This window comes from Vicugna pacos, chromosome X (genome assembly GCF_048564905.1).
Source record: "Vicugna pacos chromosome X, VicPac4, whole genome shotgun sequence".
NCBI classification, from domain to species: Eukaryota; Metazoa; Chordata; class Mammalia; order Artiodactyla; family Camelidae; genus Vicugna; species Vicugna pacos.
Window position 1 is genome coordinate 40,019,600 of NC_133023.1, and position 144,179 is coordinate 40,163,778.

Sequence of the window (144,179 nt, forward strand, 5' to 3'; positions counted from 1 at the left end):
GTGTGCAGTGCGTTGCGGGTGCTGGGCTGTGTGAATGGAGTCTCACCGACTGGGCTGTTTTTACTCAGCTGCAATCACCTGTTAGGTCACAGATCCGTCCTGCCGGGAGTCTAAGTGTGCGTGCGTATGAGCGGGAGTCAGCGGGCTTCTGGCGGTGCGATCTGCAGCCTTGGAGGAGAACGGTTTTCGAGGTCGTCGTCCTTCTCACAGGTGTCACTGCCGCCATGGCTGTCGAGGTGGCAGTGGGAACAGGGGGACAGTGGGAGGCGGACGGCAGGGAGTCGGGTGAAGATGGGGTGAGCCTTGAGGGCATTATGTGCGGAATCTGTGTCCTGGAGACACTGAAACTGCTGACAGTGCAGAGAATCCGAAGTCGCCACTGGGGCCCCTGGGTAGGGACAGGGGACAAGGTGACGGTAAAGAAAAAGCCTAGAAACGGACGGATGTGTGGTTTTGACTGTGTCCTGAGATTTGTAGTGCACTGAGCATCGTGCCAGGTAAGACAGTGCTACACAGAGTTTTTATTGCCACCAGTCAACCCTGCCGTTTCAGTGCAGAAAAAGAACAAGTGTGGCTTTGTGTTTCAATAAAATGTCATTGAGGGGGGACCGAGAAAGGCCTTAATAAATGAAAGTGTGCCAAAAATGGTAGTTACTCAAGTATTAATTCTCTAGTGGTAATTTCTTTCTCCTTTAAATTAAGTATAGTTGATGTAGGGTATTAGGTGAGTTACAGGTGTACAATATAGTCATCCACAATTTTAAAGGTTTTAGTCTGTTTATAGTTATTATGGAATATTGGCTGTTTGCCATGTTGTACAATATAACCCTGTAGTTTATTTTATACCTCAAGTTTGTAGTTCGTACTCCTCCCCCAGTATATTACCCCTCCTCCCTTCCTTCTCCTAAGTAGCCGGTAGTTTGTTCGCTGTATGTGTGAATCCGCTCCTTTTCTGTTATATTTACTGGTTGTATTTTTCAGATTCCACGTAAAAGTGATATCGTACATTATCTGTCTTTGTATGTTTAACTGATTTCACTTAGGTCCATATGCTGCAAGCCCATCCATAGTATTGCAAATGGCATAGTTTTCTTCTCTTTTATGGCTGGGTAGTATTCCATTGTATACATATACCACTTCTCTGTCTCTTTGTTGATGGACAGTTAGGTTGCTTCCATATCTTCCCAGTTGCAAATAGTGCTGCTTTGAACATTGGGGTGCATGTATCTTTTCGAGTTACTGGGTTTTTTTCCTTTTGGATATATATCGACGAGTGGAATTGCTAGGTCATATGGTTGTTCTTTTTTCTTAGGTTCTTGAGTATTCTGAGTAATTTTTAATCATATGCTGGGCATTTTGAATAATAGGTTATGATTCTGTGTCTTGCGTAAATCCTATAGAGTATATTGACATATCTATTTTAGCAGGCATTCTACTGGCAGCCACCACAGGCCTGGTCTTCGTGGTGGGCTTGGAACAAGGGAGGACGGTGGGCAGGGGAGGGGAGGGGTGACTCTTGGGGGCATTATTTGCATATCTGAGCCCTGAAGGCACCAGAACTGCCACAGAGCACAGATCCAGGAATCTCGGTGGGGTCCCCTAGTGGGCGGGGAAACCGGCTCACGCGGCTGAGGCAAGACACAGTGCGCATGCCCGGGGCTGCCCGCCTTTCCATCGGCCCTTGGCGTGCAGCGTGTGCAACGCGTTCTGGGTGCCGAGCTGTGCACATCGCGTCTCACCGTCTGGGTTGTTTCTACTCGGCTGCGATCTCCTGGTAGGTCCGCAGATCCGTCCTGCCGGGAGTTTAAGTGTGCGTGAGTGTGATGGGGAGCTAGCAGGCTTTGCATGGATCGGGGCTGCGGGGGGTCGTTGTGCGATCTGTGGCCTCTGAGGAGGAGGGTCCTCGAGGTGATTGTCCTCACAGATGTGGCGACAGCCATTGCTGTCGTGGTGGCAGGGCTGGGACAAGGAAAGATGGTGGGCGGTTGAGGGGTGGGGGTCAGATGAAGATGGGGTGACTCTTGGGGGTGTTATTTGAGTTATCTGAGCCGTGGAGGCACCAGGAACTGTCCACAGAGCAGCGATCGGGGAACCCTGCTGGGGTCTCATGGGAGGCGGGGAAACCGGCCCGTACGGCAGAGGAGAGATACAGTGCGCATGCTCATTACTGCTCGCCTCCCATCGTCCCTCGTTGTGTAGTGTGTGCAGCTCGTTCTGGGTGCCGAAGTGTTCGCATCACGTCTCACTGTCTGGCCTGTTTCTACTCGGCTGCCATCAGCTGGTAGGTCTACTGATCTGTCCTGGCTGGAGTTTAAGTGCGTACTCGTGTAAGGGGAGCTAGCGGGCTTTTTTTCGGATCGGGGCGATGGCAGGTGGTGGTGCAATCAGCGGACTATGAAGAGGTGGGTCCTCGACGTCGTTGTCCTCACAGGTGTAGCGACAGCCATTGCTGTCATGGTGGCGGGCCTGGTACATGGGAGAATGTTCGGTGGTTGAAGGGCGAGGTTCAGGTGAATGGGTGACTCTTGGGGGTGTTATTTGAGTTATCTGAGCCCTGGAGGCACCACGAACTGTCCACGGAGCAGAGATCTGGGAATCTCGTTTGGGTCCCGTGGAGGGCGGGGAAGCCAGCCCACGCGGCACAGGAGACACACTGCAAATGCTCAGGGCTATGCGCCTTTCCATTGGTCCTCGGGGTGTAGCATGTACAACGCGTTCTGGGTGCCGGGCTGTCCGAATGGAGGCTGTTTCTACTCGGCTGCGATCTCCTGGTAGGTCACAGGTCCGTCCTGCCGGGAGTTTAAGTGTGCGTGAGTGTGATGGGGAGCTAGCAGGCTTTGCATGGATCGGGGCTGCGGGGGGTCGTTGTGCGATCTGTGGCCTCTGAGGAGGAGGGTCCTCGAGGTGATTGTCCTCACAGATGTGGCGACAGCCATTGCTGTCGTGGTGGCAGGGCTGGGACAAGGAAAGATGGTGGGCGGTTGAGGGGTGGGGGTCAGATGAAGATGGGGTGACTCTTGGGGGTGTTATTTGAGTTATCTGAGCCGTGGAGGCACCAGGAACTGTCCACAGAGCAGAGATCCGGGAATCCTGGTGGGGTCCCGTGGAGGGCGGGGAAACCGGCCCACGCGGCACAAGAGGGAGATGGTGCGCATGCTCGTTACTGCTCGCCTCCCCGTCCCTCGTCGTGCAGCGTGTGCAGTGCGTTGCGGGTGCTGGGCTGTGTGAATGGAGTCTCACCGACTGGGCTGTTTTTACTCAGCTGCAATCACCTGTTAGGTCACAGATCCGTCCTGCCGGGAGTCTAAGTGTGCGTGCGTATGAGCGGGAGTCAGCGGGCTTCTGGCGGTGCGATCTGCAGCCTTGGAGGAGAACGGTTTTCGAGGTCGTCGTCCTTCTCACAGGTGTCACTGCCGCCATGGCTGTCGAGGTGGCAGTGGGAACAGGGGGACAGTGGGAGGCGGACGGCAGGGAGTCGGGTGAAGATGGGGTGAGCCTTGAGGGCATTATGTGCGGAATCTGTGTCCTGGAGACACTGAAACTGCTGACAGTGCAGAGAATCCGAAGTCGCCACTGGGGCCCCTGGGTAGGGACAGGGGACAAGGTGACGGTAAAGAAAAAGCCTAGAAACGGACGGATGTGTGGTTTTGACTGTGTCCTGAGATTTGTAGTGCACTGAGCATCGTGCCAGGTAAGACAGTGCTACACAGAGTTTTTATTGCCACCAGTCAACCCTGCCGTTTCAGTGCAGAAAAAGAACAAGTGTGGCTTTGTGTTTCAATAAAATGTCATTGAGGGGGGACCGAGAAAGGCCTTAATAAATGAAAGTGTGCCAAAAATGGTAGTTACTCAAGTATTAATTCTCTAGTGGTAATTTCTTTCTCCTTTAAATTAAGTATAGTTGATGTAGGGTATTAGGTGAGTTACAGGTGTACAATATAGTCATCCACAATTTTAAAGGTTTTAGTCTGTTTATAGTTATTATGGAATATTGGCTGTTTGCCATGTTGTACAATATAACCCTGTAGTTTATTTTATACCTCAAGTTTGTAGTTCGTACTCCTCCCCCAGTATATTACCCCTCCTCCCTTCCTTCTCCTAAGTAGCCGGTAGTTTGTTCGCTGTATGTGTGAATCCGCTCCTTTTCTGTTATATTTACTGGTTGTATTTTTCAGATTCCACGTAAAAGTGATATCGTACATTATCTGTCTTTGTATGTTTAACTGATTTCACTTAGGTCCATATGCTGCAAGCCCATCCATAGTATTGCAAATGGCATAGTTTTCTTCTCTTTTATGGCTGGGTAGTATTCCATTGTATACATATACCACTTCTCTGTCTCTTTGTTGATGGACAGTTAGGTTGCTTCCATATCTTCCCAGTTGCAAATAGTGCTGCTTTGAACATTGGGGTGCATGTATCTTTTCGAGTTACTGGGTTTTTTTCCTTTTGGATATATATCGACGAGTGGAATTGCTAGGTCATATGGTTGTTCTTTTTTCTTAGGTTCTTGAGTATTCTGAGTAATTTTTAATCATATGCTGGGCATTTTGAATAATAGGTTATGATTCTGTGTCTTGCGTAAATCCTATAGAGTATATTGACATATCTATTTTAGCAGGCATTCTACTGGCAGCCACCACAGGCCTGGTCTTCGTGGTGGGCTTGGAACAAGGGAGGACGGTGGGCAGGGGAGGGGAGGGGTGACTCTTGGGGGCATTATTTGCATATCTGAGCCCTGAAGGCACCAGAACTGCCACAGAGCACAGATCCAGGAATCTCGGTGGGGTCCCCTAGTGGGCGGGGAAACCGGCTCACGCGGCTGAGGCAAGACACAGTGCGCATGCCCGGGGCTGCCCGCCTTTCCATCGGCCCTTGGCGTGCAGCGTGTGCAACGCGTTCTGGGTGCCGAGCTGTGCACATCGCGTCTCACCGTCTGGGTTGTTTCTACTCGGCTGCGATCTCCTGGTAGGTCCGCAGATCCGTCCTGCCGGGAGTTTAAGTGTGCGTGAGTGTGATGGGGAGCTAGCAGGCTTTGCATGGATCGGGGCTGCGGGGGGTCGTTGTGCGATCTGTGGCCTCTGAGGAGGAGGGTCCTCGAGGTGATTGTCCTCACAGATGTGGCGACAGCCATTGCTGTCGTGGTGGCAGGGCTGGGACAAGGAAAGATGGTGGGCGGTTGAGGGGTGGGGGTCAGATGAAGATGGGGTGACTCTTGGGGGTGTTATTTGAGTTATCTGAGCCGTGGAGGCACCAGGAACTGTCCACAGAGCAGCGATCGGGGAACCCTGCTGGGGTCTCATGGGAGGCGGGGAAACCGGCCCGTACGGCAGAGGAGAGATACAGTGCGCATGCTCATTACTGCTCGCCTCCCATCGTCCCTCGTTGTGTAGTGTGTGCAGCTCGTTCTGGGTGCCGAAGTGTTCGCATCACGTCTCACTGTCTGGCCTGTTTCTACTCGGCTGCGATCAGCTGGTAGGTCTGCTGATCTGTCCTGGCTGGAGTTTAAGTGCGTACTCGTGTAAGGGGAGCTAGCGGGCTTTTTTTCGGATCGGGGCGATGGCAGGTGGTGGTGCAATCAGCGGACTATGAAGAGGTGGGTCCTCGACGTCGTTGTCCTCACAGGTGTAGCGACAGCCATTGCTGTCATGGTGGCGGGCCTGGTACATGGGAGAATGTTCGGTGGTTGAAGGGCGAGGTTCAGGTGAATGGGTGACTCTTGGGGGTGTTATTTGAGTTATCTGAGCCCTGGAGGCACCACGAACTGTCCACGGAGCAGAGATCTGGGAATCTCGTTTGGGTCCCGTGGAGGGCGGGGAAGCCAGCCCACGCGGCACAGGAGACACACTGCAAATGCTCAGGGCTATGCGCCTTTCCATTGGTCCTCGGGGTGTAGCATGTACAACGCGTTCTGGGTGCCGGGCTGTCCGAATGGAGGCTGTTTCTACTCGGCTGCGATCTCCTGGTAGGTCACAGGTCCGTCCTGCCGGGAGTTTAAGTGTGCGTGAGTGTGATGGGGAGCTAGCAGGCTTTGCATGGATCGGGGCTGCGGGGGGTCGTTGTGCGATCTGTGGCCTCTGAGGAGGAGGGTCCTCGAGGTGATTGTCCTCACAGATGTGGCGACAGCCATTGCTGTCGTGGTGGCAGGGCTGGGACAAGGAAAGATGGTGGGCGGTTGAGGGGTGGGGGTCAGATGAAGATGGGGTGACTCTTGGGGGTGTTATTTGAGTTATCTGAGCCGTGGAGGCACCAGGAACTGTCCACAGAGCAGAGATCCGGGAATCCTGGTGGGGTCCCGTGGAGGGCGGGGAAACCGGCCCACGCGGCACAAGAGGGAGATGGTGCGCATGCTCGTTACTGCTCGCCTCCCCGTCCCTCGTCGTGCAGCGTGTGCAGTGCGTTGCGGGTGCTGGGCTGTGTGAATGGAGTCTCACCGACTGGGCTGTTTTTACTCAGCTGCAATCACCTGTTAGGTCACAGATCCGTCCTGCCGGGAGTCTAAGTGTGCGTGCGTATGAGCGGGAGTCAGCGGGCTTCTGGCGGTGCGATCTGCAGCCTTGGAGGAGAACGGTTTTCGAGGTCGTCGTCCTTCTCACAGGTGTCACTGCCGCCATGGCTGTCGAGGTGGCAGTGGGAACAGGGGGACAGTGGGAGGCGGACGGCAGGGAGTCGGGTGAAGATGGGGTGAGCCTTGAGGGCATTATGTGCGGAATCTGTGTCCTGGAGACACTGAAACTGCTGACAGTGCAGAGAATCCGAAGTCGCCACTGGGGCCCCTGGGTAGGGACAGGGGACAAGGTGACGGTAAAGAAAAAGCCTAGAAACGGACGGATGTGTGGTTTTGACTGTGTCCTGAGATTTGTAGTGCACTGAGCATCGTGCCAGGTAAGACAGTGCTACACAGAGTTTTTATTGCCACCAGTCAACCCTGCCGTTTCAGTGCAGAAAAAGAACAAGTGTGGCTTTGTGTTTCAATAAAATGTCATTGAGGGGGGACCGAGAAAGGCCTTAATAAATGAAAGTGTGCCAAAAATGGTAGTTACTCAAGTATTAATTCTCTAGTGGTAATTTCTTTCTCCTTTAAATTAAGTATAGTTGATGTAGGGTATTAGGTGAGTTACAGGTGTACAATATAGTCATCCACAATTTTAAAGGTTTTAGTCTGTTTATAGTTATTATGGAATATTGGCTGTTTGCCATGTTGTACAATATAACCCTGTAGTTTATTTTATACCTCAAGTTTGTAGTTCGTACTCCTCCCCCAGTATATTACCCCTCCTCCCTTCCTTCTCCTAAGTAGCCGGTAGTTTGTTCGCTGTATGTGTGAATCCGCTCCTTTTCTGTTATATTTACTGGTTGTATTTTTCAGATTCCACGTAAAAGTGATATCGTACATTATCTGTCTTTGTATGTTTAACTGATTTCACTTAGGTCCATATGCTGCAAGCCCATCCATAGTATTGCAAATGGCATAGTTTTCTTCTCTTTTATGGCTGGGTAGTATTCCATTGTATACATATACCACTTCTCTGTCTCTTTGTTGATGGACAGTTAGGTTGCTTCCATATCTTCCCAGTTGCAAATAGTGCTGCTTTGAACATTGGGGTGCATGTATCTTTTCGAGTTACTGGGTTTTTTTCCTTTTGGATATATATCGACGAGTGGAATTGCTAGGTCATATGGTTGTTCTTTTTTCTTAGGTTCTTGAGTATTCTGAGTAATTTTTAATCATATGCTGGGCATTTTGAATAATAGGTTATGATTCTGTGTCTTGCGTAAATCCTATAGAGTATATTGACATATCTATTTTAGCAGGCATTCTACTGGCAGCCACCACAGGCCTGGTCTTCGTGGTGGGCTTGGAACAAGGGAGGACGGTGGGCAGGGGAGGGGAGGGGTGACTCTTGGGGGCATTATTTGCATATCTGAGCCCTGAAGGCACCAGAACTGCCACAGAGCACAGATCCAGGAATCTCGGTGGGGTCCCCTAGTGGGCGGGGAAACCGGCTCACGCGGCTGAGGCAAGACACAGTGCGCATGCCCGGGGCTGCCCGCCTTTCCATCGGCCCTTGGCGTGCAGCGTGTGCAACGCGTTCTGGGTGCCGAGCTGTGCACATCGCGTCTCACCGTCTGGGTTGTTTCTACTCGGCTGCGATCTCCTGGTAGGTCCGCAGATCCGTCCTGCCGGGAGTTTAAGTGTGCGTGAGTGTGATGGGGAGCTAGCAGGCTTTGCATGGATCGGGGCTGCGGGGGGTCGTTGTGCGATCTGTGGCCTCTGAGGAGGAGGGTCCTCGAGGTGATTGTCCTCACAGATGTGGCGACAGCCATTGCTGTCGTGGTGGCAGGGCTGGGACAAGGAAAGATGGTGGGCGGTTGAGGGGTGGGGGTCAGATGAAGATGGGGTGACTCTTGGGGGTGTTATTTGAGTTATCTGAGCCGTGGAGGCACCAGGAACTGTCCACAGAGCAGCGATCGGGGAACCCTGCTGGGGTCTCATGGGAGGCGGGGAAACCGGCCCGTACGGCAGAGGAGAGATACAGTGCGCATGCTCATTACTGCTCGCCTCCCATCGTCCCTCGTTGTGTAGTGTGTGCAGCTCGTTCTGGGTGCCGAAGTGTTCGCATCACGTCTCACTGTCTGGCCTGTTTCTACTCGGCTGCGATCAGCTGGTAGGTCTACTGATCTGTCCTGGCTGGAGTTTAAGTGCGTACTCGTGTAAGGGGAGCTAGCGGGCTTTTTTTCGGATCGGGGCGATGGCAGGTGGTGGTGCAATCAGCGGACTATGAAGAGGTGGGTCCTCGACGTCGTTGTCCTCACAGGTGTAGCGACAGCCATTGCTGTCATGGTGGCGGGCCTGGTACATGGGAGAATGTTCGGTGGTTGAAGGGCGAGGTTCAGGTGAATGGGTGACTCTTGGGGGTGTTATTTGAGTTATCTGAGCCCTGGAGGCACCACGAACTGTCCACGGAGCAGAGATCTGGGAATCTCGTTTGGGTCCCGTGGAGGGCGGGGAAGCCAGCCCACGCGGCACAGGAGACACACTGCAAATGCTCAGGGCTATGCGCCTTTCCATTGGTCCTCGGGGTGTAGCATGTACAACGCGTTCTGGGTGCCGGGCTGTCCGAATGGAGGCTGTTTCTACTCGGCTGCGATCTCCTGGTAGGTCACAGGTCCGTCCTGCCGGGAGTTTAAGTGTGCGTGAGTGTGATGGGGAGCTAGCAGGCTTTGCATGGATCGGGGCTGCGGGGGGTCATTGTGCGATCTGTGGCCTCTGAGGAGGAGGGTCCTCGAGGTGATTGTCCTCACAGATGTGGCGACAGCCATTGCTGTCGTGGTGGCAGGGCTGGGACAAGGAAAGATGGTGGGCGGTTGAGGGGTGGGGGTCAGATGAAGATGGGGTGACTCTTGGGGGTGTTATTTGAGTTATCTGAGCCGTGGAGGCACCAGGAACTGTCCACAGAGCAGAGATCCGGGAATCCTGGTGGGGTCCCGTGGAGGGCGGGGAAACCGGCCCACGCGGCACAAGAGGGAGATGGTGCGCATGCTCGTTACTGCTCGCCTCCCCGTCCCTCGTCGTGCAGCGTGTGCAGTGCGTTGCGGGTGCTGGGCTGTGTGAATGGAGTCTCACCGACTGGGCTGTTTTTACTCAGCTGCAATCACCTGTTAGGTCACAGATCCGTCCTGCCGGGAGTCTAAGTGTGCGTGCGTATGAGCGGGAGTCAGCGGGCTTCTGGCGGTGCGATCTGCAGCCTTGGAGGAGAACGGTTTTCGAGGTCGTCGTCCTTCTCACAGGTGTCACTGCCGCCATGGCTGTCGAGGTGGCAGTGGGAACAGGGGGACAGTGGGAGGCGGACGGCAGGGAGTCGGGTGAAGATGGGGTGAGCCTTGAGGGCATTATGTGCGGAATCTGTGTCCTGGAGACACTGAAACTGCTGACAGTGCAGAGAATCCGAAGTCGCCACTGGGGCCCCTGGGTAGGGACAGGGGACAAGGTGACGGTAAAGAAAAAGCCTAGAAACGGACGGATGTGTGGTTTTGACTGTGTCCTGAGATTTGTAGTGCACTGAGCATCGTGCCAGGTAAGACAGTGCTACACAGAGTTTTTATTGCCACCAGTCAACCCTGCCGTTTCAGTGCAGAAAAAGAACAAGTGTGGCTTTGTGTTTCAATAAAATGTCATTGAGGGGGGACCGAGAAAGGCCTTAATAAATGAAAGTGTGCCAAAAATGGTAGTTACTCAAGTATTAATTCTCTAGTGGTAATTTCTTTCTCCTTTAAATTAAGTATAGTTGATGTAGGGTATTAGGTGAGTTACAGGTGTACAATATAGTCATCCACAATTTTAAAGGTTTTAGTCTGTTTATAGTTATTATGGAATATTGGCTGTTTGCCATGTTGTACAATATAACCCTGTAGTTTATTTTATACCTCAAGTTTGTAGTTCGTACTCCTCCCCCAGTATATTACCCCTCCTCCCTTCCTTCTCCTAAGTAGCCGGTAGTTTGTTCGCTGTATGTGTGAATCCGCTCCTTTTCTGTTATATTTACTGGTTGTATTTTTCAGATTCCACGTAAAAGTGATATCGTACATTATCTGTCTTTGTATGTTTAACTGATTTCACTTAGGTCCATATGCTGCAAGCCCATCCATAGTATTGCAAATGGCATAGTTTTCTTCTCTTTTATGGCTGGGTAGTATTCCATTGTATACATATACCACTTCTCTGTCTCTTTGTTGATGGACAGTTAGGTTGCTTCCATATCTTCCCAGTTGCAAATAGTGCTGCTTTGAACATTGGGGTGCATGTATCTTTTCGAGTTACTGGGTTTTTTTCCTTTTGGATATATATCGACGAGTGGAATTGCTAGGTCATATGGTTGTTCTTTTTTCTTAGGTTCTTGAGTATTCTGAGTAATTTTTAATCATATGCTGGGCATTTTGAATAATAGGTTATGATTCTGTGTCTTGCGTAAATCCTATAGAGTATATTGACATATCTATTTTAGCAGGCATTCTACTGGCAGCCACCACAGGCCTGGTCTTCGTGGTGGGCTTGGAACAAGGGAGGACGGTGGGCAGGGGAGGGGAGGGGTGACTCTTGGGGGCATTATTTGCATATCTGAGCCCTGAAGGCACCAGAACTGCCACAGAGCACAGATCCAGGAATCTCGGTGGGGTCCCCTAGTGGGCGGGGAAACCGGCTCACGCGGCTGAGGCAAGACACAGTGCGCATGCCCGGGGCTGCCCGCCTTTCCATCGGCCCTTGGCGTGCAGCGTGTGCAACGCGTTCTGGGTGCCGAGCTGTGCACATCGCGTCTCACCGTCTGGGTTGTTTCTACTCGGCTGCGATCTCCTGGTAGGTCCGCAGATCCGTCCTGCCGGGAGTTTAAGTGTGCGTGAGTGTGATGGGGAGCTAGCAGGCTTTGCATGGATCGGGGCTGCGGGGGGTCGTTGTGCGATCTGTGGCCTCTGAGGAGGAGGGTCCTCGAGGTGATTGTCCTCACAGATGTGGCGACAGCCATTGCTGTCGTGGTGGCAGGGCTGGGACAAGGAAAGATGGTGGGCGGTTGAGGGGTGGGGGTCAGATGAAGATGGGGTGACTCTTGGGGGTGTTATTTGAGTTATCTGAGCCGTGGAGGCACCAGGAACTGTCCACAGAGCAGCGATCGGGGAACCCTGCTGGGGTCTCATGGGAGGCGGGGAAACCGGCCCGTACGGCAGAGGAGAGATACAGTGCGCATGCTCATTACTGCTCGCCTCCCATCGTCCCTCGTTGTGTAGTGTGTGCAGCTCGTTCTGGGTGCCGAAGTGTTCGCATCACGTCTCACTGTCTGGCCTGTTTCTACTCGGCTGCGATCAGCTGGTAGGTCTACTGATCTGTCCTGGCTGGAGTTTAAGTGCGTACTCGTGTAAGGGGAGCTAGCGGGCTTTTTTTCGGATCGGGGCGATGGCAGGTGGTGGTGCAATCAGCGGACTATGAAGAGGTGGGTCCTCGACGTCGTTGTCCTCACAGGTGTAGCGACAGCCATTGCTGTCATGGTGGCGGGCCTGGTACATGGGAGAATGTTCGGTGGTTGAAGGGCGAGGTTCAGGTGAATGGGTGACTCTTGGGGGTGTTATTTGAGTTATCTGAGCCCTGGAGGCACCACGAACTGTCCACGGAGCAGAGATCTGGGAATCTCGTTTGGGTCCCGTGGAGGGCGGGGAAGCCAGCCCACGCGGCACAGGAGACACACTGCAAATGCTCAGGGCTATGCGCCTTTCCATTGGTCCTCGGGGTGTAGCATGTACAACGCGTTCTGGGTGCCGGGCTGTCCGAATGGAGGCTGTTTCTACTCGGCTGCGATCTCCTGGTAGGTCACAGGTCCGTCCTGCCGGGAGTTTAAGTGTGCGTGAGTGTGATGGGGAGCTAGCAGGCTTTGCATGGATCGGGGCTGCGGGGGGTCATTGTGCGATCTGTGGCCTCTGAGGAGGAGGGTCCTCGAGGTGATTGTCCTCACAGATGTGGCGACAGCCATTGCTGTCGTGGTGGCAGGGCTGGGACAAGGAAAGATGGTGGGCGGTTGAGGGGTGGGGGTCAGATGAAGATGGGGTGACTCTTGGGGGTGTTATTTGAGTTATCTGAGCCGTGGAGGCACCAGGAACTGTCCACAGAGCAGAGATCCGGGAATCCTGGTGGGGTCCCGTGGAGGGCGGGGAAACCGGCCCACGCGGCACAAGAGGGAGATGGTGCGCATGCTCGTTACTGCTCGCCTCCCCGTCCCTCGTCGTGCAGCGTGTGCAGTGCGTTGCGGGTGCTGGGCTGTGTGAATGGAGTCTCACCGACTGGGCTGTTTTTACTCAGCTGCAATCACCTGTTAGGTCACAGATCCGTCCTGCCGGGAGTCTAAGTGTGCGTGCGTATGAGCGGGAGTCAGCGGGCTTCTGGCGGTGCGATCTGCAGCCTTGGAGGAGAACGGTTTTCGAGGTCGTCGTCCTTCTCACAGGTGTCACTGCCGCCATGGCTGTCGAGGTGGCAGTGGGAACAGGGGGACAGTGGGAGGCGGACGGCAGGGAGTCGGGTGAAGATGGGGTGAGCCTTGAGGGCATTATGTGCGGAATCTGTGTCCTGGAGACACTGAAACTGCTGACAGTGCAGAGAATCCGAAGTCGCCACTGGGGCCCCTGGGTAGGGACAGGGGACAAGGTGACGGTAAAGAAAAAGCCTAGAAACGGACGGATGTGTGGTTTTGACTGTGTCCTGAGATTTGTAGTGCACTGAGCATCGTGCCAGGTAAGACAGTGCTACACAGAGTTTTTATTGCCACCAGTCAACCCTGCCGTTTCAGTGCAGAAAAAGAACAAGTGTGGCTTTGTGTTTCAATAAAATGTCATTGAGGGGGGACCGAGAAAGGCCTTAATAAATGAAAGTGTGCCAAAAATGGTAGTTACTCAAGTATTAATTCTCTAGTGGTAATTTCTTTCTCCTTTAAATTAAGTATAGTTGATGTAGGGTATTAGGTGAGTTACAGGTGTACAATATAGTCATCCACAATTTTAAAGGTTTTAGTCTGTTTATAGTTATTATGGAATGTTGGCTGTTTGCCATGTTGTACAATATAACCCTGTAGTTTATTTTATACCTCAAGTTTGTAGTTCGTACTCCTCCCCCAGTATATTACCCCTCCTCCCTTCCTTCTCCTAAGTAGCCGGTAGTTTGTTCGCTGTATGTGTGAATCCGCTCCTTTTCTGTTATATTTACTGGTTGTATTTTTCAGATTCCACGTAAAAGTGATATCGTACATTATCTGTCTTTGTATGTTTAACTGATTTCACTTAGGTCCATATGCTGCAAGCCCATCCATAGTATTGCAAATGGCATAGTTTTCTTCTCTTTTATGGCTGGGTAGTATTCCATTGTATACATATACCACTTCTCTGTCTCTTTGTTGATGGACAGTTAGGTTGCTTCCATATCTTCCCAGTTGCAAATAGTGCTGCTTTGAACATTGGGGTGCATGTATCTTTTCGAGTTACTGGGTTTTTTTCCTTTTGGATATATATCGACGAGTGGAATTGCTAGGTCATATGGTTGTTCTTTTTTCTTAGGTTCTTGAGTATTCTGAGTAATTTTTAATCATATGCTGGGCATTTTGAATAATAGGTTATGATTCTGTGTCTTGCGTAAATCCTATAGAGTATATTGACATATCTATTTTAGCAGGCATTCTACTGGCAGCCACCACAGGCCTGGTCTTCGTGGTGGGCTTGGAACAAGGGAGGACGGTGGGCAGGGGAGGGGAGGGGTGACTCTTGGGGGCATTATTTGCATATCTGAGCCCTGAAGGCACCAGAACTGCCACAGAGCACAGATCCAGGAATCTCGGTGGGGTCCCCTAGTGGGCGGGGAAACCGGCTCACGCGGCTGAGGCAAGACACAGTGCGCATGCCCGGGGCTGCCCGCCTTTCCATCGGCCCTTGGCGTGCAGCGTGTGCAACGCGTTCTGGGTGCCGAGCTGTGCACATCGCGTCTCACCGTCTGGGTTGTTTCTACTCGGCTGCGATCTCCTGGTAGGTCCGCAGATCCGTCCTGCCGGGAGTTTAAGTGTGCGTGAGTGTGATGGGGAGCTAGCAGGCTTTGCATGGATCGGGGCTGCGGGGGGTCGTTGTGCGATCTGTGGCCTCTGAGGAGGAGGGTCCTCGAGGTGATTGTCCTCACAGATGTGGCGACAGCCATTGCTGTCGTGGTGGCAGGGCTGGGACAAGGAAAGATGGTGGGCGGTTGAGGGGTGGGGGTCAGATGAAGATGGGGTGACTCTTGGGGGTGTTATTTGAGTTATCTGAGCCATGGAGGCACCAGGAACTGTCCACAGAGCAGCGATCGGGGAACCCTGCTGGGGTCTCATGGGAGGCGGGGAAACCGGCCCGTACGGCAGAGGAGAGATACAGTGCGCATGCTCATTACTGCTCGCCTCCCATCGTCCCTCGTTGTGTAGTGTGTGCAGCTCGTTCTGGGTGCCGAAGTGTTCGCATCACGTCTCACTGTCTGGCCTGTTTCTACTCGGCTGCGATCAGCTGGTAGGTCTACTGATCTGTCCTGGCTGGAGTTTAAGTGCGTACTCGTGTAAGGGGAGCTAGCGGGCTTTTTTCGGATCGGGCGATGGCAGGTGGTGGTGCAATCAGCGGACTATGAAGAGGTGGGTCCTCGACGTCGTTGTCCTCACAGGTGTAGCGACAGCCATTGCTGTCATGGTGGCGGGCCTGGTACATGGGAGAATGTTCGGTGGTTGAAGGGCGAGGTTCAGGTGAATGGGTGACTCTTGGGGGTGTTATTTGAGTTATCTGAGCCCTGGAGGCACCACGAACTGTCCACGGAGCAGAGATCTGGGAATCTCGTTTGGGTCCCGTGGAGGGCGGGGAAGCCAGCCCACGCGGCACAGGAGACACACTGCAAATGCTCAGGGCTATGCGCCTTTCCATTGGTCCTCGGGGTGTAGCATGTACAACGCGTTCTGGGTGCCGGGCTGTCCGAATGGAGGCTGTTTCTACTCGGCTGCGATCTCCTGGTAGGTCACAGGTCCGTCCTGCCGGGAGTTTAAGTGTGCGTGAGTGTGATGGGGAGCTAGCAGGCTTTGCATGGATCGGGGCTGCGGGGGGTCGTTGTGCGATCTGTGGCCTCTGAGGAGGAGGGTCCTCGAGGTGATTGTCCTCACAGATGTGGCGACAGCCATTGCTGTCGTGGTGGCAGGGCTGGGACAAGGAAAGATGGTGGGCGGTTGAGGGGTGGGGGTCAGATGAAGATGGGGTGACTCTTGGGGGTGTTATTTGAGTTATCTGAGCCGTGGAGGCACCAGGAACTGTCCACAGAGCAGAGATCCGGGAATCCTGGTGGGGTCCCGTGGAGGGCGGGGAAACCGGCCCACGCGGCACAAGAGGGAGATGGTGCGCATGCTCGTTACTGCTCGCCTCCCCGTCCCTCGTCGTGCAGCGTGTGCAGTGCGTTGCGGGTGCTGGGCTGTGTGAATGGAGTCTCACCGACTGGGCTGTTTTTACTCAGCTGCAATCACCTGTTAGGTCACAGATCCGTCCTGCCGGGAGTCTAAGTGTGCGTGCGTATGAGCGGGAGTCAGCGGGCTTCTGGCGGTGCGATCTGCAGCCTTGGAGGAGAACGGTTTTCGAGGTCGTCGTCCTTCTCACAGGTGTCACTGCCGCCATGGCTGTCGAGGTGGCAGTGGGAACAGGGGGACAGTGGGAGGCGGACGGCAGGGAGTCGGGTGAAGATGGGGTGAGCCTTGAGGGCATTATGTGCGGAATCTGTGTCCTGGAGACACTGAAACTGCTGACAGTGCAGAGAATCCGAAGTCGCCACTGGGGCCCCTGGGTAGGGACAGGGGACAAGGTGACGGTAAAGAAAAAGCCTAGAAACGGACGGATGTGTGGTTTTGACTGTGTCCTGAGATTTGTAGTGCACTGAGCATCGTGCCAGGTAAGACAGTGCTACACAGAGTTTTTATTGCCACCAGTCAACCCTGCCGTTTCAGTGCAGAAAAAGAACAAGTGTGGCTTTGTGTTTCAATAAAATGTCATTGAGGGGGGACCGAGAAAGGCCTTAATAAATGAAAGTGTGCCAAAAATGGTAGTTACTCAAGTATTAATTCTCTAGTGGTAATTTCTTTCTCCTTTAAATTAAGTATAGTTGATGTAGGGTATTAGGTGAGTTACAGGTGTACAATATAGTCATCCACAATTTTAAAGGTTTTAGTCTGTTTATAGTTATTATGGAATATTGGCTGTTTGCCATGTTGTACAATATAACCCTGTAGTTTATTTTATACCTCAAGTTTGTAGTTCGTACTCCTCCCCCAGTATATTACCCCTCCTCCCTTCCTTCTCCTAAGTAGCCGGTAGTTTGTTCGCTGTATGTGTGAATCCGCTCCTTTTCTGTTATATTTACTGGTTGTATTTTTCAGATTCCACGTAAAAGTGATATCGTACATTATCTGTCTTTGTATGTTTAACTGATTTCACTTAGGTCCATATGCTGCAAGCCCATCCATAGTATTGCAAATGGCATAGTTTTCTTCTCTTTTATGGCTGGGTAGTATTCCATTGTATACATATACCACTTCTCTGTCTCTTTGTTGATGGACAGTTAGGTTGCTTCCATATCTTCCCAGTTGCAAATAGTGCTGCTTTGAACATTGGGGTGCATGTATCTTTTCGAGTTACTGGGTTTTTTTCCTTTTGGATATATATCGACGAGTGGAATTGCTAGGTCATATGGTTGTTCTTTTTTCTTAGGTTCTTGAGTATTCTGAGTAATTTTTAATCATATGCTGGGCATTTTGAATAATAGGTTATGATTCTGTGTCTTGCGTAAATCCTATAGAGTATATTGACATATCTATTTTAGCAGGCATTCTACTGGCAGCCACCACAGGCCTGGTCTTCGTGGTGGGCTTGGAACAAGGGAGGACGGTGGGCAGGGGAGGGGAGGGGTGACTCTTGGGGGCATTATTTGCATATCTGAGCCCTGAAGGCACCAGAACTGCCACAGAGCACAGATCCAGGAATCTCGGTGGGGTCCCCTAGTGGGCGGGGAAACCGGCTCACGCGGCTGAGGCAAGACACAGTGCGCATGCCCGGGGCTGCCCGCCTTTCCATCGGCCCTTGGCGTGCAGCGTGTGCAACGCGTTCTGGGTGCCGAGCTGTGCACATCGCGTCTCACCGTCTGGGTTGTTTCTACTCGGCTGCGATCTCCTGGTAGGTCCGCAGATCCGTCCTGCCGGGAGTTTAAGTGTGCGTGAGTGTGATGGGGAGCTAGCAGGCTTTGCATGGATCGGGGCTGCGGGGGGTCGTTGTGCGATCTGTGGCCTCTGAGGAGGAGGGTCCTCGAGGTGATTGTCCTCACAGATGTGGCGACAGCCATTGCTGTCGTGGTGGCAGGGCTGGGACAAGGAAAGATGGTGGGCGGTTGAGGGGTGGGGGTCAGATGAAGATGGGGTGACTCTTGGGGGTGTTATTTGAGTTATCTGAGCCGTGGAGGCACCAGGAACTGTCCACAGAGCAGCGATCGGGGAACCCTGCTGGGGTCTCATGGGAGGCGGGGAAACCGGCCCGTACGGCAGAGGAGAGATACAGTGCGCATGCTCATTACTGCTCGCCTCCCATCGTCCCTCGTTGTGTAGTGTGTGCAGCTCGTTCTGGGTGCCGAAGTGTTCGCATCACGTCTCACTGTCTGGCCTGTTTCTACTCGGCTGCCATCAGCTGGTAGGTCTACTGATCTGTCCTGGCTGGAGTTTAAGTGCGTACTCGTGTAAGGGGAGCTAGCGGGCTTTTTTTCGGATCGGGGCGATGGCAGGTGGTGGTGCAATCAGCGGACTATGAAGAGGTGGGTCCTCGACGTCGTTGTCCTCACAGGTGTAGCGACAGCCATTGCTGTCATGGTGGCGGGCCTGGTACATGGGAGAATGTTCGGTGGTTGAAGGGCGAGGTTCAGGTGAATGGGTGACTCTTGGGGGTGTTATTTGAGTTATCTGAGCCCTGGAGGCACCACGAACTGTCCACGGAGCAGAGATCTGGGAATCTCGTTTGGGTCCCGTGGAGGGCGGGGAAGCCAGCCCACGCGGCACAGGAGACACACTGCAAATGCTCAGGGCTATGCGCCTTTCCATTGGTCCTCGGGGTGTAGCATGTACAACGCGTTCTGGGTGCCGGGCTGTCCGAATGGAGGCTGTTTCTACTCGGCTGCGATCTCCTGGTAGGTCACAGGTCCGTCCTGCCGGGAGTTTAAGTGTGCGTGAGTGTGATGGGGAGCTAGCAGGCTTTGCATGGATCGGGGCTGCGGGGGGTCGTTGTGCGATCTGTGGCCTCTGAGGAGGAGGGTCCTCGAGGTGATTGTCCTCACAGATGTGGCGACAGCCATTGCTGTCGTGGTGGCAGGGCTGGGACAAGGAAAGATGGTGGGCGGTTGAGGGGTGGGGGTCAGATGAAGATGGGGTGACTCTTGGGGGTGTTATTTGAGTTATCTGAGCCGTGGAGGCACCAGGAACTGTCCACAGAGCAGAGATCCGGGAATCCTGGTGGGGTCCCGTGGAGGGCGGGGAAACCGGCCCACGCGGCACAAGAGGGAGATGGTGCGCATGCTCGTTACTGCTCGCCTCCCCGTCCCTCGTCGTGCAGCGTGTGCAGTGCGTTGCGGGTGCTGGGCTGTGTGAATGGAGTCTCACCGACTGGGCTGTTTTTACTCAGCTGCAATCACCTGTTAGGTCACAGATCCGTCCTGCCGGGAGTCTAAGTGTGCGTGCGTATGAGCGGGAGTCAGCGGGCTTCTGGCGGTGCGATCTGCAGCCTTGGAGGAGAACGGTTTTCGAGGTCGTCGTCCTTCTCACAGGTGTCACTGCCGCCATGGCTGTCGAGGTGGCAGTGGGAACAGGGGGACAGTGGGAGGCGGACGGCAGGGAGTCGGGTGAAGATGGGGTGAGCCTTGAGGGCATTATGTGCGGAATCTGTGTCCTGGAGACACTGAAACTGCTGACAGTGCAGAGAATCCGAAGTCGCCACTGGGGCCCCTGGGTAGGGACAGGGGACAAGGTGACGGTAAAGAAAAAGCCTAGAAACGGACGGATGTGTGGTTTTGACTGTGTCCTGAGATTTGTAGTGCACTGAGCATCGTGCCAGGTAAGACAGTGCTACACAGAGTTTTTATTGCCACCAGTCAACCCTGCCGTTTCAGTGCAGAAAAAGAACAAGTGTGGCTTTGTGTTTCAATAAAATGTCATTGAGGGGGGACCGAGAAAGGCCTTAATAAATGAAAGTGTGCCAAAAATGGTAGTTACTCAAGTATTAATTCTCTAGTGGTAATTTCTTTCTCCTTTAAATTAAGTATAGTTGATGTAGGGTATTAGGTGAGTTACAGGTGTACAATATAGTCATCCACAATTTTAAAGGTTTTAGTCTGTTTATAGTTATTATGGAATATTGGCTGTTTGCCATGTTGTACAATATAACCCTGTAGTTTATTTTATACCTCAAGTTTGTAGTTCGTACTCCTCCCCCAGTATATTACCCCTCCTCCCTTCCTTCTCCTAAGTAGCCGGTAGTTTGTTCGCTGTATGTGTGAATCCGCTCCTTTTCTGTTATATTTACTGGTTGTATTTTTCAGATTCCACGTAAAAGTGATATCGTACATTATCTGTCTTTGTATGTTTAACTGATTTCACTTAGGTCCATATGCTGCAAGCCCATCCATAGTATTGCAAATGGCATAGTTTTCTTCTCTTTTATGGCTGGGTAGTATTCCATTGTATACATATACCACTTCTCTGTCTCTTTGTTGATGGACAGTTAGGTTGCTTCCATATCTTCCCAGTTGCAAATAGTGCTGCTTTGAACATTGGGGTGCATGTATCTTTTCGAGTTACTGGGTTTTTTTCCTTTTGGATATATATCGACGAGTGGAATTGCTAGGTCATATGGTTGTTCTTTTTTCTTAGGTTCTTGAGTATTCTGAGTAATTTTTAATCATATGCTGGGCATTTTGAATAATAGGTTATGATTCTGTGTCTTGCGTAAATCCTATAGAGTATATTGACATATCTATTTTAGCAGGCATTCTACTGGCAGCCACCACAGGCCTGGTCTTCGTGGTGGGCTTGGAACAAGGGAGGACGGTGGGCAGGGGAGGGGAGGGGTGACTCTTGGGGGCATTATTTGCGTATCTGAGCCCTGAAGGCACCAGAACTGCCACAGAGCACAGATCCAGGAATCTCGGTGGGGTCCCCTAGTGGGCGGGGAAACCGGCTCACGCGGCTGAGGCAAGACACAGTGCGCATGCCCGGGGCTGCCCGCCTTTCCATCGGCCCTTGGCGTGCAGCGTGTGCAACGCGTTCTGGGTGCCGAGCTGTGCACATCGCGTCTCACCGTCTGGGTTGTTTCTACTCGGCTGCGATCTCCTGGTAGGTCCGCAGATCCGTCCTGCCGGGAGTTTAAGTGTGCGTGAGTGTGATGGGGAGCTAGCAGGCTTTGCATGGATCGGGGCTGCGGGGGGTCGTTGTGCGATCTGTGGCCTCTGAGGAGGAGGGTCCTCGAGGTGATTGTCCTCACAGATGTGGCGACAGCCATTGCTGTCGTGGTGGCAGGGCTGGGACAAGGAAAGATGGTGGGCGGTTGAGGGGTGGGGGTCAGATGAAGATGGGGTGACTCTTGGGGGTGTTATTTGAGTTATCTGAGCCGTGGAGGCACCAGGAACTGTCCACAGAGCAGCGATCGGGGAACCCTGCTGGGGTCTCATGGGAGGCGGGGAAACCGGCCCGTACGGCAGAGGAGAGATACAGTGCGCATGCTCATTACTGCTCGCCTCCCATCGTCCCTCGTTGTGTAGTGTGTGCAGCTCGTTCTGGGTGCCGAAGTGTTCGCATCACGTCTCACTGTCTGGCCTGTTTCTACTCGGCTGCGATCAGCTGGTAGGTCTACTGATCTGTCCTGGCTGGAGTTTAAGTGCGTACTCGTGTAAGGGGAGCTAGCGGGCTTTTTTCGGATCGGGCGATGGCAGGTGGTGGTGCAATCAGCGGACTATGAAGAGGTGGGTCCTCGACGTCGTTGTCCTCACAGGTGTAGCGACAGCCATTGCTGTCATGGTGGCGGGCCTGGTACATGGGAGAATGTTCGGTGGTTGAAGGGCGAGGTTCAGGTGAATGGGTGACTCTTGGGGGTGTTATTTGAGTTATCTGAGCCCTGGAGGCACCACGAACTGTCCACGGAGCAGAGATCTGGGAATCTCGTTTGGGTCCCGTGGAGGGCGGGGAAGCCAGCCCACGCGGCACAGGAGACACACTGCAAATGCTCAGGGCTATGTGCCTTTCCATTGGTCCTCGGGGTGTAGCATGTACAACGCGTTCTGGGTGCCGGGCTGTCCGAATGGAGGCTGTTTCTACTCGGCTGCGATCTCCTGGTAGGTCACAGGTCCGTCCTGCCGGGAGTTTAAGTGTGCGTGAGTGTGATGGGGAGCTAGCAGGCTTTGCATGGATCGGGGCTGCGGGGGGTCGTTGTGCGATCTGTGGCCTCTGAGGAGGAGGGTCCTCGAGGTGATTGTCCTCACAGATGTGGCGACAGCCATTGCTGTCGTGGTGGCAGGGCTGGGACAAGGAAAGATGGTGGGCGGTTGAGGGGTGGGGGTCAGATGAAGATGGGGTGACTCTTGGGGGTGTTATTTGAGTTATCTGAGCCGTGGAGGCACCAGGAACTGTCCACAGAGCAGAGATCCGGGAATCCTGGTGGGGTCCCGTGGAGGGCGGGGAAACCGGCCCACGCGGCACAAGAGGGAGATGGTGCGCATGCTCGTTACTGCTCGCCTCCCCGTCCCTCGTCGTGCAGCGTGTGCAGTGCGTTGCGGGTGCTGGGCTGTGTGAATGGAGTCTCACCGACTGGGCTGTTTTTACTCAGCTGCAATCACCTGTTAGGTCACAGATCCGTCCTGCCGGGAGTCTAAGTGTGCGTGCGTATGAGCGGGAGTCAGCGGGCTTCTGGCGGTGCGATCTGCAGCCTTGGAGGAGAACGGTTTTCGAGGTCGTCGTCCTTCTCACAGGTGTCACTGCCGCCATGGCTGTCGAGGTGGCAGTGGGAACAGGGGGACAGTGGGAGGCGGACGGCAGGGAGTCGGGTGAAGATGGGGTGAGCCTTGAGGGCATTATGTGCGGAATCTGTGTCCTGGAGACACTGAAACTGCTGACAGTGCAGAGAATCCGAAGTCGCCACTGGGGCCCCTGGGTAGGGACAGGGGACAAGGTGACGGTAAAGAAAAAGCCTAGAAACGGACGGATGTGTGGTTTTGACTGTGTCCTGAGATTTGTAGTGCACTGAGCATCGTGCCAGGTAAGACAGTGCTACACAGAGTTTTTATTGCCACCAGTCAACCCTGCCGTTTCAGTGCAGAAAAAGAACAAGTGTGGCTTTGTGTTTCAATAAAATGTCATTGAGGGGGGACCGAGAAAGGCCTTAATAAATGAAAGTGTGCCAAAAATGGTAGTTACTCAAGTATTAATTCTCTAGTGGTAATTTCTTTCTCCTTTAAATTAAGTATAGTTGATGTAGGGTATTAGGTGAGTTACAGGTGTACAATATAGTCATCCACAATTTTAAAGGTTTTAGTCTGTTTATAGTTATTATGGAATATTGGCTGTTTGCCATGTTGTACAATATAACCCTGTAGTTTATTTTATACCTCAAGTTTGTAGTTCGTACTCCTCCCCCAGTATATTACCCCTCCTCCCTTCCTTCTCCTAAGTAGCCGGTAGTTTGTTCGCTGTATGTGTGAATCCGCTCCTTTTCTGTTATATTTACTGGTTGTATTTTTCAGATTCCACGTAAAAGTGATATCGTACATTATCTGTCTTTGTATGTTTAACTGATTTCACTTAGGTCCATATGCTGCAAGCCCATCCATAGTATTGCAAATGGCATAGTTTTCTTCTCTTTTATGGCTGGGTAGTATTCCATTGTATACATATACCACTTCTCTGTCTCTTTGTTGATGGACAGTTAGGTTGCTTCCATATCTTCCCAGTTGCAAATAGTGCTGCTTTGAACATTGGGGTGCATGTATCTTTTCGAGTTACTGGGTTTTTTTCCTTTTGGATATATATCGACGAGTGGAATTGCTAGGTCATATGGTTGTTCTTTTTTCTTAGGTTCTTGAGTATTCTGAGTAATTTTTAATCATATGCTGGGCATTTTGAATAATAGGTTATGATTCTGTGTCTTGCGTAAATCCTATAGAGTATATTGACATATCTATTTTAGCAGGCATTCTACTGGCAGCCACCACAGGCCTGGTCTTCGTGGTGGGCTTGGAACAAGGGAGGACGGTGGGCAGGGGAGGGGAGGGGTGACTCTTGGGGGCATTATTTGCATATCTGAGCCCTGAAGGCACCAGAACTGCCACAGAGCACAGATCCAGGAATCTCGGTGGGGTCCCCTAGTGGGCGGGGAAACCGGCTCACGCGGCTGAGGCAAGACACAGTGCGCATGCCCGGGGCTGCCCGCCTTTCCATCGGCCCTTGGCGTGCAGCGTGTGCAACGCGTTCTGGGTGCCGAGCTGTGCACATCGCGTCTCACCGTCTGGGTTGTTTCTACTCGGCTGCGATCTCCTGGTAGGTCCGCAGATCCGTCCTGCCGGGAGTTTAAGTGTGCGTGAGTGTGATGGGGAGCTAGCAGGCTTTGCATGGATCGGGGCTGCGGGGGGTCGTTGTGCGATCTGTGGCCTCTGAGGAGGAGGGTCCTCGAGGTGATTGTCCTCACAGATGTGGCGACAGCCATTGCTGTCATGGTGGCAGGGCTGGGACAAGGAAAGATGGTGGGCGGTTGAGGGGTGGGGGTCAGATGAAGATGGGGTGACTCTTGGGGGTGTTATTTGAGTTATCTGAGCCGTGGAGGCACCAGGAACTGTCCACAGAGCAGCGATCGGGGAACCCTGCTGGGGTCTCATGGGAGGCGGGGAAACCGGCCCGTACGGCAGAGGAGAGATACAGTGCGCATGCTCATTACTGCTCGCCTCCCATCGTCCCTCGTTGTGTAGTGTGTGCAGCTCGTTCTGGGTGCCGAAGTGTTCGCATCACGTCTCACTGTCTGGCCTGTTTCTACTCGGCTGCGATCAGCTGGTAGGTCTACTGATCTGTCCTGGCTGGAGTTTAAGTGCGTACTCGTGTAAGGGGAGCTAGCGGGCTTTTTTCGGATCGGGCGATGGCAGGTGGTGGTGCAATCAGCGGACTATGAAGAGGTGGGTCCTCGACGTCGTTGTCCTCACAGGTGTAGCGACAGCCATTGCTGTCATGGTGGCGGGCCTGGTACATGGGAGAATGTTCGGTGGTTGAAGGGCGAGGTTCAGGTGAATGGGTGACTCTTGGGGGTGTTATTTGAGTTATCTGAGCCCTGGAGGCACCACGAACTGTCCACGGAGCAGAGATCTGGGAATCTCGTTTGGGTCCCGTGGAGGGCGGGGAAGCCAGCCCACGCGGCACAGGAGACACACTGCAAATGCTCAGGGCTATGCGCCTTTCCATTGGTCCTCGGGGTGTAGCATGTACAACGCGTTCTGGGTGCCGGGCTGTCCGAATGGAGGCTGTTTCTACTCGGCTGCGATCTCCTGGTAGGCCACAGGTCCGTCCTGCCGGGAGTTTAAGTGTGCGTGAGTGTGATGGGGAGCTAGCAGGCTTTGCATGGATCGGGGCTGCGGGGGGTCGTTGTGCGATCTGTGGCCTCTGAGGAGGAGGGTCCTCGAGGTGATTGTCCCCACAGATGTGGCGACAGCCATTGCTGTCGTGGTGGCAGGGCTGGGACAAGGAAAGATGGTGGGCGGTTGAGGGGTGGGGGTCAGATGAAGATGGGGTGACTCTTGGGGGTGTTATTTGAGTTATCTGAGCCGTGGAGGCACCAGGAACTGTCCACAGAGCGGAGATCCGGGAATCCTGGTGGGGTCCGGTGGAGGGCGGGGAAACCGGCCCACGCGGCACAAGAGGGAGATGGTGCGCATGCTCGTTACTGCTCGCCTCCCCGTCCCTCGTCGTGCAGCGTGTGCAGTGCGTTGCGGGTGCTGGGCTGTGTGAATGGAGTCTCACCGACTGGGCTGTTTTCACTCAGCTGCAGTCACCTGTTAGGTCACAGATCCATCCTGCCGGGAGTCTAAGTGTGCGTGCGTATGAGCGGGAGTCAGCGGGCTTCTGGCGGTGCGATCTGCAGCCTTGGAGGAGAACGGTTTTCGAGGTCGTCGTCCTTCTCACAGGTGTCACTGCCGCCATGGCTGTCGAGGTGGCAGTGGGAACAGGGGGACAGTGGGAGGCGGACGGCAGGGAGTCGGGTGAAGATGGGGTGAGCCTTGAGGGCATTATGTGCGGAATCTGTGTCCTGGAGACACTGAAACTGCTGACAGTGCAGAGAATCCGAAGTCGCCACTGGGGCCCCTGGGTAGGGACAGGGGACAAGGTGACGGTAAAGAAAAAGCCTAGAAACGGACGGATGTGTGGTTTTGACTGTGTCCTGAGATTTGTAGTGCACTGAGCATCGTGCCAGGTAAGACAGTGCTACACAGAGTTTTTATTGCCACCAGTCAACCCTGCCGTTTCAGTGCAGAAAAAGAACAAGTGTGGCTTTGTGTTTCAATAAAATGTCATTGAGGGGGGACCGAGAAAGGCCTTAATAAATGAAAGTGTGCCAAAAATGGTAGTTACTCAAGTATTAATTCTCTAGTGGTAATTTCTTTCTCCTTTAAATTAAGTATAGTTGATGTAGGGTATTAGGTGAGTTACAGGTGTACAATATAGTCATCCACAATTTTAAAGGTTTTAGTCTGTTTATAGTTATTATGGAATATTGGCTGTTTGCCATGTTGTACAATATAACCCTGTAGTTTATTTTATACCTCAAGTTTGTAGTTCGTACTCCTCCCCCAGTATATTACCCCTCCTCCCTTCCTTCTCCTAAGTAGCCGGTAGTTTGTTCGCTGTATGTGTGAATCCGCTCCTTTTCTGTTATATTTACTGGTTGTATTTTTCAGATTCCACGTAAAAGTGATATCGTACATTATCTGTCTTTGTATGTTTAACTGATTTCACTTAGGTCCATATGCTGCAAGCCCATCCATAGTATTGCAAATGGCATAGTTTTCTTCTCTTTTATGGCTGGGTAGTATTCCATTGTATACATATACCACTTCTCTGTCTCTTTGTTGATGGACAGTTAGGTTGCTTCCATATCTTCCCAGTTGCAAATAGTGCTGCTTTGAACATTGGGGTGCATGTATCTTTTCGAGTTACTGGGTTTTTTTCCTTTTGGATATATATCGACGAGTGGAATTGCTAGGTCATATGGTTGTTCTTTTTTCTTAGGTTCTTGAGTATTCTGAGTAATTTTTAATCATATGCTGGGCATTTTGAATAATAGGTTATGATTCTGTGTCTTGCGTAAATCCTATAGAGTATATTGACATATCTATTTTAGCAGGCATTCTACTGGCAGCCACCACAGGCCTGGTCTTCGTGGTGGGCTTGGAACAAGGGAGGACGGTGGGCAGGGGAGGGGAGGGGTGACTCTTGGGGGCATTATTTGCATATCTGAGCCCTGAAGGCACCAGAACTGCCACAGAGCACAGATCCAGGAATCTCGGTGGGGTCCCCTAGTGGGCGGGGAAACCGGCTCACGCGGCTGAGGCAAGACACAGTGCGCATGCCCGGGGCTGCCCGCCTTTCCATCGGCCCTTGGCGTGCAGCGTGTGCAACGCGTTCTGGGTGCCGAGCTGTGCACATCGCGTCTCACCGTCTGGGTTGTTTCTACTCGGCTGCGATCTCCTGGTAGGTCCGCAGATCCGTCCTGCCGGGAGTTTAAGTGTGCGTGAGTGTGATGGGGAGCTAGCAGGCTTTGCATGGATCGGGGCTGCGGGGGGTCGTTGTGCGATCTGTGGCCTCTGAGGAGGAGGGTCCTCGAGGTGATTGTCCTCACAGATGTGGCGACAGCCATTGCTGTCGTGGTGGCAGGGCTGGGACAAGGAAAGATGGTGGGCGGTTGAGGGGTGGGGGTCAGATGAAGATGGGGTGACTCTTGGGGGTGTTATTTGAGTTATCTGAGCCGTGGAGGCACCAGGAACTGTCCACAGAGCAGCGATCGGGGAACCCTGCTGGGGTCTCATGGGAGGCGGGGAAACCGGCCCGTACGGCAGAGGAGAGATACAGTGCGCATGCTCATTACTGCTCGCCTCCCATCGTCCCTCGTTGTGTAGTGTGTGCAGCTCGTTCTGGGTGCCGAAGTGTTCGCATCACGTCTCACTGTCTGGCCTGTTTCTACTCGGCTGCGATCAGCTGGTAGGTCTACTGATCTGTCCTGGCTGGAGTTTAAGTGCGTACTCGTGTAAGGGGAGCTAGCGGGCTTTTTTCGGATCGGGCGATGGCAGGTGGTGGTGCAATCAGCGGACTATGAAGAGGTGGGTCCTCGACGTCGTTGTCCTCACAGGTGTAGCGACAGCCATTGCTGTCATGGTGGCGGGCCTGGTACATGGGAGAATGTTCGGTGGTTGAAGGGCGAGGTTCAGGTGAATGGGTGACTCTTGGGGGTGTTATTTGAGTTATCTGAGCCCTGGAGGCACCACGAACTGTCCACGGAGCAGAGATCTGGGAATCTCGTTTGGGTCCCGTGGAGGGCGGGGAAGCCAGCCCACGCGGCACAGGAGACACACTGCAAATGCTCAGGGCTATGCGCCTTTCCATTGGTCCTCGGGGTGTAGCATGTACAACGCGTTCTGGGTGCCGGGCTGTCCGAATGGAGGCTGTTTCTACTCGGCTGCGATCTCCTGGTAGGCCACAGGTCCGTCCTGCCGGGAGTTTAAGTGTGCGTGAGTGTGATGGGGAGCTAGCAGGCTTTGCATGGATCGGGGCTGCGGGGGGTCGTTGTGCGATCTGTGGCCTCTGAGGAGGAGGGTCCTCGAGGTGATTGTCCCCACAGATGTGGCGACAGCCATTGCTGTCGTGGTGGCAGGGCTGGGACAAGGAAAGATGGTGGGCGGTTGAGGGGTGGGGGTCAGATGAAGATGGGGTGACTCTTGGGGGTGTTATTTGAGTTATCTGAGCCGTGGAGGCACCAGGAACTGTCCACAGAGCGGAGATCCGGGAATCCTGGTGGGGTCCCGTGGAGGGCGGGGAAACCGGCCCACGCGGCACAAGAGGGAGATGGTGCGCATGCTCGTTACTGCTCGCCTCCCCGTCCCTCGTCGTGCAGCGTGTGCAGTGCGTTGCGGGTGCTGGGCTGTGTGAATGGAGTCTCACCGACTGGGCTGTTTTCACTCAGCTGCAGTCACCTGTTAGGTCACAGATCCATCCTGCCGGGAGTCTAAGTGTGCGTGCGTATGAGCGGGAGTCAGCGGGCTTCTGGCGGTGCGATCTGCAGCCTTGGAGGAGAACGGTTTTCGAGGTCGTCGTCCTTCTCACAGGTGTCACTGCCGCCATGGCTGTCGAGGTGGCAGTGGGAACAGGGGGACAGTGGGAGGCGGACGGCAGGGAGTCGGGTGAAGATGGGGTGAGCCTTGAGGGCATTATGTGCGGAATCTGTGTCCTGGAGACACTGAAACTGCTGACAGTGCAGAGAATCCGAAGTCGCCACTGGGGCCCCTGGGTAGGGACAGGGGACAAGGTGACGGTAAAGAAAAAGCCTAGAAACGGACGGATGTGTGGTTTTGACTGTGTCCTGAGATTTGTAGTGCACTGAGCATCGTGCCAGGTAAGACAGTGCTACACAGAGTTTTTATTGCCACCAGTCAACCCTGCCGTTTTAGTGCAAAAATAGCCGGATACAGTTTGTGAAAGAAGTGTGGCTTTGTGTTCCAATAAAATGTGATTGAGGGGGATCTAGAAAGGGCTTAATAAATGAAAGTGTGCCAAAAATGGTAGTTACTGAAGTATTAATTCTCTAGTAGTAATTTCTCTTTCTTTTAATTTAAGCATATGGGATGCACAGTATTAGCTAAGTGATAGGTGTAAAATATAATGAATCATATTTTTAAAATTTATAGTGTATTTAAAGTTATTATAGAGTATTGGCTGTATTCCTCGTGTTGTACAATATGTCCTTGTAGCTTATTTTATACCTAATAATTTGTAGCTCTTACTCTTCCCCCTGTACATTGCCCCTCTTCCATTCCTTCTCCCCACTAGCCACCAGTATTTTTTCTCTATTTCAGTGAATCTGCTTTTTTTTTTTAATATTGACTAGTTCTATTTTCTAGTTTCCACATAGAAGCGATGTCATACAGCATTTACCCATCGTTGTTTAACTTATTTCACTTATCGTAACATGTGCAAGCCCATCTATATTACTGCAAATGGCAAAGTTTCATTCTTCTTCATGTCTGAGTAGTATTGCATTGTGTATGTGTGTGTGTGTTTGTGTGTGTGTATACCAATATCTTCTTTATCCCTTTGTCTGTTGATGGACATTTAGCTTGCTTCCATATCTTGGCAGTTGTAAATAGTATTGGTATGAACATTTTGGTGCATGTGTCTTTTTGAAATAGTGTTTTTATTTCTTTTGGATAGATATTCAGGATTCGAATTGCTAAGTCATTGTCGTAGTTCTATTTTTAGTTTTTTGAGACACCTCTACGTTTTCCACAGTGGATGCAGCAATTTACATTCCTAACCACAGTGGGCAAGGGTTTCCTTTTTTCCACATCCTCCCCAATCATGTTGTCTTTTGACTTTTTGATAATAGCCGTTTTCTCTAGTGATATGTTCATAAATATCTCTGTGATGGTATATCAACTTGTGAAAGGAAACTGTTTCAGAAATGTGCTCTTCTCTTCCCAGATGCCTTATGTTGATTTTCCTGTCAGCTTGGGCATGACATAAACAATTGCTTTTGCAAGTTTCCACATTTTGTGTGATTGGAAAGCACACAGAATAAAATTACTTTGAGATTTATTTTCAAACTATTTTCAATATTCAAGAATCAGTGTACATCACCATTTGGGCACAGAGGTGTTCAAGTATATTTATTCTACTAAATGCATTTTCCAAATCACAATATTTTATTTTCAGTGGGAAACATGAGTTGGAACATAAAGTCAACGTACAAATGTAAGGAAAGAGGTTATGATGAAGAATGTGACAATCCTGTTGAGCCTGTGGTTGTAAGTGTTTTAACACTTTTTTTTTGGTGGGGGAGGGATACAGCTCAGTGGTAGAGTGGGTGATTAATATGTACAATGTCCTGGGTTCAATCCCCAGTACTTCCATGAATAAATGAATGAACATTTGATGTTTTTTATTAGTAGAAATAATTTTTTGTGAAAAGATGTTCAACTAATACAGATGCACTTTGAAAGTTCTTCTGTGTGATACAGAATGTTGATCCAGGAGAATGATATTCTGGTGTTGTCTTGATGGATGCTGTTATATTCCCTGGGAGTAGAAGTGATGACTTCCCACTCATTTTTATTAATAACCAATTGCACACATGTATCCCATCATTGGGTAAAATAGCTTCCAAAATCCTTGTAACTTTTCTTAGACTAGTGTCTGTGTTGGAAAAGTAAGTTTATTAAAAGTAAGTATACCAACTAGTATTGAAGAAGTAATATTAGATTTGCTTATAGTCAAATATATCTCTGTATTCTGTATATTTATTTCGTTGACATGTAATGGTAACAAAACTTTTTATTTGCACACACATGTGTGTAGGCCCACGGTGATAAGCAACCTGAAGAATCGGAGCCACCAACTACAAGTCAGGACATTAGACCTGGTGAAGAGGAAAAGGATGAAGGAGCATCTTCATTTCAAGGTGAAGGGAAACGGAAAAGGAATGCCTCTTGGCTGTGTTTGTGTGTGTGTGTGTGTGTGTGTGTGTGTATGTGTTTGTGTATGTGTATTTCTCATACATAATGATATGCCAGTAAGAGAAAAAAAGAAAACAGCAGAAATGTATCTCAAACACTGCCTGAGAATTGGCTGGAAAATGGAAGAGAGTGTAGTTTGCAGCTTCAGGCAATCCTTCACTAGAATAAATTTACCCATTGTTTAAATTCAAAAAGTGAAGCTCAGGGATCATGTTTATTAGAGAGCACTTGATTATTGATGACAAAATTCGTATTTCATTCCAAAGTTTGTGTCTTCCTGCAACCTATGTCAGTGTAAAAAAAAGGTGAATGATTTTGCTTAAAACTCAAATGTGTGTACTATAATTTAGCTCCGTTTTGGCCCAAGAGTTGATAGGTCAGTGGGGTAGGATGGAGACTTCAGAAATGAATCATGAATGATGGCCACTGTTAATTGATAGTTTTAAATGGTAAATTAGATAAAAGCTGGGTAATTCAGGATACTGGCATACAAGTAGCTGCTTTTATATGAAATTAATGCAGCTTTTAAAAGGTGGGTATATACTTCTATGGCCAGAAAAATCAAAAGATGAATTATTTTAAGATTACCGTGAGATAAATTATTTTTCCTGGATACCTAGTATTTTGAAACAAAATATTTACATAATTCCTGCCACTGTTAAAGGATTCCAGACTGTAACTCACAACAATGCCAGTTCATTTCTTTCTACCTGATTTCCTTTATGCTCACTGCTAGACAGTATATTTTCTGTTATTCATAAATAATTTTGGTACTAATTTTGGTACTTTCTTCTACATGGGTGTCATTTGTGGAATGTTGCATACAGGACCTTTGGACCTAAATATAGCGTTAGTTTTTCTTTTTAATTGAAGTGTAATCGATTTGCAAAGTTGTGTTAATTTGTGGTGTAAAGCCTAGTGATGAATATAGTTACGTATATAAATTTTCATATTTTTTAGTTAAAGACTGTTACAAACATTGAATATATTTGCTTGTGCTACACATTAGGACCTTGTTCATCTATTTCTTTTATATATAGTAGTTACTGTCTGCAAATCCAGAACTCCCAGTGTATCCCTCCACCTCGTCTTTCCCCATGGAAATCATGTTTGTTTTCTATGTCTGTGAGTCAGTTTCTGTTTTGTAAATAAGCACATTTGTGTTATTTTTTAAGATTCCGTATAAAAGTGATATTGTATGGTATTTTTTTCCTCTTTCTGGCTTACTTCACTTGGAATGACATTCTCCAGGGCCATCTGTGTTGCTGCATATGACATTATTTCATTTCTTAATGCTGAGTAGTATTCCACTGTGTGTCTGTGTGTGTATATTTTTTAAGACACCTCTACAGTTTCCACAGTGGCTGCAGCAATTTACATTCCCAGCAACAGTTGAAAAGAGTTTCCTTTTTTCCACATCTTCTCCAAGACATGTTGTCTTCTGACTTTTGGTTAATAGCCATTTTCTCTAGTAGTATTTTCTTAAATATCTCCATGATGGTGAATCACGTGAAACCCAACCCTTTCAGAAACGTGTTCTTGTGTTTTCCCATGTGTCTTATGGTGATTTTTCTGTCAGCTTGGGCATGACATAAACTATTGCTTTGCAAATTGCCAGATGTGGTGTGATTGGAAAGCACACACAATTAAATTACCTTGAGACTTATTTTCCAATTTCAAAAATTAGTGTGCATCACCTGTTGGCCACAGAAGTATTCAAATATAGTTATCCTCTTAAATGTATTTTCCAAAGCACAATATTTTATTTTCAGTGGGAAATATCTTTCGGAGAGTAAAGTCAACATACAGACCTAGGAAAAGAAGTTATGATCAAGCATTTGTCAATCCAGTTGGGCCTGTGATTGTAAGTGTTTTGACAATTGGTTATTTTGGGGGCAGGAGTGGTATAGCTCAGTGGTAGAGTGTGTGCTTAACATGTACAATGTCCTGGGTAAATCCCTATTACCTCCATTAATAAATAAATAAAACATTTGATGTTTTTTATTAGTAGAAATTAATTTTTGTGAAAAGTTGTGGAACTAATACAGATACACCTTGAAAGTTTTTCTACGTGATACAGAACGCAGATCTAGATGGATGATGTTCTGGTGTTGCCTAGATGAATGCTGTTATATTCCCAGGGAATATAACTGATGACTTCCTTCTCATGCTTATTAACAACCGATTGCACACATCCCTCCCAACATAGATTAAAATAGCTTCCAAAATGCTAGTAACATTCCTTGGAGTAGCATCACCATGGGAAAACTAAGTTTATGAAGAAAAATTATACCCAATAGTATTGGAGAAATATATTTTGATTTACTGATAGTAAATATATCTGTGTATTGTGTATATTTATATTGTTGGCATGTGTTAGTAACAAAACTTTAATTTACACACAAATATGTGTAGGCCCACGGTGATAAGCAACCTCAAGAATGGGAGCCACCAACTACAAGTCAGGACATTAGACCTGGTGAAGCAAAAGAAGATGAAGAAGCATCTGCAGTGGAAGGTGAAGGGAAGGGGAAGAGGAATGCCTCTTGTGGGGGGGTGTGTTTGTGTGTGTGTGTGTATGCATATGTCTCATGCATGTTGTTATGCCAATAACAGAAGGAAAGAAAACAGCAGAAGGGATCTCATACACTGCTGGAGAACTGACTGGAAAAGTGAAAAGAGTGTAGTTTGCAGCTTAGGATAATCCTTCACTAAAATAAATTGCCCCCCCCCTTTATAAATGAGAAAACTGAGGCACACGGATTGTTTTTATCAGAGAGCAGTTGTATTTCATGCCAAAGTTTGTGTCTTCTTGCCACCTGTTTTCCTGAAAAAAAAAAGTTGAATGAGTTTGTTTATAACTCAAATGTCTGTAGTATAATTTAGCTCAGTTTTGGTGCAAGAGTTGATAGTTAATGGTGTATGATAGAGAGTTCCGAAATGAGGCATGAGTGATGGCTCCTGTCTCTTTAATTGAAATTTTTATATGGTAAGTTTGATAAAAGCTGGATAATTTAGGATACTTGCATACAAGTAGCTGGTTTTATATGACTTTAATGCACCTTTTAAATGGTTGTCATATCCTTTATGGTAGGAAAAATCCACAGGTCAATTATTCTAAGAGTAACATGAGACAAATTATTTTTCTTGGACATCTAGTATTTTGAAACAAAACATTTCTATAACTCAGGCCACTCTTAAAGGATTCCAGATTGTAACTTACAACAATGTCGGTTCATTTCTTTCTACCCCATTACCTTTATGCTCACTGCTAGACAGTGTATTTGCTGATATTCATAAATAATTTTGGTATTAATTTTGGTACATTTTTCTAAATGCATTTCATTTGTGGAATGTTGCATACAGGATGTTTGGACCTTATATAGCTTTAATTTTTTTAATTGAAATGTAGTCGATTTGCAATGTTGTGCTAATTTCTGGTATAAATATAGTTATTCAATTATGTATATACGTTTTCATATGTTTTCATTATAGGCTATTACAAAGTATTGAGTATAGTTCCCTGTGCTGTACAGTAGGACCTTGTTTACCTGTTTTATTTACATATAGTAGTTACTATCTGCAAATCCGGAACTCCCAGTTTATCCCTCCACCTCGCCTTTCCCCGTGGTAACCATATGTTTGTTTTCTATGTCTGTGAGTCTGTTTTTGTTTTGTAAATAAGCTCATTTATGTCATTTTAAAAAGATTCCACATATCAGTGATATCATATTATATTCTTCTTTCTGTTTCTGGCTTACTTCACTTGGAATGACATTCTCCTGGGCCATCTATGTTGCTGCATATGACATTATTTCATTTTTTATTGATGAGTAGTATTCCATTGTCTATATATATATACATACACCACATCTTCTTTATCCCTTTGTCTGTCGATAACATTGAGGTAGCTTCCATATTTTGGCAGTTGTAAGTATTGCTGGTATGAACATTGGGGTGCACGTATCTTCTTGAATTAGTGGTTTTCTTTCTTTTCAATAGATACTCAGGAGTGGAATTGCTAAGGCATTATGGTAGTTCTATTTGTATTTTTTTGAGACACCTCTACTGTTTCCACAGTGGTTGTAGCAATTTACATTCCCAGCAACAGTGGGCAAGGGTTTCCTTTTTCCACATCCTCCCCAATACTTGCTGTCTTTCCACTTTTTGATAAATAGCCATTTACTGTAGTGGTATTTTCTTAAATATCTCCATAATGGTGAATCACATTGTGAAACCCAACCCTTTCAGAAACGTGTTCTTGTCTTTTCCCATGTGCCTTATGGTGATTTTTCTGTCAGCTTGGGCATGACATAAACTATTGCTTTTGCAAGTTGCCAGATGTGGTGTGATTGCAAAGCACACACAATTAAATTACCTTGAGACTTATTTTCAAAATTCAAAAATTAGTGTGCATCACCATTTGGCCATGGAAGTGTTCAGATATAATTATCCTCTTAAATGCATTTTCCAAAGCACAATATTTTATTTTCAGTGGGAAATATCTTTCGGAGAGTAAAGTCAACATACAGACCTAGGAAAAGAAGTTATGATCAAGCATTTGTCAATCCAGTTGGGCCTGTGGTTGTAAGTGTTTTAACAATTGGTTTTTTTGGTGGGGAGTGAGTGGTATAGCTCAGTGGTAGAGTGTGTGCTTAACATGTACAATGTCCTGGGTAAATCCCTATTACCTCCATTAATAAATAAATAAAACATTTGATGTTTTTCATTAGTAGAAACTATTTTTTGTGAAAAGTTGTGGAACTAATACAGATACACCTTGAAAGTTTTTCTGTGTGATACAGAACGCTAATCTAGATGGATGATGTTCTGGTGTTGCCTGGATGGATGCTGTTATATTCCCTGGGAATGTAACTGATGCCTTCCTTCTCATGCTTATTAACAACTGATCACACACATCCCTCCCAACATAGATTAAAATAGCTTCCAAAGTGCTAGTAACTTTCCTTGGAGTAGCATCACCATGGGAAAAGTAAGTTTATGAAGAAAAATTATACCCAATAGTATTGGAGAAATATGTTTTGATTTACTGACAGTCAAATGTATCTCTGTATTGTGTATATTTGTATTGTTGGCATGTGTTAGTAACTGACCTTTTTAATTTACACACACATATGTGTAGGCCCACGGTGATAAGCAACCTCAAGAAAGGGAGCCACCAACTACAAGTCAGGACATTAGACCTGGTGAAGCAAAAGAAGATGAAGGAGCATCTGCAGTGGAAGGTGAAAGGAAAGGGAAGAGGAATGCCTCTTGTGGGGGTGTGTGTTTGTGTGTGTGTATGTGTGTGTGTACGTGTATGTCTCATGCATGTTGATATGCCAATAACAGAAGGAAAGGAAACAGCAGAAAGGGATCTCAAACACTACCTGAGAATTGGCTGGAAAAGTGAAGAGGGTGTAGTTTGCAGTTTAGGAGAATCCTTTACTAGAATAAATTTCCCCCCTTTTATAAATGAGAAAATTGAGGCACATGGATCTTGTTTATCAGACAGCAGTTGACTATAGAATACAAAATTTGTATTTCATGCCAAAATTTGTGTCTTCCTCCCTCCTATTTTATCGTAAATAATGGTGAATGATTCTGCTTAAAACTCAGATGACTGTGGTATGATTTAGCTTAGTTTTGTACCAGGAGTAGATAGTTCGATGGAGTTGGATAGAGACATCAGAAATGAATCACGAATGATGGCCGCTGTTTCTTTAATTGAAATTTTTATATGGTATATTTGATTAAAGCTGGATAATTTAGGATACTTGTGTACAAGTAGCTGGTTTTATATGATCTTAATCCAGCTTTTAAAAGGTGGTTAAATCCTTCTATGGTTAGAAAAATCCAAAGCTGAATTATTCCGTTTAACATGAGATAAATTATTTTTCCTGCATATGCAGTATTTGGAAACAAAACGTTTCTATAACTCAGGCCACTGTTAAAGGATTCTAGAATGTAACTGACAACAATGTCGATTCATTTCTTTCGACCCCATTTCCTTTATGCTCACTGCTAGACACTATATTTGCTGTTATTAGTAAATAATTTTGCTATTAATTTTGGTACTCTTTTCTACATGGGTTTCATTTGTGGAATGTTGCATAGAGGACCTTTTGACCTAAATATAGCTTTCATTTTTTTTAATTGAAGTGTAATCGATTTGTGACATTGTGTTAACTTCTGTTGTAAAGCATAGTGATTCAGCTATGTATATAAGTTTTCACATTTTTTCATTATAGGCTATTAAAAAGCACTGAGCATAGTTCCCTGTGCTGTATAGTAGGACCCTGTTTATCTGTTTTATTTATATGTAGTAGTTAATATCTGGAAATCCAAAACTGCCAGTTTATCCCTCCACCTCGCCTTTCCCCATGGTAACCATTAGTTTGTTTTCTATGTCTGTCTGTTTCTGTTTTGTAAATAAGCTCATTCATGTCATTTTTAAAAGATTCCACATATCAGTGATATCATATGATATTTCTCTGTCCCTTTCTGGCTTACTTCACTTGGAATGACATTCTCCAGGGCCACGTATGTTGCTGCATATGACATTATTTCAGGTTTTTTTGCGCTGAGTAGTATTCCATTGTGTACATATAGAACATCTTCTTTTCTAATCATCTGTCGATGGACATTTAGGCTGCTTCCATGTCTTGGCTGTTGTAAGTAGTGCGCCTATGAGCATCGGGGTGTGTGTTTCCAAAATAGAGTTTCCTTCGAATATATGCCCAGGAGTGGGATTGCTGTATCATAGGGTAAGTCTGTTTTTAATTCTATGTGGAATCTCCATACTGTTTTCCATAGTGGCTGCATCAAATTACAGTCCCACCAGCAGGTGAGGAGGGTTCCCTTTTGTCTACACAACCTGCTGCATTTATCATTTGTGGACTTTTGAATGATGATCATTTTGACTGGTGTGAGATGACACCTCACTGTAGGTTTAATTTGCATTTCTCTGATAATTAGCAACATTTAGCATTCTTCTCATACCTATCGGCTTTGTATTTGTATGTCTTCATTGGAGAAATGTTTGTTTAGGCCTTCTGCCCATTTCTTGATTGAGTTGTTTGGGTTTTTTTGTTATTGAGTTGTATGGACTCTTTATATATTCTGGAAATTAAGTCCTTGTCAGTCACATTGTTTGCAAACATTTTCTACCAGTCCATAAGTTTCCTTTGCTGTACAAAATCTTGTATGTTTCGTTCGATCCCATTTGTTTATATTTCCTTTTTTTTTCTGTTGCCTGGGTTGCATCTCCTAGGAGAACATTGCTAAGATTTATGTCTGGGAATGTTTGTGTATGTTTTCTTCTAGGAGGTTTATAGTGTTTTGTCTTATGTTTAAGTCTTTAAGCCACTTTGAGTTTATTTTTGTGTACACGGTGAGGGTGTTCTGTAACATCGTTGATTTACGTGTGGCTGTCCAGCTTCCCCAACACCACTAGCTGAAGAGGCCGTCTTTTCTCCATTGTATATTCTTGCCTTCTTTGTCAAAGATTAATTGACCATAAGTGTGTAGGTTTATTTCTGGGCTCTCTGTTCTGTTCCATTGATCCACGTGTCTGTTTTTATGCCAATAGCATGTTGTTTCGATTCCTGTAGCCCAGTATTCTTGTCTGAGGTTTGGGGGAGTTATTCATCCAGCTTCGTTCTTTTTCTTCAGTATTGCTTTGGCAATTCTGGGTCTCTTGTGAGTCTCTATAAATTTTTGGATTGTTTGTTCTACTTCTGTGATTGTTTGTTCTACGTCCTGAGTAATTTGATAGGGATCCCATGATATTTGTAGATGCTTTGGGTAGTATGTCCATTTTAACAATATTAATTCTTCCAATCCAAGAGCCTGGGATATCTCTCCATTTCTTTAAGCCATCTTTAATTGTGTTAATCAGTGTTTTTTGGTTCTCTGTGTATAATCTGTCAACTCTTTGGTTAGGTTTATTCCTATAACTTTAGTTTATTTTAATAAACTGAATTTCTGGTTACTCCCATATGGGGTGGGTGTCACAAGTCTAAGATTTGTCATAGTCCTACACATCCATTCAGCTCTTCCTTCAGAAAATTACGTTTAAAGTTAATTGATATCCTATTCATGGTGTAGACTTTAGACTTTGTACATAGCTGATGTTCACTGTTTTCACTGCACTATAGCATAATACAGAAATGATACTTCTATTGTGGCTTATTCTTAGATTCACAATTAAAATAAAGGTTTCGTAATACAGGAAAAGAAATATGTAAAGTCCATTCCTAGTTGCTGCTGCTGATGCAAAAACAACTCCTTACTAAAGTGTACACTTAAAAATGTTTAAGACGGTAAATTTTATGTTGAGTGGTTTTTTTGTGGGGGGCTTATAAGCAGACATCTACTTCTCACAGTTCTGGAGTCAGAAAGTCCTGGTGTGTGTTTTTTAAGCACTATGAAAAACAAAGTACGGGGGAGGGTATAGCTCAAGTGATACAGCGCATGCTTAGCCTGCATGAGGTCCTGGGTTCAATCCCCAGTACCTCCTCTAAGAATAAATATGTGAGTCTAATTACCTCCCCCTTCCAAAAAAACTAAACAAATAAAAGAACCCCCTGTCTTCCTCAAGTACAATGTAGTTGTCAAGTATTCACTTTAAGTTATCCTTTATATTCCCAAAAAAACGTAAAATTTACAGAAAAGTTCCAAGACTAGTATAGTTAACTCATCTATTTTCACCTCAATTTACCAAGTATTAAATTTTTACCACATTGGTTTCATATCCTCTTCCCTCTCCCCTCCCCGTGTGTGTATATGTATATACACACATACACACTTATTGATATGTTTGTTATTATTAATACTGAGTCATTTAGATAAAGTTTCAACTGTTATGACCCTTTAGCCTAAGTACATTAGTGTATATATATATAGATAGCCTTAGAAGAAAGAAAAAGTCATTCTCTTGGCTAATCACTGTCCTAAATCGGGAAATTCGACCATAGGAAAATGCAGTCATTAAAATTTTCTCAGTGTATACTCAGATTTCCCCAGTCGTCCCTATAGTTCCCTTGACAGAATTTTGCTTTTGATCCAGAGTCCAGTGCAGGATCATGCATTGCATTTAGTTGTCATGTCTATTTAGTCTTCTTTAGTCTGGAATAATTCTTCAGTTTTTCTGTCGTTCATGACACGGACATTTTTGAAGAGGATACAGCAGTTGGTTTGCAGAATGTTAATCAATTTGAGGTATTGTTTGAGTCTTTTTCCCCTCCTCAACACTTAGTGTTTAATCATTCCGTGTAACATGCTGAGTAAACTGAGAGACATGGTTTCAACCTTGAGCTCACAGTCTAGTCAGAGACCCAAACAAATCACTGATAAGTACAGTCACACGTATAACACAGACAGGTACAAAGGGAGCACCTAAGTTGTGTGAGGGCAGTCTTGGGAAAGGAAGAGGATAATGAAACCCTGGTTTCTTAGTTTCTGGTAACAGACTCCTAAAATAATGCTCTTGTGGTTCTTCAGCATCACATTTGTTTCCACACGAGCCTAAGGCTTTTATTTCGTGAACAGTGAAAGAGTGAATATTATCAACTCTTATTCATATCTCATGTTTCAGTGCTTAAATTGATCAGCTTTTTATTTTCAAGGGCCTGTCCCAGAAGCTGATCAACGGGAAGTGGCTAAGCTAGAGACTGGGTGTGAGCATGATATTGGTGTCAATGGGAAGAGACTGCCAAAGCGAGAGCCCTTTTAAAATGCCAGAAGCAGGAATGTTCTCCATTAAGTGTGCAAATTATAGGGTGTCTGTTTTCCACAATATTGTATTTGTAATGATACAGGGGTAACAGTACTGTTCGTTTAGAGCAGAGTTCACTTATAAAGGTGATTTGAAATGTAGTTTCGACCTTAAGTGCCTGACTTACTGGGCTATCAGGTATAGAAACAAATTTGGTTAAAGCCATACTGGATTATAAAAGATGAAAACATTTTCTTACTTTTAAGTATGAGTCCTTTAACCAACAGTTGCTAATTTTCATATGCGTTTGTAGAGTTCTGCGTTTAACATACACGTAGTGCATTTGTAACACACATCAGTTTGTATGACATATGCTGAAGCCTTGAAGTAGGTTCCAGTACCAGCTCTAACCCAATTTCTGTGACTCTGGGCCAATCCCTTAACTTCTAAACCCATCTTTGCTCTTATAAAAATAGTGAATTCAAATCAGATATTTAAAAATCATTTTCAGGTCTGATTTTTGCATACTCTGTTTCTGTTGCATTGAACACACAAAACAATACATGATTTTATTTATGATAAATCATCAAACTCTGACCTGAGTCAAGTTACAACACCTGAATGGAGGTTTCCTCACTACTAAGAAAACGAACACTTTGCTTGATGGTTGTTTCTCTGTTGGAGTTGTGAATGCCCGTCCTCAGATTCTGCCAAATTCTGAAATCTCTGGCTCTCAAAAGACAATTGCATTTTGTCTTTTTTTCCTTCCAGTTTTTATTGATATATAATGGACAAAAATGTGAACAGTTGCATTTTAAATCCTTCCCCAAATGAAGCCTCAAATGGCTAACTACTAACATTTCAAGAGATAATCTAGTTTCTAGTCTCTATGTCTGATCAGACAGAGAAAGTGCAGATAGTCAGCGATACTCAAGGCGGGTGCAAGATGCATATGCTTAGCACGCTTTCTACCCCCACTGCCCACTGTCAGTCTTAATGAGCCAGTCTTCCTAAGAAAATGTAGGCACTATGATATAATCATCTCTAACCATGTGACATGTGGCATGAAAATTTTGCGTCCCGAGGTATCAGGTGGGTAAGATTGAAACGCAAAGACCGTAACGGAAGTACTTCCTGAGTAATCAAGTTAAGTGTTCTTACGTGTGTGTTTTGCAGATTACCAACTATTAATTACATAGCTTCTGAATTTAAAGGAAGCACTTGATGCTTAGGAAGTAAACTACCTTTCATTGCATTCCTGGCCCATTCCAAACTCTTTACATTAAAAGATAGTTTTCAGGCTACTTTCAGGAACCTATTGAATGTAGTTAAAATATACTCATGGGAAGATCATAGCCTTCAACACATATGCTATTAAAAAAGGAAAAGATTATAAATTACATGTGCGTCCAATATAAAAAATCATCAAAGGTCAAAAAAGTGTAGACCTAAGGGAAAAGGAAAGAGAGTCTTAAGAAACACGAAAAAGACGCGAACAGATATGGAGTATATTATCTGTCTCTCTTTACCTTTCTATGTGTACATATGGCTTTCCAGGTTTTTCCCTTTTTTCACCCCACTTTCTGTCTTTGTTCCAGGCTGTGAGAAACGGTACTATTTTCCTTCACAATTTGATGTTACCTTTGATGGTACTGACTTAAAACTAGTGTAACTATGTCAGACATTATATAAACTGGAGTGCTTTTAAGAATGTAAAGATCCACCGTTCATAATTACAGCAGGAGTATGGATGAAAACAGGGACAAATGGTGAACCTACTACCGCATAAGGGTGACTTACGCTAGCTCCTAGAAACAGTTTTGCACTTTTCCACAGACGGAGCCGAAACAAATGCAATACTAGCCTTTTCTATTTATTTCATTTAAGCAATTCTAAGTGTGATGTTACTGTTTTAGATATCCTATATTCAGAATGTTATTCAAGTCAACGCATTTATAGGAAATTTTAAAAATTCCTTCTGTTTCCTAGGTGTTTCATTTGTTTTGATTTTTACTAAAAGTATAAAAAATGTTGCTTTCCACTTAAAACTACTTCGGAATAGAAGCATTGGGTTTAGTGAGTTCTGAAGTTGAACAGTCGACTTGTTTCTCTGTACCACTAGAAAGAGTGATGTGTTTAGCAACTATTGTTAATGTGTCTGAAAGTCTACCTTCAGAGTCTCTGCAGAGGTTTAACTGGGTATAAGCCAAGGGTCACCCTTAGGGTTCTGGTTTTAGTCCATGTTATAAAACTGAAACTGTGGTGTCCTCTGTATGCTTTAGTGCCATCTGAATAAAATTTTAACTAATATTCCCAAATGTTATGTTATCTTACAGGTGAAGGGAAACCACAGGTTTAAACGAAGACAAGCTGTATCCATGCAGGCTGTTCTTATGTTGGAAATGTACCTGTTCAAATTCTCTCAATAAAGTTTTGCGGTTTTGTCCAAAGAATTCTTGCACATCTTTTGTTAAATTTATTCCTAGGTATTTGATGTTGTTGTAAATTGTTCCTGTTTTGGAAATACTATATTTTGTTTGATCTGCTATAGAGAGACATATAGTGTTACAGAAAAATATGACTAGATTACTGAACCTTTTGGGGGTAATTTATCGGGAGACAGAGAAAAAAAATATCCAATAAGCCTCATGGTAAAATGCCGCAACATCCCCTGCAAATACCTGTCCTCTGGAGCTATTTAGAGGTTGGGAGGGAGCAGCAACAAGTAAATTTCCTCTGCAAAATCTGTTGGCCTGACTGTCACAGATTTCACTCAGAACCCCCCAAGTGCCTGATTCCAGCCTTATACCCCTTTTAATACAAAACGGCGGCAGGTTACATCTCGCAGCTCCCATTTGTATCCTCAGACACCAAAAACAGTTATGAAAAAAGACCTTACCTAGAATTCACCCTGCTTAAGTAATGATAGAGCTTTAATTATGATCAGCAATTATTTCTCCCTCTTACACAGGGTCAAAAATATTTCCTGATCTAAAAGGACTGAAATTCTATGGTTCAAATTAAAAAATGTGACTAAATGTCAGATATCCTAATTTGACAGAAAATATATGAGAAGTTCCTAGGCCTAGACCTGGATGAAAGGATTAGAACATAGGAAGAAGGAATGGGACCAGGACAGCTTGCTGAGGCAAAATGACTTGGGTCCTACCTACTCTGTCTCCTTATAGGCCATGGCATGGAATAGCCATTGGTTTTGATCCTGGCTGTAACATACACTGTGTGATGTTGGGAAAGGTAACTATATCCTTCGAGTCTGTTTCCTCATTTCTAAATTAGGAATTAAAATATTTACACTAAATTATCACTGTGGTGAATAAGGGAAATAACGTATGGATACATGTGGTGTTTTCCATGGGGAATGTTACATTGGTGGGGCAGACAGACTCATAAACAGAAGGGCAGTTGAAGTGCAAAAGGGGAGCACAGGGAAGGGACCTAGGAAAAAAGTGGTGAGTGGGGGTGGCCCCAAGCAGGAGGAAAATAAGGAGCGGAGACTCACGAGGGTGGAAGAAGTCAACTGGGCTTCCCATACTCACTGATCACTGGGTTCACATACTTGATTCTGTTGCTGCAAGGCCAAGTGACATCTATGCCTTACTCTTGAAACTCAAATAACCAGATTGACAGTGTTGTTTATTCAAGAAGTGTTTACTGAGAGGTTAGTTTTTCCCTCAGCCCCTTTGTATATGGGAAGACCTTAGCGAATTAGCCAAAGGAGCCCCTAACTGAGGTTGATCTGAGAAAGAAGTAGTGACCAAGATTCATTATAAATATAAAAGTAGGCAATACCCTGGTACTAGATGCTTCTGAAACAGTGTGGGGTAAAGAGCAATCACTCCCTGTGTCAGAGATCTTCAAGACCACCCTCAGGCTTGATGATCTGCTAGAAGGACTCAAAGGGCCCAGAAGCTGTTAATAGTCATGGTTCGGTTTATCACAGCAAAAGGTTACAGATTAGAATCAGCAAAGGAAAAAGGTGTGTGGGGTGAAGTCCAAGGGAAACCAGGTGCTAGATTCCTCCCCAGGGGTCCCTTCTCAGGAGAATTGCATGAGGACACACTTATATATTCTCCCAGTAATGATGTGGGACAATACATGTGAAGTATTTACCAACCAGGGATGCTCATCTGAGCCTTGGGGGTCCATATTTTTTCTTGGGAGTTAGTCACATAGGCATGCGGAGTTCATGTGACTGTCCTCAGCTACTCAGACACTATGTCCCCAGAGCAAAAACAGATATTCACTGTAAATTACATTGTTCGGATAAACTTACTCAATCCTGCTGGTACGGGGTGGCCCAAGGTCTCAAGAAGGCAAAATATTCCAAGGGCTCAGAGGTTATCTCTTAGGAGCCATCCAAGGGCCAGTCCTGGAGGCAGTCTTCTTTGGTATGTGCAGGATTGGAGCAACCCAGGCCGGCTGAGGTAACTTTCCTGCACACCTCCCTCTAAGAGAACAGAAGTTTGCATGGAGATATTTCCTATGATCTCTTGTTTATAATGTATTGTTTCCAATAACCAAATGCTGGTTTAATAATGGTATAGGGAGGAAAAAATATTTTTCCCTACCCTTCTAAGTTCTTGGCTGGGGCCATTGAAACAAAGGAAAAGTAACAAGAGTTAAAAGCATATTAATTTAATATAGTAAGTTTTACATGACCTGAAGAAATGGTTACACCTAAGTGTTTTATGCTAGATTTGATGAAGGGTGGAAAGTCCTGGAAACATGGGTAAGATAGAAAAGAGTGTGAGCTGAGTATAGTAAACTAGGGGAAACATCAAGGCCTGTCTGTTCAGATTCTTGGCAGTGTCCTTGTGTGTTTGGCAATAAGGATGTTCCTTTCCTTCAGGTAGAGGGAGGGCAGCTCCCATATGAGAGTCTTATGACCTACTTCAGAGAAAGGTCAGAAAATCCTGCCTGTACCTGCCGTTTCTTAAATTAATTCAACTTGAAATATTCCACATGCCAGGGTGCCATATTTTGAGGTCAGTGTGTCCTGAATCCTATCATCACTATACTTGATCAAATGAGCATTGCCTGTCGTCATCACTCAGACCAAAAACAAAACAAAACAAAACAACCCCAAACAAACAACCCAAACCCAAACCCAATCCAAAGCCAAAAAACAATCTTTTCTGAGCACCTGCTGGGAATCAATCTCCTCGCTCTGGGCTAGGCAGGCTCTGAGGACATAGGAATGATTGATTCCTGCCAGGATATGTTCTCAAAGAGCTCTGAATTAATGAGTAGAGAACCATTCAGAAGGTAATGACAGAACAAGGATGATGAGAGCAGTGACAGGGGAGAGCGAGGGGATGCTCAGAACAGGAGAGCCCTGTAACCCAGGTGGTTAGGGAATGGCTTCTCCCAGGGGATGATGTATGTGCTCTGGTACTTCTTCACTATAAGTACATGTTAGTCTCTCTGTTACTATCCCTCTTTCATTAAAAAAAATTCATCCCTCTATTATCCTTATTTTATAGATCAGGTAATTGAGGATAAGAGAAGATAAGTATCTTATTGAAGATAAGTGTCTTATTCAAGGTCAAAGCACTAGTCCCCAGTGCAGCTAGTTTTCAACCCAGGATTCTTAAACCCCTGTGTACTTCTCCTTATCTATTTGCTTTCAGTATTTTCTTCTGTCTTAGTTCAAATTCATCATAAATACTTTTCTTTGCTCTGCTTGTCCCATAAATTCCTTTTATTGTAAATGTATCATTGATTTTTTTAAATTGAAGTGTAGTCAGTTTACAATGTTGTGTCAATTTCTGGTGCAGAGCATAAAGCATATATATATACATATATTCGTTTTCATGCTCTTTTTCATTATAGGTTACTACAAGATACTGAATATAGTTCCCTGTGCTATAGAGTAGAAACTTTTTGTGTATCTATTTTATTTATATATTTTTAAAAATTTGGAGGGCGAGGTAATTAGTTTTACCTATTTATTTATCACTTTTGGTGGAGGTACCAGAGATAGAACCCACGACCTCGTGCATGCTAGGCACACACTCTACCACTGAGCTATACCCTCTCCCTTTGTATATCTATTTTATATATAGTAATTAGTATCTGCAAATCTTGAACTTCCAATTTATCCCTTCCCACCCCCTTTCCCCCCAGTGACCATAAGTTTGTTTTCTTTGTGTATTTGTTTCTGTTTTGTAGATAAGTTCATTTGTGCCTCTTTTTTTTTTGATTCCACATATAAGTGATATCATATGGCATTTTTCTTTTGGGCTTACTTCACTTAAAATGACAATCTCCAAGTCCATCCATGTTGCTGCAAATGGCATTATTTTATTCTTTTTTATGGCTAGGGAGTATTCCATTACCATAGATTCTTTTTCTTTAATTCCTCTGGAGTTTATTGATTTATTTATTTCTACAACCTTAGTGCCAAACTGCCAAAATATTTTTCAAAGTGGTGCATCCTCACCAGCAGTGTACGAGGGCTCCAGTTGCTCCACATCTTCATTAACTCTTCAGATGGTCAGTCTTTTTCATTTTAGCCATTCTAAAAGGGGTGTGTGTAGTGGCATCTCCCGGGGCTTGGAATTTGCATTTCAACATGTTGAGCATGTATTTTCATGTGCTCATTTTTCATCAATATGCATTGTTGTCTGTTCACATATCTTGTACATGTTTTATTGGGTTATCTTCTTTTTTGAGGATTTACTGTTTATTTTTATTTTTTCTTCATATTCTGAAATTTTCCAGTAATACCCCTTTGTCTTTTATTCATTTGTGTTGGATACACTTGGCTTTCATTTTTTAGGAGCATTCTTGCATTATTTCTTTGATAATTTTCTTTGCCTTTTTTCCTCTGTTCTCAGTATCTGGAAATTTTCTCAATCTAACTTTAGACCACCTTATTAAGACTTAAAAAATTGTTTCACTCCTTTTGTCTGTTTATTCAACTTTCTGGAAGATTTGCTCAACTTGTTTTTTTAAGTCTTCCATTAAATGTTTTATATTAGCTACCTGATTTCCAAGAGATTTTTTTGAAATCTATTTTTTTCTCTTCAAAAAAGTTTTTAAAAACATAAAAAGCAAAAAAAAAACCCCTACTTTTATACTTTTCCTTAATTAATGGATGCTTAAAATATAAACATACAATTTACCTTATCCATTTAAGTTCTCTTTGTTGAGTTCTAATACCAATATTATGGCAAATTCCTACAAAATATTGGAAACTCATTGTTTCCCTCCCTAGTGGAAGACTTTACAGAGCACTGGAATTGTATGTTGCCCATGGGCTTACAAACCCTGGCCTCCCCAGCTTTGACAATAACCTTTTGTAAAGGACAAAAGATGGCCCAAGGGAGCAGAAATTCTTAGGATGTATCAACTTTGAGTGTTTTCAGAGCTGAAAGCCAAGGAAAACTGGTTGATGTCTGGTTTTCACTACAAGTCATCTGATAACTGGTCTTTGATTTAGAAATTTAGGTGAAGAAGCACTCAAAGGGAAGACAGAAAATACAGAGAATGAGGGAAGGTAGGGAATTCTTTTTTCTTATGGAGGAAGATAAATCTCTGACATCTGGTCTGTTTAGACTCAAGTCTACCCATTCAAGGTGTTTGGAAATCTCTTTTTATTGCTCAGGCTTTGATCACAGACCATTGTCAGGCACTGTGTGGCCAGGTCAGAAGCCATGCTGAAGATTGGTGTCAGCACCCTCAGCTTGGGACCTTTGGAGAAGAAATAGTTATCTAGGCCCGAGTACAGCTTATAGTTGCACAAATTGGTCTATGTCACAGGAACAAAGGCCTCAGGATGACCAGAGACCACCAGATGTGTCTGCTGGGCATCATGAGGCTGAGAATCCGATGATGAATTTCCAAAAGAGGCACCAGCCTCTCTAGGCTGCTCAGCTCGGGTCAGTCAGGGCCATGGGCAAGTGGAATTCCACAACTTGCAGCATTTGCGGCAGTTGTGGGTAAGCAGCCTCCTCCTCCTTCACTGAAACATCCTGCTTTGGGGTACTGATAACAACCATTGCTAAGTTTAAAACACTATTTATTTATTTTTAAATTGTGATTAAATACGCACAACATAAGTTTTACCTTTGTAACCATTTACAAGGGTACAGTTCTGTGGCATTAAGTACATTTACATTATTGTGAACGATCACATCTCCAAAACTCTTCATTTTGCAAAACTGAAACCCTGTACCCGTTACACACTAACTCCCTATTTCCCTCTCTGTCTCTCTTTCACTCCTGATATTGGTATTTGTCTTCTCTTTGATTTGTTTGTGGTTTTGGTTAGCCCGGCTAGAGTTTTTTTTTTTAAAATTATCAATTTTATTGATCTTTCCAAGCAATTAGCTGTTAGTTTCATTGAGTTTTTTCTATTGTTATGTTTTCGATTTTCTTAATTTCTTGTCTGTATTATTTCCTTCCTTCAACTTGCTTTAGGCTTATTTGTCTTTTTCTAATTTCATGAGTTGGAAGCTTGGATCATTGATGGGGTTCAGGACTTGCTACTCCAAAATATGGCACCTTGGCTTATTGAATACTTTAAGCTGAAGGAGTCTGAGAAGACAGCAAAAGCAAGGAGGTCACTCTGACCTTCCCCCTGCCCCTTTCCCTGAAACAGATCATATGCCCTCATGTGAGAAAGGAAAGGAGCATCCTTATTTCTGAAGATAAAGGAATCCTAATAAGAATCTGAACAAACAGGCCTTGCTAACTTTCACCCCGGTTTACTACACTTACCACATGCTCTCTGATCCTATCATATTTCTCCACGACTGTCCACTTGTAATCAAACCTAGCATAAAACTACTTGGGTCTGTTTCCTCAGGTCTTTATTTCCTTATGATGGCTCCCGTGTCACGTGAGATTTATATTAAATAAATTTGCATACTTTTCTCTTGTTAATCTGTCTTTGTCATTCTAATTTTCAGATCCAGCCAAGGACCCTAAGTGGGTCAAGGGAAACTTTCCTCTTCTATAACCTTCTTTTGTAAGATGAGTATTTACTGTCATAATTTTACCTCTAAGCACTGCTTTAGCTGCAAACCACAAATACTGTTATGTTGCATTTTCAGTGTCATTTAATAAAAATATTTTCTAATTTGCTTTGTGACATACTCTTTGAGGCACTCATAGGTTATTTGTAAGTGTCTTTAATTTTCAAACATTTGGAAATTTTCCAGATATTTTTCTGGCATTGATTTCTAGTCTGGTTCCCTTATAGTCCAGGAACATACTGTGAATTATTTCAGTTGTTTTAAATTTGTTAAGATTTTGTTATGACCCAGAATATGGTCCTATGGACACTGATTTTCCTGCCTCCTCCTTTCACTTATAAGGATCTTTGTGATTACACAGAAGCCATCCAGATAATCCAGCATAATCTCCCCAGCTCAAGATTCTTAACTTATCACACTTGCCAAGTCCTTTTTGCCATGACACATTCACAGGTTCTGGGGATTAGAATGTGGACATCTTTGGGGGAGGGGGTCATTATTCTGTGTATCACAGCTCCTTTTCTGCTCCCAAACCTTTGTGGTAACTGTCACTGTCCTCAAATGGGTCCATAGAGGTGGACAGATGGGGCCTACCTCTGAGAGCAGCAAAGGTCCCCATCCCACAAAGGAGAAAAATACTGCAACAGTCAATGGCCACCAGGAATAATAATAGTGACAGTGTTGATCGTAACAGTTACTGTTTGCCCTAGGCTTGCCGTGTGCCAGTGCTTTGCATGAATTATACATGCCACTGTCCTCATTTTACAAGTGACAGTCTGAGCCCCAGCAAGGTTATATGATTTGCCCAGTGTCATGCAGATGGGAAGTAGTGGAGATCTGAGGGTTAGAACTCCAGGTTTGTTTGCAGCCTGTGCCCCTAGCCCCTGCCTCAAGTTATGACCATGACCCCTAGAGGGATCAGGGGAGACCTCCTTAGAATGGATCATTACTTTTTAATAGCAGTACTGGGGATTGAACCCAGGACCTCGTGCATGCTTTATCCAGTCATCTATTGATGGACATTTAGGCTGTTTCCATGTTTTGGCTATTGTAAATAGTGCTGCTATGAACATTGGAGTGCAGGTGAAATCCTGAAGTAGATTTCCTTCTGGATACAAGCCCAGGAGTGGGATTCCTGGGTCATATGGTAAGTCTATTCCTAGTCTTTTGAGGAATCTCCACACTGCTTTCCATAGTGGCTGCACCAAACTGCATTCCCACCAGCAGTGTAGGAGGGTTCCCCTTTCTCCACAGCCTCTCCAGCATTTGTCATTTTTGGATTTTTGAATGACGGCCATTCTGACTGGTGTGAGGTGATACCTCATTGTAGTTTTGATTTGCATTTCTCTGATGAGGACCTCGTGCATGCTAAGCACATGCTCTACCACTGAGCTATACCCTCGCCCCTAGAATAGACCATTCAGGGAGCTAGAACTGTAGGATGGATTTTAGGGTCTGCTAGTGGCCAAATCACTACCATTTATGAACCTACAGAGAGGCCGTTTGGCTTCACTTGTCTCTGTGTCTCTGACTGTCTGATTCTCTCTCTGTTTCTCCTCTTCCCTCCCCCCTCTGTCTCTGTCTGTGTGCCTGTCTCTGTCTGTGTGTCTGTCTCTCTCATACACATAGAACATGGTATCTTACATTTGTGGTTTAATATTCATAATTCAGGGGTTATGTATCTATGTAACTCAGGGGATTATGACCCTCAACACACCTTACACAAAGCTCTGCAGCTCTGTCCTCCATTAAAGTGGCCTAGTTGTTGAGCATGAGCAGGAGGCAGCCAGGGAGAGTGAAAGTCTCCTGTGGGCATCCGGGGGGAGATGGGCAGCAGAGTATGAAGAGCGCAGGTGTCTGGACCAGAACTTCCAGACACCTCAGCATGTCTGTTCCCTGATCTCCCCTCACCGGCCACCAGGCCGCCCCTTTCACCTCAGGGGCCTCTTTAGCCCCCCTCTCCCAGCCCTAGTCACAGGGCCTCAGTTACACCCCCATCCCAGTTCGCTTCCTCTCACCCAGCACCCAGCGCTGCCTCAGAGCATCCCCTCAGGGCCCTCGCTGCTCCCTGCAAGGACAGAACATTCTGCAGGACACCTGTCTCCTGCCCACACACAGGGGTCGCGCATAAGGTCCCTGTTGGGGCATATCTGGAAATCTCTCCAGGGTCCAGATGAAACTCCAGACCCAGACCAGGAGTCCAGGGCAGTTCCCCCAGGGCTGGGGGGAAGGGAGAGGGTTTCTGAGGGGTGGAGCTGCAGTGAGTGTCCTGCAGGAGCTGGGATGACAGGGTGCATGGCTGAGTCTGTGAGGACAGGTAGGAGACCCTGAGAGGTCTGGAGCTGCGTGAATGCCAGGACCACCCCAGCTGCTGTCCTCACGGGTTTTGGCACCTGGCTGTGCTCTGCCCGGCCTGAGCTAGATGCTTGAGCCAGTTGCCTGCCTTCTCTGGGCCCAAGTGTCCTCACCAGTGACAGGGGTGACAGGATTTTCCTCTAAGGGGCCTAAGTGAGGATTAAGTGAGATGGCACCTAAGCAGGGCTTGGGATCATCCATAAAAAAGAAGGAAATCTTACCATTTGCTACTAACATGGATGGACCTTGAGGGCATTGTGCTGAGTGAAATAAGCCAGACAGAGAAAGACAAAGACTGGATAATCTCATTTATGCGTGGAATCCGAAAAAACAAACTCATAGAAACAGAGAGCAGATTGCTGGTTGCCAGAGGTGGGGGGTTGAGGAGGGTGGCTAGGGAATGGGTGAAGGTGGTCAAAAGGTAAAAACTTTCAGTTATAAGGTAAGTAAGTCCTGGGGATCTAATGTACAGCATGGTTACTATCTCTAGTTAACAATACTGTATTGTATATTTGAAAGTTGCAAGGAGACTAGATCTTAAAAGTTCTCATCACAAGGGAAAAATTGTAACTATGTCAGGTGATGGGTGTTAACTAAACTTATTGTGGTGGTCATTTAGCGATATATGCATATGTTAAATCATTATGTTGTTGTACACCTTAAACTTATACAATGGTACATGTCAATTATGTCTTAGTAAATTTGGGGAGAAAAAAGAAGTGCTTAGGACACTGCAAATGAGATAGATCTGTGATTACCTAAAAGAAAGTTATTCTTTAAAATTTAAAGTTTTGGAATTTTTTTTACCATATCTCATTAAATCCCAGATGCCATAGACTGTGTCACACCATTATTTTAAGTAAGCCTCAAGAAAGAAAGGGTGCTAATTAACCTATGACCCATTGCCTTATCTCAGTGACTGAAAGATGCATTCCTGCTTTCTGATATGTTGAAATGTGAAAAAAAAGCATTTTAGAATCGATAAGATACGGTATTTTTCACTGTCTATTTTTACAGTTACCTCCTGTGGCAATACATTGTTTCCAACTTTGTGCAGTGATAGAATCTTTCCAAAATATTTCACTTAAAACGAGTGATTCGATCTTACAGAAAATTTGAGATGACTGTACTAGTCGGAATGGGGTCATGGCCCTTCGGCCTCTCCCAGCTGCCCAGAAAGGTCTTCTTAGGGTCAGGTACACAGAAGCTCACTCCCCATGGTGCCACACTGAGGGCACTCCGGATGTCCGCTCCTGGATGGAAGGGGGACGGGTTACTCCACCAAATCAGCATCTGCTCAGGGAGGCCCATGCAATGTCAAGTATGTCCTTGCTGCTGGAAACCTGGCAGTCCCACAGGCATCACACAAACCCTCAGGAGTCACACAGTCTGGTGAGGGAGGCACACACACACACACACAAGCACAAAAAGAAAACAAAAAGGCAACGCAGTATGTGCTTATGAGGCTGGAACTCTGGATCCAGATGGCTTTGGATTAAATCCTGGCTCCGTGATTTCCCAGCTGTGTGACCTCTGGCAGGTTACTAAACCTCTCTGTTTCTCAGGTGCCACATTTGTAAAATGGAGAAAACAAAACTACTTACCTCATTAGGTTGTTGTGAAAAATATTCCATGAGTTAATATTTGTAAAGAATTTTGAACAGTTCCTGACATATAAGAAATATTTAATAAGGGCTTGCTAATGAAATCATTTTAAAGCATTGAATTAGGAGTGCAGCCCATGGAAGTTCAAGAAGGGATACTGGGGAAGAAAAGGCAACAGTCTCCTCATATATGAAGTGGAGGTGATGACAGCACTACCCTCCGAAGTTTATTGTGCCTATTTTGTTACATCTTTCTTAAAGTGCTCCCTTTAGGAGAGTTCTAGCCTTAGTCCTAGGGCTAAGTCTCCATCCCTTACCATCCCTGTCCCCTCCTCCATTCCGGATGGTACTCCTGTTACTGAGGCTCCAAGATTTCCCTGTGGCTCCTAAGGATCCCTTCCCAAACCGACATGGAACCCCCTTTCCCTGCCATGCAAGTGCCCAACTGGTGCCAGGGCCTCATTCTGGGCCTTGTGTAGGTCACCCCAGGAGGCCTGAATCCCCAGAGACTGTTAGGATCTGGAGATTCTTGTCCTCCCATTGTTGGTCTGGGTGAGCTTTCATCGAATCTTCATCCAAGTCATAAAGGTCACTCAGCTCACAGCATTTGCGAATGAATGAATGAAGCTGAAAGGAATGGCTTAGCCTCTCCCAGGCTCCTGAGCCAGTCGGCCCCAAGCCCCTGGGATAGCCCTGCGAGCGGTATGGAGCCAAATCTGCGGTGAACAAAGCCCAGTCTCCGCTCCTCCAGCAGGGATCGGGCACTAGGCTTTTGGGGTCGGACACTTTTCTCTGCACACACACGTTCCACATGCTTTTTCTCTGTTAACAGCGTGTCCTGTAGAAGGCACTTCCCCTTGCCCCTGCAGGTACACAGAGGTCCCACTCATTTTGTATCATATCTAGCGGGTGCTGTGTGGTGTAACATGAACCCTAGTCATTAATTTTACTCTGCAAGTCGTTGGCTATAAATGGTCATTGAGAGCACCACTCCCCAGCCTATCGGTATTTCGCTTGTACCATCCTTGTGCGCACAGTAATATGCACATGTGTGTGTTTCTTTAGCACACAATCTTATAAGTGTAATTGCTGAATCTAAGGAGTCAGCCCTTCAACAACTTAAGGAGTGCCTACTCTGTGCCGGACACTGCTCTAGGTGTTGGGAAGACTCAAGGAACTAGAAAGCTACATGTTCCCGCTTTGGTGGAGCTGACATTCCAGTGGAAGATACTTTCAGTTTTTATTTTCGTCAATTTTTTTTTTCAATTGAATGAAAGCTTCTTTATATTTCCAGTTTTTTTATTTTGATAGATGCTGCCACATTGCTGTCCGATGATCGACATCCTCAGCCCACTCCTGGGGCAGGAGCTTTAAGGCAGGGGGTTGTAGTCCTTAGCCTTTGCTCTCTGCAAGGCCTTCAGGGTCAAGGCCTGGAGCAGTCCATTTGGGAACATGGGTGTGGAGTGGGAGGAGATAGAGATGGAAGGGTCCACAGAATGGGAGGAGGCTGAGAAGGAACGGTTCACAGGGTATTGGCATTGAAACCTCCTTGATCACACCAGTAGGGGGCCTCCGGATGCAGAGATGAAAAGTCGATGATAGAACCGTCCCCTAGGTTATACCACTGCGGGAGGCGCAGATGGAACAGTCAGCTCTGGAGGGTACCACTAGGTAGGTGGCGTTTACTTTGGAAGAAACCACTGTGGGGTTGGAGGGGACACTACGGGCCGCTACCACCTTCCATGTAGGGGGTTTTCTGCACAAGCTCGTGATGGAGGCAGGAACGGCAGTCCGCAGCCCCCACCCATCCTCTCGGTTCCCATCCGAGTCCCGGGCAGGCACCCACTGTTGGAATGAGGCCGCCAACTTGCCCAGGCTTCACTCGCAGCTTCTCAGTCTCTTCTTTTCTAGGTTCTTTACCTTTGAATCGGCGGCTTGAGCGTGCAGGAGCAAGCGATTGGATCCGCGGAGAGGTGAGCGGGCCTCAAGGCTCATTTTGGGACCTGATTGGTCAATGCGAGTTTTTACCAATCCTGAGGATTTTCTGTGCTCACAGGGCATTAGCCCGCCTTCCCCGCAACCCCACCCCGGTCGCGCCCCGAACTCCAGTTGGCCGCTGATTTGACGCAGGCGCAATGGTTGCTTAGCCAGAGTTCCCGGCTATGACAGAAGGGCTTTCGGGGTGGGGAAAGGGTTCGAATCCCGTCTTTGTGACTTAGTCTGTTCACTTGTCAAAGGTGCTGAAGATGGTACTCTAGTAACAGAATTTACAGCTCTGCCTCTTAGTGCAGCAGTGATGGGGTCTGTCCTCGTGTGAGCAACTGCAGTCTCATGGTCCCTATTCACCCCTCAACTCAATCCCAAGCCCAGCAGGCGCCTCTGCCTCCTTGCATTCATTAATTCATGCATCCATTCATTTATTCATTCATTCTCTCCATTGCTAAAATTGCGTCGTCGGATTTGTGATTTAGGGAAATTTCACAAAAGTTACTTTATTAAGCAGAAATCCTGCCCTGGTGGAGGGCCTATGATCCCAGGACCACAGAGCAAGGCTCCTTAGGCGAACCCAAGTTTCCAGCAGTTGGTGCTTTTGCAATGAAATATTTCCCCAGGTGGGTTTTCTTTTTGCTGTTAGTTGCAGAAATACACTAAGGACCTGGAACCAGGTTTATCAGGAAACCGTACTGCAATCTAGTTTTAAAACACAACAGAAATCTTTATCTAAAGGCAACAACACACTCTTGTGTTTGCAGTGTATATTTCCAACATTTCCTCTTGTGATTTATAGGAAAGTGGGGAAAGCTACATAGTCAAAAAGTAAAAGTAAATGGGAAAGGATGGGAGGAAAAAGCAAACTCTAAAAGTGAATACAGGCACACACAATTGAACCAAACTCTCGATCAGATTGATAGTTCACAGAGAAAAGTATTCTTCAGATAACTTTCTCTGGTTGTGCTAATATTGGTCATCATACAGAGAAAAGCCTCCATCCACACAGCCTTCAGTAGTCAACTCAGTTTTGTTTTCTTTTTTGTCAAGATTTCTGAATGATTCCTGTTTATTTTAATCAGGATGCTGTCATTTATCCTGACTAATTTCTCCAAGACAAAGGCAGACTGGGTAAATGGTCTGTTTAAATCAGTTACTTGTCTGGAATTGCCTCAATACAAGAGTCAGAATTTTGTAAGCAGGTGGCTGGAGCAGTCTCACTTTCCTCCCAGGTCCCTTCACCATTTCTCCAGCTCCTGGAGTAGCCCAGGTTGCTGTAGCTGCTGAGAGCCTAACCCAGCGTGGTGCTTGTCATTAACCCTTTCTTAGAATCCCATTCTGATCTCTCTCTGTTTTTCCATGTTAAAGTGGCTGCTGAGAAGCCATAATTTGTGGCTGCCTCTACTTATGATGGTCTGCCCTCCTGGTGCCCTCATGGCTCTAAAATCCCCGCATTATACTCTTCTGGAAAAAGCATAGGAACAGGACTGTTTACGTTGCTATTGGCAGCTGTTAATAGCCTGGTGGATCCTGATTAATGAGTCACTTACCTAGCACATGTCTAAGGGGATGTGACCCACAGGGATGATGAAGAATGGGTCACTTCTGGTGGTCAGGGGAGTTTGATGGGGGAAAATGTCCCGGAGGTTTGCGAGGGACCCAGGTCACAGTGAGAGTTCACATGATTAATGGAGGAGAAGGAGGAGGGAGAAGGGAAGACCCTGAAGGAACATAACCCATTTTACAATGTTATTGAGTGTTATTGAGAGTTACATTCTTTAGTGTAGCCCCCTCTCCACACATGCCTCCATCTGCTTCCAAGGAAAGGAAAATAACAGTTTTGCTTGAGATAAAAGCAAAGACATCAATTGACCTCACATAGCTCTTAATAAAGAACTGATTCTTAGAGGGGGCGGGTATAACTCAGTGGTAGAGCTCATGCTTAGCATGTACGAGGGCCTGGGTTCAATCCCTAGTACCTCCATTAAAAAATAAATAAACCTAATAAATAACCCACACACACAAAAAGAGTAAAAAAAAGTAGATTAAAAAAGAACACACCTATACTACCTGCAAAATCTCTGTTAAAGTATAATTTTCAAACAGTTAAAAATAACACTAATACTCTAAAATATGGAATGAACACATGTCACATGGTGCATTCTCTGGAGACAGCTGGGGGCAAGACATTTATTAAGGACCAACACCTGTGAAAGAACAGGACAGAAGTGAAAATGATCAGAGGAAGAAGTAGAAATGTGACTGAGAGCCTAACAAAGCCTCAGCCAGCCAATCCAGGAGGGAACCCTTGAGTAAGTGTCTCAGTCTGTTTGTGCTGCTACAATAAGTTATCATAGACTGGGCAGCTTCAGCAACAATATTCATTTTACACAGTTCTGGAGGCTGGAAGTCTGAGATCAAGGTGCTAGCGTGGTTGGGTCCCAGTCATTGTCCTCTTCGGGGTTGCAGGCTGCCATCTTCTCATTGTATCCTCACCTGGCAGAAAGAGAACCAGCTACGTCTATGGCCTCTTTTACAAGAGCACTGATTCCACTTGAGGGCCCCACCTTCTTGACCTATTTACCTCCCACAGGCCCACTTCCAAATACCATCATGTTGGCATAGGGTTTCAATATATGAATTCTGGGGAGACACAAACATTCAATCCATTGCAGTTAAGTACTGCCCATCAGAGTGTCTTATGTTGGGTGGAGCTGGCCAGGCCTTTATCCCCCCTTCCTCCCTCAGTCACTGCTTGTGTGCTGTGCTGGGAAGGCTGTATCTTCAGGCCAGGTGGCTCTGTGAAGCTGAGGCAGGTGCTGAAGGAGGTTGAAGAGGGTCTGGGTGGCTCTTGTTTGTGTCTGCACAGCCCACCCGTTGTGCCAAATGGATCCCCTTCTCCACATATGATGAGGGTGCTGCTCCCCCCAAATTCTGGTGGGCCCCTGTTCCTGAGGGGTAACTTAGAAGAGGGAGATTAGTGGGATGAACAGTAGCTCCTGCCACTGTAACTGGTTTTGGACAACTACACGGGGGAAGGGAGATATATAGAATTTTTTTTTAAATTGAAGTAGAGTTGATTTCCAATGTTGTGTTAGTTTCTGGTGTTCTGGCATTTTCATTTTTCTATTTTATTTATAGTAGTATCTGTGAATCCCAGACTCTTAATTTACCCCTCCCTCTCTCCTTCCTGCTTTGGTAACCACAAGTTTGTTTTCTATGTCTGTGAGTCTGTTTCTGTTTTGTGAGTAAGTTGATTTGTATTATTTTTTTAGATTCTACATATAAGTGATATCATATGATATTTGTCTTTGTCTGGCTTACTTCACTTTGTATGATAGGTCCACCCATGTTGCTGCAAATGGCATTATTTCATTATTTTTAATGGCTGAATAGTATTCCATTGTATAAACATAACACAACTTCTTTATCCAGTCATTTGTTGATGGACATTTAGGTTGCTTCCATGTCTTGGCTATTGTATATAGTGCTGCTATGAACATTGGGGTGCATGTATCTTTTCCAGTTAGAGTTCCCTCCAGATATATACTGAGGAGTGGGATTGCCGGATCAAAGGGTAAGTCTATTTTTAGTTTTTTGTGGAATCTCCATACTGTTTTCCATAATGTCTGCACCAAACTATATTCCCACCAGCAGTGTAGGAGGGTTCCCTTTTCTCCACACCCTCTCCAGCATTTATTGTTTGTGGACTTTTTAATGATGGCCATTCTCAGTGGTGTGAGTGACAGATTTCTTAAGGACTGTTGGACACAGGGTCTGAATTAACATTGATAACTGGAAACTTTAAGTGTCATAATGGCCTCACTGTTAGAGTGAGGATGTATAAGGACCTGGTAATAAATGGAGTCCTGCCCAAGTCTAGCTTAAAGTGTGACTTGGTCTAGTCTACAGTGGGGGCATTGAATCCACAGTTCCACCTGTGGTCATTTTGCCAGTCTTTGAATGTATAATTGAGGTTGAGATAATGGACAGTTGGTGCAACTTCTGTATTGGTTCCTTGGCCTGTGGGGTAAGAGCTATGATAGTGGGGAAGACTAAGTGGAAACCTCTGGAACTGCCTGTGTGCATTTCCTGGGGCTGCTCTAGCAAAGAACCACAAACTGGGTGGCTGAAGTAACAGAAAGTTATCTCACAGTTCTGAAAGCCAGAAGTCCAAAGTCAGGTGTTTGCAGGGTAGGTTCCTTCCGAGGCTGTGAGAGAGAATCTGTTTGTGCCCCTTCCTAGCTTTTGCTGGTTTGCTGGCCATCTTTGGCCTTCCTTGGCTTGTAGAAACATCACCCCAATCTTCGCTTTCATCTTCACATGGCCTTCTCCCTTTGTGTGTGTCTCCAAACTTCCCTTTTTCATAAGGACATCAGTTATATTGGCTTAGGGGCCCACCCTACTCCAGTATGACTTCATCTTAACTAAGTCCATCTGCAACAACCCTATTTCCACATAAGGTGACATTCTGAGGTTTTGGGAGTTAGGACTTCAACATATGAATCTCAGGTGGCCACAATTCAACCCATAACACTACCTTTCACTCAGCAAAGGCAGTAAATCAGCATCAATTTTATATCCTGGGAGTATAGCCAAGATTAGTGCCACCTTTAAGGATCTAAAGGATGCAGTAATGGTGGTCTGCATTGTCTCTCCATCTCATTGGCCACTCTGGCTCCTGCAGAAACTGGCTGGATTCTGAGGGTTGACAGTGGACTGCCACAAGCTCAACCAAATAACAACAATCCCAGTGGCAACCAGGTGTGGTATCACTGGAGAAGACTAACATGGCCTCAGGTACATGATTTGTGGTCTTTGATTTGTCAAATGCATCCTCTTCTATCCATATCAGAAAATTAAAAAAAATACAGTTTACAGTCACACAGAATGGACATTAATATTAATTTACAGTTTTGCCCCAAAGCTCTTTTAACTCTCCTGTCTTCTGTCATCATTAGTATAATCAGGACTGTCTGGACACCTCACAGAACATCACATTGATTCATTACATCAGTTACCAGGTAAGAGGTTGGCCAGCCCACTGAGGGATTTGGTAATGTGCTCCAGACAGTGGGAGATGAACACTGAAAATTCAGGACTCTGACACGTCTAAAAATGTTAGGATTTCAGTGGTCTAGATTTCAGTGCCAGAACATCCCTTCCAAAATAAAAGATGAATCATTGCATCTTGCATCTCCCATCACAGAGGAAGGATAGTGCCTGGTGGGCCTCTTCAGATTTTACAGGCAGCATATTGGACACTGTGGGTTATTGCTTTGGCCCACGTGTCGGGTGACATAGAAGGTTGCTGCATTTGATTGGAACCCAGAGCAGGAACGTGCCTGTATCAGGTTCAAGGTGCAGTTCACACAGCTCTAGTGCTTGGGCCATGACCTGGCAGACATTAGGGTGTTGGAAATATCAGTGGTGGGAAAAAGATGGTGGAGAATGTATGGCAAGCCCCAGTGGGAGAGTCCCAACTCAGACTCCTGGGGCTCTGGGGCAAGTCTATGACATCTTCAGTGGAGACTTACACGTTAAAAAGAAAAAAGATACGTCCTGGCAAATCCCAACCCATGCTACAAGACAGATGAACCTTGAGGACATTAAGCTAAGTGAAATAAGCCAGTCACAAAAAAGCAAATACCACATAATTCTGCTTATATGAAATAGAACAGGACCTACAATGTTGCAAAGACTGACATCCAAATGTTGCTGTGGCTAACAAATCCCACTGAAATGTACACTCCCCCAGCCCATACTCACAACAGGATGTATACATTTCCAGGTGAAGACCGTGTCAGCAGTTTTTCTTGAGGATTGGTTTTGTTAGATGTGTGATGGGGGTAAGGTGGGAAGAATAAGGTTTCTAACATCTGAGAGGTGTCCCTACGGGAAACCAATACAGCAGGCAAGAGAGGCTCTGATTCATGAAAACAGATGTTTCCAGCTTCCCAGTGTGGGAGAGTTGGCCCCATATAGAGGCTTTTCTCCATGAACTTCAACTTGCCTGTCACAAAATTTTTCCATAGACATTTGCCCTCATCTAGATCCGGGCTATAAGTACTTGCCCAATATCACCAGATCCCCTAGCTTTATAATACACCTTTTGTATAAATATGAGGTTGATCATTGAGTAACAGGAGTTTGAACTGTCTGAGTCCACATATATGTGATTTTTTTCCCAACAAGTACCTACTACAATACTATACAACCTGCAGTTGGTTGAATTTGCAGATGGGACCGCAGATATGGAGAGGGGACTGTAAAGTTCTAGGCAGATTTTCCACTGTGCGTAGAGGGAGTCAGGGCTCCTAACTCCTGTGTTATTCAAGGTTCAAGTGTATACTGATACATAAACTTGCTGACTCGTTTATTCATTTCATGTAAGGTCTCTTTTTAAAGCATAGATTTTAAATTTTATAGACTAGAAAATATGGATGTTTCTTTGCTTTCTAAAATATGGTACTTAATTTAGAATGTTAACCTATCCCCTGCCCATTTTCTAGAATCATAACCATCTTGAAAAACTGTTTGTTACATAAATATTTTCAAGAGCTCTGGCTCTAATCCTGAAGTGGTTTCTAACCATTGTGAGATGGGAGGAGCTGATCACTGCTATAAACATAGGGATTCATGAATCCGAGTGGCCACTTTAGCCCTGAGAGGCCAGTTACAAAAGATGCTAAAAAACTCGAGTCCCACAGGTGTATAGGGGGTGCGGGTGAGTAGCAAATGCCATAAAAGAGTGACAACAGCAAACCCTGGTAAGAATATTAGGAACAATCGTCTTTATTTTAAAGCACTTATACCCTAGATCAGAGTCTCTCAGCCTCGGCTCTACTGACATTTTGGGCCAGATAATTCTTTGTTGTTGGGGCATCCTGTGCATTGTAGGATGTTTAGCAGCATCCCTGGCCTCTATCTGGTACCAGTGGCACCTCTCTGGTTGTGACAATCAGAAACGTCCTTAGATTTTGCCAAATGTCCCATGGGAGCAAAATGCTCCCCATTGAGAACCACTGCCCTAGAGTAAAAGGTTCTAAAGGTTTTTATTGAAGAGACAGCTTTACTGAGATACAAATCACATACCATACAATTCACCTTCTTAAAGTGGTTTTTGAAATGTATTTACAAGGTCAAGCAACCATCACCACAATCTAATTTTAGGACAGTTTTGTCCCTGCTAACAGAAACTTCATGCCTATTAAAAGTCACTCCCTATCCCCACCCCCAATCTCAGGCAACCACTAATCTATTTCCTGTTTCTATGGATTTGCCTTTTCTGGACATTTCATATGAATAGAATCATATAATATGTGACTTTTGTGACTGACTTCTGTTACGTAGCATAATGTTTTCAAGCTTCGCTCATTTTTAGCATGTATCAGTAGTTTGTTCCTTTTTTAAGGCTGAATAATATTCCATCACATGGATAAACCACATTTTGTTTATCTCTTCATCAGTTGAGGGACTGTAGGCTTGCATCTACCTTTTGGCTGTTATTAATAGTGCTGCTGTGAATTTTCACGTACAAGGTTTTGTGTGGACATATATTTTCATTTCTATTGAATGAAAGGAACGAAATTGCTGGGTCATATAAAACACTTTTTAAACAGCAAATTCTTCTTCTCAAGATACATTTTATGGAAAACTCCCTAAATACAAGATAAATCAAAGTGGAGTACTTGAAGTGAGGTTAGTTGGAGCTCCAGAACCCTGCCTCTACTGCCACTTGACAGCCTTGGTGGCTTTGAGATGTCTCCACAGAGCATGGATGGTGGGAGAGGAGGTGGAAGGACAGGGTTTCCAGGAACACCTGGAATCTGTGCCTCAGAAACTTCCAAGACCTTTCAACACAATAAAAAAATGAATGGTTATCAACTAAGCTCAGATCTTGAATCAAGAAAGAAGAAAAAGCACAGCACAGTTTGGCAAGTGCTATCTGCTTATTTGTGTCTAGGGCACCGCCAGGTTTAGTTCCCCAAGATGAACCCTTATCCTTCATCTCCTCCAGTCCCCATGTTTTGGCTTGCAGGGCCTTTACAGTTTGCTTTTTCCTGTCCAGGCCCAGTTCTACTATCTGGATCTCTACTTTAATCTCCTCACTCCATGGTAATCACAGGTCCCTTAATTGGTTCCTCTGCAGCCTCCATCTGGTTTCTCCTCTGGCCTATTTGTCTGCCTCAACCAGGCTAACCTTTGAAACAGCATTGCTTTGATTTGGTCTCCACCTTTCTGTTAACCACATGTATTCAATTCAATTCAATTCATCAGATATTTATGATGCCCAGAATTTTCTGGATATGCATTACAGTCCCTGTCTTTCATTAGGACAGATAAGACAGTTACAAAATACCCATCTGAGAAGGTGGTATATGGTAACAGCCATTTGAATGGTACAAGCACAAAAATGGCTAGTGATCTTTTCTGGCAGGTGAGATTGGGGATGACTTTGTGAATGGAATGGCACTGAAGAATTGGTAGAAATTCTTTATATAGAGATGGTCATGGTAGGGCATCAGGTGGAGAGGCTGGCATGAACAAGGACATGGAAATAGGAAAGCACAGATTATATTCTGGGATACATAAGTCAAAAAATTGAAGTAGATGAGTAATGAAAGATCTAGTACAGTTATGTAGACTAAAGAGAGTGGAAGGCTTTGAAAGCCAGGCCTTGAAAGGGGTTTGAATTTTATGTAGTGGACATTGGAGAATAAGTGACCTGGGGTTATTATAAATCTCTGTTATTATAGCCCCTACCAGCCCATTGTCAGGAGATGCTGTGATGCAGTGAAAGGATTTTGACAAGAGGTTTGAGGGAACCCATTTTCCATAAATCAGAGGATCAAAATGACCTTCCCAGCATCCCTACCTCTGACTGTAAGCATGGACCAAGAAGCCCTGATGCTATTGAAGAGTTAGAGCTAAGGGCTGTGGGAAGATGGCAAGGATCATCTGTGGGATTTCCATGGAGAAATAAATGAGTCAGATTTGGAAACACTGGAAAATAAGAAAACATTTGTGTGTAATCTACCCAGCTTCCCTCTTGCACATCTTTTTTTTTTTTCCTTTTAGTGGCTGCCTTCCCACCTTTAATCTAGAAAGCTGTAAAATTCTCCAGGGATGAAGCATATCCGCTTTGCCTCATCTTTGTACCCCTAGTGCATAGCACAGTGCCTGGCTCTTAGCCTCTTAGTAAGACTCTGCTGTGTGAATAAGTTCTTCCAAACTCCATCAAAACCTGCTCTTAGGAAAGAAATATGTAAACAAATTCATACTAAAGTATAAGGTATATAACCATTTAAATTATGACCCATATACTAATAAGAATTTTTCTCATAAGGAATGTTTGCTAAAAACAAAATCCAGTCCTAATGGTGGCATACATAGAACTGAGGGAGGTTTCAGGATGGTACCAGTGACCTTTCCAGCTGGGTTCCCAGTCACTATTATCCTTTTCTCCTAAAAGGACCCCTGAGTTCCCACCTAGAGGTTAAATCTTGCCTCCTTCTCTACCACAAACTCTGTGTATTCTCAGTGAAAATTTCTGGAGCCACCCTTTAACGTTCTGGGCTCAGTGTTGGGCTCTGCTTGCTTCTAAAGTGGTTCTGGGTCTTCATTATCCATTTCACAGAACTAGACTTCTGTCTCATTTCTTCAGCCTGGGTATCTGCCATGATGATATGTCTCCTCTCCTGGATGCTCTCAGATTACAACTCTGTGTTTGTCTCTTTCCAGGATATCCTAATACCTTCCCCCAATCTGATTACCCATGGGGTCGAGTTTTGGCTTCCATAGCTAGTCCAACACCCATAGTTTTACTCCTTGTTGTAAGATGCCCCTGAGGATGACTGTCAATCTGCTTAGACTTCCAAGAATCACCATCCATGTGTAGCCAGCCCCTTGATACCCTGCTGCCATACTCTGAGAACTAGCTGGAATCCTTGGCACTTCAAATTGGAGCTTCCTCTGCCCCCTCATCCAATTCACCTAACCACTGACTTGGACTGCTCTCTGCCATTTGTTCCCACAGCTCCTGGGTACTTTATTTGTCCTGCCTCCACATCTGAAATTGAGCCAGCTCCCTTGTGAGGAAGGCTTTGTGAGTCTACTTCTAGGCTCTGGTTTGTCTAAATTAAACTTATGCTGCCATATTCTGAAAGATGGCAAACAAGGGCTCATTTATCTGGAGCTTCTGATGTCAGACTCTGGAGATGCCAGCCTCTCCTGCCAGGTTATAAAGAAATCCACATGGCTAACATCTTCCTGGGGGAGTCACCTAGGTGTCTGAGGTTGCCTTGTTGTCACAAGATGATAGCCTTCCATATGGATTATTTTCCTCCAGTTAGACACTTTTTACTCGATTCAGCTTTGGGTTGTATTTGTCTGAAATTCTCTTCCTTGGCATGTAGGAAAGTTGACCTAACTTCTGGCTATGATCTTCCACCTGCCTCCTCATGTTACACGCTTATTGCATTCAACTTAGGCAGAAATGAATTTCATTGGCAAGAGGGGCCATATATCTGCCCAGGATGGGTAGATTCCTTTATGGTGTAATTTCAGGCATTCACGGAAAGTTTCTACACCCAAACATCACATTGATGTTAACTGTCCCATCATTATTTCCATCCAAGCTCTCCAATGGATGTGGCTCAATTTCTGCCCCATGTTTTCAAAGACTCAGAGTGACTTGGCTAGAAGGACACAGCAACAAGGCAAAAGCTATAGTTAGTACTCATGAGGACTGCTGGCTTTTTGCATCTCTCTGCCATACATCAGAGTTTTTAGAGGAATTTATTGACTCACACAACTGGGAAATGTGTGTTCTATGCTTCAAAGCAAAGCTGGATCTAGGGACTCAAATAGCATTATCAGGGCTGCCCCATGGTAACTTCCTTAGTAGGTTAAAAAAAAAAGGTCCCAGGAAGGACTCTGATTGGCTGATTTGTGTAACGTGCCCTCCCTTTATCCAAGTACTATGCTTAAGAGGGAGGTTGATGCTGATTGGCCAGCTTAGGTCACAGGAGTCCCAGTCCCATGGTCAGGAGGGGCAGATGGTTGCAGCTCCATCCAAACTGCAAGGATAATGGATTCTTTGCAGGATAAAGGGGTTCTCTTACCAGCGCAGGGCAAAGAGAGTCTGAGGTAGAACAATCATTGTCAGATGTCTGTTTTAGGGATGGGGTGAATAAAGGGACTTTATTGCATATTTGTGTAGACCCCCAACACCTTTGAGTTATACATTGCTCACTTCAGTTATTTTCTTTAAGAATTGAAAGGTAAGAGTGGAGGTGGGAGTGTGGGTAAGGAATCATGTTGGGTCATATCTCTGTGAAAGTTTGTTTGAAATAGTTCTCTTGTGCTCCTTTTTTTTAATCATCCCCCCCATTTTTAAAAATTGAAGTATAGTTGATCTACAATGTTGTGTTAGCTTCTGGTGTACAGCATAGTGATTCAGTTATACATATACATATATACATATTCTTTTTTATTACTATAAGCCGTTGAATATAGTTCCCTGTGCATTACAGTAGGGCCTTGTTTATCTCCTCTTGCATTCCTCTTGACCCAGGTCATAGAACATTTTGGAGAGCAAGTCTCCAAAAAGGACAGAGAGGAATATCAAGAACTAGGGAGATACTCCTGGCTGCTCTACAGCATGGCCCTGAGCCAGGGGCTAGCCTGAGGATTCCCATGCCTGCATGCCAGTGGATGCTAGGTTCTGGCACTCATCTTCGAGTAGCTGGGCATGTATGGGGGCCTTTCTTTCCCTGGTTGCCTGCTCCTACTCTCCAGAGTGCCTTTCCACTCCAGGGGCTATTCACAGCTCTTTCCTCAGAAGTCTTCTCCCTTCTCAGGTAAGATGGCTTTGTCCCCTTGGCCCTGCAGAGTAGGCTTTAAGGACGGTGGCACTTAATACATCTGGAGAGAATTCACAATTGCACCTTGATAAATGATGCCATTTTACTGAAAAGCACAGTCTGCAAGCCAATCTAAGGGCAGAAATTAAACTCTAAGCCAACACAGACACGTTACCAGTCAACAGTGTCATTGAAAAGGACTGTATCATTAAAACATTTGTGTGTTGTAGCTTAAATTCAACCATGGTAGGATATTTGAGCTATTTCGGGGGGGGGGATAGGTTTTGCATAACAAGAAACTGAGTGTTCTCATCTCTTCCTACCAGAAGCCCTATTTCCACTAGTTTCTAATACCAACCTGGCATTAGCTTCAGCAAACTAATCATGAGCCTCAGTGGCTTTGTTCACTTCAGGGTTTTACTCTGATGGTATCCTTGCTAGTCCTTGAAAATCATGTCTGTCATAATTCCCTGTCTTGTGTCCTTTCCTTAAAGCCAATGACTTTGCAGTTAGTGTTGAAGGAAGGGGCCATGACACCTCTGCATCCATCAAGCTGTCAGCAGGTATGTCTCCCTGGGCTCCTTTAATACCTTCTGTCTCAGAGCTTCTTGCTTTATTTCCAGGTGTTTCTCTGCCTTTTCATGCCCAGGGTCCCTTCCTGGCCAGGTTCTGTAAAACACAGAGCAATTTGAGTGTAAGAAATACTGCTCATCATAAAGTTCTTCCTGGTCACAATGCACACATTTCCCTTTCCTTAGCCCCTCATCCTTGGTCTCCTCGGACAAACTCTTGTGCCCTTCCTCCAACTCTGTGTGGCCTGGTTTTAGATACCAGTAGCTGAGACACTTGAGTGTATCAGCTGTTAGACATTTTCCCTGCTTCTGCCATGGAGTTGTAACAGTTGTCTCTGTCTCCAAATTAATGGCCTGCTGTTGTCAGAACCAGAATCCTTCTGAACAGTGGGGTTTCTCCTGCCTTGATGTTGGGCCATTCAGATGTACATCTCAAAAAAAAGGGAGTGATGTTCGCCATGTGTTTCTATTTGTTCTGCAGGGGAACAACTTCTAAGTGACTCCTAAAGCCTTATGTCTCAGGAACAAAAGTCTAGACTGACAGGAGGAGCCTGTTGATGTGGAAGGATTTGGAGATCCTCCTGTCCCCAATTCAGATGCCTTTCTGTCAAAAACTGAGACTCTCAATCCTTTAAAAATCCCAAGCTGCTCTAATCACCCAAGCTTGCCATTATGATATTTTTATTTTATTTTGTTTTGTTATTTTTTATTGAAGGATAGAATAGAGAGTCCAGAAGTAAACCCACAGACCTACAATCAATTAGTCTTTGACAAAGGAGTCAAGAATATGCGATGGAGAAAAGACAGTCTCTTCAGCATGTGGTGTTGGGAAAACTGGACAGCAGCATGTAAATCAGTGAAGTTAGAACACTCCTTCACACCATACACAAAAATAAACTTAAAATGGCTTAAAGACTTAAACACAAGACAAGACACTATAAACCTCCTAGAAGAAAATATAGACAAAACATTCTCTGACATAAATCTCAGCAGTGTTCTCCTAGGGAAGTCTACCCAGGCAATAGAAATAAAAGCAAAAATAAACAAATGTGACCTAAGTAAACCTATAAGCTTTTGCACAGCAAAGGAAATCAGAAGTAAAACAAAACGACAACTTACGGAATGGGAGAAAATATTTGCAAATGATGCGACTGACAAAGGTTTAATTTCCAGAATATACTATACTTTAAAATTCTTCTTTAGCCCACTTATTCCAAGCTACTACAGCACATTGGCACAACTGTTCTTCGCAAGAGAAATCTAGGCACACAGCAAGCATCTGGCAGATGTGGGAGAAGAGCAGGCAGTGAATTTCAGGCTGATTTCTGTCTTGCCGCCTCTGCGTGTGGATGAAATCAATGGATCTTGGCAGAGATATTGAGACAGGGCAGGGTAATGTTGCATGAGCATTGGAAGAGATGATGATGGTTGGCACATTCACCCCTTCTTATGAGACCCTTCCCCATTCTCCTGGGGCTCCGTCTTTCTGTCTCCTGAAGCACCCCTGATATATTCTAACATGCTCTCAGGGCAGAAAATGACCTAACAAGCTGAGCCGGATAAAGCTATAGCTGGGAGGCAATTGCTTAAGGATTTCACCCCCTCAGGGATATTTGTGTTTTAATAGTAGACTCTAGAAGACCAAAAGGACTTTTGGGGGGATATATTTCTTAAAGTTGAAAAATGTTTATCTTGAAATAAGTATATACTTAGAGGAAATTGCAAAAATAGTACAACTTCATCCTTCACCCAGCTTTCCCCAATGGTGACATCTTACACAGCTGTATTATAATAACAAAACTGACATTGGTACATTATTCTTTTTTTTTTAATTGAAGTATAGTTGATTTACAATGTTGTGTTAGTTTCTGGTGTGGTATATTACTCTTAATTAGACTACGGACTGTATTCAGTTTTCACTGTTTAAAAAAACTGTATGTGTGTGTGTGTGTGCGCGCGCGCATGTGGTTCTATTCCACTTCCACAATCAAGATACAGAACTGGTCCCCATCGCCACGAAAGAACCCCTTCATATTATCCCTTTGTACATATTCATTCTACCCTCAACTTTTCTCCAGATGGAGGCACCATTTTACATTCCCACCAGCAAAACAGAAAGATCTAATTTCTCTGTGGCTTCACCAGCATTTGGTATTTATCACTATTTTTTATTTCAACTGTTGTACCAGGTGTCTAGTGATATCTCATGGTGGTCTTAATTTCCATTTCCCTAATGGCTAGTGGTGTTGAACATCTTTTCAGATACTTATTTGCCATCCATATCTCCTCTTTGGTGAAACGTATGTTCATGTCTTTTGCCTAGTTTCAAGTTGGATTGTTTGCTTTTTTTATTGTGGAGTTCTGAGAGTTCTTTATCTGTTCTGGACGTAAGGCCTTCATTGGGAATATAGTTGGCAAATATCTTCTCCCAGTCTGTGACTTGTCTTTTCGTCTTCTTAACAGGGTCTTTCAATAGAAGAAATGTGTTTAAAAAATTTATTTATTTGTATTTATCTTTAATTTATAAAATTTCTTTGGTGGGGAAGTAATTAGGTTTGTTTATGTCTAATGGAGGTGCTGGGGATTGAACCCAGGACTTGTGCATGCTAAGCACACGCTCTGCCACTGAGCTTCACCCTCCCCTTGGAAGAAATGTTTTTAATTTTGATAAAGTCCAACTCATCAATTTTTCCTTTTAAGGATTGTGCTTTTAAGTGTCAAGTCTAACATCTGTTCATCTAGTCCTAGGTCCCAAAGATTTATTTTCCAATATTTTGTTTCTAAAAGTTTTAGAGTTTTACATTTTATATTAACTCCACAGTCCATTTTGAGTTAATTTTTGTAAGGTTTGAGGTTTAGATCAAGGTTCTTTTTTTTCTTTTCACTTATGGATATCCAGTGGCTCCAGCACCATTTGTTGAAAAGGCTATCCTTCCTCCACTGGATTGCTTTTGCATCTTTGTCAAAAGTCAGTTGAGAAAAAGAAGTCAGTTTGGTGTATTTGTGTGAGTCTACATGAATTTTATTTCTGTTCCTTTGATCTATGTCCATCTCTCTGCTAAGACAATAATTACCTTGATTACTCTAGCTATATAGTAAGCCATCAGGTTGATTCCTCCCACTTTGTTCTTCGTTTTAAAAATATTTTATTTTTAATTCAATATTTTAGAAATTAAATTTAAAAATTAGGTATGTTTTATTTAAAATTCTATTTTATTATTGCTATTCTAGGGCTTGTGCCTTTCCATATACATTTTATTTATTTATTTATTTATTTATTTATTTATTTATTTATTTATTTATTTCAGATGTACAGTTTGATAACTTTTTAAAACTTTTTTTTATTGAGTTATAGTCATTTTACAATGTTGTGTCAAATTCCAGTGTAGAGCACAATTTTTCAGTTATACATGAACATGCATATATTCATTGTCACATTTTTTTAACTTTTGATAGATGTATATACCAATGAAACCACCACCACAATCAAGATAGCTAATATTTCTATCACTCCCCAAGAGGTGCAAATTTCAAATTCCCAATTTATCCCTTCTCACCCCCTTTATCTCCTGGTAACCATAAAATTGTTCTCTATGTCTGTGAGTCTGTTTCTGTTTTGTAGATAAGTTCATTTGTGTCCTTTTTTTTAGATTCCACATATAAGTGATAATCATCCATATACATTTTAGAATAAGCTTGTTTATGTGTACAAAAAAACCTTGATAGGAACTGCATTAAACCTTTAGATCTATTTGGAGAGAATTGACATCTGTACTATTCTGAGTCTTCCAATATATGAACATGATATGTTTCTCCATTTATTTTGTCAGAGTTCTGTAATTTTCAGCATATAGATCCTGTACATACTTTTAGCTTTATATCTAACTATTTAATTTTCCTTTATTCCCCTCTCTTCTTCTTTTTTGTATGTTAATGGAGATACTGGGATTGAACCTCCTGCATGCTAAGCTTGTGCTCTACCACTGAGCTATACCCCCCTACTTAATTTTTTTAGCACAATTGTAAATGGTATTATGTTTTTAATTTTGGTTTCCACAAGTTTGTCAACCCTGGCTGCCCACTGAAGTTGCCTAGGAGAACTTTGAAAAAATATCAATTTTCAGGCCCCACCCTATACCAATTGATCTGGGCCTGGGGTTCAGGCATCAATATTCAAAAATTACTTCCCAGGGTATTCAAATGTGTGTCTAGGGTTGAGGAGGGCTGGTTGAGGACGTATGTTACTAGAAGACTTTTGGTAAAATGGTAGAGGTAGTGAGAGAGATAAAAATGAGGCTCTTATCATCTTACAGTCAACCCGTTTATTGGAGATTGGTAGATCAGACACTTTTGGGAGGCCTTGCTTGAGAGAAATCAGACGAGCTAGATATCTGAAGATGGTGAAGCAGAGAGCACTAGAGGGCATTAGAGCTGTGATTTTGGGTTTTCTGGGTTTCCCTCATAATATGAGGCTGTGACAATTACATTTTCTAAGTCTGTAGAGAGAAAAGCAGAATACAAGGAAAGAAGAAAACATAATTCCTAAATTTAGGGTATTTTGTAGTTTTTACAGTAGTACTTGAACTAGGTTATTATACAAAGTGGCCCATGATACCTTCTCAACTCCTCTCTTTGGGCCTCCAGCAGCATTTGGCAGTCATAACTAATGGACTGAGAGACCAAGATAGAACACATTTAAGCTGTGTCTGCAGAAGAACATGGGATAAGGACAAGAAACCAGAATAAGGTCCATTTTGTACAGATATCCAGAAGGATGTACATTCAGGAAGGCTGCAAAAGTTAAAAGACATGCGTCACTCATCACAAGAGGTGACTAGAAAATATGCCCGTGAAGAGAATATAGGAGTCAAAAAAACCCTACAATTTACTGTTTTTTTTTAGTATATTCAAAGTTGTATAACTATCACTACTACCTAATCCTAGAACAATTTCATCCTCCTCCAAAGAAACTCAGTACCCATTAGCAGTCTTTTCCCCTTCTCCCCTCCTCCCAGGCCCTGGCAATCACATATCTATTTCCTGTCTCTATGGATTTGCTTATTTTGGCCATTTCGTATAAATGGAATCATAAAATATGCAGTCCTTTGTGCCTGGCTTCTTTCACTTTGCATAATGTTTTCAAGGTCCAACCATATTGTGCCATGTCTTAGTACTCCATTCTTTATTATGGCTGAATAATATTCCATCATATCTATATACTACATTTTGTTTGTCCATTCCTCAGCTGATGGACATACAAGCTATTTCCACTTTTTGGCTATTGTGAATAATGCTGCTGTGAACACTTGTGTACAATTTTTTTGTGTGAATTTATATTTTCATTTCTCTTGGGTGGAATCCTCCTATACCTAGGAGTGGAATGCTGGATCTTATGGTAATTCTATGTTTAACTTTTTGAGGACCTGCTAAACTGTTTTCTACTGCAGCTGCACCATTCTGCACTCCCACCAGCAATGTATGAGTGTTCCCATTTGTCTACCTCTTTATCAACGCTTGTTATTATGTCTTTTAATTACAGCCACCTTAGGGGGTATAAAGTATTTTCTCATTGTGGTTTTGATTTGCACTTTCCTTGATGACTAAGGACGTTGGACATCTCTTCATGTGCTTGTTGGTCATTTGTTCTAGTTCTTTGGAGAAATGTCTATTCAGGTCCTTTGCCAAATCAGCAGCTCTGTTGCAACCTGCGGGCAGGCAAAACCACAACCTCTGTAGGAATTGACCCCAAACCATCAGGATTTCATCAGTGACTGCCAGCTTCCTGAATTTGGGCCCCAGCTATTCACTCAGGACCAACCAGAGAAAGTAAAATCTGCTCCCCAAATCAATCACATAAGATGTCCCACTTCTAATTAGTCCACTTTCAGCTTTCCCTGTCAACAACCTCCAATCAGGCCTGAGAGGCTGAATATACCAAAGGACAATGGTCAGGCCATATATAAAAATAGAACTTTGACCCACAATCTGCAACACCCTGCCCAGGAAATCAACCCTTATCTCCCATAACCAGCCCAGGAAGCCAGCCTGCTGGAAGTCAGACTTGCAGGAAGCCAGATTACTATCTCTAGTGACAATCCGGGAAGCTAAACAATAACTCCTGTAACAATCAGCCCCAATTGGCAAGAACTTGATTAAGAACTGACAGCTTCCATAATTTTCGTCCCTACTTCCAACTGAGGACCAAAGGAAGAAAACCAAATATGCACCCCTAACCAATCCCATAGGATGTCCCGCTCCTAGTTAGCCTGCCTCCAGCTTCCCTACATCACCAGCCTCCAATCAAGGCACACCTGAAGCCTTCCCCTTTTTCCACTTTAAAGCTTTCCCACTTCTCTGCTGGCCTTTGAGTCTCTGCCAACACACAAGTAACAGTGTCTGACTCTCTTGCTCTAGCAAGCTCGGAATAAATAGCCTTTGCTTTTCTCATTTGGTTGGTCATTTATTGCCACAGGGCACACCTGAAGTCTTTCCTTTTATCACTACCAAGCTTTTCCACTCCCCCGCCTGCCTTTGAGTCTCAGCCAAACACAAGTGATGATAGTCTATGCCCTTTCTATGGCAAGCTCTGAATAAAGAGCCTCTTTGTATCATCATTTGGGTTTTCTTTATTTCCACAGTAGGGGTTTCCAGATGAAATATAGGGTTTCCAATTAAGTTTGAATTTTATATAAACAACAAACAATTTTTAAAACATAACTGTGTTCCCAATCTTGCCTGATTGTGATTTGCTAAATCTGGAAAATGTATGGAAAAATGGAAAAATGTAGTCCAGCCGCAGAGACTCAGAGAGTGGTATCACATACTGACTTGCTCAACACAAGGCAGCTGAATCATTCTGTTTGGCTGAGTCCTCTGGTTTGTGAAGTGCCAATTAAATGACATTTCTGTTTTCTGTTGTGTTTTGTTGTGTTTCTGTACCGCACCAGAGTTTATCTTCCCATCAATACATGCTTTGATTTGCCTTTATCAAGCTGGGGGACTTTCAAATGATTGTCTGGGTTTTAGCCCCAGACAATACAAAGCATTTCATTCTAAAAGCCCTTTGCTCCGTGTATGTTAATTACAGTCGTTTCAGCCGTCTCTGCTGCCAGTTTCCTCTGCTCTTTTATCCAAGTGATGTTAATTCAGTCGGCCCAAACCCTGGAGATTCATGCAGGCTTCATGGCTGGTTTATTTTTGTCCTGACCAGATGGCTCCAGGTTCCTATGACTGCGCAGGAGTCTTTTGGATTATCCTGTTTATCTTTCCTGGTGCCCAAGGTAAGAGTCGATCTCCATGAAGCACATTTGTCAGCAAGTTAAGTCATTCACCACCACTGCTGCTTGGACACCATAACCAAAGTTATTCAGTTTAATATATGTTTTCATAAACTCCATAGCAACAGCTGGAAGAGGATTGTTGGTTTGTTTTTTGATGCAGCCAGTGGAAGGGAAACAGCTGGAGGGACTCAGCAGAGAGGGAGGGTTCTCTACCTGGGCCTCCAAAGTCCCCTCACTGAGTCCTTTGCCTTTAAGGAGGTGGCCAGGAAAAAGATAAGCAGTGTGTCTTTAATGAAACTAATAAATATGCAAAGGAATATGTGATGTTTAAAGAAACAATGAATTGAAACTGACAAATGCAATATTTCACTGTGAGATTGAGGAACTTAATTCATCCAAAGGGAACACTTGGCTTTTGTTTAAAAAAAAATCTTCATATGTTCCTACACAATGAAAGCTCTTATATCAGTCCAGGCTAGAGCTGAGTATGCTCTGGTTAGTGTAGGTTTTGAAACCTTGAAAAACATGCAGGCAGCCACCCAACACAGTTTTGTGCCATTTGGACTCACATGGGCACCAGAACACATGCAATCCAGGAATTATGAATTACCATTGTCAGGGGTTTCAGTCACCAAAAAGGTTTATTGCTCAAAATGCCATGAGGTCTGACAATGAACCCTGATTGTCAGATTGTTGGTTCTCATTCCTAGATCAGTTCCACTGATAGCCTACCCCACTACCATGCGGAACCCAGTGGTCTCTAAAAGCAGGGGGAGCCACTTGGCGTTTCTCTTGGAAAACCCAAATCAAAAATTTCTGACTTTTGAGGTCTAGCCAGCCTACTATGTGTCTTGATTTGGCTGGCCCTGGGGAACTAAATGTTAATAAAGCAGAATGCTTGCCTCATAAACCAAAAAGAGGCTTTTGCCTACAAAAGCAATTACAACGCAGTGCTGTCCTTGAAGGGTGCTATGTAAAGGTAAAAACATTGAGTTGTGGGCAAATGAAACTGGCAATATTTTCCCGATTTCATCTTGACGTTGAAAGCTACCAACTGGCCATACTGCGCATGTCTGGGAGAGGTAGGAGTCTGGGGGGTGGTTGCGGCGGGGGAGTTATGGTGTATATTCAGCCGAAACAAAGGTAGAAGCCAGAAAAAGCAAGGAATGTTTATGAACCTGGGAACACAGTGATATTTTGCCAACATGATTACAAGGGGGGAGGTGAGAGAATAAAGAATAGAAAGGCAATGTTCACAATAGATAAACAAAGTCACGATGATAACAACTACTCTATATTGCCTGCTTTATATTGGCACTTTGCTAAGTGCTTTTCACCCATTATCACATTTAAAGCACAGAACTTGCTGAAGTAGGTATTATTATTCACTGTTGTGGAAACTGAGGCACAGCAAACTTATACAACTCAAGGTTTCCATTTAGGGTATCAGCTTGTCACATGCGGTGCTGAGGAACTCTGTTGGTGTGATTCTGTTCCTCCACAGCTTCATGCATTCTTGCATGAACTACCTTCACTCACCTTTGCCTTTCCACAGTTTATTGCAGTTGTTAATTTCCACCATGGCCACATTCTTGAAGTACTGGTTCGTGAGTGTATTTTATCTCCCCAACGCATTTTCTGTTTCTTTAAAGGGATCACATCTGGCTTTTTGTATCTTCCCCAGAACAGGGAGCTTAACACGCACGATAGTTAAATTGCTTGAATAGGATTCCACCACGCATTTCGCTTAAGTTCCTTCTTGCCTGTAATGCTTGCCTAATTGAAGGCCTTTATCATCAACTTCATCTGGGAAGGCAGCTTTTCTGCATATGTGTCAGATGCTGTTCTGGGCACTGGCCTTTTAGCGATTTCACTTCAATTTTCTCTGGGTGTGTGCTGTACATTCCCATTTTACAAGATGATGAAACTGAGGCTCATAGAAGTTAGGTAGCATATGTCAAAGAAGAACCTGAAGATGTTGTTAATTATTATCATACTGATTCACTTGAATACAAAAAAACTAATAATAGATTGATTTTATGTAACAGAGGCTTTATCTACAAGAAAGATGAGTGAGGAATGAAGGAAAACCACAGCTGTATTTGGAAATGGTGAACATTGTTTGCCTCTTATTGAGTGAGCTGGCAAACAGCAAAGGACTAGCTGGGGTGTTCTGCCCTTGGGTAGCAGGCCGGGTCCTTAAGGAAGAGTTCAGTTGTGTATGGATTCCCCAGGAGACCTCAGGAGTTAAATTCTGAACAATATGTGACAGGCTGTGTCTGTAGTACATCTTCCGCTGCCTTCAGTTTGCACCTCCATCTCAGCTCTGCCAGCCCTGCACCAGCAACTTTCCCAGAATTTTCCAACTAGCCCACTCAGTCATTCAAGCAGCCAAGCTGGGCTGACCATGAAGGCTGCAGGTTCCTTCTGATGCTAATCTGTTAACAACTGCTTTGGGATCGTGGCTGTGCAACAACATTTTAAGAACCTGGATGTTAGATAATGGAGGAGGGCAAAGAACCTAACGTTGATGATAATAATAAGAAGTCTTGGAATCCACTTCATGTCCAACTTCCTAGTTTGCTGAAGCCCAACCAAGAGGGCAATTCACATGGATTCACTTGGTCAATATTAGGTAAGCAAGTGTCTTTTTTTAAATTGAAGTATAGCCAGTCTACTTAAATTTTTTTTATTGAAGTATAGTCAGTTCACAATGTGGTGTCAATTTCTGGTGTACAGCATAATGTTTCAGTCATACATATACACACATATATTCATTTTCATATTCTTTTTCATTATAGGTTACTACAAAATAATGAATATAGTTCCTGTGCTATACAGTAAAAACTTGTTTATCTATTTTATATATAGTAGTTAGTATCTGCACATCTTGAACTCCCAATTTATCCCTTCCTGCCTCCTTTCCCCACTGGTAACCATGTTTATTCTCTATGTCTGTGAGTCTGTTTCTGTTTTGTAGATAAGTTCATATGAAAAGATGCTCAATTTCACTAATTAAAGAAATGCAAATCAAAACTACAAGTGGCTTTTTAATTAATTGATTGATTGTTCCACTTCTCCTAAGGTATTTATTCAGGTACAATAAGATGTGTTACCCATTGCCCAGACTCTACCTTGGCTGGTGAGCAAATAAAAATTCTATCTGATAAATTTCTACTGGTCTGTTGTACTTTGAATGCTTGAACTATTTGTTTGGCTGTTTGAGCCAGAGTCTGATACAGATTTAGGATAACATGATCTAGTTCCAGAACTCCTAGCCAGAGTATAAATCCTTGCACAAATCAGTGAAAGTGTCTTGAATATGTCCTGATAAGATGACATGTCAAAATATTAATAAAATGAGAGCACTGGGAAGTTCTGTTTTGAATGCTTTTTTAAGGCTGAATGACTGTAACCAAAGTGTAGGGCATATTTTAATGTGACAAGGATAGGAAATCCATTTGATTACACCAAAAGAAAGTCCCAGGAGTACACACTGAAAAAGGCACAATTGTGTTGTTTATATCATTGGCACTTGCTTGCATGTACCCATGGGTGCCTACTGTAAAGAAGCAAAATTTGCCATCCCAAAATGTGTCTCTATGGCATGAGGATTAATTTAGGATGATTATTTTTAAGAAACAGAAGACTTAGGAAGTCTTTCTTTTTACCTCCCCTGTAGCTGCCTAAAGAATTTAGATAAAGGGCCTATTTCTGGAATAGAGCTATCACCAGAGATATCTGCGATGAATATGGGCTAGGTGTGGTGGGGGCGACCCTAGGCAGGGCCTAGAGATCAGAGTTCATTCTGTGTCCCATTGTGTGCATGGCCCAGCAAACATTTGTTACCAAACATTTGCTCTTCCACCTTCACTGAATTGCCTTCCTCCCCTTTGAAGTCCCAAACCACTACCCCCAACATCCTCTTTCATTTTTAAATTTTTTTCCCATGTACTTTGTTTTTATTTATATTTATTTATTTTTAATTGACGTATAGTCAGTTACAATGTTGTGTCAATTTCTGGTGTATAGCATCATGTTTCAGTCATGCATATACATACATATATTTGTTTTCATATTCTTTTTTGTTATAGCTTACTACAGGATATTGAATATAGTTCCCTGTGCTATACAGAAGAAATTTGTTTTTTTAATCTATTTTATATATAGTAGTTAGTATTTGCATGTCTTGAACTCCCAATTTATCCCTTCCCACCCTCTTTCCCCCAGGTAACTGTAAGTTTGTTTACTATGTCTGTGAGTCTGTTTGTGATTCTGTTTTGTAGATAAATTCATTAGTGTCTTCTTTTTTCTTTTCTTTTTCCTTTTTTTTTTAGATTCCACATATGAGTGATGTCATTTGGTATTCCTCTTTCATTTTAAAAATTTTTAAAATTTTAATTTCAAATTTTTTGTTGAAGTATAGTTGATTTAAAATGTGTTAGTTTCTGGTGTACAGCACAGTGATTCAGTTATACGTAGGTCTCTATTTTTTTCATATTCTTTTTCATTATAGGTTATTATAAGCTATTGAATTTTTAGCTGAAGGTGGTATTTAAGGTGAGGGTTTCGGCCATTTTGGTGAGTTACTTAGTTCTCCTGGGGTCTCTCCCGTGTATATATGTTATTAAATTTTTGTTTGCTTTTCCTCCTGTTAATCATGTCAGTTTAATTCTTAGACCATCCAGAAGAACCTAGAAGGGTGAAGGAAAATTTCTTTCTCCCAGACAGCACCCTGAAGTTTCATGTGGTACTTGTAGTTAAAAGGACCCGAAATGGTCCTCGCCAGTGCAGTTATAAGGTGCATTTCCATTGGTCTCTTCCCAGTAACCTAGTCTCCTGACTGCAAATCATGGAAGGGTGTATCTGGTTATATTCCCTTTGAGAATGTAGCTTACACCTGTTGAGTCAATGATATCATTTTGGACACTATTTGACAAGCTGGAATTATTAACAAGGTGGAGCCTAATAGAGGAGGTATCACCGCAGTCTCACAGGGTCTGGAATCATTTCCTATAAGGAGAGCCTCTGAGGATTTTGAGATGAAGATCACACCATCATCAGAGTTAATGATTAGATTTTTAAATCAGAGGAGATTAAGCTCTTCTCAAAATCAGGATGATTTTGACTTTAAAGGATCACTAGCACATTCAAGTTTGCCAAAAATTTATGGGTCAATATGGGCAAGGAAATATTTGTTTTAATGGAAGTACTTTACACAGATGCTTAAGTATTTCACCTGTGAAATGAGATTATCTACCACTAGAGAGTAATAATATGCTATCCAGATGGGGAAAACAAGATCTGTTATCTTTTTTGTTTTTGTTTTTGTGACACAGTATTAGCCTTTTGGCAAGGGAAGGCTTCAATCCAAGCATAAAACTCACAAACCATGACTAAAGTGTTGTAGGGGAGGAAAAACTTTTCCTCTATCTTCTTAGTTCAGTACTAGGGGGCTTGTGGATTAAACTGACAAAAGATTAGCAAGAGGAAACCCAGTTTATTTCCATATATCATGTATAGACATGCGGGAGTGCTGAGTGATAAGTCATTCAAAGGGGTGGTAGATTTGGGGGCTTATATGCTTTAGTAATGAAAAACGGGGAGAAAAGGCTGTTATGGAAAGAATAGATTTCTTTAGGAAAGAGACAAATGGGTTTTTTGGAGAACAAACAGGAGATAAGTTTGTGATATTTGTTTATGCAGGTTCAAGTGGTCTTTCTGTCTTCTTCATGGCTGTGAACCTTCCCTGGAGAGCGCATTTATAGCAGGTTTACTCATGGTCTCTCTCTTGAGGGTAGACCCACCCTGAAGAGAGAATTTATGCCAGCCTTATTTCCCAGAAATTGCTTCTTTTAGGTAATAACTGACGCTCTGAGAAGGCTTCTTTGTGCATCTGTTGATTTTCAGTTGCCTTTAATTCAAAATAATCCTTATGTCAAAGGGACATATTTTGGCATATCTTAATTCCCTTCAGTATCATTTAGACCTTTGTGATTTGGACAATTGAATGAAATCCATTTGAAAATGTTCAAATGATTTTTGAGGCAGGGGTTCTTTATAACTTTTTCTGGGTTGTGATAATGACAGATAAGGCAAGATTTGGCCACCTGTCTTGAGTAAAGTTTCCTCACCAATATTTTTGTTAAGTTTGAACCAATTTTTCTCTACCATTGTGAATAATTTCACAGAGAAAGCAGTAAGGGTCTGGAGATGGCCTCTGGTGACGTTAAGCAGCCATCTTGGCAATGCCAATGTCTATCATATATTTGACAGTTTTAAGATGATCATAATTTTTTTTCTGAGGGGGCTGATTTTCATATTTGAATAAACCATTCAGGATTCATGAAATCAGACTGAGCAAGTGTCTTCAGAATACCTCTGGTAGCAAAACCAGTAAGAACTGCTTGTTTTACATGATAGTCATCTAGGGAATTCCCTTTTGCTTTAAAAGTATTATCTTTAGAATGAGCTTCTGTTTTATAACTGATATTTCAGTAGGATATTCTATTGTCTCCAATGAATTATTACATTTCTTCCACTTTATATGGAGTGACTGAAGAAGTTAGTAAACCTTTGTTTCCACAATGTACTAAAATCATGAACATCTCCAAAGATATGCCTATCAGTATAGATGTGTACCCTTTTTTTAAAATTGAAGTATAGCTGGTTTATAATGTTGTGTTAGTTTCTGGTGTACAGCATAATGATTCATATATATATATATATATATATATATATATTTCATATTCTTTTTCATTGTAGGCCATTACAAGGTATTGACTATAGTTTCCTATACAGTAGGACCTTATTGTTTATCTATTTTACATATAGTAGTGTATATCTGTAAATCCTGAACTCTCAATTTATCCCTCCACAGCCCCCGTTTCCCCCCTGGTAACCTTAAGTTTGTTTTCTATGTCTGTGAGTCTGTTTCTGTTTTGTAAATAGTTCATTTGTCTCATTTTTTTTTGATTCCACATATGAGTGATATCGGATGGTATTTTTCTTTCTCTTTCTGGCTTACTTCACTTAGTATGAAAATCTCCAGACCTATCCATGTTGCCACAAATGACATTATTTTATTCTTTTTATGGCTGAGTAGTATTCCATTGTGTGTGTATGTGTGTGTGTGTGTATACAACTTCTTTATCCATTCGTCTGTCAATGGACATTTATGTTGCTTCTGTGTCTTGGTTATTGTAAATAGTGCTGCTGTGAACATTGGGATGAATGTTAGATGTGTACTCTTAAATCTTTAGTGAAGTGACAACACTTGTGATGTAGCTGTCATTCAGCTATCTGAGTAGAATGAGCTGCTGGTAAAGGAGCAACTTCAGTAGCAGAATATTCAGAAATGATAGCATAGCCGGCACAAAATATACCTTGATTATTCTCAAGATATGTGCCATCAACCAACATCAGATAGGGTTGTCTAGGGCAGTGGTTCTCAATCTTTAGTTTGCATCAGAATCACCTGGAGGACTTAGTAAACCACAGGTTGGTGGGCTCCACTCCTGGAGTTTCTGATTCAAAAGATCTGGAGTAGGACCAAAGAATGTGCATTTCTAAATAGTGCCAGATGATGCTGAAGGCCACACTTTGAGAACCACTGCTGTAAAGGACCATCAGTCAGGTCAGGATGAAGAATCCTTCAAGTTTAAATGGCTGCTGGATAGTCAGGAGAGTCAGTCATTCTGAAGAGGAAACAGGACACCAGCATTTAGATTAGAGCAATATTTAACAGTTTTGTGTGAAGCAGACCTTAGAAGAATTTATAGGAGGCAATGTGACCAGTTGACAAATGTTGGGTGCTGTTCTGAAGTGGTAAGGCTTCTATCCCTACGGGATCTGTAGGGTCGGGGAGAGGCTAAGAAGATGTCTTCTGTAGTTTCCACCTGTCTAGCTACTGCTCTACAGCATGGAAACAAGGTAGATGAACCTTGGCCATAGGGGCCAGAGATGTAAGTGATGGTCTTATGATAGCATCTGAATTTTGACCAAGTTTGCTTTCATGGGAAGAGATTAGCACAGTTAGGAATGCCCAGAGTTGGGCTTCCTGTAAGACATGCTCTGGGGAAGAAAAGGCCTGCTGTCATCTTGAACCCCAAAGCAGGGGCTCTGGGACATTGGCCTCAGACAACACATCAGTGGTTAAGGTCTAGCAATAGTTCCTGACTATAAAATAATGTCTCCAGCAGCTGTTTTTCCTGAAGACCAGGGTTTCTCCCAGTATTCTAATGGTTAGAAGCTAATACAGGTACATTAACTGGTACTGATATCATGATAATGTTAACCAAACAATAATAAGGATGTATCCTGTATCTTTCAGTAATAGCAAATCTATCTGATATACCTACGAATGGAGGCGATGTCATGTATACAAGTACTTCATATATATGAAGTACATTTACTACAATATATTATACTTTGCCTTACCTTTAGCAGAGGATATTATACATAGTTCCAAGCTCTTTTCTGTAGACTTCTATTTCTTTTTGAACATTTTTTATTGAGTTATAGTCAGTTCACAATGTTGTATCAATTTCTGGTGTACAGCACAATAGTTCAGTCATACACGAATATACATATATTCATTTTTACTGTAGACTTCAATTTTTAAAAAAACTGGCCAGCAATATAGTGGCTCATTTTATTTGATGTACTCCTTTTAAAAATCTCTTCCTTCTGTTTCATGCAGCTTTCCCTTACCCTTCTGGTATTGTGCCTGTTGCTAAGAATCCACTTTTAGGTCATTGCTTCTAATCTGCTGTAGGAAGGAATTAGACAAACAAGCTTATTAGTGAGTGTTGTGTGTGGGAAAGAATTTCCAATCTGAATGAGGCCCCAGGGCAATGAAACTGTGCAGCTTTAGAGCATGGGTTATGTTAATGGCTGTTCCTGGGCTCCATGGCCTTGGTTGAATGATTCCTGCCTCCAGCCTCTGTGGAGGTGCCTGTCAGACCGACACCCCCAGGAGGCCATTTCTGCAAACATAAATTCCACCAGAGTCTTGTGCAAGGTCCTTTGGGAATATCAAAGAAACACATGACTCTGGATTCTTGGGAACTCAATCTAATGTTGGGTAGTAAATCTTCCTAAGACCAAAGCAACATATCACACATTCATCAAATATGCAATGGTTCAGAACTGAAGGAGCACATCATAAAGATTTTCTGGAAGAGATATGTATGGAATCAATTTTCCTTTGAAGAACTGACAGATAAGCTTTGGGGCTTGTCTGGAAAGGTAAAATCATGACTCTCATACAGATATGAAAATAAACACATGCTAAAGAATTAATTCTACTTCTATTAAAGAGAACCAGAGCCTGACAGTAGTTACAGCAATACAAACATGCTTTATTCAGGAACTATTGCATTAGAGAGAAAGAGACCTTAGTACAGAACTGGGCTCAAATGCAAATACATCAAAGACAGCGGTGGATTTATAGCCTAGGAGCAGAATGAGGGGGTCAGTGGATGGAAAACTACCAAGAGGAAACATCAAGGAGATTCTTAGTAAACCGACCTAACAGGATTCTTGCTGGAGGCAAGCCAGAGTCATGGGATATCAAGGGTAGGGGAACTCTCTAAACTGACTTAAGCAGGATTCTTGCTACAACTGGGCTATGCAGGCCCTTCAAGGATGTGGGGTCAACATCAAGGCCTAGCTGAGAAGAGGGCTCAGGGAAGCCTAACCAAAGTTTGGTCAATGAGAGAGCCTTTGTCACTTCTATGATATGAGAGAACCAGACAGATATTATAACAGGTTCAAAGGAAAACTCAAACCAGTACAGATTTATATGAAGTAAAAGATTGTTGAGATGAATTGCAAATGCCCCCCAAAATGGAAAAACCATTTTTTCCATTGGTTTTTCCATTTTGGGGGGAAGGAAGCTAATTAGAATTACTACCAAACAATTTACATATCTATCAGTTACCTATAGCTTGCAAAGAATTGCAAAGTAGCTCAAAGACAATGAACAGGGCTAGACTCACAGAAGGATAACCCTGGATGGGCATGTTGTAGGTGACTCAGAGGTTCCCAGTGAAACACAAATATTTCTCTACAAGGCTTCTGGCCAGGTGAATGGAGGGGTGAAAAGCAGGGCATGCAGAATAGGAAGAAGACTAGGAATTCAGGAAGGGTAAGGAAGTCCCAAAAGTTTAACCCATTTGGTTGGACTTGCCATATGATCAGCAGGAGACACAATGATTTTTTTTTCCAGGGTGACAGAGAAGGTTTGATTTTAGATTCTCTAATTTTTTTAAACTTGAGGTACACTTGATTTACAATATTATCTTAGTTTCAGGTGTACAATATATTGATTCAATACTTTTATAGATTATACTCCATTTAAAGTTATTATAAAATACTGGCTATATTCCCTGTGCTGCACAATATATCCTTGTAGCTTACTTATTTTATACATAGTAGTTTGTACAGAGTCTCTAAATCTTTAATGCACTGAATTCCAATGGGTGCATATTTGATCCTAATAGCTTTAGGATTCCTATCAGCTGATTTTAGCAGCTTCTAGTTCCTGTGGCTACAGACCTTTTCACTGAGGCAGGTCTTCTCTGAAGTTGTTCATAATGAGGTTTTTTGGAAAACTTTGGATCGCTTTGAACTGTATAGGGGATGGGGGAAGAAAAGAAGGAGATGAGAAATTTGTATATTTTATCTTTCTGTGTTGGCTTTAATTTTTAAAATAACTCTGTCCTTTTCAATTTCCCTTTTAGGACAGTTTTTCCTCTGCACCCTCTTTTCCTTCGTCATTTGAATGACTACAGCTTTGCTCTGGTGAATCAAAAGGAGTCGCTATAGTTTCATGAACCACCTGCGGAAGCTGCGGGACCAAGTTACAGAGGAGAGGGCCCCTGGGGGGCCATAATGAGGTGAGAAAAGGAATGGAGACACGGGTAAGCATGGTGGGGGGCAAGAGGATGTGAGGGGAGATAAAAAAGACAAGAGAACTAGGAAGGCTCATCACAACAAATAGTTCAGTGGGAGCCAAAAGTTCCACTCCTGTGAGAACAGGCCCCTACAAATTTTGCTCAAAAGCTCCCTGAATGCAGCCATAGGGAGGAAAAAGTTTTTCTCGACCCTCTTAGGATTCCTGGCTGGGTCTGAAAATTAAACAACAAAGATAGTTTAACAGGAGAAAAGCATGTGCATTTATTTAATATAAGTTTTATGTGACATGGGAGCCTTTGGAGGAAATAAAGATTGGATGAAACAGACCTGAGGATTTTTATGCTGGGCTTGATGAAAAGCAGACAGTTGTGGAGGAATATGATAGGTCAAAGAGTGAGTATAGTAAGCTGGGGGAAACTTAGCAAGGCCCATTTGGATTTTTCTCTGTGTCCCTTTGTCTTCAGAGATAAGGATGCTCCTTTCCTCTGAGTGTATCTGTGGCACCTCAAACATTAGGGTTTTGTGACCTGTCTCAGTGAAGAAAGGTGCATGGAAGGTGCTTCTGCTCTTTTCTCAAACTCCATCAGCTAAAATACTCAGTATGTCAAGATACCATATTTTGGGATAGCGTGTCCTGATCCCTATCACTGTCAAGAATCTTTGTTCCTCTTCTTATTAAGAAATACTTTTATTTTAAAATAATTTTTATATTTTCTTCTACAATAGAATTCCCACAGCCCCTTTAGGTTTTATAGCATCGAAGGGATATTTATGAACACTCATTCGGTCATTTTTTAAAAATGAGACACAATTGACATATGATGGTATGTATGTTTAAGGTATACAATTGATTTGATACACTTAAATGTTGCAACATGATTACCACCATAGCATCAGCTAACACTTCTCTCACATCACATAATTATCATTTCTTTTTTTGTCATGAGAACATTTAGGATCAGTCTCCCAGCAATTTGAAGTATACATAATACAGTATTGTTGACTTTAATCACAATGCTGTACATTAGATCTCCAGAGTTTATTCATCTTCTAATCATAACATTGTACACTTTGACCAACTTCTCCCCAATTCTCTACCCTCCTAGCCCCTAGTAACCAACATTCTATTCTCTGTTTCTACAAGTTTGGCTTTTTTAGAGTCCACATGTAAGTGAGATCATATAGTATTGGTTTTTCTCTGTCTGGTTTATATCACTTAGCATAATGTCTGCAAGGTCCATCCATGTTGTTGCAAGTGGCAGGATTTCCTTCTTTCTTGTGGCTGAATAATATTCCATTATATTAAAGGGGAGCAGAATATGCCACCCCAAAATGTGCCACACTGTGGATTATTTTAAGCTGAAGGCAATCAAAACCCAGCAAACTCAAGAAAGTTTTTTTTACCTCTCCTTTAACTGCCCAAAAGGATTTAGATAGGGGACCTGGTCCAGAAAGAGTGCTATTACCAGAGATAACCTTTTATCTGAAAGACTTACCCGCATAGCAGGGAAAACTTCTGCTTTTCTTATCATCCTGTGACTTGCCTTCCTCTCCTTTGAAGTTCCAGGCCCCTATCTAATTCCTTAGCTCCGGATGGCTAAGGACGTCATTCGCCTTTCTGCATTTTTTTATGGGATTCCTGTATGTCTGAGATTAAATTTGTTTTTCCCCTGTTAATCTGTCTTATGTCAATTTAATTATTAGACCAGCCAAACAACCTAGAAGAGTAGAAGCAAAAATTTTTCCCACCCTTGTAACACACACACACACACACACACACACACACACACACACCCCCCTCATATCTTTATCCATTCATCTATTGGGGTTTTTTTTGTTGTATTTTTTTGTTTTTGTTTTTTTGGCAGGAAGGAAATTGGGTTTGTTTGTTTGTTTATTATTTTTAATGGAGGTACTGGGAATTGAACCCAGGACCTCATCATGCTAAGCATGTATTCTACCACTGAGCTATACCCTCCCCCTATCCATTCATGTATTGATAGGCACTTAGGTTGTTTCCATATATTGGCTATTGTGAATAATGCAATAAATATGGGAGTGCAGGTACCTGTTCAATATCCTATTTTCATTTCCCTCAGATATATACCTAGGAGTTGGATTGCTGGATCATAGAATAGCTCTATTTTTAATTTTTTGAAGAATCTTCATTCCGTTTTCTATTGTAGAATGGTGGCCATACCAACAGTGTGCAAGGGTTCTCTTTTTGCCACATCCTCACCAACACTTGTTGTCTCTTGTCTTCTTGATGATAGCTATCCTAACAGACATGAGGTGATATCTTATTGTGGCTTTGATTTGCATTTCCCTGATGATTAGATGTTGAAGATCTTTTCATGTACCTATTGGTTATTTGGGTCCCTTCCTTGGAAAAATGTCTGTTTTGTTCTTCTGCCCAATTAAAATTTTTTGCTTATTTTTAAAATTTTTATTAAATTTTGTTGGTGGGAGTTTATTAGGTTTAATTAATTAATTAATTAATTTTTAACAGAGGTGTTGGGGATTGAACCCAAGCCCTCTACCACTGAGATATACTCTCCCCATTTGCCCATTTTAAAATTGGATATTTTTGTTATTGAGTTGTGTGAGTTCTTTATACATTCTAGATATTAACCCCTTATCAGATATATGGCTTAAAAGTATTTTCTACCATTCCATAGGTTTCCTGGGTCATTTTTGGTTAGATGGTATTTCTCCTTTCTTTTTTGTGAGTAGAGCAGGAAAAGCAATATGGACCTAAGATATAAAACCAGAAGGCTCAAATGCCACATTTGTGTCTCTGGCTGTATTTAGGCCATCGTCACAGAGCGACCTTGGCGTTCAGATGACACCTGATAAATACTACAGTCAGCTTCAATTTGAGTTCAGAAGTGACAAAGACTCTTTCTGTGATCAAACTGTAGTTAGGCTCCTCTGAGACCTCTTTTCAACTAGTCCTTGTCCTTGGGCCCTGTCTTCTGCCTGCTTAGTCCAGTTGTAGCAAGAATCTACTAAGTCAGTTTAAAGATATCCCTCACCCTTTATATCTGATGACCCTGGCTTGCCTTCATGTAAGAATCCCGTAGAGTTGGTTTAGCAAGAATCCCCCTACCCTTGATGTCTCCTCTTAGTAATTTTCCATCCACTGACCCCTCATTCTGCCCATTGGCTATAAATTCCCACTTGACCTTGTTGTATTCAGAGTTGAGCCCGATCTCTCTCCCCTATTGTGATAGTCTTGACACTTGATGGAGTCCAGAATAAGCCACTATGGCATAAAAATTGTTTTGAAAAAGAAGGCAGTTGAATTCTTGAAATCTCTTATCTGCCTAAAAGCAGAGCCTTCCCAAAGAACTAAACTGTCATAAATCCTCTTTCTGAGAGCAACCAGGGAAGACTGACTTTTATCATCAAAGATGAGAAGCTGCCGCATCACATAAACAGATATTTTACAAAACTACCATGTCTCCCATCTGTTCTCCTCAGGGCCATTTTCTCTTTCCACAAAGTTATTTTTTTTCCCATAAGTTCCCTTCTTCCTCTCCCCTTCCCTAATTCTAAATGCCTCCTCAAATCACATTTTTCTGTGAATTCCTGTATGTACATACATGAATTTAAAAAATAGGTCTTTTCTCTTGCTAATCTGTTATAGGGGAGGAAAAGTATCTATTTCTTTTACCCATCCTAGGTTCATTGGCTGACATCTTGCAAATGAGAGTGAAAAAAAGGGCAGATTTTTAAAAACTGAAGTATAATCCAGTTACAATGTGTCTGTGAATTTCTGGTATACAGCATAATGTTTCAGTCACACATATACATACAAATATTCATTTTCATATTCTACAAAAGACAGATTAACAAGAGAAAAATAAACAAGTTTATTAATGCATGCTTCATGTACACAAATGGGACTACTCAGTGATGAGTAACTCAAATGGGTGTTTAGAACTTGGGCTTATGTAGCATCTTAACAATCATCTTAACATTTTAGAGAAGCGATGAGACAAAGGAAAAGGACCTTGAGTTTCTAAGAGTGGCAAATTGTGAGAAGTTAAATATATGGGGGAACTAATGGAAGATAAGGGCTACTTAGCAAAATTTGTTATGTAGATCCCTCTGCTGCCACCTCTGGGATGATAAGGGTGTAGAGTTATCTCCAGTGATTGATTAAACTTCTGTCCCTCCTAGTAGAGAGATGGTGGTGGTGGAAGGTTGGGGGGGTGCCTTTACAAATTTATGTCCTACTTTGGAGCAAAGATGAGGAAGGCAGAAAGCTTTTCTTGTACCTGCTTCTTCTCAGTTGCCTTCAGTTCAAAATAATCCTTATACCAAAGTGGCATATTTTGGGGTTGCATACTCTGCTACTTTTTTTTTTTTACTGTCTTGTGTCAATTTGCAGGTTCCCAATCACTTAAACTAAGATAGCAGAGGAAAAGTGTTTACTCCCTAATATAACTATTGCAATAGTACCTTATAAAGTCTTCCTTACCATTTTAATAAGTGTCAGAATGATTTTTTCCCTTTAACAGAAAGGCTTTTTAAGAGTGCACAAGTTACCTTTTGCCTTAGCCTCTTCATTTTCCTTAAAAATTCCTTTAAAATAAAAGCTTATTGTCCTATCTCTGCCGTTATGCTACTGGGGGCAGTAGCTGTGTGCTGAGATACCCTCATGAATAAAGGCTCCTCCCCACCTTTCAGGAGCTTCCCCTGTAAGACAGACAGACTCAACAGTCACAGAGAGAGAATTTCATTACATTAGGGTAAAGTGAATAAGAAAAAGATACGTATAGGATTTTCAGCCAAGGCTCTTAAAGGATGTGACATTCACAATTGACAGGTTGGAAAAAAGGAAAGAGCATTCTAGCAGGAAAGTCATAAAGTCTTGGAGGAAAGAAACAGCAATAGTTTTCTGAAGCCCAAACTGATGCTACTTGGCCAAACCACATAGCTATTTCCAACACCTTATGTGTGAGCATTCAGAAGATGGTCTGTGGCTCTCAGAACCTTGGTGAAGAAAGAAAATTCTCAAGTTTGAAGACTTTTAGATTTTAAATCCAGTGAGTGCCAAGCCAGCCTATCTGCTACATCCTTGCTCTCCTAGGAGAAGAAAAGCATCATAGCTAAGAAATGGAGCTAGGACTGCACCAGACAGTTCACAGGTGGGATAGTCACAGATGGGTCTATGTTCACATCTGGCTGGTACCTGGCTCATTATTTCAGGGGAGAAGCTACTGCACACATGTGCATCTGATAGTGAATCTGGACCTGCCCCAGCAGACTGCCTGGGCAGTTACATTTTTTTGGATGGTATTTTTGAGTAGAGTGAGGAAAGAAGAAAGGGAGATATTTTGTTAATTGCTGAACATCCTGAATAGTCCATATTTCTAGTCAGTATTCACTAATTTTCTTATTTCTAAAATTGTCATAATAGCCAACACTTACAGACTGCTTTATATATATTATCACATTTATTGTAAAAGAAATAAAAAACATTAATGACATTTGAAAAAAATTGAAGTATAGTCAATTTACAATGTTGTGTTAATTTCTGGTGTACAGCATAGTGATTCAGTTATACATATACATATATACTCTCTTTCATATTCTTTTCCCTTATAGGTTATTACAAACTATTGAATATAGTTCCCTGTGGTATACAGTAGGACCTTGTTGTTCATCTATTTTATATATAGTAGTTAGTATCTGCAAATCATGAGAGCCCAATTTATTCCTTCCTACCCTCTTTATCCCCTGGTAACCATAAGTTTGTTTTCTATGTCTGTGAGTCTGTTTCTGTTTTGCAAATAAGTTCATTTGTGTCATTTTTAAAGATTCCACATATAAATGAAATCATACAGTATTTGTCTTACTCTGTCTGACTTACTTTACTTAGAGTAATACCCTCCAAGTCCATCCATGTTGCTGCAAATAGCATTATTTCATTCTTTTTTATGGTTGAGTAATATTCCATCATATATATGTATACCACTTCTTCTTTATCCAGTATTCTGTTGATGAACCCTTAGGATGCATCCATGTCTTGGCTATTGTAAAAATGTTTCTGTGAACATTGGTGTGCATATATCTTTTTGAATTATAGTTTCCTCCAGATATATGTCCAAGACTGGGATTACTGGGTCATATGGTAAGTCTATTCCTAGTCTTTTGAGGAATCTCCATACTGTTTTCCACAGTGGCTGCACCAAACTGTATTCCCACCAGCAGTGTAGGAGGGTTCCCTTTTCCCCACACCCTCTCCAGCGTTTATCGTTTGTGGACTTTTGAATGATGGCCATTCTGACTGGTGAGGTGATACCTCATTGTAGTTTTGATTTGCATTTCTCTGATTATTAGTGATATCAAGCATTTCTTCATGTGCCCATTGGCCACCTGTATGTAATGACATCTTTTTAAAGGTGTATTTGTAAGTTTATATTAATAATGTTACTCATTATTTTGCCAGTGTTTAATATAGGAAATTTCTTGATAAACTTTTCTTAAGAAGGGGAAAAAAAAAGAAGGGATATGCTAGAAGGAAAGTCTTTGAAGCAAAGTCTTGGAGGAAAGAAACAGCATAATGTGTTGGGAGAATTACGATGAATCCAGTATAACCATTAAAATAAATCACAAAACAGGGAATTCTTGGAGATGGTAGTGAAAAGCAGAGAAAGCAAGGTCCTGGGAGTCCTTGTGTGCCAGGCTTGGGCTTTCACTAGTAGCCAATGAAAGGTTTTCTGGCTATAATGTGGATGAGAGATTTAAGGGGGCTGTGCTGGTTATCCTCCACATATTACCCGGCATCCACTTTCTGCTTCTTCTCTGCCTTGCTCTGTGCCCAAAGGCTGAGCCCTCACAGACTGCATCCCCTAGACTCTCAGAGTTCTGGTTATCTCTAACTGCATAACAAACCACCCCAAACCTAGTGACATCAAGTGATCACCATCATTTATTATTATTCTCTCTCACAGATTGGAGAGTTGACTGGACTCAGCTAGGTGGTCCTCAGTTGGGGATCTCCCATATGGTTTCAGACAGACAGCTGGCTGTTTTTGGAGTCATCTCGAAGGCTTCCTCACTCACTTACTTGGTGGTTTGTGCTGGCTGCCAGCTGGGACCTCTGTAGGGGCTTTTGCCAGAATACAGCCCATACCTGGTCTCTCTAGGTGGCTTGGGCTTCCACATAGCATGGCTGGATCCCAAAAGTAAGCATCCTCAGAGAGAGAGCTAGGCAGAAGCTGTATTGCCTTTTATGGTCTAGCCTTAGAAATTATGTAGGATCCTTCCACTACCTTTTATTTGTTACAGATGAGTCATTCAGGCCAGTCCATATTTAAGTGGAGGAGAATTAGACTTCACCCCTTCATGAGAGGACTGCAAAAGAACTTGAAGATGTTTTTTAAACCACTGTATCCTCTAACTGCTGCTTGATTTTGAACAATGCATATATGTTGGGGGTGGGGAGAGAAGTGGGTACCAGTAGATCAGAGTGTGTTTAGAGAGAGAGTTTGTGGTTGTCTTTCCTCCACTCCAACTCCCTCCATGCCTAGCTGTGGATGCATTGGTGGCCATTGTTCTCTCCTTACAGCCCCAGCTCCTGTCTGCTGGTGCTTCTTTGCCCACTCCAGGTCTCACTGGATTCCAGTAACACCTTTTCCTCCTCTTGCCCTTCTGCATCTAGGGATAGTAATGGCTTTTCCCTGTTGCTGTTCCCCAAATGTCTCATCATCCTTAATTTGTTCCTTTAACTCTGCTAAAGTCTCTGTGAATGGACCATTAACTCAAGTCTTTCTATTTAAACACTTTGAATGAACCTTCTTTTTTTTTTAATCACCATGAAGCCGACTAAGGGGCCAAAATGGAAGTAGAGAGACTAGTTGGGAGGATGTTATAATAAATAGTACAACTGCGAGATGATAAAGGGCCCGAGAGTAGTGGATGGATTCTAGATGGACTATTAAAAGGTAAATCTTGCAAAACTTTATGACAGATCATAGATGATAGGGACTAGGTACTGTAAATCAAATCTGTAAGGGGTATATGACAAGAGGAGCAGACAGAAGATTAGCATAGATCAGACAATTACCAGAGGTCAATGTTTTGGAGGTCACATGGTAAAGGTGATGACCCCAGGAGCCAGAGATGCCTACATAACCACTGATCCTAAGCCAGAGATTTTTGACTCAATCTTGTCTTCTTGTTAGAGTTTCAAGAATTAAATGAACTAAGTCACACAAAAAAGCTGTAAATATTGTAAAGCGCTATATATGTGTGAAAGGCAGTGGGAGTTAATATTACAAGTATAATAATCATTGTAATTCTTTTTTGTTATTTGGCTAGATTATGTTGATCATATACACAAGGGAATTTGAGCTCAGTTGAAGAAGTGATAGGAATAATATTTCCCTATGGCTCTTTTGGTTAAACTGGAGAGATTCTCTAATTTACAATCCCCTCTTTTCCACAAATCCTTATTTTTGTGTCTCTGTCTACTCATTGTCACTACATACCGTTCTTTGTCTTTGAGGACGGGGACAATAACAGATGATCTTCCACCATCGTGTTAGTGTCCTCGTAATTTTTAAACCACATTCGATGGGGTGGATGCTGGCTCTGAGTGATGGTGACTAAGCAACTCAATAGTGTACTAAGGAGGAGCTATAGGCTGGTCCAAGGTGAACAATCAAGCAGATAATGCAGAGATGGATAATCCAGGTAAAATCACCAATCCCTATAAATTTTTCTCTTTTTTAATATTGAAGTATAGTCAGTTTACAATATTGTGTCAATTTCTGGTGTACAACATAATATTTCAGTCATACATGTACATACATATATTCATTTTCATATTCTTTTTCATTATAGATGACTGTAAGATATTGAAAATAATTCCCTGGGCTATACAGTAGGACCTTGTTGTTTACCCATTTTCTATATAGTAGTAGGTATCTGCAAATCTCGAACTCCCAATTTATCCCTTCCCACCCCTTTTCCCCCCTGGTAACCATAAATTTTTTCCTATGTCTGTAAATCTGTTCTGTTTTGTAAATAAGTTCATTTGTGTCATTTTTTAAGATTCCACATGTAAGTAATATCATATGATGTTTGTCTTTCTCTTTCTGACTTACTTCACTTAGTATGATAATCTCTAGGTCCATCCATGTTGCTACAAATGGCATTATTTCATTCTTTTTAATGGCTGATTAGTATTCCATTATATAAATATACCACAACTTCTTTATCCAGTCATCTGTAAATGGACATTTAGGTTTTTTCCATGTTTTGGCTATTGTAAATCATTCTGCTGTGAACATTGCCCAATCCCTATATTTTGAATTGTGGTAAAGTCCACATAACATGAAATTTACCATCTCAACTATTTTTAAGTGTACAATTCATTAAGTACATTCACATTGTTGTGCAACAGATCACCAGAATTTTTTCATCTTCCCAAAGTAAAACTCTGTAGCCATTAAACACTAACTCCCCATTCCACACACCCCCGCCCTGTCCCTGGCAATCACCATTCTCCTTCCTATGAATTTGATTACTCTAAGTACCTCATATAAGTGGGATCATACAGTATTTGTCTTTTTGTGACTCTCTTATTTCACTTAGCATAATGTCCTCAAGTTTCATCTGTGTGGTAGCATGTGTCAGAATCTCCTTCCTTTTTAAGTCTGAATAATGTTCCATTGTATGTATATACCATATTTTGTCTCTCTGTTCATTCTCAATGGATACTTGGGTTGCTTCTATCTTTTGGCTATTGTGAATAATGCTGCTCTCAGCATTTTATAGGGTCTCTATCCCAAGGTTTGCATGTGATGTATTTTTGGTCTGTGTTTAGGTGTTGAGTTTCTGAGATTTTTGAGGGTCTATATTCCATGGTATGACTCTAATGTATTTAAAATCTTTTTCAGGGTATGAGGTTTGAAAATGCTTTGATGATCTGTGTTCTAAGGTTTGAGTCTGAAGTAATTAGGTTCTGAATTCAGTGTATGTGGTCACTGAAATCCTTCAGAGTCAGTGTTCTATATGATTTATTTGGGAGGTCTAGGTTCAAGGTCTGAAATCTTAGAACTTTCAGAGAGTCTGTCCAAATTTGATTCTGAGGTGTTTGGTGTGGGAAGTCAGGCTGAAATCCTTGAACTCTCTGAGTATCTGTGCTCCAGAGTTTGAATCTGAGGTGTGTGGGGTTTGTGTTCAGTCCATGAAATCTTTGAGGGTCTGTGTTTCAAGAAAGGAGTCTGAGGTATTTGGGAGACTATGTTCAGGGCCTCCTGTCTCCAAACTCTTGAAGGCTCTGTCCCATTGTAATGGTTCAGCTATTTGAGCATTTGTGTTCATGGTGTGAGGTCTCTGAATATTTGAGGGTTTGTGTCACAAAGTTTGAGTCTGGGGTATTTGCAGGTCCTGTTCAAGGTGTGAGGTCTCTGAAATTTTAGATGGTCTACATTCCAGGTGTGAGTCTGAGGTATTTGGGGTCTGCTTTCAGGAAGTGAGGTCTCTGAACTCTTGGAGGCTCTCTTTCAAAGTTTAATCTGATATATTTGAGGTTTCTGTTCTAGCTATGAAGTCGCTGAACTGCAGGAGGTTCTGTGTCCCAGGGTTTGAATCTGAGGTATCTGGGGAGTCTATATTCAGGATGTGAAGCCTCTGAACTCTTTGAAGCTCTGTTCCAAGGTTTAAATCTCAGGTATTTGGGGTCTTTTTCAGGTTGTAAGCTTTCTAAACGCTTTGATGATCTGTGTTCCAAGGTTTAACTATGCGGTATTTAGATGTCTCTGTTCAGTTTGTGAAATCCCTACATTTTTTGAGGATGTGTGTCCCAAAGTTTGAGTCTTAGTTAACTAGGGGTCTTAATTCATGGTGTGTTGTAAGTGGATTCTTTGAGGGTCTGTCTCAAGGTCTGAATCTGAGGTACGTGGGGGTCTAAGTTCAGAATGTGAGTTCACTGAAGTATTTCAGAGTCTATTTTCTAAGTTTTTAATCTAAGCTATTTTTTGTTTGCACCCAGGATTTGAGTTCTCTGAACTCTTTGAGGGTCTGTGTTGCCTGGTTTGAGTCAGAGATAGTTGGGAATTGTGTTCAAGTTGTGAAGTTTCTGTATTCTTCCATGGTCCATCCTATGGTTTGAGCCTGAGACAATTCAGGGTCAGCATTCAGGGTTAGAATTCTCTGAACTCTTTGAAAAGTTCAGAAAACTGTATGTTTTAAGTTTTGAGGCATATGTGTTTGGTGAAATCTGGTCAGAATATGAAGTCTGTTTTAATGTAGGTTTTATTATAATTTGGGTATGGTAAGGCCAACAGATCAGGAAATGACTGCCACTGAAAAGATAGATTGTTATACTCACAGTTTCAACGGAAGGGGCATGCCATACCTTGGATGCCACATAGGAAGCACCAGGGTCAGTCAGAAGGCAGAGGGAGATGGGAAAATTGTGGACAAGAGTCTTGATTGTGGTTTTCATAGGAAGGAATGGGCTAGGCAAGGTAAGCAGGCTTAGAGTTGGTTAGTTTGAAGAATTTCATTGGGCTCTGGGTATAGAGGCTATCCCTTGTTGTCTAGTACCTGGCCCTAGGTGATTAGGGCAGGGGAATAGTGGTCTGGAGTGTGAGACCCTGATAGAGGAGGTGGTTGAAGTGTCAGCTCTGGATTAGTTGGGTTGTATTTGAAAAGCACTCTCTAGGGTGAGTTGATTTTATTTGTTTGTCTGTCTGTTTGCTTTGTTTTAACTATTTCTAGGACTTGATCAACCCTGGGAGGGACAGTCCCTCTAGGGTCAGCAAGGCCCCAGCTATCAAAGCATCAGAATACAGAAAATAAAAGACATGGTTAATACAAGGTCTCTGGAATCTTTGAGGGTGTGTATCTCAATGTTTGAGTTTGATTTATTGGGAGTCTTATTATTGGTGTGAAATTTCTGAACACGCTGACAGTCTGTGTCCTGTGGTTTTAGTCTGAGGTGTTTGCTGTCTGTGTTCAAGGCTTGAGATATCTATCTCTGAGGATCTGTGACCAAAAGTTTGGATGTGGCGTATTTGGGGGTCTTTGTTCAGGATGTGAGGTCTCTGAAATTTTTGAGGGTCTGTGTCTCAAGTATTAAGTCTGAGGTGTTTGGAAGTCTATGTTCTTGGTGTGAGATCTATGAAATTTTTGTTGTTTTGAGTCTGAAATATTTCAGGTTCTTCATTCAGTGTGAAAGCCTCTTAATCTTTAAGCGTGTTTGTCCTCAAGATTGAGTTTAATGTATTTGACAGGGTCTCAGTTCAGAGTCTGTGTTTCCTAAATGTTTTGATGATCTTTGTTCCAAGGTTTGAATTTGAGGTATTTGGGGGTCCTTGTTCAGGGTATTAGATCTCTGAACTCATTGGGGGTCTGTGTTCCAATGTTTGAGTCTGAGGTATTCGTAGAGTTCTTATTCAAGATAGGAGACCTCTGAAATCTTTGAGAATCTGTGTTTCTAGGTTTTACATGTGAGGTAATTTTCAGTTTGTGTTCAGTATGTGAGGTTTCTGAAATCTTTCTGGGTCTGTTCCAAGGTTCAGTTTGAGGTATTCTGGTGTCTGTGTCCAGGCTGTGAGGTCTCCAAATTCTTTGAGGGTCTGTATACCAACATTTTAGACTTAAGTATTGTGTTACTCTGGTCAGGGTATGAGTCCCTGAACTCCTCAAAGGTCTGCTTTGCAAGATTTGAGTCTGAGGTGTTAGAGAGTTGTGTGGTCAAGGTGTGAGGTGCCTGAAAGTCTTTGATGGTCTGTTTTTGAAGATTTGAATATCAGGTTTTTGTGGTCTGTGTTCTGGGTGTGAGGTCCCTGAACTTTGGAGTACCAAGTTTTAAGTATTTAGTGTGCTCTGGTTAGGGTATGAGTTGTCTGATCTCATTGGAGTTAAATGCCCCAAGTTTTGAGTTTGAGCCAATTGCAGGCCTATGATTAGAATATGAAGTCTCTGAACTTTTAGAGAGTCTCTTCTCCAAGGCTTGAGTCTGAGATATTTGGTGAGACCGTATTCAGGATATGAAATCTCTGAAATCTTTCAGGAGTCTGTGTTCCACTAAGTATAAGGTGTTTGGGGGTTCATGTTTAAGGAGAGAATTCTCTGAACTTTTAGAGGTTCTGTGTCCCAAGCTCAATTTGAGTTATTTGGGGTCTGAGTTCAGGATGTGAGGTCTTTGGACTCTTTAATTGACTTTCTTTCAATTTTTAATCAGAGATTTTGGGATCTGTGTTCAAGGTGTGAGGTCTTTGAACTCTTTAAGGATGTATATCCTAAAATTTGAGTCTAAGGCCTTTGGGGTTTTGTTCAGGGTATGACATTTTTGAATTCTTTGATAGTCTATGTTCCCAGGTTTCAGTCTGAGTTGTCTGAGGATTGGCATTCGAGGTATGATATCTCTATACTCTGTGCTTTTCTGTTTCCCAATATATTTTTTTATTTTTAAAATATTTTATTAAAAACTTTTAAAATTAAAGTGTAGTTGATTTCCAATGCTAGTTTCAGGTGTACAGCAAAGTGATTCAGTTATACATATACATACATACATATATTTTCTTTCAGATTCTTTTCCATTATATGTTATTACAAGGTATTGAAAATACTTCCTGGTGCTATACATTAGGTCTTTGTTGTTTATCTGTTTTATATATAGTAATGTGTGTCTGTTAATCCCCAACCTCTAATTTATCCCTCCCTGCCCTTAGTTTCTCAATATTTTATTTTGAGATATTTAGGTGTCTGTGTTCAGGGTGTGAGGTCTGTGAATTCTTTGAGGATCTGTGTCCTCAGGTTGAATTCTTTGAGGGCCCGTGTCTAGGAAAGGTCTGTAAGATAAGAACAAATCTAAAAAGGACTCAATCGTCACCTGAGGGCTGTCCTACCTGTCTCTCATCCATTTCTCTACTGAATTATGAAAAGCACCTGCCAATAATGGGAGAACACACTCATTGGAGCAGAATGGAACCACTCTGAAGTCCCAACTGTCACTCTATGGTGCAGTTTTAGGATTTGATCATGTGACAGGCTGCTCTGAGAACTTGGACCACTACTTAACACTGGATCCTCTGGAATCTTGGGGAGATTAACTCAGGGGTGGGTCATAGAGAACCAAGGAGCTATCTGAACTTGCTCCTTAGAAGACTATGTACTTATAATTCCTGGGGGCACAGCTCAAACCAAACCAAGAGAAAAATCAATGCACTTAACACCTTAGCTAAAGTCAAAGCCTCATGTCACAGGAAATGTCCAAGCGAATGCATAGTCCTGATGGCCCAAGTGCTCAGTGTGCAGGAGGTATTCAATACATACAGGATAAACGTGAATCTGAAGGGCAGCGGAGTATGGGAAAAGAGCTCTTATTTGCCAGTAAAGGGTTCTGAGCCTACAGTCTAGCTCTACCTATTACATCTTGTGTGACCTTGTGTAGATGAATTCACACCTTTGAAGCCTCAATGTCTGCTTTACCTGTAAAACAGGCATCATCATACAAATCAGACAGGTTTATTGAGAAGCTGTGGAGATGGCTTATTTACTCAAATCGAGGCCCTAAGGACAGTAGCCTGGGCTAAAGCTGGGCAGCACTAAAAGTCATTGTTAGGATTAAATCACCACAACCCCTGCTGTGCCCTTGGAGGTCATGAATGTATGGTGCTCACTTGGTCAGCAGTTTGCACTCCTGTACCTTCCAGTGCTGGCATATCCTCTGGTGGCATATCTCCTGGATCACCACACCAAACTTGACCCATAATAACTACTCTCTTCCAAGTGTGCACTTAGCATGCATGAGGTCTGGGGTTCAATCCCCAGTACTTCTGTTAAAATAAATAAATAAACAAACCTAATTCTCCCCCCAAAACAAAACAAAACAAAAATACCCCAAGATCAGCTATTGTCAATTCTGCAGTAACATCCACAGTCAGGACACTGCACATATATTGTTTTTAATTCTCACAATAGTAAGACAAGGTAGGGAGATGAGGTCCTCTTAGATATTTGGAAAATGAGCTCAGAGAGGCTAATAAGTAACTTGCCCTAAGTTACATAGCCCATAAAGGGCAGCAATAGGTGAAAGGGCTGTATCAAAACTCTACGATGTTGATATAGGTGACAGCTCAGGAATAACCACAGAACAGGATCCAGGAATAAGTTCATATGTTTCAGCTGGTGTGTGGAGCCCCATCTTCAGAGCTGCCCCTGCCCAAGACTGGATGAATCACAACCAGTGAGAAACAATGCAGTGTCAAGAGAATGGAGTACACTTATTTTTTTTATTGAAGTATAGTTTATTTACAATATTGTGTTAGTTTCAAGAGTACAGCATAGTGATTCAATTTTATATATATATGATTATTTTTCATTATAAGCTATTACAAGATATTGAATATACTTCCCTGTGCTATACAGTGGGTCCTTGTTGTTTATCTATTTTACATATAGTATGTATAGTAGTTTGTATCTCTGAATCCCATACTCCTAATTTGCCCTTCCTCCTTCCCTTTCCCCTTTGGTAACCATAATGTTGTTTTCTATGTCTATGAGTCTGTTTTTGTTTTGTAAAGTTTCATTTGTGTTTTTTTCCCTTTTAGGATTCCACGTATGAGTGATATTATATGGTAATTTTCTTTCTCTTTCTGGCTTACTTCCCTTAGAATGATGATCTCCAGGTCCATTCATGTTGCTGCAAATGACATTATTTCATTCTTTTTTATGGCTGAGTAGTATTCTATTATAGAATTATACCACATCTTCCTTATCCATTCATCTGTCAATGGACATTTAGGTTGCTTCCATGTCTTGGTTATTGTATCTAGTGCTACTATGAACATTGGGGTGCATGTATCTTTTCAAATTAGAGTTTCCTCTGCCCAGGAGTGGGTTTGCTGGGTCATATAATAAGTCTGTTTTTAGCCTTTTGAGGAATCTCCATACTGTTTTCCATAATGGCTGCACCAAACTACATTCCACCAGCAGTGTAGGAGGGTTCCCTTTTCTCCACACCCGCTCTGTCAGTTATCATTTGTGGACTTTATAATGATGGCCATTGTGACTAGTGTGAGGTGATAAAATCACATCTTCTTAAACCAATTGTCTGTTGATGGGCACTTGGGTTGTATCCATGTCTTGACTATTGTAAACAGTGCTGCTATGAACACTGAGGTGCATGTATCTTTTCATATTAGTGTTTAAATTTTTTTTCTGGATATAAAAGATATACAAAAGTGTAGGTATATATAAATAAATAAATAAATACACACACACACACACACACACACACACACACACATACACTGGATATATATGAGTAAAATTGCTGGATCGTATGGTAGTTCTATTTTTAGTTTTTTAAGGAACATCCATATTGTCTTCCATAGTGGCTTCACCAATGTACATTCCCACCTACAGTGGAGTACACTTATTTTTCTTTTGCTCCTTTAAGATTTTCTCTTTGGTTTTGGCTGTCAATACTTTTACTATGATATGTTTAGGCATGGATTTCTTTGTGTTTATCCTACTTGCATTTTGCTGAATTTTTTGGATATGTAGATTAATGGTTTGTGTTATATTACAGAAAATTTCAGTGGTTATTTCTTCAAATAATTTTTCTGTTCATTTCTCCCTCTTGTACTCCAGGTATGTGCATGTTGTTCTACTTCATTGTGTCCCATCAGTCTCTGAGGCTCTGCTCATTTTTCTTCATTCTTTTGTCCTTTCTGTCCTTCAAATTGTATAACCTTAAATGATCTATCTTCAAGTTCACTGATTCTTTATTCTGCCAGCTCAAATCTACTGTTGAGCTCCTCCAGTGATTTTTTTTTCATTTCAGTTATTGTACTTTTCAAATTCAGAATTTTCACTTGGTTCTTTAAAAAAATAATTTCTATCTCTTTATTGATGTTCTTTATTTGATGAATCATTGTCATAGAAATTTAATTGTTTATACATGGTTTGTTTTATTCTTTGAGTGTATTTATAATAGTTTTGAGGTCTTTGTTTGCTAAGTTCAACATCTAGGTCCCCTTAAGTTGGTCTCTGCTGCCTGTTTTTTAAAAAAACTGTACAAGAATCACACTCTACTGTTTCATTTCATGTCTTATAACTTTCTATTGAACACTAGGCATTTCACATAATATATTGTAGCAACTCTAAATACTAGTTAGCCCAGTACTTCCTCTGAGCCTTCTTAATGCTTTTGTTTTTATTTTGTTATTTGTTTAATATCTTTCCTGGATTAATTCTGTGAAGTATATTTCCTTCACAGTGTGCAGTCTCTGATGTCACTGCTCAGTTTTTTGCCTCATTTTTATTTATAAGCCTGGCTTCCTAGAAGTTGTCCCAGATTAGCATAGTTTAATATTCAATCTGTGATTATTTAGAGGTCATGCTTATGCTTCTTGAGCCAATAATGTGGATCAGAACATGCTACCCCCAAATATGGCATATTGGCATACTGGATATTTTAAAGTTGAAGGAATTTGAGAAAATGCAGAAATAAGAATGTTACTCTGACCTTCCCCCTACCCTTCTTCCCTGAAGCAGGTCATGAGACTCTCATGTGAGAGGTGCCCTCCCTCTACCCAGGGGAAAGGAGCATCCTTATCTCCAAAGGTAAAGGGAGCTGAAAAGAATTTGAACAAACAGGCCTTGCTAAATTTCACTCATTTACTACACTTTCCTCATACTCTTTGATCTAGTCTCCACGACTGTCCACTCTTCATCAAACCTAGCATAAAAATCCTTAGGTCTGTTTCTTTGGGTCTTCATTTTCTTATGAAGGCTTCTATATCATATAAAACCTATATTAACTAAATTTGTATGCTTTTCTCCTCTAAATCTGTCTTTGTCAGTTTAATTAACAGGCCCAGCCAGGGACCCTAAGAGGGTCAAGGAAAACATTTTCCTTCCCTACACCAGTAAGTGTTCAGGCATTTGTTGATAGATTTATGATTGATGTGGTGAATGCTTTACATTCTGCTGCATGTTCTAGTGGAGACCAATAGCTCTCAAGTGCCTGCATCAGTTGCTTTTTACCAGGTGCAGTCTGACACAGATGCACAACCCCCAGGGAGAAGTATGATCTTAATAGGGAACTTTCGAGCTGTCTGTTTCCTGTTTCTATCTGTTAAACTTCTGGCTGATTTGCTGTTTTGTCTTTTAGTACTAGTTTCCTGAGACTATTGGCCTTTTCTTATAATTGTCTGACAGTAAGATTGTTATTGTTTCTGACTACACCTTAAGGCATGAGTTCCTCCTGTAGGAGAGAAAAATGTTTTCCTTCTACCCTTCTAAGTTCTTGGCTAGAGTCCCCACCAGAAAAGACAAATTAGCAAGAGAAAAACAAACAAAAGTTTATTAACATGTATACCTCATGTATACATAGGAGATAGCCAGGGAAAAATGAGTAACTCTTAGAGATGGCTTAGAACTCAGGCTTAAATACCATCTTCAACTAAAGACAAAAGAAGGGTGTAGGTGCAGTTATGGGGAGGTGACCAGGAAAAGTACAATAAAAAGTGTGATAAGATTTGTTATTCAGATTTAAATCAGAGCCTTTTCCACTGATAAGAGTTTCTTGTGATTTAGTCATCCTTCTCTTCCTGGTACAAAGAGGGAGACACTCTTATAAATGGAGATTTCCTTTATAAATGGAAATGTCCCTTACAAAAGTGTTAGTTCTACTCTGTTTTCAGAGCTTATCCTGTGTCTGTTTTTCCCAAAATAATCCTTATGCCAAAGAGGCATATTTTATGGTGGCCTATACTAATTTCCTAAGTCATATTTTGGGGTGGCATTTTCTGGTCTCCTATACTTCACATTCTGTTCCAAATAAAATCAGCTCCTCAGCAGAGCTATGAAGTCCTCCAGTCTTGCCTATCCTCTTGAGCAGAACTTCTGAAGTGGGAGCTGAAGGGGACTGTAGCTGCCATCTTCTCCACTTGTCCCTCCCTGCATGGGACCTCTGCCCTATGAGGGGGGTTGAGGATGGGGGTTGCTATTGGGGCCCCAGTATTGCCTTGCCTGTGGTACAGCTGCTACCTTATAAGCCTTCACTTTGAGTAGGGGAAGGAATCCCCAGTCTTTTCTGCCATGAAATAGGGCTTCTGTAACACAGAGCTGGTGGGGGTTGAGAGATATAACTGCCCCCCCCCCCGGGTGAAACTGTACTCTAATTGGAAGTTGTGGTTAAAGGGAGCCCCCTTCCCCAATATTCTTGGCTGCACTTTCCTGGAGTTAAATCTTCTGTAACACAGCACTAACACAGAGCTGGGTGGGGGGAGTTGAAGGGGAGGGAAGAAGGCAGGGTCTAGCTCAAATGCCATAGATTATCACTGTTCTTACCAAGCTTATTAGACTTTCTGGAATAAATGCTGCTCAGTTTGCTGTATGATATTAGAATGACTTCCAGGAACTTTATATTGTTTTTTTTTTTATAATGTTCACCATTAAATGGTTTTTTTTTAACTGGGGAAATGGTCTACTGAGCTCCTTACACTGTCATTCCAGATGTCCCACCCTGTCGCACTATTCTTGTTGAAAGTATCACTTGGTGAAAGTGAATTAACAGGCAAAATGCAGCAAATATGACAAAGGCTTGCATTCAGAAAGACTTCCTCCTGCAACTGTGTCCATGCCTCAGCTATACCTGTTGACGTAGATCTCTGTCCCATTAGTGACTCATGCTCTCTTTTGTCCTTGGAGACTAGAAAGTGTTTTTTGAAAGCCAGAGCAGCCTAAGAAGGGTTGTCCTGATCTTGCCTCTATACCAATAGCCCCTCACTTGCCCAAGGATAAAGCCATCACTAGCTGTAATCACTTGTCAAGGACAAAACACTCATGGCACCCGCCAGGAAGTCCATCCACTGTTTCATCCCCTCCCTTTGCTCATGCCACACCTCATCTGTTCCCTCACTCAGCAAATATCTGTGGTACATCCATGAAGCATGGCCCTGGGGCCCAGCAGGGAAGCTCACAAAGCTCTGCTCTTGTGGGCTGACATGCTGTCTCCTAATCAGAATAGCTTTTCCCCTACTTTTTGCCTTCCCATTTATCCCTGACCTAACCGACCATGTCCCCTGTCTCTGAAATTATGTATTTCCTAAGATGGGCCCTGAGTGTTCAGCCTCTGTCACTGGATGCTCCTGCTGTGGGAGAGCTTGCCTGGGTTCACTCATCACTTCCCCACATCTTGTTGCTTGACCTGCAAAGAAGGGATCCTGTCCTGGTTCTTTCCCATCTCTAGGGCACCTATGACATTTTTGTTTTGAAATTTTGTTTGCCTGGCTATCATGTGTGTTATTTCTGTCCTAAAACAGCTACTACAGACAGTCTTAGGAACATACCTTGCATTTGTATGGCACTTTAGTCATTTATGTTAACTGTGTTCTCCTGGTACACTATCACTATCACCCAGCGATTTGGTGAGGCAAGAAGATACGCGTATTACTTCCTGTTTTACCTAAGAGAAGGTTGGTTCCACCAAAGGTAATTTCAGGGAATTTTCTAGGATTATATAGCCCGGGAGTCCCAAAGAAAGAATGGATCTGAAGTCCTCCAGCCCCCTGCCTAGTGCTAGTTCCTTCCACCGGACTCTAGAAATAGGAAGTACCCTCCCATAAAGAGCAATCAGTAGCTCAGGTTAGAACAGGATTTGGGGTGCTAAGAATTCTCAATAACTTGAGATGGGGCAAGAGACATCCAGCTGTGGATTGAACCCTGCAGGTAATTTGCAGACATCCATTTTTTTTTAGCATCTTCCTCCATAAAATCAGTGGCTAGGATGTACAAATAGGGCTTCTCTCTAATCCTTAAAATGGTAATTGCTGGCAGTCATTCCAGCTCCACTGCCCAGCTGTATGGATTCCCACCTTCTGGGCTGAGTTGCTTTGTGACATTGAGTATGTCACCAAATTCACCTCTTTTGACCTTGACTTTCCTATCTGTGAAATGGAGGCTAACACCCTCTCCCTATTTATATTTCAAGAAATCATAGGTTATAACATGGATGTCCTGGAATAATATACGTTCACCCAAAGAATAAAAGATCAGGACAAATGGAAGATCCTACTATAGCCCCAGCTCTGACAAGGGTTATTCTCCAACTACCAAGGCTTGGGGTGATATTTCACTCTGTAGCCTTCTGGAAGACTTATGTCTTTTCTGTGAATTTGGTGCATAGCATTTACAGCCTTAGTTGGTCACAGTCTTATTTCTCTTTCCTTATTGGATTATACTATTTGTACAGTTCATTATTTTCAAATAATGCCTTCTACATTATCCCACACAATTCCTAAAATAACTTTTGTGACTTAGGTAGACCAGATGTCATTATTTCCATTTTTTCCCCCTCAGCTTCTTCACCCATCAGCACCAGTTCCCTCATGGAGCCTCATTGTACTACCTCCTGCAGGAAGCTTGCCTGATTGGAGCCTGGGAGAGTACAGTCTTCTGTGCAGTGGAGGGGCCTGAGAAACACTTGAATGAGTGAATGAATGAATGAATCTGTGACCCCTCATTAGCATCACTCTCACTTGGCAATGAAAAATAGAGGTTCTGACCTATTATTTCTGCTTTATCTGAGTACAAAATGCTAAGTCTTAAACAACATGAGGATGTGGAGAAAAGGGAACACTAGTACACTGTTGATGGTGAGGTGGGAATCCCCATTAAAAAAAAAAAGACAGGCAGGAACCCCAGGCAGAGCCACTACTCTCCTGCCAGCACCATCCGGTTCCCTGCCCCAGAGGCTCTATCTCACTTTTTGCCTCTGAAACGGCTTACTTCTAGGAAAGTGGAACTTACCCCTAAAATTCTGTTGGTTCCCTGAGCTCACTCCTGATTGGTCCATTTCCCTCACTCCTGATTGGTCCATTGGTAGTACTTTATTTGCATGGAGCTCACTCCTGATTGGTTATTTCTCTCCCTCCCGACTGGTCCATTTATACAAAGCTTGTTCCTAATTAGTCAACTTTTGTTATACCTTATTTGCATAGGATGTTGCAAAGTGTAAACTGGCAGCCTATAAAAGCCTATGTAAACCTACAGACAGGGTCCAGAGCTTGGAGTGTTAACTCCTGTAGGCCCGGTGGCATAATAAACCTGAGTTCTCCAGCTCTCTGAGTGCTGCTTGGTCTCTCGCCCAGATCCAGGTTGCTGTCACAACTGAGCTGTAACACTGAGCTGTAACTCGTTTTTCTGCAAAAATGGGAATGTAAATGGGTGCAGCTATTATGGAAAACAGTATGGAGTTTCTTCCAAAGGTAAAAATAGACTTACCATATGCTCTAGCAGCCCCACTCCTGGGTATATATCTGAAGAAAATGAAAACACTAATTTGAAAAGATACATGCACCCCAATGTTCATAGCAGCATTATTTGTAGTAGCCAAGATATGGAAGCAACACAAATGCTCAGCAACAGAAGAATAGATAAAGAAGATATGATATGATATGATATATATATATATATATATATATATATGATGGAATATTACTCAAGCCATAAAAAAGAATGGAATTTTGCCATTTGCAACAACATGGATGGACCTGGAGGGTATTATTCTTAGTGAAGTCAGACAGAGAAAGACAACTATTGTATGTTATCACTAAAAAATAAAGCAAATGAATGAATACAACAAAACAGAAGCAGACTCACAGATACAGAAAACAAACTAGTGGTTACCAGTGGGAAAGGGAAAGAGGAGAAGGGCAAGACAGGAGTAAGAGATTAAGAGCTACAAACTATTATATACAAAATAAATAAGCTACAAGGATACATTGTACAGCACAGGGAATAGTGCCAGTATTTTTATGACAACTTTAAATGAAATATAATCTACAAAAATATTGAATCACTGAAACTAATATAATCTTGTAAATCATCTATACTTCAATTAAAAAAAATCCAAAGCATGAGCATATCTGACATTTGGGGAATGGACAGCATAAAAATTCTTACCATGTGATTACCTCATTATTACATCAGCATCATTTTAATGTTTTACACAAAAGGGAAGAAATGCACAACTGCAAAGCTTTTTTTTTTTATATTAAAAGCCTAGGTGCTTTTAAATGCAGTCACCACTTTCTTTAAACATGCTGAAAGGATCGAAAATTTGGAGACCCAGAGACCAACTTTCAGCTTTGCTCTGGAGGAACTGTGTGACATTGTCTTAGATTTACTTTTTTTTAAAATATGCCTGTTAAGTATCTTTTATTTTTTATTATTATTTTTAACATTTTTATTGATTTATAATAATTTTACGATGTTGTGTCAAATTCCAGTGTAGAGCACAGTTTCCTCCCACTCCTGCCCAGGAGGTGAAATAATACCTTTTTGCATAGTGTCTATACTCAGAATATGAAACATGTGTTTTAGGAAACTTGGGGAGCAGAGGAACTTACTCAGATGATTCAAGCCAAAACCCATCCTGCCATGTAGAAGGAGACCAAAGTGTGCAGTTGAGTCTGAGCTGTCCAAATTGCACGTTGACATTTCTCAAATTCACAGGGTAAGTTATACCTTTGCTTGAGTTACTAGAACATCGTGTATGCGGGGGACGGTATCTATTAGTTTGTTGAGACTGATAAGTGAGTCATTAATGGCTTCAGTCTACTGAACTTACAGCCAAAGACTAGCAGAGACCTGAAGAAGCTCTGAATCCCTGGAGTTTCTGGGTTTCTAAAAGACCTCCACCTTCCAAAGGCACACCCTAAATTAGCATTCAAAGGGAAGGCAGGAGAAAAGGTGCACCCACTTGGTTGAGTACCCAATGTGTGTGGGGCGTCGTGCTGGGTGTTTTACATAACATCTTCCCTCCTTTAATTCTCACAACAGTCTGAGATCAGAAATTACAGATGAGAAAACCGAAGTTCAAAGAAATTAAAGTGCCCCAAACAGCCGGCCAATCTGGGATGAGAACCTCTGAAGCTTTGCTAGCTCCCTAAGTCTTTGAGTCAACTACTATAATTACAACCTACTTCTGGAACATTCTAGGTGTGATTTAAGTTCATTATTAGTGAGATGCATTATCTTTACCTACAGTGTGCAGCTATCATGCCAGAAGCAGAAGACATGACGATGAATAAGGCAAGGTCTAACCTGTTAAGGAATCGGATACAGTACCAGGTGAGCCACATCTTTGGGACAGTTAGCACAATGTGAACAAACTGCTGTGGGATTGCCAAGGAAACCCCGATCAGCCGTTTCCTAGGAAAGTCCTTAAGGGCCACCATAGGAGGGAGAAGTCTAAAACCCCAGAGTTACCTGGACCCAGGATGTATTGTCCACCCCCACTAGGCCACATGGTTAGATGGAGAACCTCACATAGGTTAGTTCACAGTGAGAGGCAGTACTGGAGGCCAGAAAGAGCCTGGCGTTTGAGCACGTGGTGACAGGGCTTGAATCCCAGCTCTGGCATTTGGTATGTGTGCCACGTGGCACGGGTTACTTAACCTGAGTCTTGGGGCTTGACTTTGTAAAAAATACTGTCATCCCTCAGTATCCATGAGGGATTGGTTCCAGGACCCCGTGGATACCAAAATCTGCAGAAGTACAAATCCCTTATATAAAATGGTGTAGTATTTGCATGTAGTCTACACATATCCTCCCATATACTTTAAATCATCTCTAGATTGCTTATAATACCTAATACAATGTAAATTCTGTGTAAACAGTTGCCTGTGGCAAAGGCAAGTTTTGCATTTTGGAACTTTCTGGAACTAAAAGAAATATTTTCTATCGGCATTTAGTTGAATGCGTGGATGTGGAACTCTTTGATGTGGAGGCCCGAATGTATTAGGCTAAAAATGCCAGCTTTATGGGGTTGTTGTGGAGCAGAAATCTCAAGGTCATTTATATTTTGGTCCTACTCTCTCTTCACAAATGTGAACATATGTGCCGATTCCCATCTTAGATCCTTCAGACAGAGGGCCCTCTGAGGACGCAATCAGTTGGGAACCTGGCTGATCTGCTCTGCAACCTTGGGTGAAAAGAGCCCAGAAGGCAGACAGATGGACACCATAAAGTAAACCAGAGACAGCTCAGCACCAGGTTCTGGCCAGGACGCTCAGGTGTAACATCTCAATTGCCTGTTGGAAAACAAAGTGGAAATTACATTCGCTAGCGATAATATTTGGGTGCTGATGAAACCATTAGTATTAACAAGCTGGGGCTGGGAAGATGGCCAGACAAGGTTTAATATTCAGTCTGGTCAAGAGGAAGACCAGCTGTGGAATGAGGCACACTTCCCAAAGGTCCCAGGCTGTGCTCTATGAGCCAACAAGACAGATGGTTACCATGCTGTGCTGTGGCTGGGAAAGGGGCTAATGAGACTGCAGATCACCTCCACAGGACAGCAGTGGCCATATGTCATCAAGTAGGAAGCCCAAGGTCCCTCTTGGAACCATTCAACAGAAATAATTGTAGGTGTGTTGTATTTGCTTCTTAGCCTCTTAATAGTGACACTGTCTCCTTATCGTGGCCCGGCTGCCTTTGGGACAGGTCTCTATTTAGCTGGCTGGAGGGAGATCCCTCTTGGGAAGGTTCTAGTGTGTTTGTGGTAGGACAGTGAGATGTGTGCACATGGGTCACAGAGAGAAGGCAGCTACTGTCTGGGGTCTGCTGGGTGAACCTTGGGTGGTGAAGGGCACATCCTAGATTCCTGGGTTTGGTTGGATGGTGAGGGCAGGAGTATATGAATATGTGAATTTTTGCCAAGCCAGCAACAGTCTGGTTTTGTAAGTGACCTCATCCATAATCACAGTTGTGTTTGGGGGGTCTCAAAGACCACCCTTAGGGTTAATCACTCATTAGGACTCACAGAACTCAGCAAAGCTATTAAACTCATAGTTACAGTTTATTACAGTGAACGGATACAGATTAAAATCAGCAATGGAAAAAGGTGCATAGAGCAGAGCCCAGGAGAGATCAGGTGCAAGCTTCTATTTGTGCTCTCCCAATGGAGTCAAATGGTCAGCGCTTAATTTTCTTAGTGTGACAATGTGTATGGAGTATGGTCAACTAGGGAAGCTCACTGGGGCCTTGGTAAATGGGGTTTTCATAGGGGACCAGTCATATAGGCATGGGACAACCATGTGGCACCCATGTGACTGACCTTAGCTACTCAGTCTCCAGCCCTCCAGAGGCCAAATAACACCACATGACCCAAGGCTTCCACCATAAATCATACTGTTGGCATAACATATCTGTTATGGCCAAGGCCCCAGATAGTCAGAGATGCTCTTAACAGGTAGGCTCTTCCAGGGGCTTAGAGGTTCTCTCCCAGGAGCTGCAGGAAAGGGCATAACTTTTCTTTGGCACTTGCAGGGTTCCCATAACCCAGACCTGCTGAGTTAATCCTTTACTGCCCAACAGCAGAAATACTGGAGTGTTACTCCCTCTCCTTCCTGGAGAACAGGATGCTTTGGCATGTGGTATGATACTCTAAACATATGTATGCCTTTTTTTGCTGCCCAGCTGAAGTCTCATTTGGATGCTGTGTTTGGCAGGGCCTGGAGGTAGCGTTGTGAAGAGGGAAATGCACTGGCTATGGAGGAGGAAATGTTGATCTGTGTTGGAGCTCTCTCAACTGACTGTGGAACCACAGAAAAGTCCCTCATCCTACCTCATTCCAGCATCATCCCCTGTCCTATTGGACTAGTAATGTTTAATCTACCTCCTGTGAGCAACACCAACTCTTACTGGAAGGGTCAAATTGAAATATGGATGTGAAACTGACTTGAAAACTTAACATGATATACAAATGAAGTATCTGGGATTAAAACAATGGTTTGCTGTTCTGTTGAGCTTTCAAGGGAAGAAATACCACACAATTCCTGATTGAGAACATTGGTTGAGGCCAGTGGTAATTTAAACAATTTTTAAAATTTAACTTTATTTTTTAGAGCAGTTTTTGGTTCACAGCAAAATTGAGTGGAAGGTATAGAGAGTTTCCGTATACACCCTGCCCCGACCCATGCACAGCCTCCCCTACTATCAACATCCCCCTGTAGAGTGGTACATTGGTTACAATTGATGAGCCTGTGTTGACACATTATCACCTAAAGTCCATAGTTTACCCCAGAGTTCACTCTTGGTGGTGTGCGTTCTGTGGGTTTGGACAAACATAGTTACATGTATTCACCATTATAGGATCAAACAGGGTAGTTCCAGCAGTGGTAATTTTTACCTTGTCTTCTTAGGGGCAGTGCTAGCTCCATTTCTGAAAGACTGATTTGAAAAACCTCAAAGATGATTAAAAATGCTGTTAAAATCCCTGAAGTTTGGAGAGGGACTATTAATGCTACCCATCATCTTTCCTGGTTCTATCACAAGCCCTCTAACTGGGAAGCACTCACAGTGGTTCTAATTGTTCTCGTCTGAAATCTCCATAGCAAACTGGTCAACATCGTTATTTCACCGGAGAGGTCTGGAAGGGGATCTCACACATGGCCTCACAAGCTTTGAACTGTACAACTGCAGGGGGCACTATTCACACAGACTATGGCTTCATCACACTCCTTGGAATCGTGTAACATGGAAACGCTGATTCTGGGAAGGGTCTAAAGGAATTGATTTAGAATTTTTTAGCTCTATGTTTAACCAGGCTGTGCTAAAATCAGATTCTTTTTGTTTATTTATAGAGATTTATCTGAATTGAAAGTTGTTTGCTCTTCTATTCCATGAGCATCCATCCAGCTGCCTGTCCACTGGTAAGCTGCATATAAAATCAGATTCTTGTAGTTAAAGTCATTTTCGGATTTCCCTGTGTCCAAAAAGTGTGAAAAGCAATTTACTACAAATCATTTGCTAGAGATAAGAGTTACTGATCGTCTTTCTGTGGAACTGCTTTCTTTATCAACAGTTTTTCTGACATAGAGGGATGGAGAGACTTACTCTTGATGTTTAGAACTTCAAACATGATCACCCCAGGTGAAAGATGCCCTTGAATGGGGTGGGGATAGGGACTCTTAAGGCCTCAAATCATATTGTCATGAGTGGCCACAGGTCCTCTTCCAGGAGTCTCCTTCTCACAGGGTTGACCTTGGGTAAAAAGGACAAGGTTTTTGATTTTCAGTTAAGAATATGCCCAAGGGTGTATGGGACCGTTCCATTTTCATGATTCTTCTATCCCTCATTGCCATCAGTAGCTGAGAGTTGATGATGTTGAAATTACCATGCTACCAAATTGAAGGCCAATGACACTCACTGTGTCAATCAGATTTCACTCAGTTAACTGATTAGACAAAATTTAAATGTGGAAAAATGCTTTTTATTTTCTTATTTATACATGTCAGTAAAGAGTCTTGGAGAGGGTGTAGCTCAGTGGTAGAGTGTGCATAGCATGCACCAGGACTTGGGTTCAGTCCCCAGTACCTCCATTGAAAAAATGATAAATAAACCTAAGTACCTCAGCCCACTGAAAAAAAAAAGAATTCTTAATTAAGCCTTCAACAGAAAGCTTTCCATAAGATGGGCTTTTCCTTCATCCTGAATACTATGTTAAATATCCTTTTCATTCTAAAGTCAGGAAGGGATGGCTGCTGACTGATCACTTCAGTCATGTCTACATAACCTCCATTTTTAAGATCATTGCCATTGCATTTTCTGTGCTTTATACATAGCCTTTGCCATATTGTTACCTTAGCTAGATTAGGGCTACAGAGACTAACAAAAGTGGTGACTTGTATTTTTCTCCAAGAAAGCATTAAAAAAATAGTCCCACATAATTTGCAAAAAAGGCAATGGGTTTGATCTGGGTAGACTGAAGAACTAACAAGATCTTCAGAAAACCTTGGTCATGCATTTTGGTAAATAAGTTTGGTCTCCTAGCATTTTGTTTATTTTGTGTACTTCATTTCTTTTTAAATCTTTTGGCGGGGGGAGGTAATTATGTTTATTTATTTATTTTTAAATTAAAAAAAATGGAGGTACTGAGGATCGAACCCAGGACCTTGTGCATACTAAGCACCCACTCTACCACTGAGCTATACTCTACCCTCTCATTTTTTTAATCATTGCTAATTCCTGGAAATAGGTGATCCTCCTCATGCTTTCGCTGCTGTATTTGAAGTCACCCCTGCCCCTATTGCTGGATCTTCTCCTCTTCTTCCTGTCCTTCTCACTTTGCTAATCTCTGAGATCCCAGAGCTTGCAATGCAGGGCCAGAGAGTGCATAGACCACTGAGGGTCAGACCACTCAGCATACAATGTCCTTTAGTTTATTTATTTAATGGAGGTACTGGGGACTGAACCCAGGACTTCGTACATGCTAAGCATGCGCTCTACCACTGAGCTATGCCCCCTGCCCACAATGTCCTCTAGAGGAGGGGGGTATATGGACAGATGTGCTGGACTCAGCCATCTTCTGCCTCCACAAAGCCTCTTTGTATACACAGACTGGCAAATGCGGTGTCTAAATGACCATACAAGTAGCCACTTCTTTCCTTTTATTAAAGACACATCCTGAAACACTTAGGAAATTAAAGTGTATGCTTTTGTTCTTCCTTTTAAAAGCACTGCTTGTCCAAACAGAAACAGATTCACAGACATAGAAAACAAACTTATGGTTACCAGGTAGGAGTTTGGGATTTGCAGATACTAACTACTATGTAAAATAAACAAGTATAAACTTGGGAACAATATTCAATACCTTGTAATAGCCTATAATGGAAAAGAATATGAAAAGGAACATTATATATATATATATATATATATATATATATATATATATAACTGAATCACCATGCTGTACACCAGATATTAACACAACACTGTAAATTGACTTATACTTCACTTAAAAAAAAAAAGCACTGCCTGTTTTTGCCCACCTTCACCAACTCTCACTTTCCCAACATCATCATCTGATCATCTTTAAATTATAAATGCTCACCTCCCTAAGGATCAAGAGGAGACAGAGAAAAGCAAACTAGAAGGGGAAGATGCCAGGAAGGGTATTGACACCCTAAAGGAGAATTTTTTTCTCCTTGGGAGAAATGACCTTCCAGAGAAAGGAAATTAAATTATTTCCCTCATCTTTATGCTGTGACATCATTACCAATCCCTCTTGCTTTTTATTCATAACCTTAAACCAAAAATAATCTGTTGTCCCAAGGAGTTAGCACGTTTGTTAGTGGTGACTAACCCAAAGCCTAAATTGTTGAAGACAAGCAGTTTCAGATACAAACAACAGGGAGAATTACCCAGTGGCCATGGACCATTCTCTTGCTTACAGAGGAATTACACTCCCCTCCTCTATTTCTCGGAGCTTTTGCTCTGCTGTCTGAAGTGACGTTTGGTGGGGTGGGGGTATAGCTCAATGGTAGAGCATATGCTTGGTGTGTGTGGGGTCCTGGGTTCAATCCCCAGTGCCTCTGTTAAGGGAAGGAAAAATGAAGTGAGGCTTGAGCGCCCAGAGAGAAGAGAATCCTCAATTAATATGGAGCAGATCCCACATAGTCTCACCAGTGCAGTCATTGAGCTAGTGAGCATTTATTAAGTACTGATTTAGAGTCCAGACCCTTACTAGACATTCTTCCATTCACACAGTTGTTGAGAGCATATGACTTGTGGGTATATGCTGAAGAGTCATTTATGAAAAGTTCACGGTCACTGCCTTTGAATATCTTTGAGTACTGTCACCAAGAAAACAAATCAACAGCCATGTGTGAGGTGAGACACAGTGTGACCGCACAGGGTGCTAAAGGAGTCTGGACACGGACTCCCAAATGCAGCCTTGGGCAATTACTCTTTTACTGACTTACAGGTGTTTATGAGCTTTCATGTGTGAAAGCATGTGTCATCTAAGAGATGTTCTACAAATATTAGTAAATAATTCTATAAAATAATAATCATTATACTTACAACACTAGGAAAATAATACCAGTCATTATTAAGTAAAACCATAAAAAACAAATATGGGTTAATGTATATATTTTTGGGGGGTCATATATATATTAAAGGATATTTTTGCTCTTAAAAGATTCTGAGGAAGAGAAAACTATTGTGCAATTAGGAAACCAAATAGAAATTTATATCATGTTTCTGAATATCTCTGGTTAATGAGTTTCATAGTTCCTTTGATCAACATTTTATCCCTATGATGGTCAGGAAGTTCTTCTACATATCTAACTGCAATCCCTCTTGCTTCATTTCTTAGCCTATTTGCTTTTTCTCAGCTACCTTAGATTTCTTCTTGCTGTTCCCAGTGTAATTATTCTCTTGTCAGGGAGTGTCTAGCGATATTGTCTCAAACATTTTTGTGCTGGGACTTTAACTGTGTTGCTCTGAGTTCCTAGCTCTACGGAAAGAATCCGTTAGCTTATTTCCTGGAATTGGCATTGTCTTCTCCATACACCTTGCTAATCATTTCTCTATTTAGAGAAAATATTTACACACTGAAATTCTTTTTCAAAATGTTCCCTTTTCTGATGGAAATGTTCTTAAATTAGGTAGTGGCAATGGTCGCACAACATAGTGAATGTACTAAAAACCACTGAATTTTACACTTTAAAATGGTAAGATTTCAAATGGATTAAAGACCTAAATGTAAGACTGGATACTATAAAACTCCTAGAGGAAAACAGGCAGAACATTCTTTGACGTAAATTGCAACAGTATTTTTTTGAACCAGCTCCTAGAGTAATGGAAATAAAAGCAAAGATAAACAAATGGGACCTAATTAAACTTAAAAGCTTTTGCACAGCAAAGGAAACCATAAATAAAATGAAAAGACAGCCTACGGAATGGGAGAAAATATTTGCAAATGACATGACCAACAAGGGATTAATTTCCAAAATACACAAACAGCTCATATAGCTTAATATCACAAAAACAAACAACCCAATCAAAAAATGGGCAGAAGATGTAAATAGACATTTCTCTAAAGAAGACATACAGATGGCCAAATAGGCACATGAAAAAATGCTCAATATCACGAATTATCAGAGAAATGCAAATCAAAACTACAATGAGCATCACCTCACACCAGTCAGAATGGCCATCATTGAAAAGTCTACAAATAATAAATGATAGAGAGGGTGTGGAGAAAAAGGAGTCCTCCTGCACTGTTGGTGGGAATGTAAATCAGTGCAGCCACTATGGAGGACAGTATGGAGTTAAAAAACTAAAAATTAATTTACCATATGATCCAGCAATCCCACTCCTGGGCATATATCTGGAGAAAACTATAATTCAAAAAGACACCTGCACCCCAGCATTCATAGCAGCACGATTTACAACAGCCATGACATGGAAACAGCCTAAATGTCCATCCATAGATGACTGGATAAAGAAGATGTGGTTATATATACAATGGAATATTACTCAGTGATTAAAAAAGAATGAAATAATGCCATTTGCGTCAACTTGGATGTCCGTAGAGATTATCATTTTAAGTGAAGTAAGTCAGACAAATATCATATGATATTGCTTATATGTGGAATCTAAGGAAAAATGATTCAAATTCTATTTATAAACCAAAAACGGACTCATGGACACAGAAAACAAACTATGGTTACCAAAGGGGAAAGGGTAGGGAGGGATAAATTGGGGGCTGTAGATTAACAGACACACAAATAGGTAAACAGCAAGGACCTACTGTATAGCACAGGGAACTATATTCAATTTCTTGCAATAACAGATAATGAACAAGAATCTGTAAAGAAAATATATATGTATGTATATGTATAACAGAATTGTTTTGCTGTACACCTGAAACTTAACACTATACTTTAATAAAAAATAAAATTTAAAAAGGGAAAAGAAACCGGGACCTCCATGAAGTGAGACTTTTTTTTTTCTTTTTTCTTTAAGTGTTAACACACATACAAATAGTAAGATTTCTGTTATGTGAATTATATTTTGGTAAAAAATTTTTAAAAAGCTTTGGTTTAACAAAACGTTCCCTTCTTTTTTTAAATTTTTTTAACATTTTTATTGATTTATAATCATTTTACAATGTTGTGTCAAATTCCAGTGTTCAGCACAATTTTTCAGTTATACATGAACATACATATATTCGTTGTCGCATTCTTTTTCACTGTGAGCTACCACAAGATCTTTTATATATTTCCCTGTGCTATACAGTATAATCCTGTTTATCTGTTCTACATATGCCTTTCAGTATCTACAAATTTCAAACTCCCAGTCTGTCCCTTCCCACCACCTCCCTCCTGGCAACCACAAGTTTGTATTCTATGTCTATGAGTCTGTCTCTGTTTTGTATTTATGTTCATTTGTCTTTTTCTTTCTTTCTTCTTCTTTTCTTTTTTTTATTTTTAAGATTCCACATATGAGCAATCTCATATGATATTTTTCTTTCTTTTTCTGCCTTACTTCACTTACAATGACATTCTCCAGGGACATCCATGTTGCTGCCAATGGCGTTATGTTGTCAATTTTTATGGCTGAATAGTATTCTATTGTGTAAATATACCACATCTTCCTTATCCAGTCATCTGTTGATGAACATTTAGGCTGTTTCCGTGTCTTGGCTATTGTAAATAATGCTGCTATGAACACTGGGGTGCAGGTGTCTTTTTGAAGTAGGGTTCCTTCTGGATATATGCCCAGGAATGGGATTCTTGAGTCATATGGTAAGTCTATTCCTAGTCTTTTAAGGAATCACCCTGATACCAAAACCAGGCAAAGACACTACCAAAGAAGAGAATTACAGACCAATATCACTGATGAACATAGATGCAAAAATCCTTACCAAAATATTAGCAAATAGAATCCAACCGCACATTAAAGAGATTATACATCATGATCAAGTGGAGTTCATCGCAGAGACACAAGGGTGGTTCAACATATGCAAATCAATCAATGTAATACATCAAATCAATAACAGAAAGAACAAAAACCACATGATCCTCTCAATAGCTGCAGAAAAAGCATATGATAAAATTCAACACCCACTTATGATAAAAACTCTCACCAAAGTGGGTGTAGAGGGAACATACCTCAACATAATAAAAGCTATATATGACAAACCTACATCCAGCATAGTACTCAATGGTGAAAAACTCAAAAGCTTCCCACTAAAATCTCAGACAAGACAAGGCTGCCCACTCTCACCACTTCTATTCAACATAGTCTTGGAAGTCCTAGCCACAGCAATCAGCCAAGAGAGAGAAATAAAAGTGATCCAAATTGGAAAAGAAGAGGTAAAATTGTCACTATATGCAGATCACGTGATACTATATATAGAAAACCCTAAAAGGTCCACACAAAAACTACTAGAACTAATCAAAGAATTCAGCAAGGTAGCAGTTTACAAAATTAACGTACAAAAATCAGTTGCATTTCCTTATACTAATGATGAATCAACAGGAAAAGAAAGTAAAGAAACAATCCCCTTAAAATAGCACCCAAAGTAGTAAAATACCTCTGAATAAATCTAACCAAGGAAGTGAAAGACTTATACACAGAGAACTGTAAAACATTGATTAAAGAAATTAAAGAAGAGTTTAAAAAATGGAAAGATATCCCATGCTCCTGGATTGGAAGAATCAATACTGTTAAAGTGGTCATACTGCCCAAGGCAATCTACAGATTTAATGCAATCCCTATCAAATCACCCAGGACATATTTTGCAGAACTAGAACAAATCATCATAAAATTTGTATGGAATCACAAAAGACCTAGAATTGCCGAAGCATTACTGAAGAAAAAGAAAGAGGCTGGAGGAACAACCCTCCCAGACTTCAGACAATGCTACAGAGCTACAGGAATCAAAACAGCATGGGATTGGTACAAAAACAGACAGGATCAATGGAACAGAATAGAGAGCCCAGAAATGAACCCACAAAATTTTGGTCAACTAATCTTAGACAAAGGAGGCAAGGATATACAATGGAATAAAGACAGTCTCTTCAGCAAATGGTGTTGGGAAAACTGGACAGCAGCATGTAAATCAATGAAGTTAGAACACTCCCTTACACAATACACATATATCAACTCAAAATGGATCAAAGACTTAAACATAAGACAAGATACAATAAATCTCCTAGAAGAAAACATAGGCAAAACATTATCTGACATACATCTCAAAAATGTTCTCCTAGGGCAGTCTATGCAAGCAGTAGAAATAAAAGCAAGAATCAACAAATGGGACCTAATTAAACTTACAAGCTTCTGCACAGCAAAGGAAACCATAAGCAAAACAAAATGACAACATACGGAATGAGAGAAAATTTTTGTGAAAGATGAAACTGACAAAGGCTTGATCTCCAGTATGTATAAGCAGATCATATGACTTAATAAGAAAAAAAGCAAGCAACCCAATCCAAAAATTGGCAGAAGACCTCAACAAGCAATTCTCCAAGGAAGACATACAAATGATCCATAAGCACATGAAAAAATGCTCCATATCACTAATTATCATATAAATGCAAATCAAAACTACAATGAGGTATCACCTCACACCAGCCAGAATGGCCATCATTCAGAAGTCCACAAATGAAAGATGCTGGAGAGGCTGTGGAGAAAAGGGAACCCTCTTACACTGCTGGTGGGAATGCAGTTTGGTGCAGCAACTGTGAAAAACAGTATGCAGATTCCTCAAAAGACTAGATATTGTGGTATAATTTCTGTACAGTAAACTATGCGTATTTCAGGTGTACAATTTTATGAATTTTGAAAGATGTATACACCTATGAAACCACCACCACAGTCAAGATAGCTAACATTTCCATCACTCCCCAACAGGTGCAAATTTCGAATTCCCAATTTTTCCCTTCCCACCCCCTTTACCCTTTGATAACCATAAGTTTGTTCTCTATGTGTGTGAGTCTGTTTCTGTTTTGTAAACAAGCTCATTTGTGTCTTTTTTTTTTTTAGGATTCCACATATAAGCGCTATCATACAGTATTATTCTTTATCTTTCTGGCTTACTTATAAAGACAGTCTCCAAGTCCATCCATGTTGCTGCAAATGGCATTATTTTATTCTTTTTTATAGCTGAGTAGTAGTCTATTGTATATATATATTCTTTATCCAGTCATCTGTTGATTGATATTTAGATTGTTTCCATGTCTTGGCTATTGTAAATAGTGCTGCTGTGAACATTGAGGTGCATATGTCTTTTCAAATTATATTTTTCTCCAGATATATGTCCAGGAGTGGGATTCTTGGATCATATGGTAAGTCTATTTTTAGTTTTTTAAGGAACCTCCATTTTGTCTTGCATGGTGGCTGCACCAATTTACCCTTTGCCCATTTTTAATTTGGTTGTCTTTTTCTTGTTGAGCTGTAGGAGTTTGTTATATGTTCTGGATACTAGTCCCTTATCAGATATATGCTTTGCAAATGTATTCTCTTTTAAGTTTTGATTAAGCCTAATTTATGAATTTTTTTCTTTAGTTGCTTGTGCTTTTGGTGTCGTATCTAAGAAACCATTGCTGTATCCAAGGTTATGAAGAGTTACTCCTATATTTTCTTCAAAGTGTTTTATAGTTTTAATTCTTTTTTTTTTTTTGTAAAGAGAGAGAGAACGTTTACAATTCTTTTATTGGTAAGGAAACAGAATGAAAATCCCCCAGTTTATATGCAGTTGCTGTGAACTGTATTTTTCTGAGTGGTAATGTGGTTAAGTTAGCAGGAGTTTTCTAAGAAGTATGTTTTCACATAAATTGCAAATTTTGCTGAGTTGATACATGAAGGTGCGTTGTAGGCAAACTTGAGACGTTGCTTCAAGTAGGCACTTAACATAGGCAGATTGTTTTTTTTTTTACATTTTTTATTGATTCATAATCATTTTACAGTGTTGTGTCAAATTCCAGTGTTCAGCATGTTCAGCACAATTTTTCAGTCATTCATGGACATATACACACTCATTGTCACATTTTTTTCTCTGTGATTTATCATAACATTTTGTGTATATTTCCCTGTGCTATACAGTGTAATCTTGTTTATCTATTCTACAATTTTGAAATCCCAGTCTATCCCTTCCCACCCTCCACCCCCCTGGTAACCACAAGTCTGTATTCTCTGTGAGTCTATTTCTGTCCTGTATTTATGCTTTGTTTTTGTTTGTTTGTTTGTTTTTGTTTTTTAGATTCCACATATGAGCGATCTCATACGGCATTTTTCTTTCTCTTTCTGGCTTACTTCACTTAGAATGACATTCTCCAGGAGCATCCATGTTGCTGCAAATGGCATTATGTTGTTGGTTTTTATGGCTGAGTAGTATTCCATTGTATAAATATACCACTTCTTCTTTATCCAGTCACCTGTTGATGCACATTTAGGCTGTTTCCATGTCTTGGCTATTGTAAATAGTGCTGCTATGAACATTGGGGTGCAGGTGTCATCCTGAAGTAGATTTCCTTCTGGATACAAGCCCAGGAGTGGGATTCCTGGGTCATATGGTAAGTCTATTCCTAGTCTTTTGAGGAATCTCCACACTGTTTTCCATAGTGGCTGCACCAAACTGCATTCCCACCAGCAGTGTAGGAGGGTTCCCCTATCTCCACAACCTCTCCAGCATTTGTCATTTGTGGATTTTTGAATGACGGCCATTCTGACTGGTGTGAGGTGATACCTCATTGTAGTTTTGATTTGCATTTCTCTGATAATTAGTGATATTGAGCATTTTTCATGTGCTTTTTGATCATTTGTATGTCTTCCTTGGAGAATTGCTTGTTTAGGTCTTCTGCCCAGTTTTGGATTGGGTTGTTTGGTTGTTTCTTATTAAGTCGTATGAGCTGCTTATATATTCTGGAGATCAAGCCTTTGTCAGTTTCACTTGCAAAAATTTTCTCCCATTCTGTAGGTTTTCTTCTTGTTTTACTTCTGGTTTCCTTTGCTGTGCAGAAGCTTGTAAGTTTCATTAGGTTCCATTTGTTTATTCTTGCTTTTATTTCTTCTAGGAGAAAATTTTTGAAATGTATGTCAGATAATGTTTTGCCTATGTTTTCCTCTAGGAGGTTTATTGTATCTTGTCTTATGTTTAAGTCTTTAATCCATTTTGAGTTGATTTTTGTCTATGGTGTAAGGGAGTGTTCTAGCTTCATTGTTTTACATGCTGCTGTCCAGTTTTCCCAACACCATTTGCTGAAGAGACTGTCTTTATTCCATTGTATATTCTTGCCTCCTTTGTCCAAGATGAGTTGACCAAAAGTTTGTGGGTTCATTTCTGGGCTCTCTATTCTGTTCCATTGGTCCATATGTCTGTTTTGGTACCAATACCATGCTGTCTTGATGACTGTAGCTCTATAGTATTGTCTGAAGTCTGGGAGAGTTATTCCTCCAGCCTCTTTCTCTTCAGTAATGCTTTGGCAATTCTAGGTCTTTTGAGGTTCCATATAAATTTTATTATGATTTGTTCTAGTTCTGTGAAAAATGTCCTGGGTAATTGGATAGGGATTGCATTAAATCTGTAGATTGCCTTGGGCAGTGTGACCATTTTAACAATATTGATTCTTCCAATCCAAGAGCATGGAATATCTTTCCATTTTTTAAAGTCGTCTTTAATTTCCTTCATCAATGGTTTATAGTTTTCTGTGTATAATTCTTTCACCTCCTTGGTTAGATTTATTCCCAGATATTTTATTACTTTGGGTGCTATTTTAAAGGGGATTGTTTCTTTACTTTCTTTTTCTGTTGATTTATCGTTAGTGTAAAGAAATGCAACTGATTTTTGAACGTTAATTTTGTAACCTGCTACCTTGCTGAATTCTTCAATCAGCTCTAGTAGCTTTTGTGTGGACCTTTTAGGGTTTTCTATTTATAGTAACATGTCGTCAGCATATAATGACACTTTTACCTCTTCTTTTCCAATTTGGATCCCTTTTATTTCTCTCTCTTGCCTGATTGCTGTGGCTAGGACTTCCAAGACTATGTTGAATAGGAGTGGTGATAGTGGGCATCCTTGTCTTGTCCCAGATTTTAGTGGGAAGCTTTTGAGTTCATTCAGCATTGTGTACTATGCTGGTTGTAGGTTTGTTATATATAGCTTTTATGATGCTGAGATATGTTCCCTCTATACCCACTTTGGTGAGAGTTTTTATCATAAATGGGTGTTGAATTTTATCAAATGCTTTTTCTGCATCGATTGAGATGATCATGTGGTTTTTGTCCTTTCTCTTGTTGATGTGTTGTATTACATTGATTGATTTGCGTATGTTGAACCAGCCTTGTGTCCCTGGGATGAACCCCACTTGGTCATGATGTATAATCTTTTTTATGTGTTGTTGGATTCTATTTGCTAAAATTTTGGTGAGGATTTTGGCGTCTATGTTCATCAGTGATATTGGCCTATAATTCTCTTTTTTTGTAGTGTCTTTGCCTGGTTTTGGTATCAGGGTGATGGTGGCTTCATAGAATGAGTTTGGGAGTATTCCCTCCTTTTCAATCGTCTGGAAGAGTTTGAGAAGGACTGGTATGAGTTCTTCTTTGTATATTTGGTAGAATTCCCCGGTGAAGCCATCCGGTCCTGGACTTTTATTTGTAGGGAGGTTTTTAATTGCTATTTCTATTTCCTTTCTAGTGATCGGATTGTTCAAGTGTTCAGTTTCTTCTTGATTCAGTTTTGGTGGACAGTATGTTTCCAGAAACTTGTCCATCTCCTCTAGGTTATCCAGTTTGGTTCCATATAGTTTTTCATAATATTCTCGTATGATATTCTGTATTTCTATTTTGTTTGTTGTAATTTCTCCATTTTCCTTTCTTATTTTGCTAATTTGTGCTCTCTCTTTTTTCTTCTTTGTGAGTTTGGCCAGAGGTTTGTGATTTTATTTACTTTTTCAAAAAACCAGCTTTTGGTTTGGTTGATTTTTTCTATGGTCTTGTTAATCTCTATTGTATTTAATTCCTCTCTGATCTTTATTATTTCCTTCCTTCTGCTGCTTTTTGGGGCTTTTTGTTCTTTTTCTAATTCATTCAGGTGGTGGGTTAGCTTGTTTATTTGAGATTGTTCTTCTTTTTTGAGGAAGGCCTGTATCGCTATGAACTTCCCTCTTATCACTGCCTTTGCTGTGTCCCATAGGTTTTGAGTGGTTGTGACATTCCCTTCTTCTGATGTCTTTTTGGTGGCGTAACTTGACTTTTGTCTCCCAGATCAATGTTTCCATGTAAAACATTGCCCAAGCCAGCATCCAGGGAAGCCATTCTAGATCCTTGATTGATGGAAATATTTATCCCTACTTTATAGATGGGAAACTGAGGCAGAAAGAGGTGCCTGACTGACCCAGAATCAGCCAGCTGTCACACCTGCATGGAACTGATCAGATAGCACAGACTGGGTGCTGCAGGTGAACGGGACTTCCAGTTTCTGTCTTTAGAGTGTCCTCAGCCTCCTCCTTCAGGGGGACCTGCAGCCAGCCCTTGCTGTCTTCTATTCTTACTTCATCTGTTCAGATTTGCTCCTGGAAAGGATCTCGTCTACTTTTGACATGCATTTCAGAGCAGGTGCTACTGCTCTCCAGAGGATTTTCTTTTAAAACGTATCTGTATTTAGGAACTGGAAGGGATTGTTCCCTGCAGAGGAAAGCAGGCACTTACAAGGTTGGGGGCAGCACATGGAGGAAATGATCTATTCTAGCTCTACCTAAAGACAACCGTACAGCTGAATAATGACTCCCTTCTTCCCTTCAGCTCTTAACAATGTTGACTCTGAGGCTGCACTGCTCAGTCTGTTCAACAACCATAGTGTGTGGGGCCTTGTGATTCCATAGACAGACTGCTGGCAGATTTTAGGTGGGTTACTCTGAGCCTCAGAACACTTGTCTGCGGTCTGGCCACAGAGATCTTGATTTTATAGGAGTCAATGGAAGCAAACGTAGAGTTTCCAGCCTGCCCAGATCTCACGGTCTTGTAAATTCTCCTTCCTTCTCTGCTTCGAAGTCAAACCCTCTGAGTATGGCCCATGTTTTCACTGAAGCTCCTGTCTTTAGTCTTAGTCTGTGAGGCATAAAAAAGAAAAAAAAAAGTGATCTCAGGAAGCCTGAAATTTGTAATGAGTCAGTTTGCCACAGGGAATCTTGAATATGCTGCCTGTAGTTGGTGGAATTGCATTTCCCAAAATGATATGTCCAAGTTCTAATCCCTAATGCTCATGAATGTGAACTTGTGTGTACATAGGGTCTTTGCAGGGGTAATTAAGATGAGATCATACTGATTGGGTAAAGAAGATGTAGTATATATATACAATGGAATACTACTCAGTCACAAAAAAGAATAAAAGAATGCCATTTGCAGCAACATGTATGGCCCTGGAGATTGTCATTCTAAGTGAAGTAAGCCAGAAAGAGAAAGAAAGATACCATATGATATCACTTATATGTGGAATCTAAAGAAATTAGACAAATGAACTTATTTACAAAATAAAAACAGATTCACAGACATAGAAAATAAAGTTGTGGTTACCAGGAGGGGGAAGGGAGGGTGGAGGGATAAATTGGTAGTTTGGGATTTGCAGATCTAACTACTATATATGAAATAGATAAACAACAAGGTCCTACTGTATAGCACGGAGAACTGTATTCAATACCTTGTAATGGCCTTTAATGAAAAAGAATATGAAAAGGAATAGATAAACTTGACACAACATTGTAAAATGATTATAAATCAATAAAAAATGTTAAAAAAAGAAAAGGAATAGATGTGTATATGTGTGTGTGTGTGTGTGTATGTGTGTATCAGAATCATTAGCCTGTACACCAGAAATTAACACAACATTGTAAACCAACTACACTTCAGTAAAAATGATGAGATCATCTTAGGTGGGCCCTAAGCCCAATGACTGATGTCTCTTATAAAAGAAAGGAAAGGGAAGTTTGAGACACAAACACAAGAGAAAAAAAGGCTTGTGAACATGGAGGCAGAGATTGGAATCACATTGCTAAAAGCCAAGGAACATTTGGGGTCACCTGAAGCTAGAAGAGACAAGGAACCATTCTTCCCTACAGCCTTCAGGGGGACCATGGTCCTGATGACACCTTGATTTCCAATTTCTAGCCTCCAGAACTGTGAGAGAATACATTTCTGTTGTTTCATGGCACCAAATAACAGTTTGTTAATTTGTTACAGCAGTGACAGGAAACTTCACTTCATGAAGGAAGGACAGTTATTCATGCATCAACATATCCAGAGAAACTAGCATGTGTGTTTGCTAGTGCATTCCCATCTGGGTGTGTCTAGAGCATCAGGAGAGGCAGAAAGCCTCCCAGCAGCCATCTGGTCTCTGTCTCCAGCTCTGGCAGAACTGGCACCTGCACATGAATGGTCCCAGCCCACATCCAGATTGCACGTGATGGAGTTATTGACTGTGATGTGTTATACTGAGGAGCATCTATAGACCTCCTCACATAGAGGCAGAATAAACACATGGCTCTATAAATGTTCTCCCAGAAAGGTCTGGCCTGAAGCACAGTGGCACGTATGCTAATTATATCTCTCCAAGAACACAAATTGCCAGTTATCACGGTGCTAAGCAATAGCTGACAACTTTCTTCTTTGACTAAAAGATTTCTTGAAATTGCTTTTTTTTAAAAAAATTGAAATACAGTTGAGTTACAATGTTGTGCTAGTTTCTGGTGTAACAGCATAGTGATTCAGTTATATACATATTCTTTTTTCATATTCTTTTTCATTATAGGTTATTACAAGCTATTGAATATAGTTCCTTGTGCTATACAGAAGGACCTTGTTGTTTATCTATTTTAATATATAGTAGTGTGTATCTGCAAATCCTGAACTCCTAATTTATCCCTTCCCCTCCTTTCCCCCTGGTAACCTTAAGTTTGTTTTCTATGCTTGTGAGTTTGTCTCTGTTTTATAAATAAGTTCATTTGTGTCTTTTTTTAAAAAAGATTCCACATATGAGTAATATCATACGATATTTTTCTTTCTCTTTCTAGCTTACTTCACTTAGAATGATGATTTCCAGGTCCATCCATGTTGCTGCAAATGGCATTCTTTTATTCTTTGTATGGCTGAATAGTATTCCATTTTAATTATCAGAGAAATGCAAATCAAACCTACATTGAGATATCACCTCACACCAGCCAGAATGACCGTCATTAAAAAGTCCACAAACACTAAATGCTGGAAAGGTGGGAATGTAGTTTGGTGCAGCCACTACAGAAGACAGTATGGAGATTCCTCAAAAAACTGAAAATAGACTTACCTTATGATCCAGCAATCCCACTCCTAGGCATATATCTGGAGGAAACTCTAATTGGAAAAGGTACATGCACCCCAATGTTCATAGCAGCACTATTTACAATAGCCAAGACATGGAAACAGCCTAAATGTCCATCGACAGATAACTGGATAAAGAAGTTGTGGCACATATAATTTCCTTATAATGCATTGCATCTGTCAATTGAGTTGGAAGAAGAAAGCCATTACCTGCCTTCATAGATAGATGATTGATACATTTGTGATTTCACAGATGCCAAAGGGGAAGGAAAAGTTGCTACTAAGTGAACATATTGTAACATACATCAGAGCCAAGCCCTGCTGGCTCTCAGGAGACAGCTTTGCATTGCTGCCTGCAGGGCTGTGTTGTGTGTGTGCCAGAGGGAAGCGGAGGTGGCCACTTCTTCCCAACCTCTGTCCTATAGACAGTTGCTTACCCCACCCCTCACCACTGGAGTAAAATCAGGTGAAATACATAGCATCAAAAAGTACGAAAATGCACAGTGGGCCCAAGCAGCAGTGATCCGTCCCTAGGAGGCCCTCAGCCAAAATCAACAAGGAGAGAGCTGGGCTGCTGTCAGTGTCACAGCAGCTCATTGTCTACACACCAAATGCAACAGCACGGCGGCAGGGGGCGTTTGTACTCTTCTGTTTGCTCAAGACCACTTTAGTACCTCATCTCTGAGGTTTCCTTTGAAGGGAGTGGAATGTGGGCAAGTTTTGACAGTGAATTCAGCATCCTCTCGTCAGTTGAGCTAAAGGGTGCATTTCCCAAAATGATCCCATCTGACATTTAGATACCACTGGATTTAGTCCGTTCCTCTCTGAGGAGCTTCCCAGTAGGGGCTCTCTCTAAACGCCTCTAACAAGAGCAGAACAGCTAGCAGGTTTTCTCACACAGGATTCTGGGTGGTGCTCAGCCCACTCCTGCTCCTATTTAATGCTTTTTAATGGAGTAAATTTATGCTTGGGGATAAGCAGAAAGTAGGTCTCATGCATTTTGCCATCTTTAACCAACACTTGGAGGGGTTTCTAAAATCTCATTGGAGAGAAATGTTTGGACCAGATCTGGGAGGTGGAACTCAGGGTTCTCTCAGAATTTATACTTGGGAAGAATCAAGGAAATCTGAACACCTTTAACGTCTTCACCCTGTCCATGAAATATGTGACAATCCAGTGTTTGTGTGTGTGAGAGAGAGAGAGAGAGAATGTGTATATGCATGTGCATGTGCACATGTGCACACACGTTTGTACTGGAGGATACAATTAGTGTTTGAGTACTTATATCTTGTTGCAGATGCAACATGGTTTAAAGACTTGGAATTTTTCATCCAAAGACATCCAATTTTTCAACAAGTAATTTACTTGTTCAAATTGTGTAAAGTATTGACAAGAGCCACAAAAATGATTGGAAGAATGAGGTGAGGTTAAAAGAATGTAGTATGTGTAGCTCAGAGAAACTGCTGCTAAGGAAAGTTGAGAATGTGCCTCTGACTCAGGGCTGTAAATCCTCAAACAGGAATTTGCAAGGTAGTAAGAGGGCATCACTGAGAAGGAAATGGGCAGAATGGAGTTGAGGTGTATTTTAGTCAGCTCAGGCTGCCATCACAAAATACCACAGACTGGGTGGCTCAAACAATAGAAATTAATTTTCTTACAGTTCTGGAGGCTGGGCAGTTCAAGAATAAGGTGTCAGCAGGTTTGGTTTCTGGTGAGAGCTCATTTCCTGGCTTGCAGACTGTCTCATTTTTGCTGTGTGTTTACCCATGGCCTCTTCTGTGTGAGGGCACAGAGAGAGGGAGAATGAGCCCTTTGGTGCCTCTTCTTATAAGGGCACCAACCCATTGGATCATGGCCCCACCCTTATGACCTCATTTAATCTTAATTACCTTCTTATAGGCCCTATCTCCAAACACAGTCACATTGAGGAGTTAGGATCCCAACATATGTATTTGAGGAGGGTGGACACAGTTCAGTTCATAGCAGAATGGAGCAGCCTCCCAGGGAAATGGTGGGGATGGTGACTCCATTTCTGGGAAAATAAAAGATATAGTTCCACAATATGCTGGAGGGGTAGGGAGGGCCTACTCCTGGCCTTTTGGAGATGTGAGGAAGGGCAGGGCAGATGAAAAGCTCTAGGTTGCTTGAGAAACATCATTTGATGAATGCTTTAATCTGGTAACCTCTCTCCCTCTCCCTTCTAATGGAATATTAGTGGATTCTTATTAGATTGATAGAACTAGGTTAGGAAGGAAGGGAGGGAAGGGGAAAAAGGGAGGGAAGAAGGGAAGGAGGAAGTGAGGGAGGGAGAAAAAGAGGAAGGCAGGGAGGGAGGAATAGAGGGAGAAATTGGAGCCAGTGGGACTGTGGGATTGCAGCTACAACCCCCCAGGGGAAAATAAGGGAAGGAGAGGTCGTACTTTCTCTTGATCATACAAGAAGTTACTGGCGATTTGTTCTGGCCAGAAAAACTTCAGATATCATGACTCCGGGTGACTGTGTAATAACCCATCTAGGAACAGAAATAGAATCGTTATTTTTTCTGCCTGAAGAATTTTTTTTCTGTCATTTGATTTAAAGGCCAAAGGCTGTTCACCATGTCACTGAGAAAATTCTTATGAAATATTCATCAAAGTTTTGAACTGAGTGTGTGATAGAGAGGAACGCTGGGCTAATTTCAATCCCTACCAGACCTGTCTTAATGTGGTAACGTAAGATATGAAAGTTATAGCAGCAAAGACTTCCATGGAAGCCATCACACCTAGTGCTGTGAGCTCATAGGACAGCCACTGATTGTCATCTCCCTGGTGGCTGAATGGGAATCAGCCAGTGGCCAAAGGGAAGGCAAAGAAATGCCCCTCTCTTACTACGATTGTGTAGATCTCATGGATTCTTCAAAATGGCATGTGGGTCAGTGTTTACTGGATCCTGGACTAACACACTGTCCTTTTGGCATCTTTACAACAATCTCCAGGCTAGGTAGAGACCTTTGATCTTCTTGCTTAGAAAAGTCAGAAGTCAATGAATATTCAAGTCCCCATTTCCCTTTTAACTCATTTTGCTAACATAATCCTTGCCTAATTAAGATGAAAAGAAACTGTGAGAATATTGACCTTCCATTTTTAGACAAGTACCAACCTTTACACTAAAGGCTATACAAATATTTGTGAATTTATCATTGGGACATCAAATTGGTACATATCTTCAGGTGATCCTCTTCACTTAGCATGTGTGGTTATATATTTATATATATATATATATAGTTTACATCATTTATAATTATAGGTAGGTAAATAGATGACTGATTGATAGATAGATTGATAGATCGCTCAGTTGAGGGGGAGGGGATAAGAAAGAAACTCATCAGTCTGTGTCATATTGTGGTAGAACGCAAGCCTGGAACGTAGGTTCAGCTCTGTTGAAACCCAGCTGGTCTGACCTTGGAAAGGGCTTCCTCTCATTGAGTCTCAGGGTCTTGGTCTGCAAATTCAGACAATGAAGTCATCTTTACTAAAGACCCATTCAATCTTGTGATTTTATAATCATAAGTATGGTGATAAGATGCTCTTCTACACTTAGGCTGCAATCTGCAGAGTGCATTCTGCTTTTATTTCCCATTTTGGTCATGGGGAATTTGAAGTCAGGTAAGATTATGAGAGGCCCACAACAACTAGCGATGGAATCTAATCTCCAATTCAAGGCTTTGGATCCTGGCTTCCTGCTGCATTAACTGCTGTATAGGGTGTCTGTTGGCACCATATTGGGCTATTCAAAATGCTATTCTGAATGACACCATTGATTGGGTAGAAATGTCACATATTTTGATTTAAAATTTTTTTTAAATATTTTAAAAATATTTAATATTTTAATAAAAATACTTACAGAGTCTTCTCAATGAGATTTAGAGAGCAGAGCCATTAACAAGCATACAAGGCATATGTAGTATTGTTTTACTTAGTTCCTATTGCCAAAAATTTTGAAGCAGTTTCTCTAAAAACATAAGAATAACTATCTTAATAATCCAGGAGGAAAAGTTGGGCAGAGAACTCTCTGAGAAGCATCCCCAAATTAATAAACCTCTCTTCTCTCTCCTTTCTTTTTCCTTCTCTCACCTTTCCTGATTTATATTGTTTTTTCTATTATTTTCTCTTTTCTATCCCTTTTTTTATTTCCCATCTACCTGGTTTAAGGCAAACTGAGCCAGGTTCCTGAAACTTTTAACTCCAAAATCATTCTAATGGATACATCATTTCATTCTCATGGCAACTCATTAGAGACAAACTATTATTACACCCACTTGACACATGAAGAAACGGAGGAGCACGAAGAGGTTGAAAAAACTGCCTAAAGTCACACAACTGATAAGTATGTGGAGCTGAAATTTTGATCAAGAAAGTCTGAATCCAGTGACTGTACCATTAACTATCATAACATATGCTGGCAAGTGTGAAGCCAGATTGTAAACCAGGTCTGTTTAACTTCAACCCCATTGACCTTGACCACTAGACTCTACTACTTGTGATAAAAATGATGATGATCATAATAATGGCAATAACAGTAATAATGATTATAGCTGACATTTATTGAGCTTTTATAGTGTACCAGCATTAGTCTAAGTATTTTAGTAAGTTAACTCATTTAATCTTCACAAAAACCCTATGAGGTGGGTACTGCTATTATCCATAATTTAAAAAAACCTCATTTCTATTCATATTTATAAACTGAGAAACATAGAATTTATTTTTAAGAATTTTATCAATAAAAAGTAAGAATTTTTAAAAAAGAACTTTAAGATACAATTCACATACTATAAAATTTGCCCTTCAAAATGTAAAATTGAGTGATTTTTAGTCTATCCAGTATGTTGCACAACTGTCACCACTACATAATTCTAGAACATTTTCATTACCCCCGAAAGAAAGCTTGTATGCATTAGCAGTCACTCTCCATGCCCCCTGCCCACCTCCTCCAGCTCCTGGCAACCACTTATCTATTTTCTATCTCTATAAATTTGCCCATTTTGTACATTTGGATATTTCACATAAATGGAATCATACAATACGTGTCCTTTTGTGTCTGGCTTCTTTCAGTTGGAATAGAGAAAAACAGCTACCATTTATTGGTTGCCATGACTACCATGTCCTAAGCACTGTTATTGGGAGCTTTGTGTGCATTAGCTCCAATTTCCCCAATAACCTTGTGTCAGAAACCATTATCTTCATTTTAATGAGGAGACTGAGTCACAGAGCTATTCAGTCCCTTGTATAACATGCAACAGCTCATAAATGGCAAAGGTAAAATGCGAACCCAGGTCTATCTGTATCCAAATCCCATACCCTTCTTTCTACCCATCCCTCTCTGCCTCATGGTCACATGAATGTCAGCTTGTAATGTGGTGGTCTGGAAGCCAGGGCAAAAGAGTCAAATCAGCCTGCTGGTAGTGGGAAGTAGAGCTCCAAACTCTCCTGGATTTGGTGCTTGGTAGTGGAGTGGGGGTAAGGGGCACACGTTCCTTCCTGGCTCTGTGCTTATGACGTCAGCACATTTGTCTGCTGAAGTCCTGCTTGACCTCTTCTCTCTGGAACTCCCTGGAGGCCTCAGCTGACGTGTAGGTTGAAGAGCTTATATGGTGGAATTTCTGTATTTCTTCATCTGGCTTTAGGTTACACATGGAATCATGATGAAGCAAGTCAAGACTTCTACAGAGGGAAGGAAAAAAAATCGATGGAATCTCTTCAACATTCCCCAGAGTCTTTAGTTTGGGCACATTTCCTTCTGAGAGTCATTGAATGGGCACCAGCTCCTCTTGTATGGATGGGCACCCAAGGCTAATGGCTCATATTTGCTTCCCCAAGAGGAGGTTTTAGCGTTGCCCTATGGTTTGCTGCACAGAGAGCCATCTATGCTGTTGACCTATACTAACATTTTCTCCCAGTGTGAAGCTCTTCAGGGTGTGACCTGGGGTAATGCACTTCAAAGAAAGAGGATTGGTTGATAAAGCTGAGATTTACACTGTACAGTGGTGATAACAATTCTTTGATGGTTTTGGAATACTTCACATAAAAGAGAAAGTTTTATCTTAAAGAACAGACTCTCAGAATGTCAGAGCTGGAATTGACCCTTAAGACTAAGTATTTGGTCCTTCTTTTTAGAGACAAATACACTTGCCAATTCTAAGTAAGAAGTTTGGCACAGAGCTGGAGGGTGTGGCGTATCTGTGGGTGCCAGTGGGACAGCCCACAGGGTCATGGCTTCATCTAGTAAAGCCTTGGCCCCAGTGATCCCTGAATTTAAGAGATACAGAAACATATCAGATGGTGCTTGTTGTATCATAGACTCTGTTGGCCCTCCGTGCTGCTGCTTCATGGGCTCTCTTTTGTGAAAACATGCCCTCTGCGGGGTGGGCCCTTGTCGCTACCCAGAACACTGATGATGATGATGATGATGATGATGATGACGATGACGACAATGATAACATCATCTCAGAAAACCTGGACAGTGGTAGAAATGACTGGTGCTCTAGTGATTTGCAAGGATGCCTTGGGGGTACCAGACCCCCCAGCTGCCACCTCAAAGCCACCCGCCTGATGTGCCCCTTTCTCCCTCTAAAGGACAACTGAGGCAGCCTTTCAGGGGGAGAGGGACAGTGCAGGTCCACAGAACAGAACCCAAATACCCAACACTACAATGAGCTCTCCCCATGGACCAGACCCAAGAGCTTTTATTTGTATACTGTCTGAAAGCAGATGTTTATACTAACGCTTGTGGACAATGAATAATTAAGTGGTGCTTTCCATGCTCTGTCTAAGAAGGCATAGAAATGGATACTGCTTTCCTAGAAATAGTGCCTTCCAAAAAGATTTGTTTCAGTGATTTGGAAAATGCAGGTCCTAACAGCCCATTTCTTCCAACTGCTGAACTGACTTGCTGTTACTGCAGCTAGAGATCTTTAAGAGGCACTGTTGAGTTCACAGAGGCAGTGAGGAGCTGGCAGGAAAGAGGGTGTCTGGAGGGAAATCTTTGTCTTTTTGACATTGGGGATAGTGTGTCTCAGTCTCCCCCTTTTAACTTTTTATCTTGAGATAGTTTTAGACTTACAAAAAGGTTGTGAAAATAATGAGTTTTTGCGTCTTTCCCCTAGCTTCCCCTTATGTTAACATCTTAAATAACCATAGAATATTTAGCAAAAGTAAGGCAGTAACCTTGATACTATACTATGAACCGAACTACAGAATTTGTTCAAATTTTATCAGTTTGTGCCCCGAAGTCCTTTTTCTGTTCCGGGATCCAAGCCGAGATGCCACATTGCATTGGTTGCCTTAGTAACGCCATGTCTCCTTAGTTGCCTCCTGTCTGTGACAGTTCCTTGGACCTTCCTTGTCTTTTATGACCTTGATATTTTTAAAGAGTAATGGACAGGTATTTCATAGAATGTCCCTCAATTTGGGTTTGTGTGATGTTTCCTTTATGATTAGAATAAAAAAGAAATGTCTCATGATTAGTTAGAAATAAATAGAAATTGAGGGGCCCTTTGGGGGCTGCCCTTAAGAAAGGGAAGTTAGTTACTTTTCTCTGGCATCCTGCACCCTCCTTCAATGCTCTCTCTGTCCATCTCCAGTCCCTTTCTCTCTACCTTTAGTGGCCAAGATTTTCTAAGCACTTGCTCTGTGTCCAATCTGATTGTGGAGGCATGGAGCACTGCAAAGGAAAGCTGCCTTTAAATTATTTTATTTTATTTTTTTCACAAGTGTTCTCAAACTCTAGGAAGGAATTCCAACCTCCTACATTGGGACTACATGGAGGAAGCACAGTGCTCCTTTGGAAAAGGTTTGAGCAGAGGGGAAGTCCCTCCTGCAGCTGGAATTCATCATTATTGTGTGAAGAACAGTGATGTCCCACTGGCAAAATACTCAACTTGCAATGTTTGCACTAAATTTGGGGGAAGCTTCCTGAGGCTGCCTCCCTAATTGGGTGATGTGATGTTTCATCTCAGAGGCTCTGATATTTCCCACTCTTGGTGGAGGGAGAAACAGAAACTCTTAGTTTTTTGGAGATTCCAGGGAGATGAGTATTATGACATAGTCAATGTTGTAGCTCAGAACATGGTCCTTCCAATTGACGCCAATGGCTAAGATTCATTATCTCTTTCTGAAAAAAGTTGGGGGATTTTTTTTCATAGCTCTATTGAGCATCAATGCCAGAAGAAGATGCTGGTTATAGTCCTGCCATTTTACAGAGGAGATCACTGAGGCCAGAGAGGAAAAAACAACCAATTAATCAGTGAAATCTCTATTAACTCATTTTCTAGGTGCTCAGTTCTGTACTGGTTGGTGTAAGGACATACAGGTTTATAGGACATGGTGCTTGTCCTTAAAGAGCTTAAAGATCTAACATACAACACAATGTTTGTAGTAGCACTATTTACAACAGCCAAGACATGGAAGCAACCTAAGTGCCACTGACAGATGACTGGATAAAGAAGATGTGGTATATTTATACAATGGAGTATTACTCAGCCATGAAAAAGAATAAAGTAATGACATATGGAGCAACACGGATGGACCCAGAGGTTATCATACTAAATGAAGTAAGTCAGACAGAGAAAAACAAATATTATATGATATCACTTATATGTGGAATCTAAAAAAAAGTTGACACCAATGAACTTATTTACAAAACAAAAAGAGACTCACAGACATAGAAAACAAATGTATGGTTACCAAAGAGGGAAGGGGGGTGATAAATTAGGAGTTTGGGATTAGCAGATACACACTACTGTATATAAAATAGACAAACAGCAAGGTCCTACTGTATAGCACATGGAACTATATTCAATAGCCTGTAATAACCTATAATGAAAAAGAATATATTATATATATGTATAACTGAATCACTATGCTGCACATCAGAATCTAACACAACATTGTAAATCAACTACACTTCAATAAAAAGAGCTTAAACATCTAGCACGAGAGTGATTACTACTCCATTTAAAGTGACAGCGAACAAGACAGGATACTGTTACGGTGTTGATGCTAAATGTCATAAGAATTCATTGACAAGTACAGTAAAAGCTTGAAAAGGCCTTAAAAGGGGGAGGATCTTTAAAACTGAGCTGGATCTTTTAACAATTGATAGAATTTGGAGAGATAAAAAGCCACACTGTGGAAAGCCCCAAAAGCAAAGCAGAAAAGGTTGGAGGATTTGGGACACGTGAGGGAAGTAGTGTTTATAGAAGTTTAATCTGCCTGAGATGGGCAGTGGGAGTCATTGCCAGGCAAGCGTGACAAATACACAAAGAAATCAGCCCTGCCTTTTCCAGCTACAGCCTGTTCAAGGACCAGTGGTATTTGACCTTTGGATTCCCTACCTTTTGGACCAGGTATCATTCTAAACATCATCTGAAGAGTTCCCATAACGAAAGTTCATACTCAAAAACACACTTTTGCCACAGTTTCAAATATTTGGGATACTTATGCTTTGGAGTTTGAAGGCAGTTTCCAAAACAGATGTTCCATAAATGGCTTTAGTACTGGTAACACCACTGAGATCCTATGATGACTGCTTTAAAAATAAGGAAACCCATCTGGAAGTTGAAGTACTGACATGGTGACTAAAACCAAAAAGATACAAACCCCTTTCCATCTCCTACTCCAACCAAGTTAGTATTCCATGTCTGTAAATGAGTGGATTGTAAATTGGTGTGTGTGTATGGGGGGGGGTGTCCTCCAACATAATGAACAACAGGAGGCTGGGAGAGGAATGTGGAATTTTCCTCCTAATCTGCTACCTGCGTTCATTGCCCTAAACCTAGACCAAAGGTTTTTAACCTTTATTTTTTTCTCCTATGAACCCCCAACTGCTGCTCTGGTTGCTGTGGAAACAGGAGTCAGGGAAGATCAAGCCCCACCCACACAGATTCTTATTAGTTGTGGACAACAGGCCCAGGAGGCCCTACAAGAGACCCAGATGGGTCTTGTGGGACAAGTTTAAAAATGACTGATGACTATTTACAACAGCCAAGACATGGAAGTCACCTAAATGTCCATCGATGGATGACTGGATAAAGAGGTTGTGGGGGGGGAGTGTGTGTGTGTGAGAAGGAATATTACTCGGCCATAAAAAAGAATAAAATAATGCCATTTGCAGCAACATGGATGGACCTAGAGATTATCATACTAAGTGAACTAAGTCATGCAGAGACAAAGATCATATCACTTATATGTGGAATCTTAAAAATGACACAAATGAACTTATTTATAAAACAGAGACTCACAGACATAGAAAACAAACTTACAGTTACTGAAGGGAAAATGGGAGGATAGATAAATTAGGAGTTTGGGATTAACAGATACAAACTACTATAAACAGAATAGATAAACAACAAGGTCCTACTGTATAGCACATGGAACTATATTCAATAGCTTGTAATAACCTATAGTGAAAAAGAATATGAAAAAAAATATGTATAACTGAATCACTATGCTGTACACCAGAAACTAATACAACATTGTAAATCAACTATACTTTAATTTAAAAAACAAAAAACAAAAACAAAAACAAAAAACAAAACCACTGCTGAGATAACTCATGAGGTTTCTTAGGGATTTTTTTTTAACCATGAGGGATTCCTTCTGTACCAGCTCCTACACTGTTGGATTTTAGTTTCCTCATCTGAAAATGAAGACTCTCTAAGGTCTCCTCAAATTCTAATAATCTGGATTTCTAGTGTTATCTGATGACCAGGACTGGGCGGTGAGGGGGAGAAATCTTTGCTGACATACCCTCCCACACAGGCCTTCTACACATTCCTGGTGGGGGCTGAGGGGACACGCTCTGTGGACTTCAAATGTACCATCTTTCCTCCTGGTTCCCCTCCTCCCTGCCTCTCCTCATGTTGATGGACAGCTGACTCCATTATGCACAGGTGTCTTCAGCAAATCCCCTGTTGTGTTTTATTGCTTTGGAATTGCTCAACTGATATACATGTGTTTCTTGCCTTGGCTCATTTCACTCACTCACGACAAAGATGGCAACTCCTGCCAGGTCAACAGAATGTAGTTAAATACACCGAAAATTATGCAGCACATTCAACAAGTATTTGCTGAGCACAGCTTACATGTTTATGAGGGAGCAGCTCCAAGAGGAGTTGGAAAAACAAAATTCTGTCTCCACTGCAACCTCTGATATGCTATATGACCTGGAGCAAGTTACACTGTCTGGCACCAGTTTCTTCTTTAAAATGTCAGGGTTGGAGTAGATAAGCCTTAAAGCCTTGGTTCTAAAATTCCTTTGATCTCTTTATTGCATTAAACACAGCAGTATAGAAAAAGATGTGTCTTAGAAGAAGTAACATCGTGCATAGCCCTGTTTCTGAAGGGGGAGGAGAATCAGATTGAAAGGCAGGTTGGGGCTACATTGTGAATGGCCTCGAAGAACAAATGAAGATGTTTGGATGTTACCTTATTGCCATGGGGAATCACTGAAGGTTTTAGACTAGGGCAGTAGAGCTGAGGAAATTTTAGATAATAGAAAAATATATCCCCAAGAAGAAAGGGTATTAGGATCAGAACACTGTGGAATGAATCAGGAAGGTCTTCTTGGCAGACTATAAAAGATTTGAACTGTACCTCTTCTTTTTCAGATGCATTTGTTTTGTTTTCAACAACATGCATTGCATATCATAATTTACAAGTTTTTATTTGGAAAAAAACTACTGAGAAAGATGAAGAATTCTGTTTCCTCTTTATTACTCTTTTTTTTTTGATAAATTATATATATAATTCTTTTTTATTGAAGTACAATCAGTTTACAATGTTGTGTCAATTTCTGGTATACATCGGAAAGTTTCAGTCATACATATACACACATATATTCTTTTTCATTGTAGGTTACTATAATATATTGAATATACTCTCCTGTGCTATACAGCAGAAACTTGTTGTTTATCTATTTTATATATAGTAGTTAGTATCTGCAAATCTCAAACTCCCAATTTATTCTTTCCCACCCACTTTCCCCCTGGTAACCACAAGTTTGTTCCCTATGTCTGTGAGTCTGTTTCTGTTTTGTAAATAAGTTCATTTGTGTCTTTTTTTTTTTTAGATTCCACATATAAGCGATATCATATGGTATTTTTCTTTCTCTTTTTGGCTTACTTCACTTAGAATGACAATCTCCAGGTCCATCCATGTTGCTGCAAATGGCATTATTTTATTCTTTTTATGGCTGAGTAGTATTTCACTGTGTAAATACACCATATCTATATCTAGTCATTTGCTGATGGACATTTAGGTTGTTTCCATGTCTTGGCTATTGTAAATAGTGCTGCTGTGAACATTAGGGTGCATGTGTCTTTTCAAATTATATTTTTCTCTGGATATATGCCCAGGAGTGCGATTGCTGGATCATATGGTAAGTTTATTTTTAGTTTTTAAGGAACCTCCATAGTGGCTGCACCAATTTACATCCCCACCAGCAGTGTAGGAGGGTTCCCTTTTCTCCACACCCTGTCTGGCAGATAAATGATATATTTTAAATGTTTTCTTAGAGAGGAGGAGCCATTCAGTATAAGGCTGCTGGCTTTGCTGGCCCTAGGGAAGAAGGACTTTACAGAATCACAATGCTCCCACTCCTTTATGGAAATCAGTTACGTTGGAGGGATAAAAGAAAGTGATCTGCTTGACATTCATTTAATAGGAATATGGTTTTTGACAACTTTTGAAATAAAGTCTAGCTCCATGCCTTACCAAACTGTTCACTCTTCCTGTGCCTCCATTTTCTTACCTGCAGGGTTGAGCTAATGAAAGCACCTACCTCACAGGGTTATGAGGATTCACTAATGTAATTTTTTTTAAGTAGGACTTTTCATTGTTCCATAAATGCTGATGACAAAACGGTTTCATCATTTACAAAAAAAGCCCATAATAAAGGCAAAAGTACTTTTAGGATGATATTTCCTACTCTATGGCAGAAAAAATCCCGGATGAACTAATAATGAATATATTTTTAAGACTGAATATATAAAGCATCTTAACTAATAGAGAATAAAAAGAATAGAAAAATGGGCTAAGGATATGGGCAGTTCACCAAGTACAAACAGTTATTATGTGAACTACATAGCCCTTTAACTTGGAAGTGTCACTTCTAAGGAAATGGAGATGCAATGAGGATGTACTCATAGAATTTCATTCTTAAAGATTAATAGTATACATTGTGGAATTATGGATGAGCATTTAAAAAATTGATCTAGGTCTTCTTATTCCTCTTCTTCTAATAATAATAAATATGTATTACTTGTATAATAGTCATCTTCTCCCCCTCCTTCTTTTTTTTTTTTTTAAAGAAAATCAGTCCTGGACAAAATGGTGACAGTAAAGAAGTTTTGCTTCACTTTGTGAAATCTGTTTCTTTTTCCACACCACCCCTTCCCTCCTGCCAGTTCAATTCTCCCCATGGTTTCAAAGATTCAGCCCTAGCTCTTAGGAACATCTGGTTCCTAGTCCAGGTCACATGCAATTTCACCATCATTCAGCCATTGTGGTACCTCTGAGCTTTACCAACTGCTTCTAGACCCCGTTGCCATTGGCTGAAAGGAGTGGATGGAGTTATATGTAGCAATCTCCATTAGTCTATAGATAGGTTAGAACATAGTTTCTGCTACTGATGGAAAGGGGGTCAGTTGTTTCATCTTTATGTAGGAAAGATGGCTTTGAGCATTATGATTAAGTGATTCACATGTCCTGCGTACAATGGCATGTTTCCAGCGGGAGGCACAATGGGAAACCCCTGGCATTCCTGCCAGCAGCCTCCAGGGATCTCCCTTGGAGGACATGACAAGTCTATGACAGCAGTCTTTCCAGCTGAGCCCTAATGCAGCCTCAGAATCCTGACCCGGGACTGCTGAGCACAGTGCTTTATCCTAGCTCCTCAAAGTATCGTCTTAGCTTGTAAGAGATGAAAATTCTCAGGCCCCACTCCACATGTACTGGGTCAGAATCTGGGCTTCATGTTTAGGAATTCTTGCAGAGTATACAGCTGTGGCAGAGAATTACCTAAATATAACCCAATCACCCACTGCATTATTTTGCTGAACATAGTTTGAGGTCAGTTTGTATTATATCATCTGAGGTTTATTAAAAAAGCTGATTCCTAGGTTCCTCCTGAGAACCTAGGATGATGCGAGGAATCTGTATTTTAAACAAATGCCCCCAGAGAATTCTTAAGTATAAACTAGATGGTGTGGGGTGTTCAAATCTAACCTGACTGGTCCTCTACAATGCAGTGTTTTCCTAATGGGGTGGACAGGGTGGGGTGAGGCTGGGGTTTCCCTAGGTATCTGTTGATAAAGCTCCTGGCTTTTCTGAGGACAGGCCAAGGCATAAATT

At 42.3% G+C, this 144,179-nt stretch overlaps 1 protein-coding gene, 1 long non-coding RNA gene and 1 other non-coding gene across 3 annotated transcripts; all 3 read left to right on the plus strand.

The window, feature by feature from the left end:
• Positions 1–27,237: 27,237 nt before the first annotated feature.
• Positions 27,238–43,522, plus strand: LOC107035256 (uncharacterized). Its single transcript, XM_072956499.1, has 8 exons — positions 27,238–27,320; positions 30,552–30,643; positions 31,194–31,296; positions 33,124–33,215; positions 33,767–33,869; positions 35,847–35,938; positions 36,495–36,633; positions 43,406–43,522. The coding sequence occupies exons 2-8, from the start codon at positions 30,560–30,562 to the stop codon at positions 43,426–43,428; spliced, it is 636 nt and encodes a 211-aa protein (XP_072812600.1). The 5' UTR covers positions 27,238–27,320; positions 30,552–30,559; the 3' UTR covers positions 43,429–43,522.
• A 12,391-nt stretch (positions 43,523–55,913) lies between these two features.
• On the plus strand, positions 55,914–113,396 carry LOC116278658 (uncharacterized). Its single transcript, XR_012067567.1, has 5 exons — positions 55,914–56,003; positions 86,484–86,639; positions 110,029–110,161; positions 110,695–110,778; positions 113,160–113,396. It is a non-coding gene; the product is annotated as an uncharacterized lncRNA (long non-coding RNA).
• A 3,558-nt stretch (positions 113,397–116,954) lies between these two features.
• On the plus strand, positions 116,955–117,026 carry TRNAT-GGU (transfer RNA threonine (anticodon GGU)). The gene has a single exon. It is a non-coding gene; the product is annotated as a tRNA-Thr (tRNA).
• Positions 117,027–144,179: the final 27,153 nt, after the last annotated feature.

Excerpts from the sequence above, each read along its gene's own strand:
- LOC107035256 (XM_072956499.1), top strand. The coding sequence starts at position 30,560 with ATGAGTTGGAACATAAAGTCAACGTACAAATGTAAGGAAAGAGGTTAT. Across the intron at positions 31,297-33,123 it reads AGGAGCATCTTCATTTCAAG|TGGGAAATATCTTTCGGAGA; the intron begins GTGAAGGGAAAC and ends TTTTATTTTCAG. Across the intron at positions 33,216-33,766 it reads ATCCAGTTGGGCCTGTGATT|GCCCACGGTGATAAGCAACC; the intron begins GTAAGTGTTTTG and ends AAATATGTGTAG.